The sequence below is a fragment of the Siniperca chuatsi genome, linkage group LG14, assembly GCF_020085105.1.
Source record: "Siniperca chuatsi isolate FFG_IHB_CAS linkage group LG14, ASM2008510v1, whole genome shotgun sequence".
In the NCBI taxonomy this organism is placed as follows: Eukaryota; Metazoa; Chordata; class Actinopteri; order Centrarchiformes; family Sinipercidae; genus Siniperca; species Siniperca chuatsi.
The window spans coordinates 11747791-11889887 of NC_058055.1; the positions used below are offsets into that span (position 1 = coordinate 11747791).

At 39.2% G+C, this 142097-nt stretch overlaps 9 protein-coding genes across 29 annotated transcripts; 5 read left to right on the forward strand and 4 right to left on the reverse strand.

Annotated features, from left to right (window-relative positions):
• The first annotated feature begins 1158 nt into the window (after positions 1 to 1158).
• On the forward strand, positions 1159 to 14332 carry LOC122888493 (calpain-5-like). 3 transcript variants are annotated; one of them, XM_044222990.1, is made up of 14 exons: positions 1159 to 1411; positions 2427 to 2522; positions 4319 to 4507; positions 5109 to 5240; positions 6386 to 6594; positions 7062 to 7254; positions 7345 to 7535; positions 8777 to 8854; positions 8950 to 9145; positions 9247 to 9369; positions 11651 to 11853; positions 12342 to 12463; positions 12583 to 12719; positions 13527 to 14332. In XM_044222990.1, exons 3-14 carry the CDS (start codon positions 4343 to 4345, stop codon positions 13707 to 13709), a joined length of 1932 nt encoding a protein of 643 aa, XP_044078925.1. In that variant the 5' UTR covers positions 1159 to 1411; positions 2427 to 2522; positions 4319 to 4342; the 3' UTR covers positions 13710 to 14332. The 3 variants fall into 3 exon arrangements, with proteins under 3 accessions (XP_044078925.1, XP_044078924.1, XP_044078926.1); XM_044222989.1 differs by lacking the exon at positions 2427 to 2522; XM_044222991.1 differs by lacking the exons at positions 1159 to 1411; positions 2427 to 2522 and adding an exon at positions 2257 to 2374.
• Positions 14333 to 14357: 25 nt separating this feature from the next.
• On the reverse strand, positions 14358 to 60252 carry LOC122888494 (serine/threonine-protein kinase PAK 3). 5 transcript variants are annotated; one of them, XM_044222995.1, is made up of 17 exons: positions 60114 to 60252; positions 59248 to 59307; positions 30060 to 30253; positions 29833 to 29933; positions 27748 to 27901; positions 27577 to 27614; positions 24261 to 24323; positions 22740 to 22898; positions 22483 to 22654; positions 21639 to 21702; positions 20634 to 20682; positions 20397 to 20509; positions 19116 to 19233; positions 18791 to 18890; positions 18349 to 18545; positions 18078 to 18215; positions 14358 to 17553 (listed from the first exon to the last, which is right to left on the reverse strand). In XM_044222995.1, the coding sequence occupies exons 3-17, from the start codon at positions 30229 to 30231 to the stop codon at positions 17464 to 17466; spliced, it is 1728 nt and encodes a 575-aa protein (XP_044078930.1). In that variant the 5' UTR covers positions 30232 to 30253; positions 59248 to 59307; positions 60114 to 60252; the 3' UTR covers positions 14358 to 17463. The 5 variants fall into 5 exon arrangements, with proteins under 5 accessions (XP_044078930.1, XP_044078929.1, XP_044078931.1 ...); XM_044222994.1 differs by having other exon boundaries at positions 60068 to 60200; XM_044222996.1 differs by lacking the exons at positions 59248 to 59307; positions 60114 to 60252 and adding exons at positions 32765 to 32914; positions 45187 to 45381.
• A 71-nt stretch (positions 60253 to 60323) lies between these two features.
• On the forward strand, positions 60324 to 70719 carry mepcea (methylphosphate capping enzyme a). 6 transcript variants are annotated; one of them, XM_044222984.1, is made up of 6 exons: positions 60326 to 60462; positions 60917 to 60969; positions 61123 to 62951; positions 65947 to 66165; positions 66251 to 66374; positions 66470 to 70719. In XM_044222984.1, the coding sequence occupies exons 3-6, from the start codon at positions 61170 to 61172 to the stop codon at positions 66502 to 66504; spliced, it is 2160 nt and encodes a 719-aa protein (XP_044078919.1). In that variant the 5' UTR covers positions 60326 to 60462; positions 60917 to 60969; positions 61123 to 61169; the 3' UTR covers positions 66505 to 70719. The 6 variants fall into 6 exon arrangements, with proteins under 6 accessions (XP_044078918.1, XP_044078919.1, XP_044078922.1 ...); XM_044222985.1 differs by lacking the exon at positions 60326 to 60462 and adding an exon at positions 60498 to 60584; XM_044222986.1 differs by lacking the exon at positions 60326 to 60462 and adding an exon at positions 60534 to 60738.
• Positions 70720 to 73608: 2889 nt separating this feature from the next.
• On the reverse strand, positions 73609 to 74702 carry defbl2 (defensin, beta-like 2). Its single transcript, XM_044222998.1, has 3 exons — positions 74564 to 74702; positions 74159 to 74270; positions 73609 to 73981 (listed from the first exon to the last, which is right to left on the reverse strand). Exons 1-3 carry the CDS (start codon positions 74619 to 74621, stop codon positions 73960 to 73962), a joined length of 192 nt encoding a protein of 63 aa, XP_044078933.1. The 5' UTR covers positions 74622 to 74702; the 3' UTR covers positions 73609 to 73959.
• Positions 74703 to 76450: 1748 nt separating this feature from the next.
• Positions 76451 to 83995, forward strand: spag7 (sperm associated antigen 7). The gene is made up of 7 exons (XM_044223001.1): positions 76451 to 77584; positions 80368 to 80435; positions 80941 to 81029; positions 81146 to 81230; positions 81316 to 81405; positions 82579 to 82735; positions 82863 to 83995. Exons 1-7 carry the CDS (start codon positions 77500 to 77502, stop codon positions 82976 to 82978), a joined length of 690 nt encoding a protein of 229 aa, XP_044078936.1. The 5' UTR covers positions 76451 to 77499; the 3' UTR covers positions 82979 to 83995.
• Positions 83996 to 84753: 758 nt separating this feature from the next.
• chrdl2 (chordin-like 2) lies at positions 84754 to 91021 on the forward strand. Of its 2 annotated transcripts, none has more exons than XM_044222999.1 (11): positions 84754 to 84938; positions 85387 to 85499; positions 85662 to 85755; positions 85843 to 85988; positions 87372 to 87465; positions 87711 to 87772; positions 88267 to 88435; positions 88558 to 88746; positions 88840 to 89028; positions 89708 to 89800; positions 89941 to 91021. In XM_044222999.1, exons 1-11 carry the CDS (start codon positions 84863 to 84865, stop codon positions 90072 to 90074), a joined length of 1359 nt encoding a protein of 452 aa, XP_044078934.1. In that variant the 5' UTR covers positions 84754 to 84862; the 3' UTR covers positions 90075 to 91021. The 2 variants fall into 2 exon arrangements, with proteins under 2 accessions (XP_044078934.1, XP_044078935.1); XM_044223000.1 differs by having other exon boundaries at positions 84756 to 84938; positions 88840 to 89013.
• A 7280-nt stretch (positions 91022 to 98301) lies between these two features.
• Positions 98302 to 104894, reverse strand: xrra1 (X-ray radiation resistance associated 1). 3 transcript variants are annotated; one of them, XM_044223003.1, is made up of 17 exons: positions 104648 to 104894; positions 103642 to 103778; positions 103458 to 103529; positions 103294 to 103366; positions 103094 to 103191; positions 102378 to 102526; positions 101205 to 101312; positions 100996 to 101114; positions 100840 to 100892; positions 100641 to 100730; positions 100462 to 100555; positions 100247 to 100365; positions 100007 to 100150; positions 99672 to 99822; positions 99451 to 99566; positions 99218 to 99323; positions 98302 to 99139 (listed from the first exon to the last, which is right to left on the reverse strand). In XM_044223003.1, exons 1-17 carry the CDS (start codon positions 104736 to 104738, stop codon positions 98955 to 98957), a joined length of 1905 nt encoding a protein of 634 aa, XP_044078938.1. In that variant the 5' UTR covers positions 104739 to 104894; the 3' UTR covers positions 98302 to 98954. The 3 variants fall into 3 exon arrangements, with proteins under 3 accessions (XP_044078938.1, XP_044078939.1, XP_044078940.1); XM_044223004.1 differs by having other exon boundaries at positions 103642 to 103795; positions 104648 to 104838; XM_044223005.1 differs by lacking the exons at positions 103294 to 103366; positions 103642 to 103778; positions 104648 to 104894 and having other exon boundaries at positions 103458 to 103502.
• An 82-nt stretch (positions 104895 to 104976) lies between these two features.
• Positions 104977 to 108295, forward strand: neu3.1 (sialidase 3 (membrane sialidase), tandem duplicate 1). 2 transcript variants are annotated; one of them, XM_044223007.1, is made up of 4 exons: positions 104977 to 105107; positions 105466 to 105602; positions 105788 to 106027; positions 106140 to 108295. In XM_044223007.1, exons 3-4 carry the CDS (start codon positions 105803 to 105805, stop codon positions 107145 to 107147), a joined length of 1233 nt encoding a protein of 410 aa, XP_044078942.1. In that variant the 5' UTR covers positions 104977 to 105107; positions 105466 to 105602; positions 105788 to 105802; the 3' UTR covers positions 107148 to 108295. The 2 variants fall into 2 exon arrangements, with proteins under 2 accessions (XP_044078942.1, XP_044078941.1); XM_044223006.1 differs by lacking the exon at positions 104977 to 105107 and having other exon boundaries at positions 105449 to 105602.
• Positions 108296 to 112097: 3802 nt separating this feature from the next.
• Positions 112098 to 138707, reverse strand: LOC122888502 (voltage-gated potassium channel subunit beta-3-like). 6 transcript variants are annotated; one of them, XM_044223019.1, is made up of 15 exons: positions 135475 to 138707; positions 134976 to 135279; positions 119321 to 119364; positions 119197 to 119234; positions 118844 to 118923; positions 118566 to 118610; positions 118002 to 118046; positions 117852 to 117895; positions 116004 to 116090; positions 115712 to 115797; positions 115473 to 115593; positions 115278 to 115372; positions 115019 to 115139; positions 114319 to 114407; positions 112098 to 114152 (listed from the first exon to the last, which is right to left on the reverse strand). In XM_044223019.1, the coding sequence occupies exons 2-15, from the start codon at positions 135269 to 135271 to the stop codon at positions 114063 to 114065; spliced, it is 1281 nt and encodes a 426-aa protein (XP_044078954.1). In that variant the 5' UTR covers positions 135272 to 135279; positions 135475 to 138707; the 3' UTR covers positions 112098 to 114062. The 6 variants fall into 6 exon arrangements, with proteins under 6 accessions (XP_044078954.1, XP_044078953.1, XP_044078952.1 ...); XM_044223018.1 differs by having other exon boundaries at positions 134976 to 138706; XM_044223017.1 differs by lacking the exons at positions 134976 to 135279; positions 135475 to 138707 and adding an exon at positions 129783 to 131254.
• Positions 138708 to 142097: the final 3390 nt, after the last annotated feature.

Genomic DNA, 142097 nt, shown 5'->3' on the forward strand with positions numbered 1-142097 from the left:
GAACACTTTTGGGCTCCATAACTATGAGGGACATAATTAACTTACAATATATTGAATTTATCATTTAAACATTTAAGGAAAGTTTATAATATTTAGAATTTTGACAATAATTTACACAATTATATTGGCCAAGAAGTGGAAGTTCTGTGATTGCTTCCCATTTGCTTTTGTGTTTGTTTGTGACAAGCCTCTTATAAAAACTAATGTCTAACTTGCATAAACTTTTCTGAGAACACATACATTCCCACAAGGAGGAGACCTTTTGGCTTTGATGACCCTTTCCCTAGTACCACCATCAGACCCCACTTTGGCTGCGCTTTTATAACTATAGTCTGTCATTTACACAGCTGACTGTGAAAGTGACAGCTGTAGATTATTAGACTTTATTGTCTGAACTCTTTTACAGTGCTGTCTTCTTTTTAAATAGGTTCATGTCATATACTGTGTGACTAGATATTTTTCTTCCCCTTTCTCAAACATGCCTTTTCTCATGAACTTGTGATCATATCTGAAACTTTGCATTGGTCCTATCTCGTATCACTGCTAATCCAAGTGATTTACTTTCATTTTTAGGATTTTCTTCAATTTCTTCAGCCTGTCTACTTAGCTCCTGCGTGGATTTACCTTATTACTGTTGGCTCCCTGCAAACATTCTTCATCAGCTTTCTCTTTTTCCCTCAATTTCAAAACTGGAATTATCCAGGCAAGATTTGTTCATCTGAGGGAGTCATAGTGCTTCTTGTGCTCCTTAAAAGTTAAGCCCGGACCACTGAGTGCCTGCCAGTTTGTCTTAATGCCACAGTTCACTTACAGCTTGAGGATAGCACATGACTTATTAGCTGTGACGGTTCAATTTGACTGACCTCTGTCTAACTGGAAGACTTTTCTTTTTTATTGGTGAGGCAAAATAAAACACAGCAAATTATTTTTAATAAATACACTTGACAAAACATCCAGCACATACAGTGAGATGAACATTACATTAAATGGGAGTTTTCTTTTGCTATTGTAAAAGAACAGTCACTGAGCAGGACAAGTTTTTGCTTGTTTCATCTATTAGTTGCTGAGTGGTGGGAGTGAAGGTGTTTAATTTCAGTCTCCCCTTCCCTCCCTTCTTGTAATCACCATATCAGCCTTTGCATAACACCTCCTGCTGCAGAGAGTTGCTCGTCAGACCAGTTTTCAGCCAGTGTTTGTGTGCAAATTTACATATTTGGGGAAGCTCTCGTAGCTAGAAGTTAAAACTCAAGAAACTGGATTGGGTTCTGAGAAAGGTGTAAGAGGCTATTGTTTCATGTAACAGATCTTATCACAGAAATGTGGGATTGATCTGAACACATCTCACGGGAGCCTAAGATAATGTTGAATGTGTTTGAGCTCATTGCTTGAAGGATAAGACAGCTCTCCACAGGTGAGTGTTGCTTTTAACATTTCAAGTACTACAAGCGTACACTTAGTTTCTTGTTTTAGCATTCTTATATATTTTGCTTTACTGTGGTTTAATTCATCAGCTATATGTCATATATTTTGTTTTATTTAATTCATTATTCATGAGACATCTTCAGTTCTTTCTCAAACCCTTACGCCTGTTCTTCCCCGACTTGTGTTAATGAGTCTACAGGTAATGTTCACACTTCTCTGTTGCCGTTTAATGCTTTTCTAATAGGTTTTCTCAGGTACAAGTCAGAACAAACTCCTCTTTAAAATGTGAAATATTTAAACATGGTGGCAGCTGATAATATCTGCTGTCTTACCTTAACTGATGTGTTCATTTTCTTGCTGTGAGAGCACCGAAAAAGACTAAAACACTTTGAACAATGTCTCTAACATCACCACCGTGTACCGGCACGTATGGCGGAAATGTCTGGAATGTGAACTGCTGTCACTTTTACACATATTACAAACATTAAACAGAGAACATGAGACCAAATACTGCAGATGGACATTCTCTATGTAGGAAACACACTTTTTACAGACCTGTACTACACTAAAGAAGAGCAAATAGCCAACCAAAAATAACCTACCTGACCACATTAGCCAGGAACTCTCAAACAGATAACACTCAAGCACAAACAGACTCACAGCCCTGTCTACCCCTTTACACAGAGCCACAGAATGATTTTTTTTCTCAATCAAAAAATGTGCTAGCCATGTCATCTGAAGATATTTCACTCTTCCTAATGTCATATTTTAGAGTAAAACAGTAACACAGGCAGGTAATAAAATCCAGAACAAACACAGACAAGGTGTGGCTCTAACAATGCACATGCATAAATAGGCCACTTGTGTGTGGGAGGGCGATACAGGCAGGTACAACACCTGGAAACGTCCTTATTGTGGAGCAGGAAGGAATAAGTGTCTTACTGTCCAAGAGGTACGGTGGGCTTTTATTGTTTCTCTTCTCTCCATTTCTTTTCTCTTCTTAGGGTTTATGAAATTTACATCCAAGACATGACCACCTAGTTTTGAGTTGCTGCCATTTCAGTTCCAGACATTTCATTTCTCTCTGCCTACCAGATCTGGTAAATTTGCTCTCTCTCTCTGCACTATAGATGTATCTGCAAAGTTACATACATTTTCCTTTGATTATTCTGTACTTATTTTTTACTACTAAATGATTTGATTTCTAAAGAAATACATTTTTTGTGGGGCTTCTTGTGAAGAACAAACAATCTGTCAATTTAGCGCTTGTTACTTCCAGTAAATTAAATTTGGTATGCTGTAATGTGTTATTCTATAAAGCTGTGTTGTTCATCTTTTCTTCTGTCATAAAAACAGTTATTGCGCCCTGGTAGCCTAATGATTAAGGTTAGGTGCGTACCACATAACCACAACGTCCACGGTTCGAATCCTGGCCGGGGCACCTTTGTTGCATGTTATACCCCTCTCTCCCCATGTTTCCCGTCTCTCTCTACTGACTGTCAAATCAAGGCAAAATAATCTTAAAAAAAAAAAACAGTCATTCTCTTTGAGGCAAAACCCAGCTTTAAACACAATTCACTTTATTCCTACAATATTTGACAGTTTAGGTCAAAAGGACCCATGAAGTGCCAATCACACACACTGTGACAGCCTTTGTTGCCTGTTGTTAATGTGTGAAGGACATTTAATTATTTTGCTTTTCTGTCAGTCTTGATGGATAACAGAAGTAGAATTCAAAAGATATTTGTGAATTCCTTTTGTCCATCAGACAACTGTAGTACAACAGGCTATTAAAAATAAATAAATTATGTTAACTTTGGTGAGATACCTTTAGAAATTTTGCTTTCCATCTATGGGCTCTTTCCATATCAATTATCCAATTATCAAATTATCACTCCTGAATCACAGGCTACTGTAGTTTTAAATGCAGAAAAGTGCATGGTATTCTCCACCTCCACCAGTGACTCTGACTATCCTGCCATTAAAACTTTAAATGGCACCCGTATTACTTTTGCTGAGTCTTACAAATGCTTAGGAAATTGGCTTGATAGCACACTATCATTCAAGATTCATATTTAACATTTGACTAAAAAGTGAAAATCTAGATTTCTTGTATAGAATTAAAGGATGTCTATCTTTTTCTGCCCAATCAACATTTCAGAAGTCAAATCCTGTGTATCACAGTATTTTACACTTTATCACAAATGAAAAGTTTCCTACTCACACGGTTGGATGGACATCCTTACAGTCAAGAAGAAACAGCCATCTCATGTTATTCATCCATAAAGCTCTACTGTTGAAGCTTCCAAACTACCTCACATCTCTTCTCTCATTTAAATCTTGTAACTACAGTATACAATCCAGGAACTACTTAACCTTAGATATCCCTCATGTACATACTAATGTTGGTTTCATGGAATGAACTGCACATTGGCCTCAAAGTCTAACATTCCCCTTGGAGATTTTAAAGCTTTATTATCTGATGTTTTCCACGATTCTTGTTACAGTTCTTTCTAATTCCTTGTTTATTATCTAGTTGTGCTGATTCCGTTTGTTGTTTGTTTGTGTTCTTGTGAATGTTCTTGTTCTCAGGTCTCTGTTGGAAAAAGAGATCTTAATCTCAATGAGACTGCCTGATTAAATAAAAAATAAATAAAATAAAACAAATATACTGTGTTCTCAGACCAATTTAAGTGAAGATGAAGGGACTCTGGGTTGTATAGCAGTCTGCTGTTGATCTGGGAATGAAGTAGTGCAGAGATTTACAGGCTGTACTTAGCAGGCTTTGCCCAAAAATGCTCAGAGTCAGCGGTTAGAGGCAGATCCGGCCCACATAACGCACTACTAAACACTATATAAAGTCCGAAAATGTCTGGTGTCTGTCATCAATCTGCAGCTGTGAGGCTTCAGCATCTGGACCATGTTCTCCTCTGCTGTCCTGTACAAAAACCAGCATTACAGTGACCTGAAGAGGGACTGTATCAAGGACAAGACACTGTTTGAGGATCCAGAGTTCCCAGCCACCAATGCATCGCTGTATTTTAGGAAACCACTTCCTGGTACAGTAAAGTGGAAAAGACCAGGGGTGAGTGGCACGGGTGGTAGTGGTCCATCACTAACACCCATCAGGGAATGCAGTTATTGCTGCAAATGAACATAGTCACACTTTACTGTACGAGTGGGCATGTAAATGTAATTATTTTGAAATAGCTGGGTTTGACACATTCAGTGTAGAGCAGAATACTGACTTGTGGTTCAAGTAAAAAGATCACTATACCACCACTAACAACACTTTTAATGACGAAAGAACTGAGACGACACAAAGTAACTTTCTCTCTTACACAAAGAGCAATTTTAATAATTTTTCAGAGGGCTATTCAGCGATTTGATAGAATATTATCACAAATGCCATAAGAGAATAGAGCACATTATAAAAATAATTTAACTGAGAAGGCCATAGAAACCACTCTATTAAGCTGAGGAGTATCTGTAAGGAATACTGCCTGACACCAAAAAGTAGAAAAACTGGTGTTATTTTACAAGTGTATACTAAAAAAATAATAATAATAAACCTAGAATCTACTTAAAGTTTTCTGGGGTTTATTTCATCTCTCTTTTATTTTGTTTCACAATAATTTTTAGGAATAAAGTGTGTTAACTCCATCACGTTGCCTTTTCTGTTGTAGGAGATGGGCAATGATCCCCATCTGTTTGTGAAGGGCATCAGCTCCCATGACCTGAACCAGGGACTCGTGGGGAACTGCTGGTTTGTTGCCGCCTGCTCCTGTCTGGCTTTGAAGCCAAACCTCTGGAAGAAGGTGAGTTCATTTGGTTCCTTTTGTATGAATGTGAGCTGAAGGGCTGGCGTATTTAATGTTGATAACCAAGTATTAATAAGGTTTATGTACAGTTCTGTAATTAAACTGCAGGTACAGCAGCACTGAGGGTTGAAACATGTAACCAGCTGACAGCACAGTTCAAATCAGGAAAGCAGGACTTCAGCTGAGGGGGGCTCACTCATGATTAACAGCGAAACCAAATTCCTTTGTCAAAATGACAATGCTGGTAGATAGTATCATCTAAGCTACAATGTTGTACCATTTCTATAAATTTAACATAATTTTAATACTTTTACATTAACATTTACAAGTCAAAATGCTTTTAAACCTGAGTGAGATAAATAAACATATTTCAGAAAACACTCACAAACATAATATATTAAACTAGAATTTGGGAGAAGAGGACAATTTGACAATAATGGAAAAGGAATTGGAAAATTTAACAATGGAGAATCAAATGTCAGCCACAACTTTATGTTCAGCTTTGTGTAGAAAGTTTTGTTAGAAAAACCTTACGGGGGTTTTCCCACTCCTGTTCGGAAAACTGACAATACAAAATGTAACAAAGCCAGTGTGTGTCTTTGGAAGCTTTCCAGTGTCACATATTTTGGTCTTAAGTTCTTTCTGGTTAAAAGTTCACAAAGAGCCTTATTCACTAAATAAATAAACTTAAGTGTCCAGTATGTGTTTACAATACTGTAGTATGAGTAGAATAAATAGTATTCTTCACAAAACACTGCAACAGGGGGTTTGTGAAAATAGATCATGTATATTCATCCTTTGTGTAATATTACATTTTTGTGAAATAAACATCAGCAGCAAAATAATGGTCCACCCATAGGTTCTGATTGTACTAAGAAAATATATTTATTGTGTATTTAAATGCAGATCACCAGAGCTTTTCTACTTCACTCCTGCTGTATTATACCCTCAATACTTTATGTGCAAAGATATAATTAAACAATTTTGCTGAATTGTAACACTCTAAATCTAATTGATGCCATTGATGTGACTGCCATGTGCCATTTCACTCAGCTGCAAAACTCCCTGCTTCAACTGAAAATGACTCATTAGTCACACTGATATTTGTTGCATTGTGTTTATGTGTGTTTGTGTGTTTCCAGGTAATTCCTGACCATAAGGAGCAGGAGTGGGATCCAAAACACCCGGAGAACTACGCTGGAATCTTCCACTTTCAGTTCTGGGTGTTTGGAGAGTGGGTGGATGTGGTGGTGGACGACCGCCTGCCTACAATCAACGGAGAACTCATCTACTGCCACTCGAAAGACAAGAACGAATTCTGGAGTGCTCTGCTGGAGAAGGCCTACGCCAAGTCAGTAACCTTAAACCAGATCGTCCCTTTTGTAGAAATACATTTGTATTTATTTATCTGTATTTATATATAATTGATATTCTAAAAAATATAACCTTAAATCATTATTGATTATCATTATGTTAAAATATAATAAATTATTACTACTACTGCTACAAATATAAATCCTATTACTACTACAAGTACTACTTACAGTATACTACTAATGATAATATATTTGCAATGCATAATATAATAAAACAGCTATTACTGCTTTGTATGCATACAAAATTTTGAAAATAAGTGTTGTATCATTTAATATTGTGTGTTGTTGCAGAAAAATACAACATATTGGCAATTTGTTAATATATATAACAAAATATGTAGAGTGCATTCTTGTGTTCAACTGTATTCTTGAAATCTATATTTTCATTAACACTTCCAACTTCTAACCAAACTTCTGATTCCCCTGCACCCTCTGTGTCCAGGCTCTTTGGCTGCTATGAGTCCCTGGAGGGGGGAAACACCGGAGACGCTGTGGTGGATTTCAGTGGAGCTGTTGCTGAAGCCATCAACCTGGAGACAGAAGCATACTATAAGGACCAGAAAAAACAAGACCAGCTGTTTGAGGATATACTAAAGGTCTACAACCATGGAGGAATCATAAGCTGCTCCATTAAGGTCTGTGCTCTTCCTCCATGTTTGCTCCTTTGTCTCTATGCTTAAGAGAAACTGGCCATAATAGACCAATTGTTTTTATAATTTCATCAGGCACAGCCACATGAAATTGAGTTCAGGATGGCAAATGGACTGGTGAAAGGCCATGCATACTCAGTAACTGCAGTGAAGAATGTACGTTTGGGTCGCGGGCTGCTGGCCTACTTCAAGAATGAAACCATTCGTCTGATCCGCATGAGGAACCCCTGGGGCAAGACTGAGTGGAATGGAGCCTGGAGTGACAGGTGAGAATTAATTTCTTCTCCACAGTTTTTTCCCCATTAAAAGTGATGGTCCACGCAGATTGTTTCAGAAGGTTTCAAAATGGAGCTCTCACTGCCTGTAGATTTAAAGGGTGACTGTAAAAGGTGGGTAGTTAACTCTTTTAACAGAGAACAGAGGCTGTGGTCAACTTGAATTCATAGTGGTTACAGTGCATTCCAATAGTGACCAGAAGAAATACAAGGATGTGAAAAAGTATGGAACTTTTCAGACATATCTCCAGGTATTATCCACTTCCATCTACTGTCCATCCGTATGCTCAGTATGTCCCAAAAAGTCTGACCAGGGGAAGAAAAGGAAGCAGGAGCTCTCTGCATTGGCTTCCAGTTCGTTTTAGAATTGATTTTAAGATTTTGTTGTTTGTTTTTAAGTCGTTAAATGGGTTGGTGCCTCATTACCTCGCTGATATTTTATCTTTGCACACTCCCTCGAGATCACTGAGGTCTGCTGACCCGATGCTTCTGGTCGGGCCAAGGTCCTTTGCCTTTGCTAATGCTTCTCCAAAATTATAGAACAGCCTACCTCTCCTACCACTTTTAAAACTTGTTTGAAAACCCATATTTGTTCTTTGGCTTTTAAATCAGACTGAGTTTTGACATTTTGGATTCTATTTGTGTTGGGTTTTTAAAAAATATATATTTTCTGTTTTATTTTGTTTTAAATATATTTTATTGTGTTATTGTTTCATATGTTTTGTCCTGGCTGTTTACAGCCTGTTTCTTTAAATTTGTGCAGCACTTTGGTTAACATCTGTTGTTTCTAAACGTGCTTATAAATAAATTTGACTTGACATGACTGGACTCTAAGGTGTGCAAACCAACACATACTCCTACTTATAAGCTCACCAGGGTCGTGCATTACGATTAAGATGGAAGTAATTTGCCATATTTTGGTGAAAATAATGTGGACCATACTGAGCACATGGAGGGACCGCAGAGACGTCAATAATGCTGCAGGAGTGGTCAATCTTTTTTTGTTGTGAAATCTTGTCATGTTTTAAATCTTATCTAACTGCTGTATCTCTAACCTGACAACAGGATCCATTTTTTGTGAAAAAGCTAAATACAACCTTTTTCTAGCCATATTTTATGACTCAAAAGGTAGATTTTGTGTAGATTATTACTTAAAAACTATTTATTTGTATCTAGTAGGAATTCAATCAGTGCATCAACCATCTTCATTTGCTTTGCATGCATTTTGTCAGCTCTGAAGAATGGTCAAAGGTTGGTGATATGGAGAGGGGCAACCTTGGCATCACAGTAGAGGATGATGGGGAGTTCTGGTGAGTGATTAAGTTCCTCCAATTACAACAGTCAACCTTTGGAGTTTATCTCCTCTTTCAGAGAGGAATGATGCATTTTCTGTTCACATCCACAGGATGTCATTCACAGACTGGTGCAAGTTCTTCACAGATGCAGATGTTTGCCGTCTCATCAACACTTCGCTGATCAGTACCCAAAAGGCATGGCATGAGGTTGTGCACTTTGGGAGCTGGACAAAACACGCAGAGCCGCTGTTAAACCGCTGCGGTGGCTGTGCTAACCACAAGCCGACATTCCTGCAGAACCCACAGGTACTGCAGGCTCTGGGTGGACTCTCTCCTTGCATCACCTCTGTTCACACAGTTTGCACATGTATACATATGTATTCACTCCTTTTCAACTTCTTTTACAGTACTTGTTTGATGTTACAAAGGAGGTCAGTGAGGTCCTAATCTCCTTGCAACAAAAAGACATGAAGATCAACAGAAAAGTTGGTCAAGGAGAAAATCTATCCATTGGCTTCAGTGTCTTCAAGGTAACATAATGCAACACTTCCACCATACTTTATTGATCTAATGAACGATTGATAATTGATCTATAACTGTGTGTTGCATGATAAGCACCAAAAGAGGGGAAAATAACAGTAGAAGATTTGAAGGGTTGGTGAAACATTGCACAAAGATCATGGTGAGACTAACTAGAGATGAGTTCATTACTGAGGAAATGGTGTTAGTCTGGGATGAGGACGTCAGTCAAAGGTCAGTTTGTTTTGGGGGAAAATTCGGTCATTTCAACACATTCTGGCTTTTATTTTGGTCAAAGAATTTGACTTTGTTTGACTTTTCTACTCATTTGTTGAGCAAACAGTGAACAATTGGGTGTTTTTAATGACAGGCAGACATTACTTGATCGGTTTATCAGAACCAAAACAGACCATTTCAACAAGAGACTAAATCATACATGATTAAACACAAATAATGCACATACTTTAGTTGATTGCTTCAAGCTGGAAAACAGAGTGGAACCACATTTAGAGACAATTTCTTCTAAACTCCTAGTAAGGTGCCAAGAGTTCAGACGCCTGTGTTCTAGTGCAGTGCTTCCTCAGCCATAATAGAAATCTCATGCATTATGGGCTACTTTGGTGGTTGCTGGAACAAGAAAGCTGAAAAAGTAAAACACTTTATATGTAGAACTGCAACATTTATAAAGACAAATCAGTATAACTCAGTAATATGTTTCAGTTGAGGTCTTAACTGATTATTAAATTGCAAAGCCCTCTCATGCAGCTGTAAAACTTACCAAAATAGATTTTATCCTACTTGCTGGGATTAGATTGTCACATTCAAATGAGGCCATGTAACCGTATGTGGCAAAACTGACATCACATTTCCCGTTATGTGATTTTCTTGTCAGAGATCTGGCTAAGTTCAAACACACCCACTATACACTCTTATCATGCGGACAGAAGTGCTGCCAAAGCTGCAGGTTCTGGACAGCAATAAATGCTGGTGCCACAAGGACAAATAAGCAGCTGTGTGCACACGGCCTGTTGAACGCCTGTGAGCCTGAACCTGAATTTAACCCTTGTCATCTATGGTCAACATGCAAGTGATGTATCCTCCTCCTTCATCTGACGGACTCCAGGCTCTGTGTACACATTCTCTGTTTTTTATGGTGTCGTCCATTACACTTTGTATTTTCCTTTTTGAGAAGTAGATCATTAAAAACTACAGTAACTGGTATTTTAATCAAATTGCCAGTTATGACCCTTTCAACCAAAATACACAACATTAAAAATATGTATCAGTGGACATCTGAGAGCATCCCAGCAACTCAGTGAAAGCCTGGAGTTTGAGGACTATGATTATTATGTTAACCTATGGCTGGCTGTTAACTATTCAAATAAGAAGGATATGCAGTATAATACTGGTGCCGGTCCAACAGGATTTTTTCCCGCTTCTTGCTTAACTGACACGCCACTCATCTTACCAGTGCAAGAATTATATTACTCTGTACTTATAACACTGTAATAAAATACACACTTCTTCTTCTACCACCAGGAGGCAGAAGAATCTGTGTAGGCAGCAAGCAAATTATTTCTCCTCTAGATACTGTTTAAACCCTTAAAATGTATCATTATCATATTAATCTGTATTACACCATATTATATGTATTATAAGTATTTTTATGTATGAACATAAATTTGGGGAGTGTTTATTTAAGACACCAGTAGGTTTATAAAAGTATAAACCTACTACTTACCAAATACCAAAGTATCCTTTGTTTGATATCATGAGATGTAGTAACAGACAGTCCATCAAACCTAAACCAGTGTAACCACAATGGGTGCGTTTACATGTGGACTAGTATCCTCGTTTTTATCATATTTGGGATTTGATGTTTACATGGAACATGAGACACCTGGTTATTCATATCTCTGATTACATGATTCTAACAGTATCCAAGCTTCCGATCATCTGTGTGCAGCTGTGTCTTGATTTCTCACCATTTAAAGCCACTATGTTCTGCACCAACAAGGAATGTTCAGACACCTGTACGAGGTGCCTACATGCCACAATATCGTGGTTTCTATTGGAGTACTCGAGGTAGCATATGGCAGGTTTCTCAAAACCGGAATAAAATGTGCAAACACATAACCAGGATACTGCAAAAACCCAATCATAACCAGGATACTAGCTCACATGTAGATGCACTTGTTGTTAAAATCACCTGCTAGACTTTATACCTGATGAGTAAAGTCAGTCATTTTCAAATGAACACTAAATGAAACCCAAATGGTTTTGCTTTCCCAGGTGGAACTGAACAGGAAGTATCGGATGCATGACATCCTGACCCAACAGTGTGTGGCAACATCCACCTACATCAATGCTCGGACAGTGTTTATGAGATGCATGCTCCCACAGGGCCGCTACGTCATCATTCCCACCACCTTCAAGCCTCAGACGCTGGGGGATTACATGATCAGAGTTTTCACTGATGTGGACTCACACTGCAGGTACGACTGTGATGGAGGTGTGATGTCAAACCAGTGACAGTGTGTGGAGTGAGTGAGTGTAAATCAGCAGCATGTGTTTTATGCTGTCAGACAGAAATGTAATGTTCACATATCTTGCAATTATAAGGTCTTGAGAGACACTACAGGGAAAGCGAGAACACAGCTGTTCTTTGACTTCATTTCAGACACTGGTGGATGGATAATATCCAAGAAAAACACTCAAATGAGTGTTTTGGAGAATGGAGACTATAAAATGACGTTCAAATTAAATCACTTACAAAGTAACATCCCTCTCCCACTGCTTTTTTAGGCCAAATATTTAGTTTTGGCAAATCATCCAAGCTGGCTAGTCCAACCAGTGTTGTGTCTATAAAACATAATGTCACTTCCCTAGTCTTCCAATTTGCTGATAGCAAGATTTAGGCCAGAGTACCAAGATACAGGAACTATTTCTCTCCTGGTCCTTAAATTCTCCTCTACTCTCACAGGGAGTTGACAGAGGATAAGCCAAGGGTAAGATGCTGGAGTTCATTCCTTGGATACCCACAAGCTGTGACTCACATCTATGTGCACGGAGCTGAAGGGCTGCAGAACCAGGACAGTACAGGAGGTTAGAGGACTTTACACAAGCCAGACTTTACCCCAAATCTACTAATCAGTGTCATCAGCCTGTGGTCCACCAATTTGGTTTGCTGAGATGGATCTTTACATTCAGTCGTTTTCATGCAGGTGCAGACCCCTATGTGATCATATCCTGTGATGGCCAGTCAGTAAAATCCCCCATCAAGAAGGACACCTTGCAACCCGAGTTTACAACTAGCGGCATTTTCTACAGGAAGAATCCCAGAAAGCCCATAACTGTGGAGGTAAGATGGCATGTCACTGGTCCTGATGACTGTAATTAATCTCAGTGACTGGCGGTGCAAAGGGGTTGTAGGTCACTGTCGTACGGAAACCATGTATCTACAGAATGTCAACTTTCAGACTCAGAAAAACAGCCTCAAAGATAATGCATTTTTCAATAATCCAATGTGTTTTGAAATGGTTTTGGGAGCATAAGAGGGAGGAGAATTTTTACAACCCATTAAGGAACATAATCCTTCAATTTATCTCAAAAATTCAAAATCATAAAATTCAGAGATACATTACTACAAAGTAACTTGTTAGGCTGCCCCTAATATACTTGGTAAAAGCAGATTTTAGTGTTTTTGTATAAAAAAAAACAACAACAAGAATTTTGGTGCTTGATTTTGTATTTTGTTGGTCATTTCTAAACTGCAAAGCAAACAAACCACTCCTTTAATAAAACTAGTGCTTTAGTATTATTATCTGAATAGTAGTAGTTTAAATGATGTGGCAATTCTTACACAAAAATTGAATATAGACTATAAATTCAATTTAGCAGTTTTTACAGTTACATGTTTTTATTTAAAAATACATATATATCTTCAGTGTTCATGATAACTAATAATAATAATAAAATAAACAGCCTGAATCCATGAACTGGAAAAGCTCACATTTAACTACTGATCAACTGACAGATGTAATGGCAGTTTGTAATTGGCTGTAATTGAGAGCACAGGATATCATCTTTGAGTTTGACGTCATCGCTCAACATAATCAAATCAGAGTGTCAAAGCCCTCCATATTTCAAAGTGAGTGGTCTTCCTCAGGTGTGGAACAGTAAGCCAGTGAAGGACGATTTTATGGGCCAAGTGGTGTTGTCCGGGTCGGTGAAGGACACCTCTCTCCCTCAGAAGCTTCAGCTGAGGAAGCAAGGACGGCAGATGGCGGATGAGATGCTCGGTAGCATCAGTCTGAGGATCGTCACTTCTACTCAGCTGACCGCCATGTGATCTCATCAGTGACCTGATAGAGGGCTAGATCTTTTTCAGTGCTGAACTATGTGGTGAACATCTTCACTCGACATGTGCCATCATCAAAGCACCAATACGAGTAATGGATCGACATGTTTTCTACAAATTTTACACTATTAATTGAACGTTAGTGATTTTTTTTCAAAGTTGAGAGGTGAGCAGGGCACTACTGGACAGACTGAATGTCAATTCCTGTTATTTTTGTCCAAATGATAAATCTTGTTTTGAATTATCTTTTACATTTACTTTTTTAAAATCATTTTTGTGTAACTTATAAAATATTTTTATATTGACGTTTTACAAGTTACTTGTAAAGATATCATTCCTTTTTTGGATGTTAACTATAGATACTGTGACTGATATGGCAGTAATTTGTCAATCAAGTCTTAACTTACAATAGTTATAATTTTGTCCTCTATAGTCACTTTTATACAGAAAAACTTGTACAACATATAATTCATGTACCATCTATTTTTAATGCATCTTCTGTTCTTCCTCTCTTCTATCAGTTCATATCATCATGTTTTATTCTCATGATTATTAAGAAAATGCAAAACCCTGAATGGCATAAAGAATTAAAAGAAATTCAACCTAAAAATCAAGATAGCCTTCAAGCATTGCCACAACTCTGGTTTTCTTCCTCTTTTTATTTCAGTCCAGTTCCCAAACTGCAATATTTTGTTTTTTTACACTCAAGACACAGCCATGCACAATTCAAAGTTCAAAAAGTCTATTGCTTCAACCACAATTAAAAATAGTTTATCCAAAACCTCATTTCCCCGTCGCTCATTTGTCCGTTTTCAAAGATGGGGAAAGGCCTGCTGAGGTATGCCAGATGGATCAGCAGTTTTACAAAGCTAGACAATAATAAGAGTAATAATAATGATAATAATAATTTAAAAAGTAACATTTTTTGTCTTTGTTCCATTCTCTTGATACACATTAATAGAGGAATTTTCACACCACATGTACAGGTTTACACAGTCAGGAGATAGGAATGTACAGGAGCAACCACAGAAAGGGGGCACGTCAGCGGTGTCTCTTGTCCCGAAATTCACCTTTTGTGCTCATAGTTCAGACCTGTACATGGGGCAGAGGCCAAACGTCCCAAGCTTCCTGACAGGCCACCCACACCTACCGCACACACACATACATGTACTAACACTCAGCAGTGGTACTCAGGACAGACTGTGTGGGCCCGCACACAGAGTGCTGCATTCATCGGCTTTCTGTCCGGATGAAGGAGTGTCCGATGAAGCCCAAACAGGAGAGCTGGATCCAGGAGTGCGGAGACAGCGTGTGTGTTTGTTTTTCTCTTTTTTGATTCCCAGGGTGCAAAACATTTATTGATATTGTCATTTTAAGTTACATAATTCTGAAAAAAGAGGGGTTTTCCCGTCATATTTACATACATACATACATATCCTAACAATCTTAACCTATTTGAAGATGAGATACAGTGTATAGTTTGTTTTACATGCATGAATTCTGTTGCATCCTCCTGTCTAACATCACTCCTTCATCTTCTGTACATTTGCTGTACAATGGAGGTACAGACTGAGCAGCTACCCTGCACCTCAAAGTCAAGGTGGACAACACAAGTGAGGCATCTTCTAGTGCCGATTGAGGTAGCCCCCCCTAACGCACACAAACACACACACTCACACACAGAGGGATGCTACATGGGAAATGCCTGACGAAGCTACCAAATACCAACACAAAGTAGATAGGTTCTGTACAGGAATGAGATTAAACGCTAACCAGGTATGGAAGGAATGTTAGCAAACAATATGAACCTCTACTACAGCTTCTGTTTTCAGTGCTCATCAGGACAAGGTACAATCATGAAATGGCACTCAGTACTTTGCTTAGTGGCTAACATTCCCCCTCTCTAATCTGCCACACATGTCCAAAAACTCACTTCAAAACGTATAGATCATACGAAAAAAGTCACATAAGACACCATTAAAAGACAAAAGGACACTGAAGCGTTAATGAGCAGCATCTTAAATACCAAAGGAGACAGGGTGGGACTGGGGACAGTTGGTGCCCACTGCCTCATTAGACATGAATGTTGTTGTATATTCAGTATTTGCACCTGAACAGTTAGGCCAGGTTTTTGTTGACATTTATACCAAACATTTATAGTCATAGTCATATAATGTACTCTGCAATATAAGAAGACTTTGTAATGAAAAAGAATAATAGAATAATTTTCCAGATTGGAGAATAACTTCTTTTATCTGCATTTTACATTTCTGTTCATACTTTAAAGTTTAGATGTCTCTCAAAGTTTGAGAAAGTTATTTTTTAAGTCACAAATAACTGATTAAATGATTGATAAATTACATGATGATGAAAACGTCTTTCGCCCTCTATGTTTTGTTGCAGTTTGTTGTTCTGATTTGGGATTGAATATATATTTAGTTGCGTTATTTTGTTTGTCATGGGGCATCTTTCCTGCTTAAGTTTTAAGGTCACAGGGATGCGTGGGGCACTATGGGAAACTGTGTGGCACAAGACCTCCAACTCACTGTAGGTAAATAATTACATGACCTTCTGTTTGCCACTGTCGTAGAAAAAAAGCTTATTTGAAAGGCTGAAATGTTGACCCACTGTGTGCCAGCACCTTAAAAAGGACAATCCATCACCAAATATAAATATTTAAATGAAAACTTTTATTTTTCTGTTGAGTCTCTGATTAAGTATTTGTCTTGTCTTCTATTTCATACGTAACTGTTGAATTGTCTATCCAATTCTGATTAATTTACAACATGAAAATAAAAAAAGCCACACCCTGAAATTGATGAGAAAGTATGTATATAATATATTTAAAATTAAATATTTTCATGTGTGATGTACAGTTAAGTCACATTATAGATGCTGCATTACAGTTCTGGTTAAATTCAATGTTTTATGTAGGCAAATTGTGCACTGACAGTGTTTCAATATTTTAAATAATCAGAACATTATATTTAAAGCTGGCATAGGTCATGTGAAATTATACCTGACTTTTTCCTCTGTAGCTGCACCCCTACACACATTCACACGCACACATACACAAAAATATGCCTTCTTGAGATGTGACAATCTGCAGAGGAGTAGCAACGTTTCTTCACAGAGCCGTAGTCATGCAGGCAAAGGTTGGGTCTAGAGTCCAGAAGTCACTCTCTCACATCAGCTGGTCACTGCAGGTGCAAGTGTGGCCTGATTGTGCTCCACGGAGGGACCACAGGAAAGAAAACCAAGCGTAAAGCTGGGCAGGGAAGGAATCACGGGCTCTTTAGTTTTGTCAGTTTCTCCTCTTCCCTCTGGAATATTCTTCTTGAAAAAGAGCACATTTTTGATATTTTCACCGTATTTTCTTGGTTTGGGGAGCGACTGCTGCCAAACAAGACATATGACACAAAGATGATGTGCACAGTTGGAACACACACACGCCCACACACGCACACATACTTGTGATGGACTGCTCTACATGTACAGAGTGCTGGAGAAGTAAACGAGGAGGCAAGGTCTTTTCAGCAGCATGGGCCGAGAGGCTGCAAGGCCAGATGTCCGTCCTACATATGAGGCCTGGGGGTCTTTTGTCCTTGTGCTGTCACTGTAAGTCACACAAACCCCCTCCTTGTGCTGTCATGTCACCCACCACCCATACACCCAAGCCCCTGCCCCCATGAACGCACACATCACAGGCAGGACTCCAGCCTCGGGTGGGGACAGAGGGCACACCCTAGCGACTGCTGTTCTTTATGGCTTCCTTCGCAGCTACAATCAGAGGTGTCAGGCTGGATAGAGGCTTCGCCAGCTTGAGGAAGGAATGCTGCAGAGGACAGAAAGGATAAAAAATGTAGATATGAAGCCAAAGAGAGATGTATACCGATTTAGAATTATAAATGGTTGACATTTTGTGATGATGATGATGATTATTATTAACTAGCAATTCAAGGAGCAAAGTTAACATTATTCAACAATCACTGTGCATTTACACCCAATTCAGTTGTTACCTTTAACTCAAATTACATTAGGTAAGATTAAGATGAGGTTTTTGTTAGTGCTGTTCTGCCTGGTCCTGAAAAATCCTACTTTGAATACCACACTTTAATCCAAAAAACATAAAGTAATAAGATGGCAACACAGCTACGAGCTGCAAGCCAGCATCTAACTAAAGTTTTTGTCCATTTCCTTCAGTATTACAACTTTTGTAATTCTATGTAGTTCTAATACTGCTTGGTTGATGCTACATCACCCTTATGGTTGGTGGTATTTAGATGTACAAGATATTACATGTTGCAAAAGTGTGTGTATATGCATATATGTTTTTTGAGGATCAAGTCTCAGTTTTACCTGGAGGAGCTCCTTGGCAGAGCCTCTGCGGTCCACATCCATCTCCAGACAGCGGTTGAGGAAGTCTCTGAACACAGATGAGAGCCTCTCTGGGTTCTGCAGCTCTGGAGTCCCGTTGGTAGCTATCAGGTACAGTGCCTGAATGATGGATGAGGTCAAACAGACCATCAAATGAGGGAACCATAGAAAAAAGAAATCTGCATGCATACTGTATGACCAGTAGGGAACTAACATCATGAGTCCTGTGTTGTGGCTGCACTTAATGTCTTACCCTGAGTGGATTCTCATTCAGGTAGGGCGGTTCTCCCTCCACCATCTCTATCGCCATGATTCCCAGAGACCAGATATCCACTTTTGGGCCATAAGCCTTGCGAGTCACCACCTCTGGTGCCATCCAGTAGGGTGTTCCCACCATCGTGCTGCGCTTGTTCTGTTCTGGAGTGATCTGGGCACAGAAGCCAAAGTCGGCTGCAGAGGGAGAGAGGTGCAGTGGTGTGTTATAATCTTTGTATGCATTCTGCTTTATCACATAAAGCATACAGTTTTTACTTTGCATTCACCCATATTTAATTTATGGTCTTTCATTTAACACACTCTCTCTCTCTTAACCTAAATCTTAAAACACTTCTCTCTCTAAGTGCTTTTTACTTTAATTCTACCACACTAAAGCCGAGGGCAAATTTATATGTTTGAACAAAAAAGTGAAGACTTACTGAGCTTGACGGATCCGTCCATACCCAAGAGGATGTTGTCACTTTTTATATCTCTATGGATCACCTGGTTGGAGTGTAGGAAGTCTAGGGCTTGAAGACACTGAAGAGAGAGAAAAAAGCTTAAAAAAATATCCGATAGAGACCCACACATACAAAGGGAAGCCTGTCCTAAACACACATTTGGACAGTCTTGTTCTCTTGGCGGGCCGAAATGTTAAAATATTTGTGCAAATGTTAACTTGTCCCCACCTGAATGTAAAGGTCAGATCATCATAGCCACAGAAGTAGTGGGTGGTATTGCTGATGTCGAAACTTGGCTCCTTACCTCTCTGCAGACTGCAGCAATCTGGCCCTCATCCATGCAGGTCTCAGTCACTACATCTGTCAACGAGCCACCGGCCAAATACTCCATCACCACCCATAGTTCATCTCCTACCAAGTAACTAAATAAAATGAGAAAGAAAAAGAAAAATGCAAAGTGTGACATGCATTTCATATTGGGGTTTTTGGTTCAGTCATTGCTTTGACAAATGAATAATCTAGGCTTACTGACTGACCCTTGCACATATGCAGAAAATGAGAATAAAACTTCCCAAGAAGAAGAGCATAGAGAAGCATCTTTACAATTTAAGATGTACTGTGTGCTTCATGATGCAGACTCAATTACAACACACAGTAGGTGCTCTATGCATGTTACTGCCAGCTGTGAACAATAGTACAAAGACCAATGTAATGAAATCAGAGCTGAGTGGAACATATGCTAAAAATCTGATAGAAACTGAATGGTTATGCAATTAAATTCTTCTCTATGTTTTGAAACAGTAGGTGGCAGTAATGTACCTTAAGATTTATGCTGACCACCATTAAAAGGCAAAAGGAGGAAGAAGGAAATGAAGAAGAAGAAAAAGGACCTAAAAAGCAGGTTCAGCGGATCCCTCAATGTAATTATGGCAACAACATGCATTGACTTTGTCCAAGTTCTGACCACAAATCAGTTGCTATTGGCAAATTAACATCAGATACATTCATACTCCTGCGTGAGTTCATTTGTGTTAGAACCTTCAATCATATAACAAAAAATGCAAACATTATTTTACATAAGCTACAAAAGCTATAATAACTGTGCCTTATACCTGTTAATGGCTTGTTAGAGTGTTATAAAGTCTTTTTATTTCCCATATATATGTAATAAATGTGCAAGTGCAAGATAATGTATAAAACTAATGTTTAAATGATTTGTTAATTAACCGATTAGAAAATTAATTGACAACAACTTTAATGTTCAATGAATTAACCTTTATCAGTCCTTTATCAAGCATATAAACATTTGCTGGTTCCAGCTTCTAAAATGGGAGGATTTGCAGCTTTTCTCTCTTTTATGTATAGGAAATTAAATATCTTTAGGTTTTGGACTGCTAGTTGGACAAAACAAGCAATTTGAAGAAGTCACCTTGAGCTCCCGGAAAATGTGATGGCCTTAAAATTCTATTTTGAGGCCATCCAAAATCCAACAATCTCTTCACACAAATGACCATAAATAGGCCTTGACCTCAGGTTTATACAGTGCAAATCTTATATTCATTTTTGTGTGAAATGTGACCCTGACCTGTCCAGGTAGTTCACTATATTGGAGTTTTTGTTTTCCCTCATCACCAAGATCTCATTGATGATCAGCTCTTTCTTGGGTTGCTGCTGCAGGTTCATCTGCTTGATGGCCACCTGAGAAAACAGACAAGGAATTTGTGGCTCAGGAGAAGAACATAAACCTGATGGCTTAGTAAGGAAAAAAGAAATAATATACAGTATGTGAATATTGTATAATCAAGATTAGAATCTCACTTACCTCTTGGCCGGTTGCTATGTCGATGGCAGTGTAGACAGTGCCGGACGCTCTGGTGAATCACAAGATCAAAATCACATTAATGATACACCATTTAAGTGTTTTAAAATTAGTCATAGACACTGATAATCATAAGTTATCAGGAGTTAGCACGTTGAGGCACGGCTAAACGGCTTTATTCCTTTGATATTAAAATATCACCAGCTAAAATTAAGTTGTAATGATGTCATAGGATAATAAACGACTACAGTGCAACCCACAGTGCAAAACAGTCTGCACTTGATGCCAGAGGCTAAGTTATTTTTTGGTTCTTCACTGACAAACTGTATGTGCTAATTTTACCATAGAGACGTAACTGCTTTAAATTACCTTAGCAGTGATGAACACAAACACTGGATCCACAAGAAATTTATGGCTTCCAATAGTTGGTCAAAGGAATGGTATGCAGGCACTCTGTCCTTATTTGGAAGTGTAACTCATACTAAAAACCTTCAGCTGTGAATTTGGGCTTCTTGTCTTTCTCTCTTTCTCTTGCAGTCAGCTACACCTGTGTCCTGTCAGAACTTATGAATAATGAAGCACAGTTCCTGGTACTAATAAGTTAAAGATAACACGGGGAGTAAATAGACAGTTATCTACTCTTTCAGATAGGAGCTTCCTGATCAAATATGGAAATCGTGAGCATGAGCAGATAACCACACAGTTTTTATCTGTGCAGATGTGTAGTGACCAGGGACAGAAAAGCAGAAGAAAGACAAGCAGAGAGAGAGAGAGAGAGAAAGAGAGAGAGAGATGGCTGAGTTAATCTGGCCCAAGGCCATTTCAGGATACATTTCTCATTTCCTCTCTACTTACTTTTCTCCCAGTCATTCAACCCAACCCTCCCTCTGCGTCTGCCTCACTAAAGTGGTCACTACAGCTCCATCTCTCCGGGCGAGACTGACTGCTCCTTAAATTGCTCTATTTCAATAACTGTGACGACTGGTTTGTGATCACGGATGGACTTACCCTTGTCCTATTTTCTCGAAGCGTGTGTACTTCTTTTTGGGATCCCCCACGCTCACAATACTCCCTGAGTCAGAGAGAAAACACATATATATTGATTGAGCTTGTGTGGGCGTGGACAGTCCTGACGGTCTTCACACAAATACACGGAAAACATTACTGCAGAACCTTTTCTGCCTTTCTATTTCAGACATACCCTGCCTCGTAGTGCAGCTACTCTAAGTACATCTCTACTTTACGGTGCTAGGGAAGGCGACAATCAATGAAAAAAAGTACTTCTTTGTCCAAAGTTTATTACATTAGCAGTCCCTGTTCTTTTGCATAATTCTTCTAAACACACAGAATTGGTGCACTAGAAGTAATATGTGGAAAACAGCTCCTGGAACCAAATATCCAGCCTGTCTTCAGAATCACCACACAGTGAATTATTCGAGCTACACACAAACACAAATCAACACACATTGTTTTGGAGAATGTGTGGATTTTAACCTTAGGAGGACATTTACATTCTACAATTTTGGATGATAATGATATTTTTTAGACTCCATATCTTTAAATTTAATTGTTTTTAGGCAAATAAAGATGTAAAAAGAAAGAGATTTAGGAATTCTTCACCAAAATATTTCCTGGCAGTGTGGAGAAGGCTTTTACAATCATTTAAGAAGATACAATTCACAGGAAATATAACAGAACAATTAAATGACTAATTAAACAGTGAAAAAAAATAAAATGACCTGAAAATTTTATAAACTGTTTTGGTAGCTGGTGAAAAATGTCTTGGGACAATCAGTATTTCTAAAACTCTGCCCTGATACACATGAAAACGTGCAGCTCTAAAGACACATACTGAGTCTCTCCAGAATCTCCTCGTCTGTCATTTTGGACTTCTTCCTCTGGCGGTCAGTGTGGCGATACATTGTGTTGGACGTGTTCTCCGGCTGAACCAGTGACTCTGGTGGAGTCAACACTTCTTTCACAGGGGTGGGAGGCTTTGGGTCCATGACAGAGCGGGTGTAGATCTGCGAGGAGAAAAGAGCCAAAGAAATGCAGAGGGGATTGCATTTGCAGCAAAATGATTTCACCAATCGTGGCGTATAAACTCACAGATTTGGTGTGCTCAGGCCGAGGTGCAATGACTGGGGGCAATTCGTCATCATCATCCTCCTCCTCCTCTTCCTCCTCTTCCTCTTCCTCTTCTTCCTCATCCTCCTCTTCTGACACAGGTGGAGCGATTGGGGGCTCTGACGATGATGTTTTGGCACCCTGGAGGGTAAAGATGTAAGTGAGTCTGGATGCACGTGCCACGTAGCAGCATGGAATGAAAAGAGTATGTGCAGATCTTCAAAATTTTTCCCAAATTAAACAAAATGATTATTTTCTCTGTGATGAGTTGTTACCACAGTAAACAGCCTGCAAACCCCAAGCCAGCCATGTACAGAGTTTGAGTTCTGGCCAGTTGAACTTTGTTTAACATAAAAAATGTAGTGATGGTGAATTTATTTTTAAATGGAATATAACAGATTGAGATTACATCATCAAACATGTTATTCAAAAGTGGTAACAAAAATGAGCACATGTGATCAACATAAACAAAATACAGTTAACCTGTTGGGATACATCTGACATTTTGTGTAAAAACAAAACAAATATGAATGGGGTTCAATTGTTGGGAGCAATTCTGTTAATAATAAAGGGAAGTATTATGAGTCCAGTGAGAGCTAAACAGACAAGTGTTAAAAGAGTAAGGTGCCATTCAGTGCAGTTTATCTGAGTGTTTTTAAGAAACAAACGGTTATATATTTAACTGCGCTATAGGAAACATGCTGCCACATTGCAGTAGTGTGCAATATGGTGATGAACTGTAGACATCCTCTTGATATGGAAGATACCTTTTAACAAGTATGATTAATGAGTCACAGGCATATTTATTATGCCTAATGCTCAGCCTTTATTTCCCCCATCCAAAACTCTGTTAGCCTTGGATCATCTTCCTCTTTTGGAATGGAAACATTTCATCCATTTCCAGTCTCGTCATGCATAAATGAAGCAGTGCAACTTAGTTCTAGTGATTAAATGGAAAGGGGCCGGCTGAAGGAAAGTCCCAGTCCTTCATTCAGACATACTGGGCCTCTGACCTGCTTCAAGGAGGCCTGGGCCAAGACTGCAGTGCAGAAATGAGTGTCTAGTTAATTGTTAGCAGTGCCATGTGTTTTGTTTTTTTTACAGAGCCATGCGGTAATGTCTACAATGGTGATGAAGTTACAGGCACTTTTTTGGCAATGTGGATCAAATTGTAAGGAATATGAGCTCATACATGCAGTTTGATAGTCATCACAACCCTCTGTGGCATGCGCCCCTGCCCTGCCATTTCAGAGATGGTCCATTTGAAAAAAGATCAGAGGTGCTTTTGTGAAAGATAACAAATACATCTGTAACATCAAAAACTAATAGAATTGAATCATACCCCCCATGAAATTTCAATACAGAGAGTGATGATGCTTCTAAAATCAAATATTTGTACGCATTTTGCATTAGCCAGTTGGCATAATCAAAATTAGTTGATCAAATTTAGCTTTAAAGCCAATGCAGAGATACATCATGTGGAAAGTAATATGGAGGAGTTACCTTGTCAAATAATGCGCTGCAGGTTCTAAGGCTGACAGGAGGCCCAGATGACAGCAGTCGGTTCTGAATGTGAAGGTTGAAAATGGGAGGATTTACTCAAAACAAACCCACACAATGTTTAAGAGTAAGGGGACTTCAGGGGAGGGGGGGAGGGCAGGGGTACGCTACTGAGGGATGGACTTTAGGTCCGTAAATTTTCTTCCTTATCTACAGTAACACCTAGCATGAGGAGAGGACATGATAGAGACAAATCATGCCACCTGAGGGCTGTCCTTGCCCAAGCCTAGAACATATTTTCCTCTACACTTTACAATTTCTCTTCAGATTTCCTGTATAAAATGTTATTTTAACTGGATTTTATTTTGGACGCTACAATATGGACAAGAACTTGTCCATGCACCCATAACGTTCTTATGCCTGATTTCAAATTTCCTGATAACATGTTAAATATGCAATTGTTAGAAACCTGACATCACTAAGTTAAATCTTGACAGTTTTCAATGTCACCATGCATTAGCTATTGAGGTATTCACTTTCACAACAAGGTGTGCGATTTATTACTGCAGAATTCCACCTGAATAAAGTTTGCTGTTTGTGTTGTTTATGGTTGTTTTGAATACTTGAGTATAATTGTTTCTCAGACAGGAAAATGTTTTCACTGTAGATAAAAGACAACAGTCACAGACCGGCTCTGTGATGCTCTGATGAAAATGAAGTGGCTGCTCTCATTAATCTGAATGGGTAAATGCTGTTTCCTAATATACTATTAAACATTATCCATTGAAATCATAATTATAACCATGTAATGAATAAACATTACAGCTTGCATGACAACTTGTTGTAGCGTCATGTCCTTGCAGTTGTTGTTGACTTCTGAACATCAACTAATTTCCCATGAATAGTCTATGTGGGGATTAAACTGTTGCATTTTGGTAGCTTTTTGCCTTAAAGAGTGAAAACTACTGACAGACTGTCTTATGACTAAAGTACAAGTACATTTACTAAAGTACATAACAGGCAGGATGCCATATATTATGTGAGCACACCTGAACTGCATGAAACATTTCTCTCTTCCATGCACCAACCATGTTGGATTCTTCAAGGTTTTTGTGAAGTTGAACAGTAATATCAACAACACGCAAGAGATGAAATGTCAAGTGCAATGTGAGGTAAAGCTCACATTGATAAAAACACACTGCTGATGCTGTGAACATAGTGATATGAACAGTTGTCGACACTCAGGAAACGCATTTAAGTTAAATAATCAGGACTTCCTGGTTGGTAGTAGAATTAATATCAAAAGATATGACTTAACTGATGGCTAAATAGAGGTAACTCCTCACATGTTACACCAGGACAGAAAAAACAAGTTGTCAATCACTTAAAGCAACAAAATTGATCCTGAAACACTGCCAGTGTATCTAAAGACTGCGTTATTACTTGGACTTTTTTCACCATTTTCATCTTCATTTCTATTTATGATAAAAGCAAAGTGTTTGTTTGCTGCCAAAAACATTTCTTAGGTGAATCTATTGTCTGGTAGAGGCGGACACTGTTAACAATATTTAGCACGGTAGAGTTGGCACAGGAAGTAAAGTTTAGATTTTCTTACTAAGGTCATAGAATCTAAATTTCAATTATGACTTTCTGGTCTGATCAAAGCTCGGATTAGAATGCAACACAGTGTCCCTAGCGCCTTTATCCGCAGTTATAAATGTATGCTGAGCTAAGAGCAAGTTGCGGCACTTGATCGACCTAAAACATGAATGACAGGATCAAATGGATGCTCCAAGAGGTTAAATAAAAACCAAAGATCTTACAATATGTCCAGTTGATAGTAATCTCTTTTCCATCATACTAAACATTATGGTAAAAAGGCTTAAAATAGTTCTATTTCTTCTTTAATCCTTAATAACAAGACAGGGTAGACATGGACTGTAGTTTTTCAAATATTTACCTGCATTGCAGGTTAGCAGAAGTTGGTGTTCAAAATAATCTGACAGAGAGCATCAGGTAGCTCATGATCGGTTACAGTTTCTCTCTGAAAAGAGACAGTTTGCCTCTAAATACCAAGTATTGGCACATTTCCTGCATTCAGCTTGCCTGAGACAGTGCGGCCCAATCCTAAAGTGAAATCTGTGGCACCGTAGCCAATAGCTGAGTCACCTCTGCAGGCCATGGACCACTGTGACAGTCCAAGGCTGAGATACTCTCAAATACCCTCACTGGGCTCGCTCAACCTTTTAGACACACTGCCACACCCGCATGCCCTTCACTGGCAAAGAGCTCTTTCAAGCAATAGCCCTGCATAAAGTGATCCCATTGTAGTTTGCCTGGGGCAGCGAATCCCACTGAACAGACTTGGATTCCACTTCTTCAGCCGGCTGAGCGTGTTCAGGCCAAGGCATTCAAAGCATAGATTACTCTGGTCAAAGCCAGGAATGAGGTCAGCACAGCGGGAGTCTTTCTAGATGCAGTTGAGCCAGTGAAGCTTGTCTATGGGTATTTCAAAATCTGGTAAAGTAGATTGGAAAAATAAACAATGAGAAGCAGTGGCTCTCACAGCAGTCACCGTTTCCGTGCAGGAGCTGCAAACTGATTGGCATGTATTCTGCAAAATTCAGGGCATTATGCCTCATAGTGAGAGGGCAGTAAGCCTCTAGGGGCAGGGCAGCCTCCATTAGAGGGAGTAGTCTGTGTGAAGTGAATGTGCTGGAAAGTAACACAGTCTATCCCAGAAATTCCCAGACAGAGTTAGTGAGAGTAAAGTGAGAAAGATTTACTGCAGTGTAGTCGGAGAGGCGTAATTGCTCCGAGGTTCAAGACGATGAAATAAAGCCACATAATGTTGCAACTTACCTGTTAAAGTATTACACTGTTGCATGTATATAAATCATGAAGAAATAAATTACTCTCCGTTTATTACTTTGATTTTAGAGATTTTCCAAAGCAATGAAATATGGCAGAGATAGTGCATGGCTAAGAACCAGAGATTGATTTGTACTTGTAATGTTTCTACTATAATAACCAGACAATCAAGGGAGTTCAAGCTATGCAGTGCAGTAAAAGAAATCCTAATAAAACAGACAGAGGAACAAACTCCAACAAAAAGGGGCATGTTTAATTAGCAACATCATATTTCATTTAAAATTGAGCATTAAATAGTAGTTGGGTATTATTAACTGACATATATTTTGTGAGATCATTGTATGGTGTTTTCTATTAACAAATATTCTTAATAGTCATCAAATGTATTATTTAGGCTCAGAAAATAACCAACACTAACCAAAGTAAGCTTAGATATCAAATAACTCACCAGAGTGTTTGCTGCTATGTACCCATGTGCCGACTTGTCTGAAACAGAAAGGAACATTTTTATAGAGGCAGCATACTGAAAATCTTCTGTATTAGGCATAAGAATAAATATGAGATGTGTTTTTTTTCTGTGGTTGTTATTTTATTTTATCAGTACTTTGGTGTTGCTTACCTCCCGAGGTGAAGCTCATGTATTTCTGGTTGTTTACAGTCTCTTTAGAGTCGTAGAACTTTAAGACGTCCAACACGGCCTGTGGGTTCTTCTTCTGCTCCAGCTTGGTGATGTTCGAGGTCTGTAGGAGCCGTGCCCACTGCTCTGGGATACCCTGCACAAATAGACAGAGGTCAAATGTTAAAAGTTCTCAAGTGAAATGTAACATTTTAGCTACAGTATTTAAGTTTTGCCTTGAGGAAAGCGAGTGGGTTGTTAATAGTTCTTCATTCACAGCCAGAAACTGTTGAAAAAATGTAGCTGTAGTGTTTCTGTTGGATACTGGGGTGGACAAGTGATCACTACAGCTGAATGGTCAACAGGTTCAGACACCTGTCAATCAAGCGAACATATCCCCAAATCTACCTCTCTTTAAGATTTAATATGTTATATAGAGAAATCATTTTTAACATTGCCACTCATTAGAAGAACTGAAAATCTTGAATATTGACTTTGTGTTTGGAGAGGGAAGTTAGCTTTTTATAATTGTAATACGAGGTTTCTTGGAGTTACTATCTTGAAGCCATTAGAATAACTACACCTTAAAGGGATTGTTTGACATTTTGGGAAATACGCAAATTTGCTCACCTCTTTAGCTTAGAATAAAGACTTAAAGCAGTAGGAAACAGATAGCCTAACCATTACTTGTTGTTTTCACTTTTCAGTTTGTGTATAGGTTAAGCAAACAAGATATCACATGTTAATTAGCTTTAGAGGCTGGTAGGCAGATTTTTTACCTTTACACAGAGCCAAGCTAGCTGCTTCTCCCTGCTTCCAGTCTTTATGCTAAGCTAAGCTACCTTGCTGTAGCTACATATTTAATGGATAAATATAAGAGTAGAATCAAGCTTCTCATCTAACTCTCAGCAAGAAAGTGAATAAGTTGTAAATAATAATAATATTATTATTACTCTTCTTTTAAGGCATCTCCACACTTTTTAGCCGATGTTTTGCATGTTTTAATGCTCGATGATGGACATTTAGCCCTTCGGGGGGGCTGAATGTAATTTAACAATAGGTTTAACTCATACCATCTTTGTAAACTTGTGCATATTTTTACACTCAAAGCAAAAAATAGTCTACTGTCCTGTGGAGGCAGTGGTGTTAGGGGCTCAGAAAAATATGGTACTTGGAGGGGGATCAAGGAGCAAATCAACAGTAATATACTGTATCCTCCCAGAAAGAAGTGAACAAAGTGAATTAGTTTAAAACTGTCTTAATGGGGCTCTGTGTGTCACAAGCACGCAGCTTATCAAACGAACAAAGAACTATTTGTTACTGATGCCATGGACTGAGTGCTGTACATTTGGAAGTCAAATAGACAGGAACACATACAGTATTGCTGAGTGTAAACGTGGTTTTAAAGGTGAATGATGATAACGCTTGGTTTGCCCATCCATTATTTTATTTGGAAAAAAAAGATTCCTCTCAGGCCTAAACAAAAATGACTAGACAAGAGTATGGTATTATGAAACAGTGACCACAGAGCTGAATAAACATTAAAAAAACATTAAAAGCTTTGTTTTGGGGCTATTGTATTAAACCACTCACTAAATTGTGTCAAACAGATGAGTCCATGGTTTTGAGATTGTTGTATTTCTTCCTAATATACAATCTCGAGTATTTATTTGTTGGGATTTGGTATAAAGTACAAAAACAAGGAAGAAAACTTCTCTATGAACAACTGGATGAAAAGAATTGGATCAAATTCAGTGTAAAGAACATTAAACTGAGAAAATAAAAGAAGAAGGAAATACTGTGTCATGGTATTATATATCTAGGCTTGTGTAAGAATAAACGGCAAACTGAAACTGCAGCAAGGATTCCGAAGCAGGTTTCACCTGACAGGGGAGACAGAGTGATTGTCATTCAAGTCACTTGTATTACCAACTTTATGTGGAGGAAAATATATCATTCGTTGACTCTATCACCTCAGGGAAATGTGATTTTAGAAATGCGTGTCTGGGACTCTGCTTTCAGGTGGGATTTAAGAAGTGCATCAGTCCCTGTTTATATGCCTGATTGTCAGGTGAAAGAGATACTCACTGTGAATTCTCCTGTTACAGCATCAAAGCCAACATGAATGGTGTGTTCAAAGTCTGAGGGTAGGGATATCTCAGGACGTTCCTTCTCCTTCTTCTTGTTTGCTGCAGAGGACGAACAAAAACTGATTACAGGCTAATTTCTTGTATTTTTATACAGAGGAAACTAGTAAATGACGTGCATCAATGTGGGGCTGAGAGTGAGGGTGACATGTGGAGAGGGATACTCACTCTTGTCTCCCCCGGGGAAGATGGAGCGCAGGCGGACTTTCTTGTTTTTCTCTTCAGGAGCCATTGGAAGCGGTTTAGAGGCGTGATTCAATGATGAAGAGTCTCTGGAACTACTGTTCATTCTCAAGGGGGGGGCTGGTGGTTTCTCTTCAATATCAACACTATCAGACATCTTTAGTAGCACTCACAATGTCCTACGAGAGAGAGAGAGAAAGTGAGAGAAGTTCAGTGTTAAAAGGTCTGGGTATAAATAAACAGGGACTCTGACAGAATGCACCAAACATAACAACCTTGAAATCTGACTAGTGCTCCATAGTAAATGTACAAAATACAATAATATCAAAGGACTAAATTGAGAAATACAAGTTTGTTTTGGTTGATTTTTAAATGTTTTTGTCAATATTGAGATAGCTTGTTGTATGCTGTTTGCAACATACATTATACAGTTACCTTTCTTTGGTGAAAGGCATATTATATAAATATAAAAAATCAGAAAATAGTGTGAAATTGGCCATCGATTTTCCCAGAGCCCGATGTAATGTTTTCAGATCCCTTCTTTTGCCCAACAGTGCAAAACCCAGAGAAAAGCAGCTAATAATTATTTAAACAACTAAAACAATTAATTAATTATTATAATTGAGTTTTTGTTGATTGTCTAATCAATTAAAACTTCCAGCATTACAGCAGTCACAATTTTTTGTCAATAATTTGTCTGTCTGAATTTGTTTCGTGCACAGAACAGGGATAAAGGTGGGCTCCAATTAGGACAATGATGTACAGAAGGAGTCACAGAGGGTGAGATGTATTTCTGTCTTTCTCTGTGGCTGGTATCTGAAGCAGCAGAACTGGGGTGACATGAATGTGACAAAGCCTTATCAAGACTTGATAGCTGCATTCAGACAGATCTAACATCTTACAGAAGACTCATAGTTACAGTTTCAAAGTATTGTATTTTCAGAGCGTTGGCCTATTTTTCACATTGTAACATGAGGAATCCTGTTACAGCAACAGTGGCTGCAGGTCTGAAAGATTCTCTTCTAAATGTGTATATATACAATTCTCTGCTAACACATCTGATACTTTGCACAGTATTTTTTAGATATTATGTAGATTTAGTAGGTGACACAGATCCTGAAATTGTGATAATAAAAAAAGAATAAAATCAATATATGAATTGTGTTTCCTCTTGCTATTTGAATGGAGGCTGTTTGGACCCGAGGTGGAGTCTGATGTCCAGTGGGTCTGTTCAGCTGTGAAAACGGTAACCGGGAGCTGATTCTAAGAGAAACTGGCAAGAGTAAACATTCCCATCACTCATCCTCTCATCTTCCATCTATCCACTTCCCACTACCATCTTAAACTCCCTCACTGCCTCACCCTGAGGCCAAGCCCATCATGTGATGTGCATCACAACCATCCCAGAAAGCGGGCCATCCAGGCCGTCCCCTTAGTGGAGACCTACATTAGCAAACAAAGACCCCTCCTCGGCTCTTACACAGTGCTCACTGCCTCTGACAAATTACACATGTGCCCTCACAGTGGCCTTTACAATTTTATGTAACCATCTCCTGCACAAGACTAAATCTGGTTGGTTACTCCCCACTCGTTGTTAACTTCCCAGAACAACTGGTCTGGAATGAAGGAAATGGATTAGCGAACAAACATATATTGATAAGATGTTAAGAAGTCATGATTTAACTAGATATATCTACAGTAACAGCATTAGTAAACAAGACCTCTTTATGTTCCCTTCTGCTGCCTCAAATCTTGAAAAAGATGCTTGTCTCCTTGTGAAACAACCAGAACCAATAGAATCTCACAGACTCAGTTCACTGTCTTTATAACACTGCAGTGACTCTTTGACTGTTATGTAGATTTTGATGCATGTCTGATAAAAACTGATTAGCCAACCTTACCACAAAGCAGCACAATTATTAACTGATGGTTTTTAATTACAATACTTTGCCTTGATACAAGTTTATATACATAACTGATAACATGTCAGAGCAATTTAACCTAGATTTCTTCATTTCCTTACTACCTATTGGAAAACTACAGGTTTATGTACACAATGAATAGTACATTGGGATGATTCTAATGTTTTATTTATATAAATTACACTACAAAATATTTGCCAATACTTATTATGTAAAAAAAGTCTCTAAGATCAAACCGTGGTCTATGATAGAAAATACCAACATAATCTTGATGCTTCCTAATAAACTGGTCCGTGTTTTTTGTTCCTCTCTGCTGGTGATGTAAATGAGAATATGAAGGATTTAGTTTCACTTGGCAAGAGAGTGTAACGCAGAAACTACATTGTGATACTTTCAAACTGTTCTATAATTACAGCAGGAAAATATTTGGTAGACTGCAGCCCATACTTGTAGATGACTTTTCATGTCTTATCTGAGTGAAGATGCAACAAATGGTGGACACAAGTTATTCACTGAACAACACAGTGAAGTGTGGAACATAAAAAAGATTAAAAAAACACTGCAGCTCGTTTTCAGATTGAGATTACATCAACTGTATCCATGAGAAACTACTGAATTACCTCTTCCCAAAACAGGTCACTCCTGACAGATCGGTTAACTATACAAATAAAAGTTACACGTTGATTCAGCTTAGCTGGAGGGCACCCACAATTTGTTAATAATCAGACAGCAACAGAAAAGCACTTTATGATCTTAAAATACCAGTACATTTTTCTGGTGTATTTCCAGGATTTGATGAGATACACTGGTGGTGGGGGTGACTCTGCTGGCAGTTTCTACCATGCTGGGTGAGTTCCAGGTGAGAGTCCAGACAACAGCAGCAAACAGGTTCTCTTAGGTTGGAGGTTAGGTGTGTCACTAACAACAAAACACAGTAAAACAGTACTCTGCTGTTTACAAAGGAATGCCACAACGTTGACATGCTAAAGCAACAGGGAGTTGCTGACAACATGGCTATCATAGCCAAGAGAATAGGAGACAATATGTCATGGAAGCCTTACAGTATGAGCCTGAATTTAGTTAAAGGGTCATAGGGGCTAAAAATATTACCACCAGGGCTATATGACGAAATACTGTATACAGCTGACCATTTAAGCAAACTTTGAGTTTTCCATTTTCACCATGCAGGCGTACAATGACTTAAAAATACTTTATAAGATTTCATTTAAAATGTACACAATGAAACCTTTATTAGCTTTGCCACTAAGACAAGCTAGCTCACATCGGCTGTACCGCTACTAGTAGTGCTACAGGATCACAGCTCGAAAACAATGTGAACTTTGCAGCATCTTTAACAGAAACTGTTTCAGCTTTTCAACTTCATCAAATAGTATTCAAATCTTACACAATGTTGTGCATAATCCCTTACATATATCCACCTTGTCTAGAGTTGTTTTCCATTACAAAGGAACATACAAGTGGTACTGCCCTGTTGAGACTAATGCAGCTGTGACTGATACCTCTGTTAAGACATTAACATAATCTTGTGAACACATTCTTGCCAGCTACAGCATGTCATACAGCCTTTATAGTCATGCACAGAAGTGAATTCACTAACATGTGTACATGGCACAAGCAAGACCTACCAACAGCAACTGGGATCTAATCAATCAGGTCACTATCTCGTCAGCAAATACAGAGGGAAAAAAATCAATTACACATGTGCCTTCACAGTGGCCTTTACAATTTTATGTAACCATCTCCTGCACAAGACTAAGTCTAGTTGGTTACACCCCACTCGTTGTTAACTTCCCAACAGAACTGGTTTTGAATGAAGAAATTGGATTGGTGGAAAAATGTAACCTAAATTGATAAGATCATGGCTGCAACATCAAATAATGTTTTGAACCCAACAAACATGAAATAGATTTTTGGGTGTGTGAAGAGTGGGTGAATCATACTGTACGCCTTTACTTCATCAATACTCATGTTGTCCTTGGGAGCATAAAACACAAAATACACTTACATAAAACAGTGAAGGTATAGCGCATGCTCATAAATGTGATAATTTCAGTAAAAAGTGAGCAGTGTGGATGAATTATGCAGCTGAAAAACTCTTCGGTATCTGACTGTGGTCATTTCTATATCAGGCAGCGGCAAGAATCCATGCCACCAGCTGACGAATACACACAAGTAACTGAATGATTTTATATATTACACATCTCTAACTCTGGTCCTCACGGCTGTGTGGCTATTTGGTTAATCACCTGACTGCCGGCTGCTGCAGCAGCTCTGCCTAGCAGGCAGACGGCTAAAGATGGCAGATTCATGGAGGCCCAGACATGACTGATTCTTCACTCACATAAAACACTGACCTATTTACTGTGCAGACTGACAGGCAGGCAAGCAGTCAGTGAGTGCACTGTCCCTGAAACAACCAGCTCCTATTTCTGAAACACACACAGGCTAGCCTCTCAACATTATAAATTAACTCTATGCCTGCCTTTTGCCTGATACTGAAGATATCAGGCAAGATCATTTAGAGACCAATTTCTGTCCAAATGTAAAACAGCAAAAATGCAGCTGTAACACTGATCCACAGTATGCTAATTTGTCAGAAATTACACAACCAAAACTCATTCTGCTTGGCTTACTTTGGTAGGATGTGATGTTTTGACAGCGATATATGAATGTATATATGAATGAGTGTCTAAAAAAACACACAGAACCACCACAGACACACCACCTCAACTCAGATATTGCTGGGGATGTTTTCACATTTCTTTACCATAAAATATTAATCAATCTATGAAGAGCATGCATTTTCTCTGCTCTTTCAAACATTAATGTTGAATTTGAATGACTAACACAGGAGGAGGCTCTAATCTTGAGCCCATGGCAGCCCAGTAATGGCCCCGCAGTGGGGGGAGGGCTCCATAAGCCCGGCTCTTCATGCCCCTGATTAGGACATGCTCTCTGTTTGACTTGGCTTTAGCTTTGGCTGTGCTTCTTTGAAGGATGCTGATTACTTGGATGGGATGGACAGCTAGAGGACATTGAAAGGATAAGGAGGAAGAGGGGACACTCCAGTGCCACAGTTTACCATTGTTGTCTCCTTTATCTTGGTGCTGTCCGTACAGTACTTTTTCGGGCCACTGTAGAGTGTTTTATAAAAACTGAGTCAGAAAAGTTGGCCTATTCCACTGTTAGTAAGAGCAAAAGACAAGACCAGTTCACTTGACAACCTTCATTTAATACAGACAGACACACCAACACAAAGAAAACCTGAAAAACACAATAAAGCACAGACACTTCACTAAGACATTAAAGCACTGGAGGCCGATGACACACAGATGTCAACATGTTACTGCACAAACTCTCACATGGTTGGCTTCTCAAGGTCAGAATAATACAAGTAAAGTCACAGTGTAGATGCCATGCGATGCCATCCCCCCTTTTATTTCAAATGGAGGTTGGGGGGAGGGTACTGTAGTTAAATTTTGTTAAAAAGGGCTCACGAGTAGAATTTATGGTCACAAGACCAAAACCTCATGTGGTCAAGCATGCCGCAGCATCTTCAAGGACATCATCTCATCTAATGGGAAATACACTTATTTGCTGTCGTGCAGAGAGTTAGATGAGAAGATCGATACCACTCTCGTGTCAAGATGGTAAATATGAAACTACTGCCAGTTGCCAGGTAGCTTAGCTTCGGGCAAGGACTGGAAACAATGGAAATAGCTAGCTTGGCTCTGTCCAAAGGTAACTAAAGCTGTGTTTCCACCGCAGGAACTTTCCCCAGGGACTAGGAGCCTTTGGAGGAACTCAGTGCGTCTCCACCGCAGGGACCAGGGTCTAAATTAAGTTCCGGGGACATTTTTACCCCCCAAAATTTTTACCCTGATCGGGGGTGGTACTTTCCAAAAAGTACAGGAACCTTCAGGGTGGGGCTTGCTGCGCTTAACATTTCTGATTGGTCAAGCTCCGACCGGCAGAGCAGCAAGTGGTTTGACTGTCTGGATCGATGCATTGCTGGGTGCCAGGCCAGCCTTCTGTGGCGCAGCGGCTCAGCTACTGCGCTGCTGGAAGCCGTGGTGGAAGACACGGAAATGGATGACCAGTCGGTTGAAGGTAAATCACATACGGCCCACATGATGCTTGTTAAATGCTATAACGCTAACTGTTGTCATGCTATTGCTACCCTAGCCAAAAGCTAACGTTAGCTACATGATAATGCCAACCGCTAACGTTAATGGTGTAGAATTGTGGTGTTCCTTAAGACAAGGGTTGGCTAAATTGATTGTACAATGATATCTTGTTAATGTCGTCGCAGTGAGACACAACGTTTATTTTTTTTCACTGTGTTTTTCAGATGAAACGGGTGGGCACACTGATCTGCAGGCTGCAGACCAGTGTGTTTACCAGTGTGTTAAAATAAGCAAAGGTCCTTATGTTGAATTGCAGGCGGTGTGTTTAATAAGTTAAAACAATAGAGTTATGCAGCTGTGTGTGATGGGTGTAACCTAATGGGTAATTTCCCAGGTCCCAGGTCAGGCGGTGGAAACGCACACAACAATGGGCAGAAGGAACTTTTTAGTTCCTTGAAAAAAAGTTCCTGGGAATAAAAGTTCCTGGTACTTTTGGTGGAAAAGCAGCTTTAATCCGCCTACCAGCACCTCTAAATCTCAGTACTTTTGGGAACCGTAAACTGGTTCCAAATTAGAACCAAATCCAAAATGCGAAGAACCAGAAACCCGTCAAATGTTTTTATTTTCGGTTCTGCTTATCGGTTCCTAAACACGTTACAACACAACAGCGTGTCAATTTGTTTGGATAGGAGCATGCATCGCTAACATCACAACAGTAGTAAAAGATGGACCGCGGAAAACACTCAAAAGTGTGGCTTCACTTTATTAAAGAAAATGACATGGAAAAGTGCAATGCATGTGGGAAGCTAATTAGCTGTAAGTCAGATTGCACAAATTTGATCATTTAAGGCAGCGCGCCGTCAGTCATGTTCAGTGTTTGATGTCTTGTGGTCTCCTAGCCCGAATGTGTCACCAGCTAGTGCTAGCACTTCCAGTAGAGCCAGAGATACCAAGCCGCGACACATCGTTCTCTTTGGCAATAAAGGAAAAGATTACCTTTATTGTCAAATACCACAGTATCCACAAGAAATTGTATGTAGGCCTACTGACTGTGGATCATACGTTTTTATTGTATGTATTTACTTTATAAGCGTTCAGTCAAAAATACTTTGAATTTAATTATTTTAATGAAACAATAAATGTCAAACTAAACGCTTAAAAGAATAAAGATATTTTTGTTATCTAAACATTTGACCTCTTTTTTTTTTTTACCATATTGGATTCGATAAGAACCGGAATCGATAAAATTCAAACGATACCCAACCCTACTAATTAACACGTTATATCTTGTTTGTTTAACTCGGTTTTTGCACGTATAAAGTCAATATTAGAAATCCATCTGACTTTATCTGTGAGTAATGACCCACTTTTGACACACTTTTCATGCTTAATCAGAAGATTAGTGCCTAAAATGGCTGAAATTTGACATTGTGAAGCCAACACACAAAACATACATTGAACCAAACATCAAAATACAGCTGGCTGCTGCTGCATAGATTAATGACTGTGACTTGGTTATGGTGCTATAAAAAAATTTGACATATCAGCTTTTGCCTGATGAGGCTCCACCTCTTTGACCCTCCCCCATAAAACTCTTGTCTGGGTCCCTGACCTTTGAATCCACCCACTCCATTGAGTTGACTGATTCTTTAGAAGATGAAAATGGAGTGTAATGAGTTGACAATTCTGTCTGATATCAGGCTTGTAAAACTCAGTAACTCTACTTTGCATACAGCTGCCAATGTTTGGTTCATGAAAGGGACAAGTCACAGCTACCTCATCAGTTTGCGTATAACAGGTGGCAGGTGAGACAGGGGTGTGTAAGTTTATTCTCAACTCGAGAACTGAGCATAAATCTTGTTGAGTTCACTGTAAGTACAACAGTACATAAACTATCTTTTCTTTGATCGTTTGTTAATTGCAGTCACAGCAGTAGAAGCATGTGTTTTCATTACTCAACAAAAATTTCGAAATCAAACTTTTTCTTCCAACTTCTATTTTTAGCTGATACACATGCCTTGGGAGAAAGCCATGAAAATGTTGAACATGAACATCTTTTAATCATGTTGGTATAAAAGGCTTATACCCGTTCATAACATGCTAACTAGAGCATGATTGCACAATATCAAAGGCAAACCTAAATGGATGCAATAGTTGCTCTTCCTCTTTAAATGTCCGTTCACACTGATCTATTACATCCCTTGGAGATCTGAATAACTGTTGATTCACATACAGTATATTATCCAATCAAGATTTATCTTTATTTTTACTAAGACATAACCTGATAACAAACATTTCACTTTCTTCAAGCAATCATTAAGATCCTATTTTACACACAGCAAAGTGCATAAACATCTCTATTTAGTAACCAGTGATCCATTATTAGTCAACAGCCAGATGTCTATGTCTGATCATGTGTCATTTGATCGTGGTATTTGTTTTTCTTTGGATTGTCTAGAAAACTCGAGATAACCCAGTGCTATTATAGCTTATGCATACTGGTGACTTTTTTTCTTTCCTATATGTTTATTATATATTACTGTTCTATTTCCATGCAAATAACACAAAATATTACACAGCAATGAAACTGGGTCACACAGCAGTTACAAAACTTGATTCTTCTATTGGGGGTATAAAGATGAAAGACAAATCGAGGTCCTAAACTCCACAGAACTAAATCCACCACATATCTCAGGTTGAGCAGTTTGAGTTGAGATGTTGATTTTCCAGCAATCCAAGTCAAGATTACACATTATTTTCTGATTTAATTCTCATTTATATAACATTCTACATTGATCTTGTCCAATGCTAATCAGCAACAACGCTAATGAGATTGAAAAAACATGACGATAAAAACCTCACACTAATTACTCTCTCTCTCTCTCTCTCTCTCTCTCTCTCTAGATTCAAAATATCCAGTGGTCTTACCGCACAATATCTCCCTGGTTGACTTAATTACTATTAACTAACCCTCTGCTCACAGTTTGTGGGATAACACTGCTCATATTCAAAACAAAGCAGAAAAAAACAGGTAAGTCTATACTCAAGAGCCATATATTCACCACAGCCTACAATCCACCATGGCTCTCATTTTATCAGGCATAATCCTTTCTAATAACTTTAATAACTTTTTTGATAACGACATGTCAGCAGTAGAAGTAAAAGTAAAGTAAAAGCATGAAATAAAACTATTGAACAGTCACAGCTGACAAAACTGCGGTGCACTGTGTTTTGACACTTTGAGCTGATGAGTTACCAGTTGAATAGAAGTGCTTTAAAGTGAAACAGTTTATTCAGGTGGGAAATTTCTATCAAAATGGACTACCAGTAGTATAAATGTGCTTAAAAATATGGTAGCTCATTCTGTCAAGTGGACAAAAGCTATTAAAAACTAAAAGAAAAATGTAGCTGTCTTGTCTCTAAGCTTATTTACACTACTGGTTGTCTGTTTTGAGAGATTATTTATTCCAGACAGAAAGGCCTAATTTTATTCAAAGCACATTTCTATAACTGTTAGTTTATTCTGATAGGCATTTCCTGCCTGACAGAGCCAATTTATTATACTAGTACATTATGATAGCTTTTCTTTTCTCCCTGACAGAATGAGCTACAGTAGGCTACCTCACCTGACAGAATGAACTGCCTTACAATCACATTTGATAGGCCATCTTGAAATATTAAGTATTTGGAAGCATTTTTGCATTAATGTTCAACTCTTGACCTTGTATTCAAGATTTCAGAAATTGTAATCATGAATTGGCATGCATTCAGGTCAAGGTAAAGACACAACATGGATGCAGAAGTTTGTGGTCGCTGTTGGCTTGGCCCAGTGGTTTATGTCACCAACTCAACCGCTTGAATACCTTTTTTATGGCATTTTGCCTTTATTTGAAAGTTGCTCGTGGAGACTAACAGGAAATAGCAGGAGAATCAAACAGAAGACATTGCAGTTACAAGTAATGCGTCTTGGACTACTAGGCCACAGGGATGCCCAAAAACCTTGAATATTTCATACAGTTTTTACATTCCAAGTAACCCTTATACCCCATGTTGGTGGCTGCAACCCATGAATACATGAATGGAAATAATACCCCGTAAGTAAGGAGCCATACAATATATCAGTTTTCAAGATGACAAGCAAGAGGCACCAATGGTGCCCTGTAGGCAATTCGACTGTCCTACACACTGACACGTTCTCGACCGACCCTCACTGTAAGCATCTCTGACTTTAAAATATACTGTAGAATTTAAATTTTATATCTTACCTTGAACTTGAAAAAGCATTGCATGGAGACATGTCAGCAGTCAGACAGGCCTACTAGGTTTGGTTTCATATAATCAAAAACTAAGCAAACCTACTACGACTAACAGGCTAATTTGCTCTTTGACTGTATCTACTCACTCTTGAATCAAACTACACTTTGGCTTCTTACTCCAAAAGAGATGCTTTGAGTTACATTAAGATGTGAGCACCAAGGACAGGTGAGTCCGCTCATCTTGTACTGTCCGCTTTAAGGTACCAAAGTGGGGGTTTTTTTGCATTGGTGTGGCATGGGTGGGCATGTTTGAGGGCCAGCTGGAGGCTGGATTCCCTCCTGCAATGCCAGCTGGTGCACCTGCTCTGAGTCAAGTTGAAAGGGTTAAAACACACCAATTGTAAGGGAACACAGGGAGAGTGAAAAAAGCTTGTAGATGTGTACATGCTGTCACTCTCTACAGTATTTATTCCAGCAATGTACAGTTTGCATATATGCAGGGTCGGTTAATATATTGTTATTGAGATTGTGAAGTGTAAAATCCTTCATGTAAGGGAACAAAATAATCTCTCTGTGTGTCTCTATATCTAGACAGCCTGGCTCTGCATCATGTTACAACTATACATGTAATATAGTCTAGCTGTTGTGCCATTACTACAACTAGCCATGCATTTCATTTTGATAACCTCTCCCCTGCCAAACGCATATAGCAGTGTTAAGGTTTTGCATAGACAAACACTACCATGGGACTAATATTTGTGTCAACAAGTGAATTGACTGAGAGGCATTGTGTTGCCATATGCAGTAGTTGCACCTCCATGTAGCTGAGAAAAGAAATTCCTTGTAGTTTATTTGGAAGCAAAGAAACAGTAAACCAACACTGCTCTGGATGATCTCCAGTTCAACGGTGTTATTTATTTGTAACAGATGAGTAGTTCCCTTTTACCTGGAGTCTTGGATCATGTGGTCATGACTACAGCTTTTCTATAATTTGGCAACAAAACTGTGCCTGTTTTTTTTTCAGTAATTCACCTTAATTTGTGAGCATAATTGTTTAATGTAATTGACCAATCTTAATGTTTGTTTAAATTAAGAGTAATTCTTCTTCCAGAAGCAACAGTCACCTTTTGAACCACATCTGAGCTCCTTCAGCAGTCTTTTCATTCTCTGAAAACTCTTCCCACTTGATGGCCTCCAACATTTTACTTTCTGCAGCCTGTTCATCTTCAAACAAATTCAAGTTCAGACTGCAACTCTATGCAAACTCTTGACCCAGTGAAACTTGTTAATCTCTTAAACCCCCTGAACTCTTTTCCTCCTCTGCAACATTTCTATCCATCTGGGATGTCTGCACCCATTGCATCATCTTACTGTAAAGGCTTTAACACCTCTTACTTTATGGAATCTTGAATCCTCCCAAGACATTTTTCTGACTATCTTGAAGCCATATTTGTGATTTGTGTTTGATATATGAGAAACAGTATAAGTCACAGAAGGGCTATCTTTGTCACAAACAGACAAGTGCACAGACACAAAAACACACACAGGCACCAACACACAGACAAGCAGCCCTATTCTAAGTAGCAACAGACATCAAGTAGGGAGATTATGGAGGGAGCTGTGTCAATGTGTCAGTGTGTGAGTGTTTCCTCTGTCTCTCTCTCCCTGTCTCTCTCCATCCATCTCTCTCACTTACTCCCCCTCCCCTTACTGAAACAAAATGGCCAGATGGCTTCCAATCCTACATGCTAATCCACAACACACAGACTGTAGCTCTGACACACCTACCACAAGACTACTGCTCTGCTTTAGACAGCTATGACCTTAAACACACACAAACACCCCACATGAGGCCACTGCACATTTATAAACTGTCAACAAGAGTCCTAAAAGATAACTACACTGAACAATAGCAACAACTCATCCAGGCTATGTCCTCAACAGATGGAGGCCTACTTGTATGTGTTGTGTGTCCTGCTATCATATTTCAGGCAGCCCAGTTAGCAGGCTACAAGCCAAGATGAGGTTCTGTGTCTACTGCTTTTGTTAGCTAAGGTGAGGTAAGATAAGCTGTGTGTGTTGGGTTACACTGGCCAGTGGAAAATATGGGGAAGCCCAGAACTGCACGCTAAGCCATGGAGACATACTGGCAGACATACTGAAAAAAGAAATGTTTCACATTGCTTCAGTGTACAAAAGTTCTGCTTTTATCATTTGCTGTCTATGGCTATGTTAAATAAAGGTGCAGGACAATTTATGCTTATAATGTATGTGGTGGCAGATTAGATATTTCATTGTGGTCACACAGGTCTCGGCAGATGTTCATTTTAAAAACATAAATAAAACACGGGAAAATGAAACATCTACTAGTACATTTATTCAAGTGGCTATGAGTGGCTATGAGATAAGGAGGTCCTTGTAGTAAAATAAAAGTCATTATTTAAGCAAAATGTAATTTCTTTGGTGAAGCAGGAAAAGCCATACCCTCATTTATTACAGTGCATACAATAAATACTTAAAAAAATACTGTAAATAACAATATATTTTTTTTTTGCTTTTTCTGTGATGATTTAGTAAACGGTTTCCTATCCATGTTTACCTCCCTTCAATCTTGCAAGATAATTCTATCTAATTCTAGGTGTTCACAGAAATGATATGATTAATAAAAATAAGTAATGTTAGTTTTGGCTATGCTAGTTGATGACAAGGGTCAGTTGTGAAAACACATGCATAAAAAGCCAAGACACAATAAGCTTACATTTTGATTGCACAATTCATGTTTACACTATAAACAGTACACTTTAGGGTGCAGTTTTACTTTTATTTTTAGTAAAAACCGATCACACTTGTACAGTTTATCAGACCAAACACATTACCACCTTTTCACTGGCAAAAGCTTATGTCTGTGAGCTTTCTTTGCAAATGTAAAAATTTCATGAGGTGCACGTAATCTACATAGAGACAAAGGCCTATATGAATACTTTCAACTGATGGTAAGCAGCTCTACCCAGACCCATATAGACATACAAAATACAGAGCTATTAATTGCCCATTTGCCTGTAACAGACCTGTGTAGAAAAAGGTGTGATGAATACATAATGCTTGTGGCATGTGGAGCACAGCGCCAAAGACCCAGAGCTGAGGCCAATTATCCAGCAACGGTTTCATAGATCCGTTGAACAGCAGGATGTATGAATCCCAAACACTTCGAACTCTAATGGTGTATCACAGCATCTCTGTCTGATTGTCTCTCTGCCTTGTGATTGTGACACTGCATTAGATTACTACTGCAGGCCTGGTGTCTTTTCTGCCAAGCCCAATGCTGTGTAATGTGCTGTACTGGCACAAACTATTTTATGCACTGACAAAATTCACAATGAATTTCAGATAGAAACTATAAATTAGCTAATCAAATTTTGTTATTGAACTGAAAAAAGGACAAAGGAGTGGCCATGACGTTTATGTTTTAGCCACTTAATATTTCCATGCAAAAAAATAGCAGTAAACACAATACAAACCTTTGGATGAACACAGTGAAAGAAGAATGGAATACAGTAATGGTGTTGGATGTCATGGACAGATATATTAGTGGTGAATGGAAGGGCATGTATCACATCTATATCAATATAACAGGCCAATGTTCGAAGGGAGTAGCACCTTCTGTATCCCATCCCCCAATTCCCCTCTACAATCATCTCACCCTCCTTCGTTCACTGACATGACTCCCTAACATCCCTCTTTCACACAACAGCCAGACAACAGGTCTCCCATCAGGCCCTGCTTCTCACAAACCGGAGGATGACTGCGCTTCCTGGGACATGAATCTCTCCCTCCCTCTACATTAGCTCTGACACCACAATCTAAATGAGCAGAGGTGATGGGGAAACACACGTTCAGCTCGTACCGTAGCTTCCATCCTCCTCCACCACCGATGGCTGTGGGAGAATCCGAGGCAGAATAGCTCAGCTTTCACAGGACCGGCCCCCACCCCCACTCCGATCCCCAATGAAGTCAGGTGACCAGATGTTGTATATCTCCCTGTCACTACAGTCGCCCGCCATGAAAACTGCTACACACATCCATGTTAAAGCCAGGAGACAGAGGCATGTCTCTGCTCTGTGTGTGTGTGTAGTCATTGAAAAACAGAAATGGAAATAAAAGTCATGTATTCATGAAACCCTCCCTAGAAAGGCAATAAGTGAGGCAGTGCAGAAATAACAAAAGAGCATCCATCAGCATATTAACCATACATCACCCCCCCATCCACAGCATATACACCTCTGATCCATCCGTCAGCCTCGGGTCTACAGACCCAAAATAGCATTGCTTCTTTTTTGTTCCAGTGTTGCCACTGCAGCTGCTGCATTTCTCCAGGACACACACACACACACACACACACACACACACACACACACACACACACACAAGGCCCGTACAAACACCACCATTGATTCTAACACCTCCCCATCAATAAAGATGCTATTTGTGAGGCACAAGGGAGTGCATACAGAGATGATGTGATGCAGAGGAGGGTATATGATCATATAAAACATGTCCAGCCCATCTGATGCAGGCATCCATTTCCATCTCTCCCTCACGGACAGACTGTAGATTAAACAGCTGCCTCCTTAGCAAAGCAGAATGCAGAGTGGAAGAAGAAGGGGAAAAAAGGCTACAAAGCACCCCTACATACACAGCGTCCCCCTCCTCCTCTTCTCCTTTCCTCTCCTCCCTCCACTGCCTGCCCCCTCCACATCCCATATTGCATACACAGAGAGGGAATTACCTGAAATATGTCTTCACATTCTCTTGCTCAGTGTTTCGCCTTTGAGCCCGGAGCTCTGGTAGATTCATCATCAACCGTACAGTCCTAATGACAGTTTAAAGGCAGGATTGCCATTCTCTTGTCAGACCAGTTCCTGACCCTAAAAGCAAGCTTGTTCGGCAGGCTGGATGCTTCACTGGCTGCTCACTGTTCCCTAGCCCATGATGTCATCCATCCAGCTTTGCCCATTGGCTAAGAAGCTGAATATTAATGCAGGCAGCAGGTCTGGGGGAGGAGGCAGCCAACAGGCAGACAGAGTTGGTTTTCTGTTTCACAGACCAAACCTACTGAGTGAGAAGGCCAGGAGGGAGGGATTATATGTCCAGCTCAAGAGCTTTTCTTTTGCAAACTTGTAAGCCAGTGGTCTACGTTGTTAACCTCTTAATACTACAAGGAAAATGGTAAACCTTGACACAACAACTGCAAATGTAACAACAGGCTTTGTAAAGATGGGTTTTTTATGTGCAAAATTTTAAACTGACAAAGCCTTTAAAGGGCTGTGTTAGATGCACTGGTTCCTCTAAAACTGTATAGTTTCACAATGTATAGACTGCATGAAAGAATACAGAATATGAGTAAGTAAAAATTAAATTAAAATTCGCTACAAAAATACTGAGTATAAAAAGCAATATACAACTAATCACATGATGAAATCTCTGCATTTTGAATATTTCTCAAATTTATCACAAACACCTCGCAGACTTTCCTTATATGTGAGGTCAATGGAATAGTACACTTTTGTTTTGTGTAGGAAGGGGGATTCTTTCATTCAAAATGATCTTAGTCCTCAAAACAAATAGAACTAATAAACATCTGTCATTTCTACAGGTGTAAAGTTTTCTTTTTTATAGGTAGCTACTGCTGATATATCTAAGAAACTAGCCTCAGGGCCTATCATCTATTTCTTGATGAGATGTTTGAGATTTCACAAACAACAAAGAGTGACATGACTAGTTTATGACATTATAACAGGCCTTGAATTCGGAAGAAAATAATATTTAGTTTCCCTGTGAACGTATACTGGTGCTCATCACTGAAATATTGATATGACAAAGAAGATTCCCTATTGCTATAAGGCAATCTATGACATACGATCATGGTGTCACTTCTAAATTGGAAAAGGTATGCATGTTCTGTGCACTACTGCACATTTCTGGCAAAACCATGTACTGTTGATGTGATGCTGTACTGTAATGCTGCATTTTCACCACTATAATAAGTTAATTTATATAATAAGTAATGTAAATTAAGTGTGTTAAGGGTTAATGTTTCATTGACAGATGTGTATGGACTCTCTAGCTTTCATGACAGTAGTTGTTTTTTCTTTTGTTTATATTTTAATTTTAATTTTTATCAGGCCCAGTTTCCACATTAGGCCAAACACCTACAGATTTCTTTTTCAGAGTATAAAATTGACTCCGGGTTCATAAGCAGGCGAAGATGACAACCACAATACTCACTGCATTTGCCCTAATTTGCCTATGATGTCATCTTTTTCCTCTATCTCACCTGTGATTGGCTGCCTGGCACAGCATCTGCTCAGTCTCATGGCTAGTGGTTCTAACCCAAGGTGGAGGCCTATCTGAGGCTTTGTTAATCATGGCTGGTTGTCCTGACAACCCCTGTAATGTCGATTCCTTGCTGGAGAGTAATATGGCTGTTCTGTGACAGTGTTCGCTCAAATGGAGAACCTGATGATTACAAGAAGACAATGTCCCTTATAATCCTTTATAAACATCAGAACGTGGCCTTTGTGATTTTGAATAAATAAATTGCAATTATATTTTCTGAGAAATTCTAGAAAAGCTTTAAAATAATTCAGCTTATAGAAAACAATAAATGTTGGTAAATGTCTGAAATTTGTAGTTTAACAATCAGACGATTAGGAATAATCCAATATACACCTTTTTTGGACAGTACGCGTTTTTTCTCCAGCTTCTGGAGACCTGATTAAAACCTGCCAACATAGACAGGAAAGAGAAATGCAAATGTGAATTTAGTTCAGCAGTGCCACGCAAACATTTGAAAGCAGAGAAGAGGTTTTGCTCAGACTCCTGACAGCAGGCACTAAGGATCACTCTACACTCACATAGAGGCAGTGAGACACAGTTAATACAGAAAAGTGTTAAAATGCAACACATGGACAGACAAAAACTCTCAGACATATGACCATTTCAGGGTCATCTAATCCACAGGTCTTTGGATTCAACAGAAACCCATACAAACACAGAAACATGCAAAATCCAGCAACTTAGCCACTGAGCCACCATGCTGCCACAACAGAAACCAGGGTTGATCAATTCATCTCTTTTGTATCCTCAGATATATACGTTTTTTGTCTCTTGGACCAAAGCAACCACAGCTTTGTGATTTTGGTCAACTGTGTTTATGCCATCCACTAGAAAGTGAATGCCATGGTATGAGTTTTCTTCCACAGTTATAAAGGGCTGTTAGTTCACCAACTGTAACCCATCTGTTGCTGTGTGCAGGGTCGGCCCTAACATTTATGGGGCCCTGGCTGTAATCAGGACCCACTACCCAACAAAGAAATAACACACACACACACACACACACACACACTTATACACTACACTGACGTAGGTGAAATGAACAAAGGATTAAATGTTTCACCTGGATTAACGTGCTTAGTCTGCTCCATGAGAGGAGCAGGTTTTGTACTCTGAAAGAAGCAAACTGAGATGGCAACAATGATTAGAAAGGTCAGACTTTCTACTACAGCCAGTGTGTGTCCTTTCACAGCCATGTGTGTTCTGGTGTCCTTTAGAAGTACTGAACCCATACCTGCTCCCTCATTGTAAGTCACCATAGATAAGAATGCATAAAATGTTTTAATTAAAGACCAGCACAACAGACATTTACACACAGTATGCCCCTCTGCTTTGATCTGTTCCAGCAGCTGTATAGTGACTGATGAAATATGTTCTCCACTCCAAAATCTGCTAAATATGTGATATTTACTCATAAACTTAAACCGAGTAATACTCAAGGCAGATCATTTCCTAATGCTTGGCGGTGAAAGCTCAGATCAGGAGCTGACAGAACAACCTGCAGCAGCAGTGAGGAGGTGCATGATTTACTAGTATCCATAGGCCGCTGTCAGTGATCAGGTTTATATAATGAATACTATAAATATCCTCGGAGGTAGAGCACATCTCAGTGGTGACATTTTGTAATAAGCCCTGTCTGGAATTTACTAGTGTTGGGAGCAGAGTCAGGAAGATTGCCTTTTATAAATATAAATATAATCTATATAACCTACATATTGGTATAACATACATATATAGTTGTATGCAAAACTTTAGGAACCCCTGACAATTTCCATGATTTTCATTTATAAATATGTGGGTGTTTGGATCAGCAATTTCATTTTGATCTATCAAATAACTGAAGGACACAGTAATATTTCAGTAGTGAAATGAGATTTATTGGATTAACAGAAAATGTGCAATATGCATCAAAACGAAATTAGACAGGTGCATAAATTTGGGCACCCTTGTCATTTTGTTGATTTGAATACCTGTAACTACTTAGCACTGATTAATTGGAACACACAATTGGTTTGGTGAGCTCATTAAGCCTTGAACTTCATAGACAGGTGCATCCAATCATGAGAAAAGGTATTTAAGGTGGCCAATTGAAAGTTGTTGTTCTCTTTGACTCTCCTCTGAAGAGTGGCAACATGGGGGCCTCAAAACAACTCTCAAATGACTTGAAAAAAAAGATTGTTCTACATTATGGTTTAGGGGGAGGCTACAAAAAGTTATCGCAGAAATATAAGCTGTCAGTGTCCACTGTGAGGAACATAGTGAGGAAATGGAGGGCCACAGGCACAGTTCTTGTTAAGGCCAGAAGTGGCAGGCCACATAAAATATTGGAGAGGCAAAGGCGAAGGATGGTGAGAACGGTCAAAAACAGCCCACAGACCACCTCCAAAGACCTACAACATCAACTTGCTGCAGATGGTGTCACTGTGCATCGTTCAACAATTCAGCGCACTTTGCACAAGGAGAAGCTGTATGGGAGAGTGATGCGAAAGAAGCCTTTTCTGCACACATGCCACAAACGGAGTCGCTTGAGGTATGCAAACACACATTTCGACAAGCCAGCTTCATTTTGGAATAAGGTGCTGTGGACTGATGAAACAAAGATTGAGTTATTTGGTCATAATAAGGGGCGTTATGCATGGCGGCAAAAGAACACAACGTTCCAAGAAAAACACTTGCTACCCACAGTAAAATTTGGTGGAGGTTCCATCATGCTGTGGGGTTGTGTGGCCAGTGCCGGTACTGGGAATCTGGTTAAAGTTGAGGGTCGCATGGATTCCACTCAATATCAGCAGATTCTTGAGAATAATGTTGAGGAATCAGTCACAAAGTTGAAGTTACGCCGGGGCTGGATATTTCAACAAGACAACGACCCAAAACACTGCTCAAAATCTACTCTGGCCTTTATGCAGAGGAGCAAGTACAATGTTCTGGAATGGCCATCCCAGTCCCCAGACCTGAATATCATTGAACATCTGTGGGGTGATTTGAAGCGGGCTGTCCATGCTCGGCAACCATCAAACCTAACTGAACTGGAGATGTTTTATAAGGAGGAATGGTCCAAAATACATTCATCCAGAATCCAGACACTCATTACAGGCTATAGGAAGCGTCTAGAGGCTGTTATTTCTGCTAAAGGAGGCTCTACTAAATATTGATGTGATTTTTCTGTTGGGGTGCCCAAATTTATGCACCTGTCTAATTTCGTTTTGATGCATATTGCACATTTTCTGTTAATCCAATAAATCTCATTTCACTACTGAAATATTACTGTGTCCTTCAGTTATTTGATAGATCAGAATGAAATTGCTGATCCAAACACCCAAATATTTATAAATGAAAATCATGGAAATTGTCAGGTGGTTCCTAAACCTTTGCATACAACTGTATCTTGACTAATAATCTAATCAGTAACATAATCAGGTGAGTTCCTAGAAAACAGTGTTGTAATCTTGTTATGTGCATCAAAGTTTATTGTTACCTGCCTGTAATTTAAAGCATGTACCAGCCTTGTTATTTCACTGCAACCCAGAATTAACACTGAAATGTTACTTCTTTGTACCACATGTTAAAAATATTTTCATCAATGTGGCATCTAAATTTTTGCAGCAAATTACAAACAAGTGTATATTAAATCTATTGTCATAAAATGAGAATTATGAAAAGGGAAAATACTAATCTAGTCAATTACAAGTGGATTTTTAGCCATGGTAGAGGGGTGGCTTTATGGATGGCAATGATAGTCTGTTGGTCCACCACTGTGGTCCAGACTGAAATATCACAACAACTATTGAATGGATTGCCATGAAATTTGGTACAGACATTTATGGTCGCCAGTGGATGAATCCTACTGACTTTGGTGATCCCCAAGACTTTTCCTCTGAGAAATGTTTTTTAGTGAAATGTCTCAAAAACTATTTGATGGATTGCCATGAAATATGATACATTATATGATATTCATGTCCCCCTTTTGCCCAATACTTTGGTTTATGACCAAATACCTCCATAACAAATGACATTCCCAGCAGCCTCAGCTGTGCTTTGTGTTTAGTGAACATCAGCATGTTAGCATTGTCATTGTGAGCATCTTAATCTTAGCATGCTGATGTTACCATTTAGCACAAAGCACCACTGTGCCTAAGTACAGCCCCACAGAGTTGCTAGAATGGCTGTGGACTTGTTTGTAATCAGTATAATGGATTCAAAGATTTGTGCACCTCTTATTGGTTCTTTGGTTCTTGGAACATTTTTGCCTGAAGTTTTGCAATCCAGTTCAAACTTTCATCTGCCAGAGAATCCCTTCGGTTTACCAACTTGGCAAAGGCCAGCTATAAATTCCATCAACAGAAATATCACACAATTTTTGTTTGCAATATGAATGTGAAATTTCATCACTGTTTGTGTGTTGCAGCATTTCCTAAAGATCCTTCATCGGTCCAAGAAGAATGTTTCATTCTGCAAAATGGAAGGAAGAAATTTGAGATGATAGGTTCTTTGGTCTAGAATCAAATAATCACAGCACTGGTCAATCACTACTGTATAAACCATATCAAATTATGGTTTAGATTATCATATTATGGTAGAGCTCACTGTGCCTTGGGAGCAGAGGCAGAGCAAGGCTTCAGAGAGACATGCAAGCCTTGCAGGAAATGATGATATATGAGATGAAGAGTTTAGGTAGTTCCCACTGAACTAAACTTTGCTTTCTGCTACAGAAATCAAAAAAATCTCTCACCTCTCACCTGTGCCTTAAAATATATCTTGTAATGACAACTGTGTGATTTTCTTTTAGTTAATGCTGAAATCAGGTAGCGCAATTTAGGAACACACACACACATGAGTGCATGCTGCCTGTTGCTCCGTCTCGTCGTCTTACTTTTTCCAACTGGCTCAACAAACTGATCCATAAGGCCAGTGACATTGTGAGGGTGGAGCTGGACTCTCTGGCGGTGGTGTCAGAGAGGAGGATGCTCAAACAAAGGAGTACGTTCAGGGGAAGACTCATCCCACCAAAATGCACCACAGAGCTCCACAGGAAGTCATTCCTGCCTGTGGCCATCAAACTCTTCAACTCCTCCCTCTAAGTGTCAGTCTATTGACCCTAAGTCATTAAACTGGACATTGGACCATTAACATTGCTGCAGTACTTGAAATATTGTGCAATATTCTCTGTTAAATACTGCTGTGCAATATAGTCTTTTCAGTTTAAAATTTCCTGTTTATTGATATTTATTCATACTTATATTGCTGCTGTGCAATATCCACCATCTCATAATCATCTTAATAAGCTACACTTAACTTCACAATACTCATTATTGCACTATTAATTATTACTTATATTATTACATTGTATTATACCGTACTATACTTATCAACCTGTAAATCGACTTTTGTACTTTACACTTATTTTAGCTTTTATACTAAAATATAAACTAATGTATATCCACTTTTGTACTTAATTTATCTTAGCTGTATTATAGTGTATTAGATTTTGATTTGCACATCTCTTATTTCTTACTCATTGGTGACTTTTATTATTATTTCTATTAGTACTTCTATTCCTGTGTGCATTGACGTGATAGTGAGCAGCTGTAACGAAAGAGTTTCCCCTTGGGGATCAATAAAGTATTTCTGATTCTGATTCTGATTATAAGTTTGTTTTCTGTTGGTTTCATTCGTCCAAGTCGCAAGTACTCCTGTTTCTTTGGCTAAATTTATACAAATTCATACAAATTTCCTCTGCATATGCATTTTTTTTGCACTGCAGCCTATACAAAGACTATAATTTGAAGCGTGAAAGTTATATTGTTGTATAACAGTGGATATTTGCAATGATAATAGTGATAATATTCACAAAATCAAGCACATTTAATTCAAGTACTTGTTCAACATAAATAAAAACCTACACTGAAGGATTTTATATTTTCAAAAAACTTCATCCACATTACTTTTTACAATCAAAATGTTGTATGAAAAAGTTGTTTTGATTGATAAAATGTATTGCATAAATACTCCACCAAAAAAAAGCATATACAGCATTATACAGCATTTGTCTAAGTGTGCTGATGTCAGTGGATAAAACATAAGAGAGAGAGCTCGTATGGAGAGTGTATTAAATGCTCTTCATTTTACCACATCAGATTAACTTCTGTAAGCCCTCCACTGGTAACTTGGCGTGTAAAAGATAATGGGTCACGCTCATCCATGTTACAGCTACATTCACAAACTACTTTTTGATTACCCCCAAAGGAATATAATTGAGGTTAGTAGGTCTCTATCCTGCTGAGGGTAACCTATTGATAGGTTACCCACGGTCCTACAAGAGCTCATTAAGTCTATTCTCCATTTTTCATAGTGAAAAATACTCAACAGAAATGTAAGCGCTGACAGCTGAGCGCAGTAATTATAGATTACAGCAGTTTAATGTTGTGCACTTAACACCTTGGCTGTTTTGCCAGGATTTTAAATGCAGGCTATGTTACATGTTTTAACCTGCTTACCCAAAGAGGATGCTAAGGCTAACAGAGAGCATTTCATCTAATTCATGCAACCGTATGTTTGGGATCATGAATGCTAGTTTGTGCCATCAAAGGCAATTCCTTTATCCCCACACTGTTAATAAGTGGTTACCCACAATGGGGGTGGTGTGTGTGGGTGAAGGGGGGTCTCATTGACATTTTGCAGTATCATAGTCGGCTGTATCTGATGACTGTGAGGCTGGTATGAAGTTTAGAGTGCAGTTGTTTCTCTGCAAATCTAATACATGTCGGCCAGTGATGCTAAATACGATGATATCAAAACTATTTTATTTGCACTCAGGGTAGTATCACATCCTGGAAGCAACTCATTAATTTCCCAGTGAAATATATCTATCCACACAGCTGTTCAGGGAAATGATTCAGTCTAAACTGCAAAATTGTAGAAATGTATATGAAACCTGGACACAGTAGATATGGTGATGATAATTGCTGTATTACAACTACATTTCATAACAGCTTCTTTGTTTTTATTCTTCTAAAGTGATGGACAGTCTCATCCTGCTGTTAAACATCTGGCTAGTATTTTGACCATTACAATGCAACTTTTCCCATTCAACATGCTCTAACCTCTGGATTGTAACACAGTCTGGTAAATCCGTTCTTAAGAGGGATTTAGGGATTTTTATTATGACAATTGTGTGACAGTGGAATCTACAATGTACAAATCCATCTTACACTTAAAAAATCTTGTTCTTAAAAATGAGGCAGCTCCAGACTGTTTGATGTTATTATGGTGTGAAATAATGTTGATGGGTGTTGGCACTATACATTTAAGACAGCAAATATGTCAGGTATAAAAGGATGCTCATTTAAAATGTTGTTTACCAAACAGTTGAGTGTAACAATCAGGGAGGTTAACAACATTTTGTAACTAATAACAAAAGAAACATAAAAATGTCATAAAAATTTGTGTGAATGCTTATAAAAGGTCAGCTATTATTCAGTAAGTATTATAAAATATGGGATATAGGATGCGCATGGTCAGTGGTAATGGCAGCATTAGCGCAATCCAACAAAATGTAGCACAATTCAACATCTTCTGACAAAATTTGTTTTCAGCACAATGTCTCAAACAATCCAGTTATTTTCTTATCTAGATTGTGGAAAATTAGGTTAGCCTAGTTTTCCTTATTTTTATTAACCTTATCATCACGTCAATATGCAACAGTGTTGCTTGCACTTTACACACTGCCTTCCCTCTTGGGAATGACATGGCATTTCTGTGATGAATACACCCTGCCTTAACTCTGCTCACTTGCCTGTCCTCCATCAAGCCTTGTGTCAATATTAATCAGTGCGTGGCGGCCTCACACAGGAGCACCTATCAGCTATCAGAGGGCAACACCACTCAAAAGTCCTGTCCATGACAACACTGGTCTGAACAAGCCCCTCCCACTGACAGCTGGCTTATTGTGTGCTGTGCCTCTGAAGCGGCCTTGTTTCCCTTTGCTTGGTCGGTTCAATAACTAATCTCAATGCAGCCGGCAGCATGTAGCTTTGAAAATGAGGAGGGCAGGCCCGGTGGAAAGTCATAATCTGCTTGTCAGTGTTGTGTCAGGTAACTAGGAGGTTACCTTGTCAGTTTACACCTTGGCTGCACAAAATGATAGAGTTAAAGTAGACTGATATTTTCATATTTGCTTTGCAGTTAGTCTGTATGTTTTTCTCTTGAGTACCCATGTCCTCAAGACAATTTTTCATGATTTTTTAACAGGGAGGCATTCTCAGTAAAAATGTCCTGGTGGATTAACACCTTTCTTTTTAGTCATTAAAATTCTAAACCTAATTCTAAATAACTCTGCACAGGTCTTAGGGGGCACATGTGAAACCTATTTTGACTAGTTTAACTTTGAATATTTGCCACGTTGATTTGATCAATAATTATCTTTCAGTTTCTGCTTTGCTTTGTAATCAGATTAGTTATATCAAAGGTTATTGCGGCACATTTGCAATTATTCTTCCCAAGATTGCAAATGACATTTCGATCTGTCATTCTATCGTCCCCCGACAATATTGAAACTGAGAAAGGGCAACTATAGTTTGGTCTCCATCCTTCAGTTCATTCATCCATCTGTCACATCTCAGACGCCCAATTTTGACTAGGCTTAGTGGAGATGATGCATGTCACCAGAGCTATACTAATTAGCTCATGGAAGGCACTGTATCCACTCCCTTTGGTTCAGTGTATAAAGGACATACTGTAGCATCTGTGGCCCTGAAAACAATTTAGTGGGTAGTGGGTATTAACAGAACTTCTCTGTCTTTTTACACTAATAGAAACCTTGGTTTTTATTGTTTATGTGCTGTTATGATTTTATTTTTCTGTACTTAACTCAAGGTTAGCATAAAAAGTAATGGTATTTTTATTGTGTGCAAATTATGGTGTTGGGAAGTTTGAATCATCACTGTATAAAGTCTGTTCATTTGTTTTTCCACCTGTCCACCACATATTATCATTTGATTTTGACAAAACATGAATAAATTATGCATTATGTTCAGAGCACAACAAATCAGTTATCAATAAGAATATCTCCGATAAAATGTACTTATGAAAAAGACACTTTATGTTGACCTGTCGAGTCATCCCTCAGCCAACAGTTACACACAGCAGAACAAACGGTGGATGGCCCTGATGTTACTGCACACAGGGCACGCGAGCAGCCCCCGTCACATGTAGGCTAATGAACAGCAGGCTCGTGCTGTTGACGGAGGAGCCTTTTGGGCCACAAGAACCATGTCTACTCACTACTTTCTGCTTGGACACACACAAACAATGGGACACGTCTGGAGTGCTTGGGGCCCAAACCCTGAGGAAGGGCAGATGGTCCCCGGGATCGAGGACCACAACCCCCATTAACATGAGAAAAGAGACAGACAGAGGCGGGGGAACAGGTACCCTCTCTCCTATTTTCCCCTTCTATAGAAATTAGAGAGGGGGTGACTCATTTACCCAACAGAGTCTGTGGCACTGATTTGGAAACCAATTAGAAGCATGCTGTCAACTCAACAACAGAGAATACATAATATAATATATTATATTATTATATAATAATAAGTGTGAGGATCCTGTTTGAAGTCCCATCTACGGTTGCATAAAAAATGCAGTTTTTCTTATTATAGTTTCAGTTCATCACTTATTTAGGAAATCTAATTTTGCTTGTGCCATGGTAGCTTCCGAGTGCAACTGACTCAAGATAATATTTTTATTACAACATTATGGGTGAAAAGAAAATATTTATTATAAACTATTTGTTTATGTGTGTGGCTACAGTTACAAAAGTTGTCAGCAGGATTGCTGTAATGGTTGAGTGAATAACACGTCGTATGATGGCTCTTTTTTATTCAATTATACCCTTAAGTGTAAATGCCAGCAGGTGGTTAAATCAGTAAAATGTTTTTTTAATCTGCATAAATCTCAGATTTAAGTGGATGTACTATATACTAAGTGTTCATGTTGCGAAAAATCTGCAGCTGCCCATGGCAACTCTAGTAAGAGCTAGAATTAAAGCTGCTAGAGTACTTGGGAATATACATGTTGTTAACCACTTAAAACCATTTTTGTTTTCTATTTGGGTATGCCAAATAGGTGAAAATTCCACACACACAAAAAGGGTGGGTCTTAAGAGGTAAAAAAAGCAGGTATATCTAGCTCCGACTATAAAACAATTCTGGATTTTTCTGAATGTTTCTGGACCTGGTAAAGCTACTTCTCAGTTCAGTCATCATGAAACCCCTGCTAATTTGGAGAAAGCTGGTGTGCTTAAAATTCCAGCCTATAGCATCAATAAAGAAACAGCATAAAATGATCTTACAGATTCCATTAGCTTTTCTAAACAAAAGCTTGCCAGATTCCTTGAGGGCTAGTGGTGTTTTCCTTTCTTTCCACTGGAGGCATCTTTTACCTAAAAACATAAACAGTCCTGTTGCCACAGCTGCAGACTCTATTGCTGGATCCACTCTCAGGTTGGAATGAGGCCACTCTGTTGTTTTGAGTCATTAATCATACCAACCACAATGTGAGAATTTCTCATTACCATAATAGTGCTTTCTGAAAAGAAATGTCTCCCTTTATCTCTTTTATTCCAAAATAAACCAACTTATTGGGAAAACTGAACTGTAACATTTTATGTTTCAATTTGTAGAAATACAATAATGAAATCATTCTGATTATCACCACACAGTATGATTAAAAAGACTAGAGAGAGGGAGGGAGAGAGAGAAAAGAAATACTGCAAAGGAGCATTTCTGTAGGTGTGCATACAGCCTATGGTGTACAGCATATTGTTAAACTCATGTTGTGTCTCCCCCTAGTGGCTACTTGGAGGACAGCTAGCATCTACAGTAAATTCACCTTCAACACAATATCTCTTTACATAATTACTGTACCCACAGTGACTAAGGAACATTGAGAAAACCTTAATAACTTAAAACAAACAGAAACACTTAATTACTTAATTGCAAAGAGTCAGGGAAATGTCTGTCCATGCCCTCTTCCCTTGCTCTGAGCTCCACCAAGTGCATGTTACTATCATGGAAAATTAGGGCATAGCCATGCAATTTCATATTCTGACCTGGAGTGGATGGGTGACATGGTTGCAGTGAGAGGGAATTTAGAAGACTTCAATCAGATGTGTACTTTTGTGAATCAAATGCTTTAAACCTTCTGTGTACAAATCATACTGTATTAAGCTGTATCCATCTAAGAAGGAAAAACTGTATTGCTGACATAACTGAAGTAGTTCATCAAAATTAAACATGTTGCATCTCTTCTCCACTGTACCATGCTTTATTCCCCAAATATTTTCAACTATTTTGCATTCATCACGGTGAACTGCCCTGATGTCATACTTTATAGCCAAAAAATAGCCAGAAATGTTTAGGGTATAAAGCATGGTGCGTTGGAGATGAGTTGTGCGATGTGTTTTATTTCAATGAACTTGTACTGAAGGTCAATACACCTCATTGTGTGTGTGTTCCCAAAGAAAAAACAGACATAACTAAACTAAACATAACTAAATTATATCAAACTTTACACCTTGCAGACCAGTTGCAGCAACAGTTCTCCTTGTAAAGCCTCATTGTGATCTTTAGCTTCACTGACCGACAAAATGGTCAGCAAAGTGTCACTTGAATATTTGCTGCATCTCTGTACATATACCAAAGATGAACTGTAATCCTAGACTTTGAGTATACTGATATCTTAATTTGATAGAACTTGATAACTTGATAGAAAGCTTATTATTAGCATGGAACTAATTAAACAAAGTACTTTGCATGGACTGCAGAAACAGTGCACATTGTATAAGCAGTATCTCTGCATAAAGCATGTAACTTATGTGTATAGAATGATATTTATCTATACCATTATGATGTAAAACTTCCTCACCACCAGTAGGTTGAGGTTCAGATCACAAAGATGATTCAGATGACAGGTGGGTCAAATAAAAGCTCTAAGTCATCTAGAGAATTTGTTTGGCTTTAGCAGCACTCACCAATCTGCTGCTCCAAACGATGGCCACTGTGTATCCTCAACCTGAGGGCTAAACATTGGCCTTTATCACACCCTGTCATCAGCTGCAATGTTGTGGTGAATGACCACAATTATGTGGACATGGAAGTGACAAGAAGCCACCCTGCTATCTCAGCAAACTTTCCTCTTAGTTCACATCCAGAGCTCTAATTTCAGGCTTACTCTAGACACTGGTCAGGGGAGCAATGATAGGGTGAACAAGCCTGCCTTGTAGACTGTGGCCTTGAAGTTGACTGTGAAGGTGTCATCAAAAACAAAGTACCAACAACTGGTGTGTGGATTGTAGCCATGGGGCTGCAATACTGTGGTAAACCAAATAACCATTACGTCTTTCAGTTTAAAACTGACTTATAGCAACATCCAAAAAAGATTTTGTGAGCAACCTTACCGTGAGCTTGAAGTTGCATTCACATTGTATACCTCCACATTACATAGGTCACTCCTCCATCTGTGAAGAGTGAAGACAAAAGTGGAAAAAAAAATGAAGATATTTTGGGATTTAGCCTCCTTAATTTAATTGCAAGAGGCTGCACTCATTGTGTTTCGTTATAGATGCTTAAAATGCACTCTGAAACGTAACGTTGTAGTCCTTAGTCATTTCTGCACATTGCATTTATTAATCAACACTAGAACAGTAAAATGTTCTTGTTTGTTGAATAATCTAAAATGTTGTGGCTGCACAAATGAAGGTTTTGCAATATAGTAATTAGAATATTCAGAAAGAAAATGTTGATGAAAATGTTGTGTTATCCTGTAAGGAAAACATAAATTGTATGTTTAAACTGATAGATATATACCATATAATAACTACATTTTGAGTTGAAAATATATCAAAAGTTGGCCAAACGTTACTCTATACATGGATACTGTAACACCATAATGGAATGTGATGTTAGGGCTGGAAGGATTAATCGATAAATCGATTGACAGAAAATTAAATGTCAACAATTTTTATTTGAATTGATCGTTTCGCCGCTAAGCCATTTATCAAGGAAAATGCTAAACATTCACAGTTTCCAGTGTTTCGAAATGTGAGGATTTTGCAGCTTTTCTCTGTTTTATAGGCTGTCGTTGTAAGTTTTGGTCTGTTGTTCAGCCATTTTCACTATCTGCTGACCAAACAATCCGACTAAACAGTTAACTGTTTGTTTTTTAACAATAACTGAGTTATTATTAATCGATAAAGAAAAGAATCGGTAGTTGTAGACCTGATGTTAAACCAGCACGAGGATCAGTGAGGCTCATTAGAATAACCTGTAGACGGAGCTCAGCTCTCCTCTCAGTCAGAGATCTCCGCCCCAGTCATCTTGGGCTGCAGCTCGGAGCCCGGATGCGCCGCCATGCCGACTCTGTCAGCGAATGGAATAATTTATTCACCAACCTGCCTCACACTGTGCGACTAGGAGTTGACTGAAGAAGTCGACAAGACAGTTTGGAGAGCAGAGGAGCCTTTATCGCGGACAGACGAGCACGGAATATCGGCGCTGTCTTTACTTTCGTGCTTGTGTTGCTTACCACTTGTGTGCTAGCTAAGCTAGCGTTAGCTTGAGTCTCGAGAGTGCGCGGTAGTGACAGTCCGGCCGGAGGCGGGGAGAACTGTGAGGTGAGACTTTGATGGTGACTACACTGTTGACTGTACGCGAATAGGTGGCCATCTGGTAGATAGTATCACTTTCATAAATGTGACTCGCGGTTTTAAGGGGGTTCGGGCAGCAGCATATCGAGGTAGGTACTTGACTGTATGTCTAATATCGCTTTTTGGCCGGAGTGGAGCTGAACGTTTAGTCGACGTTTCCGTCTTCTGGCCCGCGATAGAGAAGCTAGGAGCTAGCTTGCTAAATAGATAACTATCCAACACGGGGACTCCTAAACTTTTCAGGTCAGTAACCCCTGAGTAGATACACTAAAGATGTCAGATCCCTAATCTGATAATGGCGTAAGTTTGTCCTAGAGACTAAAACGGAGACTTTCTAGTATTATTGTAACATTATGTTAGGAAATGACAATGGAAAGTAAGGGGTTATATTGATTTTTTTTTTTTTTTTTTTGACGTGCAGGTCCCTGGACTTACGTTTGACAATCCCAGAAGCATAACTTAGTAGCTGTGTTGGTATGAGTGACTTTACTTTGCAGTTCTCAGTGTGTGATTGCATCAATGGGGAGACACTGACCTTTATCTAACATTGTTCACCATACATCAAAGGATTTATACCATTCATAGTTCAAAGTTTTTTATTTGACAGATGTTTTCTGTGACTTTCAGATCCAGAAGAATTTCCATGTCTGCATCAGTGCTGGAAACCAAAAGAGATGTCTGTTGATGAGGATACTGTAAAAACTGGCAGTCCACAGGCCAGCTCAACATCATCTCTGCAGCTATCAGAATGTACCGGAGGTTACAGCAATATATCTGTGATGGTGGAAGGTACCGCAGCCACCCCTGATTTTGCAGCTGCTTGTCCTGTTCCGGGCACTGAAGCCTCACCAAAACACACCAGCACGACTAAAACGCGTACCCACTCAGACGATGCTGAACAGAGAGCCAGAGGGAACGAGAATAACATCAATCGCAGGAGCAGCTTTCATCATTCCAAACAACAGCAACAAACGAAACTAACAAAGCGTCGCAACACAGCAAACTCTAGTTTCAAGCATCCGACATCTGGCAAGAGGAGACGAAGGGCCAACTCTGAGAGTGACTCCGTCCTGCCTACCAACTTCCTCCTGGGTGGGAACATTTTTGACCCACTGAATCTCAACAGCCTGCTGGATGAGGAGGTCAACAGGGCACTGAATGCAGAGACCCCCAAATCCTCCCCGCTGCCAGCGAAGAGTCGAGACCCTGTGGAGATCCTCATCCCCAGAGACATCACAGATCCGCTGAACCTGAACAGCGGGATAGCAGGCAGCAGCTTTTTGGTGTCTCCCTACAAGAGTGGTGGCAGGAAGAGACACCGCAACAGACACCATGGAGGTGGAGGTGGTGGTGGTAGTGGGATTTCAACCACACAGATCAACCTCTCAGAATCTGGAAAAAGTGAGGTTAAAACTGGCACCTCCACACCGCTTCCAGGTATGTTAGCCTCATGTTCTACACTAGATGTCTCAAAAGAGTCCAACAGTTTCTCCAGTGTCGCAGGAGATTCCCATGAGCACTCAGCTGACAACTCAGCCAGTGGCAAGGAGGATATGACATCTGTATCTATGGAGGACTCCACTTCCTCCATATTGGGGGGGCCAAACCAGCACACAAGCAGACGCAAGCGTAGACGCAACTCTGGCAAAATGGAGCCCCCTGTGACCCATTCTACGCCAATTGGAAAGTCAGGATCTGGAGACAGGAGTTGTGGTACAGGGGGACCGAAAAATGCTCAGTCCTTCCAAACACCAAGGAGTGGTCCCAAAACGGGGCCAGGAGGTCGCCAGCACCAGCAGCCCCACAATCAGGCGAAGGAGCAACAGAAGAAGTTCCAGTATGGAAACTACAATAAGTATTATGGCTACCGCAACCCAGGAGCTAGTGAAGACCCACGGGTACGTGTGCTTCGTCCAGAATGGTTTGAAGGTAAAGACGTTCTGGATTTGGGGTGCAACTCAGGCCACCTAACACTTTATATTGCCAAAATGCTAAGACCTGCCCGCATATTGGGTCTGGATATTGACAGTGGTCTGGTACATGCAGCCCGTAAGAACATCAGACATTATCTATCTGAACTGCAGACCCAAGAGGCCAGGCGTGCAATGCAGAGCACTAAACAGGAGGACAGGAATGGTAATGGCACAGACAAGAAGCACAATGAAGCAGAGAGCAGGGATGAAAATGGGAAACCAGTGAAAGGAGAAAGTGGCCCTGCAGAGGCTGTAAATGACAATGACTCCTGTCACACACACGAGGCAGGGACCCAGAGGCAGGACAGCAAAACAGATGAAATGGAGCAGGAAGATTGTGATTCAACCCCCGCTGATCACTCTGTGAGCTGCTCTTTTCCTGTGTCCCTTCGGATCTCCAGGGGGCCCATAGCTGCACCTCCACTGACAGAAACATCCACCACACGGCCGGGGGAGTTCCCCTCAAATGTGTCCTTCATCAAGGTAAGAGGGCATTCTCTGTGTGAACATTTGGTGGCAGCATGTATGAGGTTGTCATGTTATTGCATCTCGGGAGCTTATATTACGGTCAAAACAAAATCTGTATTTCACAATTATGAAGCGTTATGTCTGCATCTTATATATTCATTGAGACAAACAGCATGATGTAAAGAAACTAGACCTCATTCATTGTAAAACATTTTATAACGCACCCAAAAACACTTATTAGGAGAGAGGCTGCATGTTACGGGAAACACTGTTATGTCTGACTGACTTCACAAGAGGACTTAATATAAATTGTGGACCTCCTTATTCTCCCTGGAACCAGATAATGGTAATTGTCTTGCTTCTAAATTAGGGATAGCATTGTCACAGCACAGTCAGTTCCATTATAGCATGCAGGTTGCACCACGTTGCAATTTAAACTTAATAGGAAAAAGAATAGCAGTTTTTGAATATCGTGCAAAGTTAACATTGTTAGTATATATTGATGTTAAAATTGAGTCTCACAGATTTCATATTAAATAATTGTCATTAGGTCTACAACAGTGAATAGATTAAACATGTACAGTAGATCTTTCAGGACATTGGTCCACGTTTGCATGATTGGATGCACTGTTGGAAAGTTTCAACAACTTTGGGAAATTTAAGATACATTTGGGAATCACCTCTTAACCATTTAATTAAATTTCAGTGCAGTTGTTGTGTTCTTGTTTAACAAAAGCTACTCTGCTCCTAGTCAAAAGCACCCAGGTTTTTCCCTCTTATTAAGAAAGATATATATATATATATATATATATATATATATATATATATATATATATAATATATATATATATATAATTAAAAAATAAGGAAGCATCGGCACCATTTCATTTTCTGAGTCACTTCATTTATCTTGAGTTTATCTTCACTTAAACTGTGAGTATGGTGAGTATGAGTATGGTGGGAATTACCACTAGTTTGTCCACCCTTACATTTTTGTGTCTGTTGCACACCCCATTGTGTGTGTTTCCAACCAGAGGCTCACTATTCTCTGAGGCTGCCAGTGATGTTGGGAACTGAAAGATGGAAGCCAAGAGGAAGTCTGTCCTTTTCACCAGATTGAGGTTGCGATGTGGCTGGAAGCATTTCTAATGGCATCGACCTGCATCGATCACATGCCACCCTTGGTTGAGAATTTGACAAATATTACATACACAATATGACAGCTTTTCTTATATAAATATAAAGGTTTCTATTATATAAGGATCTATTTTGTTGTTTGAATTTCTATAGAAGTTTCTTCACTCCACTGGCTTTGTGTAGGCAGCTACATGAATTGGTTAGATGCAGAAACCATAGAGTTTCTGAATGAAATCGATAACTGCCTCCTCCCTTCTATGAGCATTAGAGATAATGGCAGTGCACACAGAGCTTATCCTGTAAATTAGTCAAAAGCCTCAAGAAGAGTGCCTGAGCCCCCTCAGCCTGCACAGTACAAGATGAATTGGAAGGAGTAATGTCAGGCTGCCTACTATTTGTTTGGCAAACCTACCCTGGTATCAAGTTATAGTGTGGGAAATTATAGGAAGGCATATTTGATTTAATAAAGCAGGTGTTTTTTACTTCTTATTGCTAAATTCTCATCTGTTCCCACATTATTGAATTACCAAATATAGTTTCAGTAATTAGGAGGGAAATCTTGACACTTTTATAACCATTCTTGGATGTGTGATAGACCATACCCCAGCTATTGCTATTGACACCTGTGCTTTTCCTGGCATGACATTTCAAATTGTCTTGTATGAAAAATCTTTGGTCTGATAATCAAGTTACCCAAACTTTGTTCTCGGTTGTCTTCTGTTTAAAGGTTAAAGGGTGATGCGGATCAAATAACACTCGCCTTCTGGTTCTTCTCAACTCTGTTCTTCTGTCCTCTGTTCTGCTTTTTCTCATTCAGCATCAAACATGTATTTCATGCTTGGCTCTTCCTGCTCTACACTGCCAGCAGTTATATTATAATCAGGACTATCTGTGTACTGTAAACTACCAACTGTGACCTTTTGCCATCTCTATTCTCTACATTCAGTTCTGCAAGAACGAATACTTTTGTTTACATTCACTAATGATCATTCTTAATTTTGATTAATCAGTATTGAAATTTATCGTAGAAATGGTTTCAGTCGTAGTCATCTGGACACTGTTTTCAGAATCAAGACGTTTGGCTCCCATCCGGAAGTCATTCTCATTCGGATGGGAGCCGAAACGTCTTGATTCTGAAAACAGTGTCCAGATGACTACGACTGAAACCCTTTCTACGATAGAACACTCCTGGACGAATGAGGGACTACACCGCAGTATTGAAATTGTTTTTGATTATTCTTTTTTCTATAAAAGGTCAGAAAATATTGACAAATTCTCAAGTTCCCAAAGACTCAGATGACATATTCAGTTTGCTTATTTTGTCTGAACAACAGTGATTATATTTACAGTGGTGCAAAACAGAGAAAAGCTCCATATCTCCACATTTGAGAAGTGGGAGCCAGCTAAAGTTTGGCATTTTAACTTGATAAATGACTGGAAATGACAAATCGATTATTACAACAAATCCCTTTTGGGTCTTCTCTACACCCAAGTATTCATATTAATCTTGCACTATTTGTAAGTCAAATGGTTTCACAGAGCAACAGTAAAATTTGGTGGGGATTCCTCCTCAATAGCGTGTGTTTGTGTATGTTGCATAGCCTTGCCACCAGCTTGTACTAGAAGATCACTTGTTTAATCTTTATAAGAGCCAAAGAGTCAGTATCACACAAAATTATGTTTAGTTTTTGTTTTAATATATGATTACAGGATGCATTTAAAAATCTCACTTGAAGCTTCTCAGTGTTATGGACTTCACTTTTATTGTTTTTATTCATCCTCTTTACTTTATTACAGTCATAGTGCTGAGCAGCACAAATAGTTTGTCCTGTCAAGGCCATGTTTTTCTCACCCAACACTTTCTCTCCTGTAGGCCAATTATGTACTGGAGAACGATAATCTTCTTTTGACTCAGCGGCCAGAGTACGATGTGATCATGTGCCTGAGCGTTACCAAATGGGTTCACCTGAACTGGGGAGACAGTGGCCTCAAGCGGCTCTTCAAGAGAGTCTACAGACATCTCCGTCCTGGAGGCATGTTCATCCTGGAGCCACAGCCTTGGGAGTCGTATGTGAGGAGGAAGAAGCTGACGGTAAGAAACTGAGATGACAGGATTTTAAAGCTTGGTATGATTGGCTGAAATATAAGAAATATTTGTTTTCCCTCTCACTTGACAGGATAACATTAGCAGGAATTATCACAGCATCCGCCTCAAACCTGACCAGTTTTCATCATACCTTACAACTGAGGTGGGCTTCTGCAGTTTTGAGTACCTTGGGGCCCCCAAGTGTTCAATAAGAGGTAATTCACCCATTTGTCAGAACAAATTCATGCATTACATGTTATTCACCACTGTAGTTTGATGTCATGTTAAACTTTTCTTTCTGTTACAACAGGTTTTCAGAGGCCAATCTACTTATTTCACAAATGACCGCTCCTGCCTTGAAAATCATTGAATGTGAGTAGCCTAAACCACCACCAGCCAGCTGCCCTGGACTGCAAGGAATCATCTGAAACCTTAACAGTTACTCCAGCTACTCAGATGCTGAAGATGAAATTCAGAAAGGAGAATGGGTCCAAAAGTGGAATTAATTTTCTAAAGATGAGATCTGTAGAGAAGAGGCACCTATCAGAATCCTCTGTGACTACAAATTCTTAAAAACGTATGGCCTGAACTCAGATAGGACTCCACAATGTATAACCTGGAGCCAAACATCACAGTTTGGCCAGACTGTGGAAGAGGTGCTCATCTGATCATTTCCTTGGACTATCCTAGTGCTAATGATGCCTCAGTTTGATGCACGGCCATAACATGTGTTTGAATATCTTTGACCATATATCTTTACTTTCATAACTTTGTTCTGTGCCACCACATCACCATACATTATACCTATCAGGGTTGGGCAATAGGGCAGACTTTTCCAATTGGCCACGATCACCACTTGAACTGGCGATAAATGGTGTATTCACCACATTAGCTATGTGACCCATTGTGTGTTGCATCTGCAAAGCTGCAGTATACCACTGGATTACAAAGCCATTAAACAGATCATACTGACATGATGTCTGTTGAAAAGCCACACTGGAGAGCAGGTAATGTGTTTTATGCTTTTAGGACACTGTGCAGGCTATCGGTGTATAAAGCCCTGTATTACCGGCTCCATTCCAACTACTGGTGGCATAGGAATTGTGCTCTTAGTGGTTAAATATCATGTTTGAAGCCTTGAATCCTGTTGCGGCAGACATAAATGCACATATTTTGGTGAAATGAAAACAGCCAAATAAATTCCATCAGCCACAGAGTCGGTCTATAGCTGCTGATGTATTTGTCCCATCTCCCAACCCTAATATATAGTTTGTCATTACTTTGCAAAATAGGCCTAAGAGCTGAATGAACTTTGATCTGTTACAGACCTGCAAAAATGTATAATTCCACATTTTGAAATGGACAATTGCACAAACCGAAGACCCTATGAAGTGGAAAGTAGCTCGTCTAAGTGATAAAGACAATGATGCACGATGAGAAATGTGCATTCAAAGCAGCCAAAACAACAAACATCCAGTGAAATAGTGAGTGCTTACTCAGTGCACAGCCAAGAAGTTTCAAGGTATTGTATTGTCTTTTTTTTTTTTTTTTTTTTTTTTTTTTTTTGTAGTAGTAGTAGTAGTCAATTCTTTAAAAACTGTCGTAATGAATAACGATGCAGTCATCAGATATTAGATTATGTCATTATAACATGGAGATAGTATTTAGTTTTAGCAGGCTTACTACCACTGGGAGGAGTACTTAGTATGGCACTTAAAACCTGACATCAGCTTAAATGTTAAATCCAAAAGTGCAAGTTAAAAAATCAGATTCCTACATTTTCAAGAGAAGAGTTTTAGCTGTTTTGATTGTAAACTTTCTACAAACCTTCAGGCCGGTTTAATTTACTTGAGAGCTTGAACTGTTTAGGAAGCAACAAATCACTTCATGGATTCTTTAAGCCTTTTCGATGCTCCATCCAAATGGTAGGGGGCACATTTGAGCTGTGATGACACCCAGGTGTTGGCTCAACTCAAAATAATTCAGCACAGAGACCACAAGGAATATTTTGCTAGGTAGAGCTGTGAGTATGCAGTGATCTGTTTTTCTTTTTTCTAATGACAGTTAAGCCATAGCCCCACCTTTTTATATGTTGTTTACAATGTCCTTCATGAGGTGCTGACTGAGAGTATAATTGAGTGTAAAATTGAAGGCAGAGACCTGTTATTAGAGAGTTGCTACAATGTCTTCAATGGTCTGACACATGCATTGTTTGGACAGGCATTAATTCAACAGCATCAGAATCATGTGTGATGCTTTTCTAGCTCCAGAGTTAGACTCAACTTCTGTAAGACTAAATTTTACATTTTTAGAAAATGGATTGTTACTAAAATGTCTGAAATATATCCATATGATTTTTTTTACCAAATTGAAATATTAATATTCTGTTTGTATTGAAGCGCTGCCAAAATATTTTATGGGTCTTTTCCTCTTGAATTTGACAAAATATGCCATGATCATCTTAGTCTTTGGCCTAATGAGGACAGTTATGAGTTAACATGATTGTATCTTTATTGGTGTGCACCGCTTATCTACATCCTTTCATTCTAAGTGGCTCGGACAGAGATTCTTCCTTTTTTGTTTGACTGGTTGAATTACAGCATTTGGCATACTAGGGTAGGAGATGATGATTTATGTTTCTATTTTAGTAAGTGATCAATGTAAATACGTTTGCAAATTTTGTTTTACTGTTGTCAATATTACGTTCATAACTGCTTTTGTCATTTTCCAGTGAATTTTTTTTTTTTTTTTTTTTTTTTTGGTCTTGTTTTCAAATGTTTGCTGCCAAGTTGTGAGTGAGTCACAAGTCAGAGTTTTTGTCCTAAAACGGATCGCTAATCCAGCTCTGTAACAACAAATGAATATGTACATTGCAAAGTTCTGATGTGTTCGCTTTGTTCTGTCCTGGCAGGCACATGGATTGTTAGATTGGCTCTTTATTTTTTTATAAACTGTTTGAAAGGAGTGTTGTTGTCAATGCACTCTCATTTCACTTCGTTTGATACTTCATTTGAAATTCTTCAAAATAGAAAAAAATTTGAATGCTTTTTCCATCAAATTTTTTATAACAAGTTGTGGAACACTGATTAACCTATAAAATGAAGCTTCAGGTTACATTTTGAATTGAAAGTGAATTGGCCTCAACCTCAGTTGACCTATCAGACAGGGCACCAAATCACACCTTTCTCCTAAACTCAGACAATCGGATTCTCAGGCTTAGTTCCGCCCACTGCTGTAATTTCAAGGGCATTTTGCTTTTTGCATTTTTAACAAAAGTATTTGTTCGTGCAGATCACATAATGGGCGTTTTGTGCTTTGCCACCAGTGTTAAAGATTGCACCTTACTGTCTCAGCAGCGGTATCTTACAGATTTTAACCCAGTAGGCCTGACTTGTAAATTCAGGTATCCAAGCTAAAGCATGTCTTTGCTGGAGATGTGAAATTGCACGTTGTCATACAGTGCTGTATAAACTTTTTGTACTCCCCTTGATGTTTTGCCCAAATTTATTACTATTTCAAATTTGTGGTGCTCAGATCTCATATTCATGTTATAGTAGTGTACAATACAGTTTTGTGCAATATTTGCTCTTAAAAATTGTTATTCTGCCCTTTTAGCCATCTCATTGGAATGAATTTGAAAGTGTAGGATGGATTAAGAGGAGTGTAGTTTTGAATGTGAAAGGGTTTAGGGTCCAAGTTTTCATGTTGCAAAGAAAACAAAAAGTAAATATGACAAGATAAATTGCAGTGAAAGCACACCCATTGTATTTTTTTATTTTGTATTTATAGTTATGTATTTACGTGTTTTGTATTTGCAACGTGAAGACTGGGGACCCATTCTAAGATATGGATTTAGTGAATTATAGTATTTGGTTATCTGGCTTTTTGCTGAGAGAAAGCTCAGAGCTGTTCTGGGTTTTCTTTAACAATATTACGCAGATAACTTTATAATCCTGCTTGTTGCAACAGACCTGTGGGTGCCACAGAAAGTAAACTTCACATTCAGCACTGCTCACATTTTCTACATTTTCACTCATCCTATACACTAAAATCCCAGTGATTTCTTTAACAGCAAAGCAGTTTTCAATGGCAACTAATGTTTAAAACCTGTAGCTACAACCCACTTATAAGATTTGAGCAGCATTAGCAATGAAATCATCAAATATTTGTCAGAAACACAATAAAGCCCTGACAAAAAAAGTTTTCTAAGATGAAAGTACATAAAACTGTAGTGAAATAGCTAAAACTGGTTGCATTAAACAAAATAATGTAGCACAACTGATGCTCAAACTCAAGGGGTGTATGATTTTTAATGGCACTAAAATTTGTGTCTCCATGTTGAATTTGCACTGTTGACTCGAAGGAATTGAACTAGTTTAGTACCTTTTTGCAGTTAAAGTTGATGTTTTACATGTACCTTAACTTCCCTAGAATCAGTTTTCTGGAAAAACTGTACCCCCTCTGTCAGGGAAGCTTTTCATTTTCATGCCTCTGAACAACAAGATATATCTGAATGTTTCTTTGTGTTTAACATTTTAATTGATTAAAAGTGGTTCCAGATTTGGTGGTCCAGTATTTGCTTATACGGCACCATATAAGGTTATTTAACTGAAATGTAATTTTTGGGTGGAAGTAAGTACAGACATTAAGGTATGGGATACTCTTTCCAATGTGTTTTTGCAAGGTTGATTGATGTCACCAGGATAGATATTTCAGGTATTTGGGATGTGTAGCCCTGTGACCTATTGCTGTGTGTTTTCTGGCTGCTGCTGTATAGAGGGAAATGTTATTTTGTGCAGTTTGTCTCCCTATAAAGGTCTACATCATCAAAGACCTACAGTCCAAAGTTTGGTTGCAACAGGGTGTGGACACGCAAGCCAGTACAATAGCATCCCAATGATAGTGTTTATTGCAGGGCTATGGTAGTGGATTGCATAATATTGTACATGTGTTACTTCTGTTGTGTTGTACAGTGGCCATCATTAAGTATTCATTCATCTTCATTTTTTATACTTTTCTAAATGTGGTTGTTAGAAATACTCAATTTAAAATGTATTAATTTTATTGAGCCAAGAGTGTCTGTACATAAGCTTTATTCATTTACAGAAACATCTCATGTACATGAATTCAGACCCTGTGCTGTTACAGTATACTCTGTTGACCTCAAGGCATACTGTTTCTCTTCAAATTGACTGTCCTTCTGCAAATTAATTTTAGAGGACGTGATTTACAAATGTCAGAGCAAAAACCAAACCCTGAAGTCTAAAAGGAAGCGAGCTCAGGCAGTTGTAGTGAGAAACAGACGTGAGAAAGCGTGTAGAAACATTTGCTACACATTCAGGTGACAAAAGACCCAAAGGTCCACTCTTAACAGAGCTTCATAGATGCTCTGCCGGAGAACTTGAGGACAGCTGGAGGACAGCTGTCTCTGCAGCGCTCCATCAATCAGGCCTTTATGGTTGTAAAAGTAAAAGGCCAAAGATTCAGCCTTTAGAATAACAACGACCAGAATCACAAGGCAGAGAACAACACTGGAGTGGTTGCAGGACAAATCTGAATTTCTGAGTGGCTCAGTCATGGTCTGGATTTGTACCCTTTTTGTTTGTTTATTTTTCTTGATGAGAAACTGGAAGTTGTAAAAGGTTTTTTGGTCAGGCTGTAAACTTAAATGGTGCCATCTAGTGAGGTGGAGGTCATTTTATTTTGTTCACTTATAATAATAATAATTTAAAAGAAAAACTTTAGTTTTAGGAATGACTCTCAACACCAAAGCAGAAGATACACTTGTACAACATTTGTACATGAAAGGTTGATATGGGTAAATGCTCATATATAATGGAGAAATGTCAAAGATCATCTTCGATCAATGCTTTTACACATTTCTTGATGATGCCGTGTGTTTCGTGATTGCTGGAGTCAATTACGTTTGGGCAGTTAGTAACTGCCCAATGTTAGTAACATTCAGTTAAAACAATTACATATTCACAGTTACTTAACAGTAAAGACACCATTGAAATGTGCATTGTTAAAGTCAAGTGTCGACTGTTATTTCCTCTCTAATGAATAATTTCCATTTTATTTTGATAAATCACTCAGACTTGAGGAATCACCCCTAACCAGGACTCGTATTACATGTAAGGGACATGGGCTTCAATGTTAAAGATCATAGTTTCCTGCTAGCATTAGAATATGTCTATGTGATTAATTTGTCTTCAACCACCCGCAGCATCTTCAAACCCTGATTTCTCTACTGTAATACAGGTATACACTGTTACAGGTCAAAAATGCATCCATTTTGTAATAACCTTCAGTTTTAAGCTGTTACTGTCAGCTTTGTGAAGACAGACAGCCTCATGTAAACAGGTTTGTGGGGGTTTACCCCTTTGTAGTTTGGTCACGCTGCGCTGTCTGAATAGTACAAAGATTCAACCCAGATGACAATGCAGGGCACAATACAGTGGCTCGTGTTTACAAATAGCATCCATGCTTTTAACACCTACTAACCCGGGCCAGTCATCAGCCATCTTCAGTTCCTGGCTCAGTTAACTCTGGTACAACATTCAGTAACCATATGGATAGTAACATGTTTAGATCATATAGTTAGTTGGTTACTAAATGTCAGTATTTAATCATTTATTATGACAGGCTTTTGTTGTCCAGTAATGGTGCTGGCTCAAACTGAGGTGAGTATATTTGTTTTCAACTGACAGTCATGTTGCTTCCTAAAAGAAAAATAAAACCACAAAACCAAAGTTCACCAACAAAGATTATTGACCTTACAGTCGGAGATAGGCGGACACTATGACAATGAATTTGCTTTGCAATCGTGACTGGTGGATCGTGACGTTTCCGTCTGTTCCAGACAATGTTGTCCGGACAGACAGAATGGTGAGATAACATAAACACAGACAAGAGACATAACACTTCATTCACAAAAGCTCTATTCCATCACAGCTATTTGGGTCAGTCACTTGACCGTTATTGTCTCCTGTCAGTACAGCGCTGAGTGAAAGCATGCCAGACTCAACTCAGACTGCTTTCCATGCTGTTATTTCCCCAAGGTCAAGCCAAGTGGGTAATGGGCTGCACATAGAGGTGTTAACACTACATTTAGATGTTTTTCAGATGTAAAGTGAAAGAATTACTTTGTGTTACATTTGGGACAGTATAATTAAAGCTGATAGTGATGATAATGATGATCCTAACTAAACAGAAAAAAAGCAAAGTAAATTTATTTTCATGCATTTATTGGCAACACTGCATTTCAGAGAGTATGCAATGTAATGTTTTTACTTGACTTTCACTGCCTTAAACATGTTCTTATTGAGACGTTTTACATGTGTATATGTTTGTTTTATATGTTATGTTTTGTTGTGTGTGGACCCCAGGAAGTGCAGCTGCTACTTTAGTGGCAGCTAATGGCTCTCCAAATAAAGAATAAAGTAGAACTAACTGTTCACAAAGAATTTATTATGAAACGGCATTAAATGTTAGATACAGGATCAGTCACACAAAGTTTCAAGCAACAATAACAGATCTATGAGCAACAGGATTGCAGCTGCACACCTAACAGCTGTAAAAGAGCTAGATCTAACTATATAAAGTGCACTTCAAAAGTACTCATTGTCAGATCACACAGTATGTTAGAAGTCCAAGAAGGGTTGATTGAGAGTAAAACAAAGTTGTCAAAATGGTTTATCCAGAAGAATGCTGCGTCAGTTACCAGGACCCCAGCTACCTGTACTGAAGAAATCAGCCCTCATGCTGTGACATCTTCCAGGCGTCATCAGATGACAGGTGCTAAGACCGCATAGCACAGCACCTGAAAATGAGCAAAGTACAACTCAAGTTAATCTTACAGTTAGCAATAATTTCTCTTTACCTTCATTAGAATACATGTTTTTGTTCTGCTGAAACTCATATGGCGTTGTCTTTGTAATAAAAGTACAAATATTACAAAGTTATGCACAGTTCTACTTTATGATCTTAGCAGGCTTACCTGTATCTTCGAGGGCAACCATGATGACCAACGATGTACTCCTGAGCATAGCAGAACCGTCTGCAGAGTCCTCTATACCCACATGTCCAGTACTGCATTTCTGGATCATTGCCTGTAGATAATTATAAAAGAAACACAAATATGTTCCCATATTCCTGATGAATATTGACTTAACATGTTGACCTGTAATCACAATTAATCTGTTAATCCTTAAAAGTAAAAAAACATTAATTAAATAAATTAATGGTTAAGAAAACAAGTTGTGATTTCATAATTTGTTGTACCTCTCCTCAGAGCAACACAAACAGGCCCAGTATGAGTACAGTGTAGTTTCTGCATTTGCCATATCATGATTTGCTTGATTTGATCTCACACAGTAAGAAAATGGGTGTATCCATTGCTTACCCTCCCCGACTGCGAGCATCAGGAGAAGCACAAGGAGAACTAAGCTCAGTCCCTTCATGTTTGGGTACCAATAAGCTTTCAGACACTGTTGTGGACAGGCTGATGCTGCATTTATACAGCATTTCAACCACGGGGGAGGAGTCCGTCATGCTCTGTCCAAATCACAATAACAAACTATCGCTGAATGATGGCAGTCTGAGGGCTGAAGGTCAGGACTATCAGCTTACTCAGCTTAGTCAACAGCTGCAGCTTCTTGAGAATTTTAGATTGCTTTTAGGCATTTTACAAAGAACCATATGGTCATTTTTTTGTGCTCATTGTGCAAAACAACACTTTATTATCTAACCTGCTGTGATTTATAGATACACAGATACAGTACAGATAGACAGGCGAAGTTATCTGTACTGTTCACCAACACAGAAATCTAAATGAAAAATTGACAGTACAAGTATTGTACTTACATACACCCCTATGTCTGGACTCCTTCAAAACAACAAGCCCTTCAAAAGTTATAATTACAGATGAAGTACTAACTAATCTGTTTGTTTTAGACACAGTAAGCAGTCCAATTCTGTCTGTCCTGCTGTGTTTTTAATGGGCTGCCCTCTGTTCGACCACTTCTCTGCGCACATCTGAATATGGCAGTAGTTCATGTGTTATTGCTGATGCTGTGAAACTACAATCAAACTGCACAAAACAGGCTGCTCCAGTGACACGGGAGGATTGTTAACAAAACAATAACAACACAAGGCATGGACACATAGCACATACACATGTACTTGTATAGCATGCCCTCTAGTGCTTATGCAAAGATGTTTGTTTGCTTGTTTATTTCTCTCTCTCTCTCTCTCTCTCTCTCTCTCTCTCTCTCTCTCACGTACAGATAAACCACCTTAAAGGAACAAATCGTGATGCGATCTGTGATTAATCAGTCTGACTAATGTTTTTTCGACCCTATATCTTTTTGTCACCACTGGTCTGGGAAAACGAGATAACAACTGAGCATGAGGAGGCTAGTCAAAAAAAATCAAGAAGCCGTCTCCCACTTCAAATCCCATGCCTGCACACTCAAAATGTTGAGAGATAAGTTAGAAATGGAGAAATTGTTTTCTTGCCTATGAATGACCTACACAATGCTGATTTAAGGTTACTCTGGATAAAATGTATGCTGAAAGTACACCCATCTTCTTTGAATCACATAGTGGGGCTGCAATAGTGCAGAAAGCCATTCCCTCTATCTGAGACCCCACAATCTGACACATTTCAGAATGGACTTTATAATTAATACCCCCTCTCTCCTAATGTTTCCTGTCATTTTGCTGTCAGCTTTCTAATAAAGTGATTCAGGGTCTCTCAGCTATCTCATTGAATTGAAAAACAACATGAAAATCATATTTAAAATGTTATCACTGCACTGTAATAAAAGGATTTGGATTCAGAATCAGCTTTATTTGGCAATTATGTGTACACATACAAGGAATTTTGATCTGGTTTTGAATTGCTCTCAATGTAGGCTAAGAATAATTTACAGGAAGATAAAATAGACAAACAGCTAAAAACAAGGACAACAAAGCTGAACAAAGATAGGTCACAATAAACATAGAACTACAAATAAAGCAACAATGACCAACAACATGCAATATCTTTATACAAGTCAAGCGTTTCTGTAAACTGTAAACAGATGCAAATAGTAGCCTACAGAATAAATATTAAATGGAAAGACTAGGGACAGACAGGCGCTTCCTTTACAATTAAGAAATAAGTTCCTATATGATTTTATTGTCCATTTTATTTCATTACCAAAAATAGATATTACACCGTAGTAATACAACTTTCTGGTACAGAGGGTGGCGATAGATATTTTACACGCCGGTTTTTCTACACAGCGAAGAAAAACTCTGGTCATCTGCGCCTGCGCAGCTCGTACAGCTGCGGTCAACAACACCAGTCAAGTTTTCAGCTACAGTCAGCAACGTTTTTAATTAACATGTTTAAGTGGAAGTAGAGAACTTTTGATCATAACAGAATAACGTAACTTTCACCACTGCTCATTTTAGTAATCACACGTCACAAGTTTTGTTGGGAAGCTTGACGCTGACGGCTAATGAGCTACCACAAGCAGTATGCAGTAAACTGCAAGCTGATGTTAGCCAACTCGCTAACCTCTATGGGAAATTACAGTTATAAGCTAACAGGCTAGAAAAACTGTGGAAACCGGAAGTGCAGTGGTGCCCTTGCCTTACGAAAGTCACAACAAACTTTTAAATTAGGCATTGTAGATCTAATATGAGTGACGTTTTAGCAACTGGATTGCTTATTTCTCGTCTCAAATGTGTTCAGAAACCACTGGTTTCCCCTTTGGTGGACTGCTAAGGTGACATAAGTGAAAGTTTGCGTAGCCAACTTCATACAACGGAACCCTACTACGCATGCTCAAACCCCATTGGCTCACAGAACCAGTGGCCTCAGGAGGGAGGGCTGCAGTTGGACCTGGATCCTTCTCCGCCCACGATCCTGGGGAAATTAAGGCTCGCTAGCTAATGCTGTAAACCAGAAACAAACATCTATGATCCATTGTTTGTTTTATAATCTAAACAAAGAACACGTTTTCTTGCGGTGGCCTTGGTGGCAGTGGTGAAAATTACTATCTTCTGTTATGATCAAGGAGTTGATACGCCATAAGCAGAAAGCGTACAATGGAGTGAGTTGTTTGTGTACCTCCCCCCTTACAATACTGTGAAGTGATTCGCTGAATCATAAAGTGATTGATAACTGGTTCAGGCGGCGTATTGGTGAAATTAGTTTTTGACTGACAGTGGATTGTAAGCCACTGATTGGCCAAATAAAGACATGATTGACAGTTGCCACGCCCCCACAAAGTCCCCGGTCGGCAGAGATACAAACTTGCTCTGGACGGTCTGTCCTTTCATTCCAAGATGGCGGACCTCCTAGGCTCAATCTTAAACTCGATGGAAAAGCCTCCAACAGTCGGCGATCAGGAAAGCCGACGAAAGGCTCGAGGTACTAACGTATTGCCTAAATAACGACTCATTTTGCGTTAGTTTTAAGCTGTTGAAACGGATATGATAAGGGACTTAGATGTATGTAATAATGAAAAGGACAGGCGACGAGAGCGTTTCTGGTGCTGCCATTGGCCAATTGAGCTTTCAAGTAAGGGCTGTTGGCCCCTTGTTTAGCACCGCCTCAACGGAACATGCAGCCCCGCATGTCCCGCACACTACCGCGGACCAGAGGTCAGAGCCTGGACTAGTGATGTGGGGAACGAAGCTCTCTGAAGCACTGAATCACTATGAAACTACAAGTCAAAATGGCGATATCAGCTGGCCAAATCTTAGTGTTGCATTTGTATGAATGGATTACTGTGATAAATTAATCAGAATACAAGTGGCACTGCTGTTACAGTAATACAAACCTAGCTGCTAAAAGCATTATGTAAACAACCAGCACTCATGGTGCTCTGCCTTTTGCTTAGTTAGATATCCATTTCTTCTAAGTCCCTGTTATTTCCATTGTTGATCAGTTTTAGCTACCTTTTCTCTCTGCCAATGAATTCACACTTTAGACTTTTCAGAAACCATTATCTTTGCTATTAGCTTAGGCTTTAGCAACTTACAGTTACAGTAGATAAAAGTGAATAATAAAATGTGTACGTCCTAGCTTTGTTCATTTGTAATGATAAATACTATAGATAAGACAGTAAACCCCTATTGCATTTTATAAGTTACTGAAAGCTTCCTTTGAGACTTTCAGAGTTACGAACAGCAGTTACTTTTCCATCAGACTCCATTTATATCTAATAAAAACAGCTGTAACTTATAACTGCCATGTGGTTCCAGTAAAACATGGGACATTTGGAATATGTTATAAAATTTCCTGTTTGTAGAACTAACGTGAAAACTGGGGTGTATTCCATAAAGCGGGTTTAGTCAAAACTCTTGAGTTTGTTAACCCTGAGATGAGGGTTTTCAGTTCCAGAAAGAGAGGTAGCTACCGACTCTGTGAACCTAACCTGCTCGCTGGCAGTTTTTCTTCACCAAACCCAGAGTTTCTCTCTGTCTCCTCCTTCTTACAGAGCCAGACATGCTGTTTCATTTGCTCACTCATTCAGTCCGTATCAAAGCGCATTAATTAGCAGAGGTTTACTGTCAGAATCAAAATCCTGGTTGGATATTAGTTTGTTACACAGGACTATCTGAAGTTACCAATTTTATGCACTGTCAGTCATTTCTTTGAACAGCGGTTTTTGCCCTTACATTCAGATATTACACAGCATCAGGTCACTCAGAGTTAAACCTCTGCATGTCCTTTTGTTTTTATAGTTTCAGTTAGTTAGAGCAGCTCCACTAAAATGTTTATTGCACATAATATGTAATCTCAGTTTAAATTGTAAAAATTGGTATGAAGCTTTAGACATGTAGGATCAATGAATAATTATCTCTATCGCTCATGATGTGATTGGTTGCATTGATGGAACATAATTCCTATAATATTGGAGATTATATGTTAATATTTCTGAGTTTATTCTGATTGTGGTGCAGCTGCACAATGGTTAGAAAGTGAGTTTTTTAAAACTGTGTATAGTCTGAATGTGTTTTAACAGCATTTCAGTGACTATATTTAAATTGACTACATTTGTTGAAGTAGCTGAAATAAAGCCACTGAATGCTGTTGAGCCATGATCCAAATAGATTGTATAAATTGTATAGTATAAAATTTAAAATCTGCTGTATTTTAACCTCTAGGCATTTTCAAGTGCAAATCCCCAAACACATTATTACTGGATCAGATTGTGAGCTTACAATCATGTCTCTATGTCTTTGATCTATATATTTCGTCTTCAGTTGCTGGTCCCGTGTTTTGTCAGATTAAAGTTGAACAAATATATTTAAAATGTAAAGTAGGCTGCAGCCTAATACACAGTCAGATTCTACCACTTTATCATCCATTAAGGAAATGTAAGTCTGGCATATGATGAATTAAGGACAACACTGAATAAAACTTTATTGTGTTAACTTATTGACACTTTTCCCCGCTCTGACTCAGGCTCTTTGTTTTTTAAAGATAAATGTGCAAAGTCTGCATATACATGCATTTATATCTCTACATCCACTGGATTAAAATGGAGGCTCTGCCTGTTATTTAACTGTTGTCATGGTGAATCGTAGTATTGGAGCTCTATTGATGATGGTGTTTTTCACCACACGAGCCATACTCAGAGTGAACATGCTCAGAGTGTATTGAACTGACTCTGATCAGCTGTTCTGTAACTGAAAACTGTGAGTTTTCCATCTCAGTGTTCATCAGCATAAAGTTTGCTAAACCTGCTTTCTGGAATAGACCCCTGTACTTCTCCAGAGCCAAGCTCAAAATTGTAACATGGTGTCAATGCTGAGTGGAGAATTGCTACAAATAAACACTTCATCCACATTTCAGTTGTTGTGAAGACATAGCCACAAGACGGCTGTGATTAAAAAGTGGCCAATTCATTAACTGTAATGCGTATGCCTGCCAATAAAACATCAGAGGCTGTTTGCCTGTAGACACATGCAACAAATAATAGGATTTGAGTCACTCTGTACTCCAGACCAGAATGATCTGGAAATGTGGTTTTGGGATTACAGGAAGTCTGTCTTTTGATTAGCCTTTTTGTGACTTAAGTTTTTAAAAATACAAGTAGGCCGGTTGTAGTTAGACTACAGGATCTGTGTTTACAACGGAAACTTTAAATACTATCGGACATAAACAAAAAACCCACGAAAACTTTAACTTCTATCCTTTTTAAGAGCAAGCAGCGAGACTCAAGAAGATGGAGGAAGACGAGAAAAGAAAGAAAGCAGAGTTTAGGAAAAAGGTGAGAACTTAAGTGTTGCATCTAATACACATTGAATATACTCTGTGGCCACTTTATTAGGTACACCTGTACAATCTAATGCAATCCAATACAACTGTTCTGCCATTAATCCTCTATGATGTTTTGTGGACGTTGTCGGAAATGTTTAAATTCAATTATATGTTCGTTATTGAGGTCATAATTAAAGGTGGTGTTGTTCTAAACTACATTATATTGAGAGGTGTTTGTCCTTCCTATTGACAATCTTGATATAATGCAATCTAGTAAAACACCACCACTAACTATGACCTCAGTGCTAAAACTTTTAATTGCCTTGAAGACAATCTACAAAAACTGAACATTATAGGCATCATAAAAGTAGACTTTATGGCAGAACAGTTGTATTGGATTGCATCAGATTGTACACATTTACCTAATAAAGTGGCCACTGAGTGTAGTTCTGGCACAGAGCTCCTGTGGCCTCCCTTCACCACTGTTTATCACATGCAAAACATCTCTTGTGCAGATGGAGAAAGAGGTGTCGGATTTCATTCAAGACAGTTTGCAACAGAAACGAAAATATAATCCTATGGGGAAGATTGAGAGGAGTATATTGTAAGTAGTCATTACTTCAGATAATTACAGTACAGTAAGCCCCTTTAGGTGAGAAACATGACATGATTTGTCATTTGCTCACAACTATTTACTTTTCCTTTCTTCCTGTCTCTTAGGCATGATGTTGCAGAAGTGGCTGGTCTGACTTCTTTTTCTTTCGGGGAGGACGAGGAGAGCCGTTATGTCATGCTTTTCAAGAAGGTCTGATTGCTATGTTTTTAATCCAGTGTTAGATATTAAAATAATGTGGCGAAGTGTGACAAATTTCCACCTTGTGCTGTGGCAGGAGTTTGCTCCATCAGATGAGGAGCTGGAAGCTTATCGCAAAGGAGAGGAGTGGGATCCCAAGCTGGCAGAGCAACGGCGCAGACTAAAAGTAAGACTGGATGCTCTTTTTTTTTTCACTGAAGCCCCCTCTCAGACATGCACCTCTTTACATTAATTTGATAGAACCGTGGTCACTTTAACGTAAAAGTGACGGTGGCAATCTTACTAGGTTGGACCTAGTAACATTTCCGTATCACTTTCAACACAGCACGAGTCTGGATTCAATACCGTCATAATAACGTAAAGGCTGCAGCAGCACAAAGTGAAACATGCAGAGAGAGCGACACAATCTAAGATCACTGTAGAAGATTTATTATCTCGTGTCTTCATCTCTTATGCACAGAGAAAATAAAATCAGTTTAATAAACCAGGAAACACTGCAAAAGAGCCAATTTTAAGTTGTTGAGGAGATTGATCTTCTCCAATCAGATTAGTCTATAAAAACAATTTTCCCATCAAGGTGCGACTGGGGCAAAAGACATTAGAAAACCCTTTAATCAAACCAGTCTGTCCCTATATTTTTAATTTTCATTCATGCCAACTGCGTAGATGAATAAATTAATATCCGGCAAACACTTTACATACGGCATGTGAGAAAGCAGGAATTAAACAAGAGTCCCAACTTATCAACCTGTCAGTCAATGTTTGTGCATGTCGGACAGGCAGCAGAATTCGCTCTCTAATAACGTTAAATGATGAAATTGATGCAAAAATGTATCAGTGGATTCACTTCATTAAGGCCTCCAAAATAAGTTTTAAAATCCATCTGTGATGCAGCCTGACAGAGAACTGATAACATTATTGGATTCAGACATATCATAAATTTCCTGAGAGTCAAGAGAAAGTGGTTCTCTGTAGAACTGCAATCACTCAACACTCAATCACACGACATGTTGTACGTTTGGGAAAGTGCCTTGTCTTAGATTTCCTTGACTGGAAAAGGTCTTCTTTGGCTGTGGATATCATTATTGTGTTGCTCTTTCCATGTATTTAATATGCATAATCTACAGCTGACTGCTACAAGTCCCTGTACTTTCTTGGGAGGGATGTTGAGATATGTTAATTCATTTACTGAAGTAGAAGCTGGTGACTCAGGTTGAGGCAAAGCAGGTATATCTAAATATAAGTTTTACATTTTTGATGACATCTTACTATATAATGGGTGGATTTATCCTTAAATTTCCGTCGCTCTCTCTGACTTTTTCTTTCCTCTTCACTGCAGGAACAAGCTGCATTGGAAGAAACAGCATCCAGTCAGACAAAGAAGTCAGAGGCATGTCCCAACTCCAACTACAGAGACAAGTACAGTCACCTGATTGGCACCTCAGCTGCAAAAGATGCAGCACATACACTAGAGGCCAACAGTGCTTACGGCTGTGGTGAGTAAATGTTGTTGCACTGATCTGTCTCATAGAAACACTGTATTGCTTTGCCTCACATAATTCACACCACAGTTCTCCTTCCCCCTCATTATTTACTCATTATGTCTGTGTTTTTCTCTCCCAGTGCCGGTGGCCAACAAGAGGGACACTCGCTCCATAGAGGAAGCCATGAATGAAATCAGAGCGAAGAAACGGCAGAAGCAAGAGGACGACACAGCGGCACACAGCAGCAGTTCTTGAGTCTCTGCCATTTTTCATTCCTGTCTACTGGGGTGGGTGTGTGTGTGTGTGTGTGTGTGTGTGTGTGTGTGTGTGTGTGTGTGTGTGTGTGTGTGTGGGTGCATTAGTGTGTCTGTGTGCACAGTCCAATTCATCCTATAATGCAATATCCTGTACTTAAAAGCATAACTTATATGGCAGGTGTTGAATCAAGTATGTATGCCACTCTCTGTGTTGAAATCATGAAATCTTGTTTGGTGGAGGTACTCAGGTGTGTCTGATCCAGGAGGTGGATTACTATACATGTTTAACATTTGCTTGTGACATTCTGTCAATTATCAAGCTTCTCACACACATGATTGGACCCTATATAGTATGAGGAAAAGAAATGTGTCCAGTGGGCGCTCAGCCACTTAAAAACACCCAACGATTTTTAAAGGACATTTTTTTGGCAGTGATTGACATTTTTGATGTAGATGTGCATTTACAGTTCTAAGTGACATTTTTATCATTAAAATATTGACAATTTTGAGACTGGATGACGTTTTGAAAGCATGGCTGAAAAGTCCCACTCAGTGTTCCAAATATCCAGTGCAGTTTTTAAAAGGGAAACAGGGATGCCGTCTATTGACAAGCTTTCGGTTAAATTAGATGATTTTTTTTTCTCAACCTGTTTCAGAACTTTGTAAAGTTGGAAGCATGCCATTTCCTCCATTGCAAGAGGAATCACATTTTAGAAAATGTGTTTTGTGAATTTTATGAATCTGTGATCAAGTCTGAGATTTTCTTTGTTTCTATACATCTGCACTAACTGTGAATTAAACTGTTACTCCAAACTAAATGTTTTATTATTAAGCTATGATTGCTCCCAGTAGGCTTCATAGTAGGGAGTGGAAGTACCAAACTCATTGTAGAGATATTGGTCGCAACTCTTTTGTTTGTAATTTCTTCAAGTAAGTTTCTTGGCATCTTGATGTCTATTTTAACATGGTTGCACTGTTTTATCCCCCGATGTGTGTTAATAAATGGAGAACTGTCTGTGTGTTGCCCTAATTTCTGCATAGCCTAATCTTTGCATTTTGACTGGTTTTGGTGTTCACTACATGGTGCAGGAAACTTGACATCATTTAATCCAATAATATAAAACACAGACTCAAAAATGATAATTTCACTTTCACTGAATGTAACAGAAGATAGCATAATGACTTGATCATAAGTGCACTACTGGTTATCTACTTATATAAAGTTTAATATATCAACCATACACACTTGTGTATTTATATATCTGACAACTATCTCCACTTGAGTAGACCAATAGACAAAATATGTATGCGTTTATGCATTATTTGGCAGTAGTGCAATGTCACTAAGTACATTTACTCATTGTTATAGATAAATCTAGTATAATTAAAATGATGTCCCCCGCAACCAGCTAAGACATTAGAACATTAGAATGCACCTTAATGTATAAAGTAATAATAAACAATAATCTAAGTAACACACCATGAAAGTGGCCATTCTGTCGGATAATGAGTACTTTTACTTTTGATATTTTAAGTAGGTTACATTTAGCTGCCTCTGTATGTGTCTATAAGTAAAATTATGAATGCAGGACTTGTAATCGAGTATTTTCATAGTGTGGAATTGCTACTTATACTTAAGTAAAATATCTCAGCACTTCCTCCACCTCTGCTATTTGCTAACTCCGTATCTAATCTATTTTAGGGCCTTGCGTTCACTCTACTGTTTTTGAGCTGGCGCTGCCTCTTGTCTCCTGCAGGAGGCGCCACAGATCAACCAAGAAAAATATTTGGGGTCTTTTTTTAATCCGTGTTTCACAGTGTCCTGCCGTTTCTGCCTCGCAGGAACACATATGTATTGCGCGTTGAAGGCTCAGTCACGCACATGTTAAAAATGAAGTCCATATTTTTGTTGTTTTTCATCATTTGGTTTGCAGATGCAGAGCTAAAACCGCGGAAAGGTAAGACCAGACCCCGCTGATGCTTATTCGGTCCTGATCAAACGTGTGGGGCTTGAAATAAGGAAAAGCATGAAAATGTGACAAATAAGGACAGTTTTCTCGGACTTAGCCGAAACTGAGTTGATATTTTAAGATTAACATCCTCTGTTGGTCTAAACATAACTTTGGTGTTTTGCAGTAAAGCTTATTTACCTCATTCTGTCACAGAAGCCATCAAAAGTTAAATCATGACTTCTGTTTGTCTTAATGCTTATTATGGGCTGTAGTGAGATCAGTGGCATTTGCAGTTTCACATGTTTTCCTGCAGTTTGCATTACTTTGACAAAATGTCTTTGACAAATGTTTTGGGTATTAGTTCACATGCAAATGCCTTTGTTTGTGCCGTTCGGTTCATCTGCGCCATATGCGTTTCTCAACACTGCTCATCCTCCTCATTTTTGACACCCAGGGTCCGGGGTAGTATGTACTTTCAAAGACAAGACATACAGCCCAGGAGACAGCTGGCATCCCTATCTGGAGCCCATCGGATTCATGTTCTGCATGCGCTGTGTCTGCACAGAGGTGCCTTTTAACATTTACAAACTTTTATCACTTCAGAACCAACATTTAAAGGAATATTACTCTCAAATTGCTCGGTTGTCTAAAGAACTTGGAGTTGCTGACATAGTGGTTGGGATTTAAAGGTAGCCCATGCTTGTAAACTCTAACATTGCTCTCTCTTAGACAGGCCATGTGAAATGTAGCACAATCAAGTGTCCTGCTCTGCCATGTGAGAACCCAGTAGCTGAGCCTCAGCAGTGTTGTCCAAGATGCACAGGTAGACAGAACTCTTCAACACCTCATCAGTTTTAGAGAGAGACGATTCTCGTTGTGACTCCTGTCCCGTGTGATGTGCCCTCCTCAGATGAGCCCAGGATCCCTGCAGGGCTGAGAGCTTCAGTGAAATCCTGCAGGTATAATGGAAGTATTTATCAGCCAGGGGAGACCTTCACTAAGCACGACCTCTTCCCATCCAAGCAAAGCAATCAGTGTGTTATGTGCACATGCTCTGTAAGTTACATCTAATTTACTCCTTTTGTTTTTTAGTCAGACTGGGTTTTTATTGATCTGGTGAAAGTATATCATATCCTAAATGCATCCGGTGTGTACGACATTTAAGGTCTGTAATTTTATGTGAGCTCAAGTTCTCATCCTGCATGTAGTGAAACTCTAAAATAGCAGAATTTTCAGATGCATCTTAATCTTAAAAAATCTATGACAAAACCTCAATGCTTGCCATTGGTGACTACGTTTGCAATCAAATGTTTTCCTACAGAATATTTATGAATTCCTCACAATCCTCCTTTGATTGGAAATTGTTCTTTTCCTCTTAAACAACCTATTTAAGCTCTACCACCACAGCTTAAAAGTGGTGAAATAATTAATTAATGAAAAAATCAGCTTTTAATTACTAGATGTGCACTGAACAAAGTACTCAACACAATGTTTTTCTTACAATTAGAAAATGTGTGTTTATGCTCACCAAAACTTTTTTACATTAGAAATATTGCTGGAGCCTCCACACCAGTACCACATAAAGGCCATTTGTATAACATTCCCACAAGTTACAGCAGTGGTCCACGTATTAAAATGTCTCATATTTTGTGCACTGAAAGATTTGAGATTTTTCTAAAATTCATCATGTGTGTGTTGTGTTTTTTGAGGTACATGTAATGTCATTGAAGAGTATCTCTGCCCTCTGGTTCGCGTGTTGGCTTTGCTTGTTTGTGATCGGCACAAGAGAATGGATGAAAGTTTTAATTCAGAAAACAAAAAGCAGATATCAGAGAGGAAAGCGGAAGAGAAGCCAAAATTGAAATCACCTTTTAAAGGGCCACATGATGTAAGAAGTTAACTTTATGAGTTGTTAAGTGGTGTTCGTTAACAGATGTTTCTAAGTTTCCAAGGAGACAACACATAACAATGTATTTAACCAAATGATTCCTAGTAAGAAAATATGTTAATCAACTTGATTATTTATGTCTTGAGATGTCCTGAGGTTTATTTAGGTATTAGAGCAGTTTGTCCATTATTTGTAGGGTTGCTGGTTTAAGTGTCCTTAAGCAAGACACTGAACCCTTAATTGCTTCTGATGAGCAGGACGGCACTTTGCACGGCAGCTCAGTATATGAGTGTGTCTACGTACGGCAAAAGAAAATGTAATTCGTTTTGGACAAAAGTCAAATAAATGTAATGTCTCATTATGTTTTTGCTGGTATTTTTCAAGAATGTTAGACCTCAGAAGACACTGCGATGATGTTGTTTGGACTGTCTATTATTCCAAGTGATATAAATACGTAAACAGGTCTAGAGAGACCTGCAGAGACTTTGGAGTGCTTAAGCCTTGCCTTCTTGGAAATTTTAAAAATAAGAAATTTTCCCTTTTTTTCTCAGAATGGAAACATCTTCTGTGCTCTGAAAACATGCCAACCAATCACATGTTCCTCACCAGTCTCAGTTCCAGATACCTGCTGTTTGGTGTGTAAAGGTAGACAAACTCCTCCAAGATGAGAAAATGACTGTACTCTGTTTCTAATCTGCAATACATTTTTTTAAGGAATTTAACATGTAGATTAGGCGATACGATCATTTCATCATGATACAATTCCACTAAAAGTAGATATATGATCATTTTAATTACGGCCCAGCCCTAATGTAAATGGCTGCCATGTTTTCCATGTTAATTACATTGTCCTTACACTTGGTTTTGGTCTTTGTCTCTTTGGTCTTTAGATCATGGCACCAGTGGGTCGTCATCAACTGAGGATGGAAACCAACAACTGAACAGAGGCGTTGTATGTTCTTGCTGATATCTTAGACATTGCTTTCATAAGAAAGTTGCCTATCTTTGGAAATATATTTAAATGTAGTGTAAGATAGCAGTGTGGTGTTATCAGTTGAGCAGCTGCACTTTAATAGCAGAACTTGGGTTCAAGTCTCACAGGCAAGTGTAAGGATAATTTGCTCAACTTGGCATCAAATCATTCACATTATTTCTGAAACATCCATTTTGCTGTGATCATCAAAGACAACGGCTTCAAATTTTCTCTCCAGATCCATGGACCACTTGGCCTGATAATAAGACTGAACTGCAATGTTGTTTTATTTGAATTGCTGACAAAATCTGCGATGTGGGCAGTGATTCAGAGATCTGGAGCATGTCTATAAACTTTTACGATTTACGGCTAAATATGATGTTCCTTCAGATATCACTCTGGGGAAAAGCAAGTAAAGCCAATAGCTGAATAGATGAAAGATAACTGTGTTTTATTTTATGTGTTTACAAAAGAGGCATTCAGTGGACCAGTGTTCTGGAGAGCAGAGCAGGGCGCGGCCCGACAGGGCCACTCCACCCAGGGTCAGGACTTCTCCTAGAGGCCTGAGCCTCAGTAAACTTAACCTCAAAGGGGCTTCAGAGACTACTGTGAAGATTTTGTTGCAGAGGAAACACCAAAGAGGTGAGACTTTGTCAAAACAGAAAGATCCTGTATAGGTATTTGATTTTATGGACCTGTTCCTCACAACTTTACGATGGATTCCATATGTAGCACAACGCTCAGATGTTTTCCATTTCTCTCAGCGTGTTTATACAATGGCAAGACGTACTCTCATGGAGACATATGGCACCCAGTTTTGGGTAAGGTCCTGGAATGCATCCTGTGCACTTGTACTGATGGCCTCCAGGACTGCAAACGCATCACGTGTCCCAGCCAGTACCCATGCCAACATCCTATGAAACCAGCAGGAAAGTGCTGCAAGACTTGTCCAGGTAGTCAAACATGGCTCATAACATAATCAACTGTTTATACTGACATGATGTTGATTGGCTGTAAACATTATCCAACTCTGTTTTTCTCTCTAGAAAGTAAAGCTGAAAGTAACCAGACCCAGTGTTATCTCGGCTATAAGAACAACCTCTTGGTGTATAAGGTGGAATCATCTTTGAAGGTTGACTCACCCAACACAGTTAGAATCATTGCTGTTGAAAGACAAAGTACTGCTGAGGTTGAAGTGCAAGTATGGAAGGCTGTAGAAGGTACTGTAAATACTGGTGAGAACTATATTAATGAAATGGTTCGACATTTTGGTAAATACGCTTAGGCACTTTCTTGCGGAAAGTTAGGTGAGAAGATTGATACCACTCTGATATCTGTCCGTTAGCTATATAAGCTACAGCCAGCAGCCAGTTAGCTTAGCTTTAGCTTAAAGACTGGAAACGGGGAAGCTTTGGACAGAGCTAGGCTAGCTGATTCCCAGTTTCCAGTTTTTATGCTAAGCTAAGCTAACTGGCTGCTGTTTGTAGCTTCATATTTATCATATACAAACAAACGTAAGGGAAATTGTATTTATCAACGTAAATGGACGGGACAATGATAAGATGGGCAACGATATTAAGTGCCTTGAAGAGGAATTTTGTTTCCTATATTGAGAACTTCTCCTTCGCGGGCCTCTGCAACCTTCAGTTACACATAACACCCTTCTCTGTGTAGCTTTGCAAAGGATTAGTGTTTCTCCACAGAAGCATAATTCCAGCTAAAAAGAAACATGCGCGAACATGTCTGAACGACACCTGTATACGTTCGCAAAATAACAAATAAGTGTATTTTCCAAAATGTCAAACTATTCTAATTGTACAAATCTTTATATCCAGTCTATGGTACAAATATACAAATATCTACAGTACTGCTGCACCACTGTATGACTCTTATCTGAGATCTTTATTTATACAGGTCTTTTACAACTAATGGAAATTGGTGACGTTCAAAGAAAAGATATTATGGATCATCCAGAGAATTACACATTACTTACAACCCTGGATGAAGGTTTGTTTCATGATACCTTTTTTTATTTTTAAATTCTGGAAATACTCAGTAACTTAGTATAATTTGGTGAAATCCTCCGTTTTAATATGACTGTTTTGGTTTTGGTGACAGATTTATATTAATTCAAGTAAATTTTTCAGACACGTGGAGAAAATTTAAAGAGGAGGGAGACAATCTGAGTAAAGCTTCTCAGACCACAATTTGTGAAGACGGCATTCGGGAGATGGTGACTTTCCTAAATCCCAAGCAGATAGAAGACCTGTGTTCACCCTAATAGTTTTTCCTCCCTTGACACTCTTTATATCTCCAATAACTACATGGTTAACATACAGTACATACTTTTTTCATACATGTTGCACTTGGTTGTCCCACGTCATTCCTGTAATACAAGTGGAATTTCTCATTTATTATATTGTTTATTGTTTTATACATTGTTGTCAATCGTGTTTTAATCATCACACATTTTTATTTGTAAATTATTAGGTTACAAAACACAGGCCGTAGCTGTGTTTGATAACTGTCATGGTCATAAACTGGCAGATAGTTCTGCCTCCTGTCGTGATTCAAACATTATTAGATTGGGTGGATTTAGGTGCAAGCTCTAAACAAAATGCAACAAAAGGCTTTGTTGACTCAATGATGTTAATATGTGCATCTATTGAATGACTGAGGCAATATCAGTATTTCTCAAACCCTTTGCTTTAACCATATGAAAATAATTAGTATTTTAGAATATGTTGGCCAAGAGGCCACGCTCTGTTCAGAATGTTAAGGGTTTTTAAGGATGTTATATGATCATCAACATATTTATTGTAAATACAAATTGAGGATTTGTCACCTTATTTAAAGCGTATTGGTTCTTGTATGATTTCTGTGTACATACATTTGACTGTCTGAATGTTTTTTGCATGTAGCAGAAAGAGGCATTGCATTGGGGTTCAGTCTGCCAGTGAATACACAGCTGTGTCACAACTGTGTATTTGTTAGCGTGAAAACAGCCTTCCCAATTCTTTCTAATAAATATAGACCTACTCTAGCTTTTCTAGCTTTTATACAGCCACAGGATTTGGTTTGTTATCAGAGCCTAATGGCATTTTACAACTCCACATACCAGAAATATTTGTATTTTAAAGTGGTCATAGTTGATGTAGCTGAAATCAGTCTGTACCTCTGCTCACAATTTTAACCCATAAAGTTGTCTCAGTGTTTTACACCAGTGAACATTTTTGTCTGATTTGTTTTTAGCTGTAACTGTCATGTTTATATGGTGCATAGCTCACATGTAAAGGAGTCATTTGCATGGAGTCATACACAGTAGGACATTGGGAATATGGCACAGGCTTAAGATGTGGCTCAGAGCTCAGAGTTTTTTTTTTTTTTTTGAAGGCGTTGCTTAAAAACGATTTGCTGATTCATTCATGGTCTGCATGCCGGCCACAGCAGAGCGGCCCTAACACTGTCATCGCCTGAAGGCTTCCATTAAATAGAGCTCCAGAAGGCTGGATAAAGTGTTTTCCCGCTAGAGATGAAATGTTATCAGAGGCATGGAAATCAAAAGCAGAAGTTCAAACTGCCTGCACCCCCCCAAACTCACACACACACACACACACACACACAATATTTACCCAACACCAGCATTTTCATAAAAATCACTTGTCATTAGTTCATACCTCGATGAGACCAAGATTCTGATGACTGGTTGCCTCACACCTGTCTACTTTTTCCTCAAAATGAAAGGGTTAATATGTGCGATTTGCCACACCACTATGTTGAATCTCTCCTCTTATTATTTCTAGTTATTCAGGATGGAGGATAGGAGCCGAAAACTTGATCCAACATCTTGAGTAAAGTGTTGGCTGGATGAATTATCAATGTCTGTCTAAAACCATACAATATATAGATATATATGATTCAGTGATAGCTATATTGCTTTTGAATTACCCATCAAGATGGTGCCGTTGTTTACAGCCACAGCAGCAGCTGTTCTCAGCAAAAAAGCTCCAAAAACTCACTCTACGCTACCTGCCCAGCACCAAACGGCAGAGAGACAAAGTTAGCAAGCCATCATAGTGGAGCATTTAGCAGCTAACGAGCCAGATATTTTGCTCAGGACTTGGTAGAGACCAAAAACAGAGCTAAAAAGAGAGTGAATATTGGACTTACATTCATCAGGTGGCCAGAAACACAACTTCAAATAAATAATAATGTTGCTCTGTAACCGCTGGATGTGTAAATAAGCAACTGTTAGCTAAGATTGGCCAAAAAAATCTGTTTGTTTTTTTTAACAGAATTGACAAATAAAAAAGTGCAGAGAAAAAATACCATAATTTGCCCATAAAATCTATTAGTGCAATTTTGAATTACTGACAACACTATAAATACTCTGGCATGGCTGTATGTATGTATCTTTATTTTTCCCTGGCTATCAGAGGGCCCATTGTAAACTTAAACCTTATAGAGCACAATAAAATGATAATCTCAATGTTTTGAATTTCTGTGGTGGGGATTCCACTGTAATCAACAGGTGGGATTGTGTTGTTAGATCTAAATGTAAGCCAATAAACTGAAAGACATCTGTATTTCCAAAACACTGAGTAAAGGAAGTAGATAAGTGCCACCGAAGACAGATACAAACTTTGGAATAATACTTCTAAAGACAATGTCATGGAAATAATGAGCTCCCGAACCCATGTAAGCATGATCTTTGAAAGCGGTCTTTTTGCTCAGCAGTCTGTCTGCACGCCTGTTTGATCAGGTGTCAAATTATCACTGTGGTTCCCATGACTCAGTCAGTGTGCAACGGCAGATTTGGTAGACTGAGTGGGCGCTTCAGAATAATATTGCTCCCCTTCTCTGTGAACTCCCGACATGCCCTCTCTCTCTCTCTCTCTCTGTCCCCTCCCATTCCACAATGACTCATTGTGTTTCTTTCACACTTAGCGCCAGACAGCTCTGTCTGTCTCTCACTAAAGGCATGAAACAATATTTTGAAACAGACGCACTTCTCTTGTATGCCTTCATTACTCTCTCAAAAAGGCTGTCATATTTTGTGTAAACTGTTGGACCTGGCAGTTTACAACAGTCTCTCCCTTAGTTGTCCAAATAGGCTGTTCCAGTCAAAAGGGTGAGAAAGGGATGTTCTACTTTATTGCTGCCAACTTAAATTAGTAAATAGCATTTGCACGTCGCCATTTTCCCATGCAGGTCATTAATTGATAGATGCTATGCTACGTGTGCAGGTTTAAAACAAGTTTTATTTCCTACAAACTTGCTGTATCTGGCACTGCATGTTTCAATATCTTTGTCATTTTTGATAGAAATCAGTCCTCATTTTGTGGATGTTTGAATTCGTCTCACGGGCCAGTTCAGCTATGCATGCTTAGTCTTGGCTCTGGCAATTGTAACAGCTGGGGGCAGTCAGTAGGTATAAATCATGCAGTCGGTCAGCTCTCTGTGTATGTGTACTCCACCCTGCTGCCCATGTAGCCCAGATTCAGTGAGAAGTGAAGAAAATGTGAGACTCAGGGTCTCGACTCAGTCCAGGATTGGAGGTACCTCTGAGCCATTATTGTGATATTAACAAATCTCATTTGCTGTTGTTTTGTATGTCACTTCCTTTGCAAGACAGTCATCGACTCATCCATGTCACAAAAAAGACAAGAAAAGAAATCGTTAATGTTAAAGCTCATACAGGATTTCATTACAGATTGACTGTTTGTAGCTCTGCAATCATCACGCTCTCTTGCAAAGGAAAGCAGCAGAAAGAGTTTAACTAATTTCAAAAGATTAAATAGCTAAAACATTTCCTCATGTGCTGCAGCGAGTAGTTCCTCGCTGATGCATACAGTGTTTGTGAGGAACTGAAGCATTGCAAATCAATCAGGCAGTCTTTTGATTCAAAGGGAGCCAAACTGTGTTAAGTTAATTAAGTCTGATAGATGTGTTTGCTTTCATAGCTGATTAAGGTGCTCAGCAGAACCCCTGAGTTTATACTTCATCAAAATACTTCCGAAATCTATCAAGGGCTCTGTTTTTTACACCCTTACCCTCTCGTTAATTAAGTTGGCCCTGATCATTTTAGCTGATGTTTGGAGTCTGGCCAAGAAAACACAGACAATACTGGGATACATGTCATGAACACTTTGGTCTTCATCCCCTCATCGTAAGCGGCTCAATTTAAAGGTCGAAATTTTAAACACGTGCTTGTAATGACTGTAAACTATTAAAGACAGACCACGGCGAGATCTTTTGTTCCACTGAATAAAGAAGACCAACAACAACTTTACGGTTATGATCTGTAATTAATAATGGCCTCTTTTCAGCCCTTCCAAGATTACATGATAAGTGTGTTACAGTTCAATTGTCCATCAAAAGAAATAATGAATAGGTCCAGTCTGCAGTGAACTCATTTGGCGCTTGAGTAATGAGGAGTGTTGATGAGGTATTCAGGCCTATTCTTCCTGAGCCAAATCTGGTGTCTGAGTCTCCACAGGGTTATTCTCAAAGCTTAACTGTTGGCCCTCAATTTGAGAGTCAAACAAATCTTACCCAAACATTTCTCAGGCTTGATTGCAGCGATGACTGCTCCAGATGTGAAAATGTACTGCGATAAAAAATGTACAGACCAAAAAAACAAATATAGATATATAAAGAAAGATCTGTCTTGCCTGAGACACAGACCATCGATGCCTTTCTCCACCATGTCTTTTGTTATTTTTGCATTTGGACAGAGTATCTCGCTCTCCTGCCAGATTCTGTTATATCACAGAGAGCATGGATGAAAATGTGTTTTCAGTTAATAACTCACCTCATCAGTTTTTCATGGGAAGAACAAAAGAGGTTACAAAGCTTAACTGAGCCCTTCTTGTCTGTTTGTTTATTCTGTGTTGATGTTAATGTGAGGAAGAGAGATCGGCTTCACACTACAACATAAAGTAAAACGAACTTTGTGCTTATTACAGTGAGTCTTCTGGAATAACTTTACATATTTGTAGGAAATAAATTGCAGACATATGTGGATTGTGTAATTATCTTCAGTCTTGAAATGATTTGTCACATTAGTAGATCGTTCTCACTTATTTAGCATGCATGCCTCCATGAGGTCAGTAAGTATAAATTACTAAAATTAGCAGGCCAGATAGCAAAGTGTTTGTAGTGATGTTTGAAAAGTCACAATGTCACATTGTTACATTAAAAAAAGCCATTAATATACAATTAGAAATGGGAATTAACTTGGATAATAAAGTAAGATTAACAAAAAATCTTAAAGGAGTACTCCACCGATTTTACACATCAAGTCCAGTTAATTCGCCACAAGGAGTACAACTGACTGTGAAAACGGTTGTATAATGTCCTGCGTGGCTCTGAAGTCTGACAGGGACAGGGAGGTTCTAATAGAGAGGCGGTGGACCATGATGGGACCTTATTTTGGAAAAAATATGTACTGTAGTCAATGGCGAGAGACAAAACATTTTTGGAGAGAGAAAGTCATGACACCACTTGCACAATGTTTGGGTGTGTAGTCTTTCTAATCACGGATTTTCATTCTTATACTTTAACAGTTTTACAACAAACTGAGACTTTTTTGACATGCAAAATTATCTTTTGAATTGAAAAACATCATATGTGTAATTCATGGCACAATTCAAGCAGGATCAAAAAAATTATTTATCTCTCGCCACTGACTACCGTACATATTTCTTCCGAAATAATGTCCCATGGGGGACAGTGGAAGGGGAGGGACTTCGCCTCTCTATGAAAGAAGCTATCAAGTTGCATAATGGGAAGTGTTTTTGGAGCTTGAACCATAGTGACTAAAAGTCAGGATATCTCAGCCTTTGCTGCTTCTTCTGCTACATTTTGATCATTTTTTTTGTAATATGTCTCATGTGAGTCCCCCAACTTTATGGAGGTGCAATACAAAATCACTGGAGTACCCCTTTAACAGTTTGATGGTATTTCATGGTGATGTTTTTATTTACTGACAGTGTTGATGTGCTGTACTCAAAATAAATCAAACTTGATTTATGTAACTTGATTACCTAAATTTTCAGAAGTAGTAGCTGATATGTTTATCTATATAAAGCAACTTCTTCTCACAGTGTAAATTCTAAAGTGTGCTGACACATTCAAACATGAATCACTTTGACTACGCACTGATCACCTGATCAGACTCAAAAGGGAATCTTGTTCATTGCTTTTGTTTTTACCCTTCTGACGTTTCTCCTGTTCTTCTTTTAGGATTGAAGAGAAAGGTAGTGGTGAGGGGATTTGATGCCTGCACTAAAAAGGTAATGCAATATTGGAACTAATTTCATTTGTTTGATTAATTAATTATTTAACCAAATGACTGATCGATTGATATTGCATACAAAATGGTCTGGAAAGTGTAAATCTGGCAGTAAAGGCCGAGGCAGGTTTTGGTAGGTTTATAATAGTTGGAACAAACACTTCACCATCTTGTGAACATTTGTTCACCAAACAAATTGCCAAAACTAAAACTAATGTTTATAACAACCTCTTGCACAATAGTACATGTCCATTTTTTCCCCCCAACATCACAGAATTCCAGCATGACACACTGCACTTATGCAACCGTAAATGCTTGAAGGACTAATCATTATCACTTCAGAATTACTTTGTAACAACATTCTGGTCAGGCAAAATTCATGCCGGGACTCACTGGCTGAAGAACAAACTTCATAATGTTACTGAAAGCAACAACAAATCCTCAAAAAACAGTGGAAAAAAACAGTAACAGCGACTCTGAAGAGAATTTTCTCTGAATTTTCATATATTTAAATCACACTGAGCGTCAGACGTTTATAGCAGCTGTGGTGTTTAATACTGTGGTATATATTTGCAACACAGACAAGCTCTGCTGAGTGGAGCTGAGCTCCAGTGGACTGGAAAATAGTATTTCTGCATTGTGTCAAATCTCTGCCATTTGGCACAGTCTCCTCATTACCATCAAATATACCGCTAGAGATGGAAAGACCCCAACCAGACCTTCAGACGGAAGGCCAGGTGTTTGCCTGATAGCGCAGATCAGGAAACTACTGATTGTTTTCAAAACATGAAATAATTTAACAGAGCACACTCTTTACACTTTTCATTGTTAAATAAAACCACACCGACATATAGTTAAACTGCATATGGTGTTGTAACTTCAAATTTCTAATATTTGAGATTTTTGTGACTATAACAATACATTGTTGACAGCTCTTTGCTCATATATTGAGCATCCTACCATGTGTAGGATAAGCTGTCCTTTTAGGTATCTTAATAACTGATTTTCAAGGACAACAAAGTTACTGCTCTCAGTCGGGTCTGTTTCATTAAAAGCATTTTTAAATTTTGGTTATAATAATTTAGATCATAACTCAAGAAAGCTTTGCAAATGTTTTTGAAATAATGTAATATATATTATGATAATATAATGTATTTCAAAATATTCAGAAAATAAATGAATGAAAATGTGAAACACATGTCATAGAATGATAACGTACTAGATGCAGTAACCATAAAGTATCCGCTGGCTGTATACGAAAAGCACTGTGCATACTGTTTGCAATACATATATTAATTATCAGTACATCAGTTCAATACAAACAGAAGCAGGGAAACATCCACACATGAATGGAAAGTAGAATCCCATGAAATATCTTCAGAGTACCTATTGATTTATTCCACCTGGGCTGAAAGTGCATTCCACATCTGCAAGCTGCTCTGAAGAGAAATAATTGAAATCATATGAAGGACAAGACCATGAACTCGAAAAGGGGATGAGCAACAAAAACGGACCATGAAATGAAAAAGCATCCATTGTAAGCTTGTAGGAATGTCAAATGTGACATGTGTTGACATGGTGTTATAAGTCATTTTCATGTACGTGTTTAAGAATGTGGACTGTAAATCATATGGAACTGCAGAGGTCTGTTTAAAATCACGAACACCTACTGCTCCACCAAATACTGCCCAGTACAAATGATCACAGCTGGCTTTACTAAAGGATAATACTGAATTCATCACATTGTTTTATCTAAGACCTATAAGTGGTACACTAGACTCAACACACCAGAAGATATTAGACAATGGTCTATCAAACCTATTACCTACCACTTTGCAGTATAAATGCTCTCTAGCTGATTTTAAAGTGTTAAACATTTTACATGGCAGCAAACCACATCCTCAGCTTTAGCCTACTATTCGTTGGTTGAAAAAGTCCACCTTGTCAACAAATGTATACCCTGTCCATTCTGATCAACTAAACAGTGTACAATATTTTCACATCACTGCAGGCTCTAACTAGTAACTTAATCACTGTCGTTCTAAAGTAACACTCGTAGCCAGAAGTCTTGTTTTGTACCTGAGTAGCGAGGTAGCATCTATTCCAAGGTTGACAGCTTTGCTAATGCAAAGTTTACATTTCTAGAGGTTATTGCCCCAAAATATGCATAAACAACACTTATATTTTCAGTTACCACAGGGCGCGTTGTGGATTTTGTTTTGATATTTTATTCATCTACACAATTCTGTTGTCTTTCTTCACTGGTCAGAAGGTGAAAAGTTAAATCAGTGAAGGAAGTCAGAGCAGTTGCATATATAGCGGCGTTGCTTTATTGCCCCAGGACACTTCAGCAGAGTGGAGGCTTACAGGATGTGTGCTGGAGTCCACATCTTCTTCACTAATTATCACAGCCTGTTGCCTAATATTGGAATTAAACACATCACTAGTAACTACAGGCTGGGGTGTTCAAGGAGATGCTTATAGAGACAGGAAACACTGAAACCTCTTTTTAGACTGAAAAGATGCAAATGTACACAAACCGTTTAAACTTGCTCTCCCCAGCAGAAGACCCAGTCAACATTTTATTGTTACAGCTAGAGACCCACAGTTGATGCATACTATGCATGCATGCTGGATTAATTCTGGTCATAGCAGTGGTGGTGCAGCTGCTCAAGACCATCATCTATCCTTGTCACCGTAATAATCAGACATACTGATTGGAACACACAGAAACACAGTCATTTCAGCAGACGCCACCCATGGTTTTCGCATCAGTTGTTCTCACACTAAATGTATTCCAACATCAACAAAGTGTTACTGAAGACGAGAAGAAAGTCACAGTTTAGCTAAGCACTTGAGTTTGTATTAGGGCATCTGCACAGGTGGAGGTTCAGCTCCGTTTTGGTTGGTGTTTCTCTCAGACTCAATGCCAGCTGCTTGTTCCATTGTTTTCTTATGGACCATCTTGTACTTTGTCTTCATATCCCTCAGCAGCGATAGAGCTTCCGTATATTCTTGCCTGCTAACGCCCGTGCTGTGCATGGCACTGCCTGTACAGAAAACATAGTGTTGTATAACGAAAGGCCATGAAAGGTAGCTGACCATCATTGTATCAGAAATGTACATACTTAAGGAGACTTCTCTTATGGCTGTACTCTCTTTGATTTCCTTGATCATTTCATCAACCCTTTCAAGTGGCTGCTTCATTGGTTTCAAAGGTGGAAGTTCCTTAATCTGTGGACAGATTGAAACAGTTGTTGTTTTTTTAAGTCATAGGGGTATAACATTTTTCTTGTTCTTTACAGTTCTTGCTAGATTTATTATCAATTGACCGTAATATTGAGTGTGAAAACAAACAAACCCTTTTCTTTCTTTCTCTGTATGGTGTCTGGATGCTATCAAGTTTTGGTTTCGAGTCTCTGTAGACGTTAAGATTCTTCAGTGTGTGTTCCAGCATCCGAACAGCTGTTTGAATTCCTGTTGAAAGAAAAAAAACCCAACATGAATATCCCCCTTCACTATGGGGTGATTGTATAGCCAAACTTTTTAAGGGCTTGAGGAAGGTGAAGCCACTGTCCTCACCAACAGGCTCCACCACATCAGGGTTTGGTTTTGCATCCATCAACATTTCGTAGCATGTGAATCTTTCAGGAATGGCATCGTCCTTGTTTCTCTCTGCAGTTTCCTTCTCATCAGCTTGAAGATCAAACTCATACTCAGGAACATCTGTTGCCTGAAAATGAAACAACATTCAGTAAAGAGAGAAAATTATTTGAAATGTTGAGACGAAGAAACTGCGTAGGCACTTATGCACCATGTATTTCTGAAAAGCATATATAAAACCAAAGGTTATAGAGTTTATATTTCCTAACCGAGAGTAGGAATATGAAAATCACAAAAACTGGACATGTACATACCTGAGTAACAAAGAAGTGCTCTGTATCTTCTTGGAGGGATTCTGATGTTCTCCCGACAGTCACCTCACTTTTCTCAACTTGAGCAGGACGAGGTGCATCCCTCAGCAGTGGCTTCTTTGACACCTTTGGGATTCTTTCTTCCACCTGCAATACAAAAATAAACAAATAAATAAATAAACCTTTCATATAGTGAAATCTGGAGGGTCATGATCAGACATTAACATGGAGAACACCTCCGACCTTCCATTTTGGCTCAGTGGACACCTTCAGTGGGAGCTTCACAGCTTCCTGTGTCTTCTTACGCTTTACTGTTATCCCCAGTCTCTCTTGAAGGTAATAGGTCAGTAAGGGAGGGTCTCCTGTGTTCAAACAAAGGCATGAAGGCCGTTTCAGCATTGACAATTCAGAGCCAAGCTTTCAAAATGGCCTCTTATAGGAGACGAGAGAAGGGTTACCACTTCTCTGTGTGGCCAGAGGGTTGGAGTGAATATCGACTTCTTGCAGCATTGGAAAAAGAGCGACAGCCATCAGTGCTTCTTCCTCTGCAATCTGATGACAACACACTGATGAGACATGTCAGCTCGTTTTCCAAAAGGGCCATGGTTGATTTATTTGTACATATTATTCAACACACCTTGTTGTCAGCTAAACTGAGGAACTGAAGCTCTGGTAGTGGCAAACTGGATCCTTTGCAGTACTCGTCCCAGTTTTCCGTGGGAAAGAACTAGGGTGACCGATGCAGGCCGCACACAAGTTTAATACAGAGATTTAAAATATGAGCTGTAGAAACACAGTGATGTTACATCTCAAACACTGACTGCAGAATGAATTACCTGTGAGATTCTCTTGAAATGTTCATCAGTGTTAGGATTTGGCTCAGTGTTTGCTGGATTGAGGGGATAAAAATGACTAAATCACTATTTTACTGTGGATGTTGAGGAAACTCTGGCATGCAGGGTCCATTGTTAAGTTATTTACTGAACATTTACCAAGTCCCTCTTCTTCAGCTTGCTCTTCAGTAGAAGTCTGCAAAGGGTTTGAACAGCCCGTCAGTTGCAAATATGGTATTTCAGAAATGCGGTTCCCCTGTAGGTTTAAATACTTTAGCCTGTAATTGAAAATTAAAGTTTTTGTGATATACAAGTCTGCCTTAAGTAATATGTTGTTTTGTATAGCGAACTTCAAACCACATCATAACCTCTTAAGGTTTGTAAGACTGTTGAAGACTCCAGAGGACAGTTTGTTGTCGTCAAGCATCAGGACTTCAAGAGCTTTAAACTGTGTGTCTCCTTCTTCTTCAGCTGGCCTAGACAAAAAAAGAAAAGAAATACAGCAAATTCACCAACAACATAAAATCCATACTGATGAATACTGAACGCATCTCATAATGCAGTTCAATCCATAAAGTTAGAGTAACATACTATATACAGTATGTGTGCACGCCATTTTCTGCTCGACTCTATATACCTGGCTATAGAGCAGGTGTATTGAATGTCAGTACATTTGCTTCACCAGAATCAGGAGGTGTGAATTTGGAACACTTGTGCACCACCTCTTGGTCAATTTTAAAAACTGTTTCGAATGCATCTTGACTTTGTGGCCTTTCTCTGTAACTGTTATATTGTGAAATCACACCAATGTACTGATTAAGTATACTGATGCATGCATGAAGCAGGACTGATACATGGTGAGTTGGCGTACCAAATGATGACTGACCTGATTTGAAAGATGACTATAAAACTATAAAACATCGTTATTGGTTAAAGAACTTTGAATACATTACTATTCGTTCTTACTCATGAACCGTAACCATATTACCAAAGCATGGTAATGTTTTGTCAGAAAGATATTGTTTTATCAATCAAAGATATTTTCTGCAGTAACAGCTGTAAGAAGCAGACTGCAGGCAGCGTCAGACTGTAGTTAGAGAATGAATTTGCATTTTGCTCTTTCAATCTGCCAGCTTCTCCATGACTCATATCAAAGTTTTTTGTAATAACTTTTATATGGAAAGTAGGCTTTTTGCCACCGTCTCACTGGCAAAGCAGCCATTACACAAAGCAGTACTTGACAGAATGGACTTGTGTGGTGAAAAAGCCAAATTCACTGATTTAATCTATTATCTACTTGTGTTTTTGCTATTTTTCTCAGAACAAATGCACAAATACTGTTAGAAGAGAAGTGGATTAATTTGCGGTGATTTTTTAAATAAGTTTACATCAAAGTAGAAAGACAAAAGGATAAAACTATTAGCAAAGAAGAGCACATTTATGGGCTTTAACGCAAACTCATCTGAGCTGACACGGCAAGTTGTCTGATCATGTACCTAGTCACTCTTATATTGCTGCTTCATGGAAAATAAGGTACTAACAGTTGAGCGGCATCATGGCTGGACGATCCCAGATTAGGAGGAAGATGACGAAGCTGATTTCCTGTCAGATGAAGGACTTTTAGACGTGGAAGCCGACCGATGGAAACAATATCGTCATCTGACAAACTGTTGTAGGACAAATCCAAAACCTGTGAGGATTTAAATGAATTATTTAGATAAACGTAACCACATCACGAAGAGGAAATAGAAAAAGAAGAGGAGTTACTGCTACAAGCACCCATTAGAGTGCAAGCCTGAGATACTGCGATTCGAAATATTATCGATATTACACACTTATTAATTCTCTAGATTAGCTGCTGCTCTGCCCCGCTATAGCATGAATTCATTATGAACTTTACCCTCAGCAACTTTGTTCAAACATCACACAGGTACAAATACTGAAATTCTATTTTTTAAAAGGCATAATGTAGGCATCAATGGAGAAACACAACTTAAGTTGGCAGTACATGGTTTCTTTGTTTGTTACCAGTTAATATCAATTCCATTATGAAAGAGTAGCAGACATGAAAGAAGCTGAAAAATGAACAAAGGGAGAAGAAGAGAACACTTTGGATGGAAATAAAAGGCTTTCAAGTTCCTGTTAGGACTAAAAAAGTCATGTCAGGTTGTATATCACTCCTGTGGCATGTTAATAATCCAAATAGACAATATTAAAAATAGTAATAAAATGAGTATGTCAAAGCCAGTCGTCTTACCTCGAGATGAGGAAAGTCAGCAGCATGAAACGTCATGCTGCAAAGCCCGTTTAACGACAGATTGAGTTCTCTTAATGACACAAAACTGCTGAAAGACCCTGAAGAAACACAACGGACATTTTCTGAAACCCGCGCCTTTTTTAGCAAGAGGCACAAAATGTAATTGAAGGTAAATCTGCGTGATATATACGAATAATCACCTAAAGAGAGGGAGTTAATAGATGCATCGATGTAAGCTACATTGCAAAACACCTTGAGGTCCTCTGACTTGACCTGTGCACAGTAAGGAAAAAGGCTTTACCCAGTTTTCACTAACAGACTGCCAAATCATTTTAAAATGTGAAATGTGAAAAGTGATTCTTACAGAGTTCAGTTTCTGCTCACTGATGTCAACAGAGCAGAGCTCAGACGGCTTATCAACACAATGTAACTGGAGCTGCAAGAGACAAGTGAAAACTGTAATTGTTTGGGGTCACCAGCAGGCGGACTGATCTTGCCATCTTTTGTCAAATAAGCAATTCTCACAAAAGTAGATTTCAGTGCCTTACCAGGAAAAGTCCATCTAATGTGTTACCATGAGGAGTATCAGCTCCCCTGTTCTCACAAGTCTCTTTTATTCTTCTATGCACATTCCTGTATTTCTGCTCCTCTGCCTTTCTATAAGCCACAAGCCAATGACCAGCGCCTACAAGGAAAGTCACACTGAGTAAAATAATGTCAGCAGTTATTGTTTGCAGATTTACAAATGTAAACAGGCTATTAGGGCTGCCACTAACAATTGACAATCAAATTACTTGTTCTGTCTGACCAGCAGTCCGAAACCCAAAGATATTCAATTTACAATGATATAAAACAGAGAAAACCAGCACATCATCACATTTGAGAAGCTGGAAAAAAAAGAATATTTGGCATTTTTGCTTGATTAATGTTTCAAACAATTAAGTGATTATCAAAACAGTTGACGATTAATTTTCTGTCGATCAACTGTTCAACGTTTCAACTCTACAGTGAAGTGCATGTGCATTACTGTACAAACTATCAGCAAAGTAAAGAATGCATATTGTTTATATCACATCACATACTTACTGCAGACTAATGTCCTGGATCAAATATTTACTGAATTGTATCATTTGCCTAGATAGAGATCCTTCATGATTTAAATGTCTGTGCAGTTTCATATCTTAGTAATCTCATAGTTTATTACTTTCTGCCTGATTTAATAGTATCCCATGATTTAAAAAAAAGTAATCATTAGCTTCGGCCTGAACTTTGTCTCCCTTAAGACAAACTAATATTCTTCCAGTAGATTAAATGATTGCTCAATTGACAGAAAATGAATTGATGACAACTAATATTACCAAACATTTACATTTATGAATAGCTTTGGGGTCAAAAGGATGTATTGTAATGAAATAATCACCAGGCTAATTGTTAAAGAATAAAATTGTTAATTGTAGCCATTTTACTTAATAACAATGTAGTATAAGTGCCTTAACATGCTAAAAGTTTATTTTTAATGGGGTTTTTTTAATACGCTAATCTAATTCAACCCACCTTCTTTTCTTCGGCGGAGTAATGTCCGGGCTGGGAAACATTTGGTGGGATAGTTCTGTCCATCATCAAGTTTATAGGAAGCTGCAGTCATCTTGTTTGCTTGTGTGATCCATTTATCACGAAACAACTTTTTGTTCCAGTGCTGATTACGCTTTTTTCACGAACTGAACTGGCAAAACTACTTGCTACAATATCGCTATGTGATCTTGAGCTACACTGTAGCTGTATCCTAGCAACATCATGTATGACGAGCGCTGCTCCTCCCGTCCAGCGGGGGGCGGTAAGGAGTAAACATGGGTGTTTTCTTTACAGGCAAAGGCGGAAGAAACCCGCGAGCATAGCTAATCAAAGATAGAATTCAATGATAAGATAATAATCCGCCTAGCCAGTAAACTGTACTTTAAGTCATTAAATATCTATTATGACGAAGATGCAGCAGGTTCTCCATATATAACACAAGGTATCCAAATACTTATCAAAACGAATTTACGTTCGACCCGTGTTCGTTATCAATGGTTTAAAATGTTTAGCTAGCTAGCTTCTAATCGGAATTGACCACAGTGCGCACGCGTGACGCTGCATTCCGGTGTCACTGTATGTTTTTGATTACTCCTGTCCCCTAACAGTTAGTAGCTACTTTGTATGTGTATGTGTATGTGTCATTATGATATTGTGCTAGCACAATAAAATGAGAAACGCTTAACCAAACTGCATCTCTGGAGCTCAAGCTGACGCAGGCAGTTAAAGCCCACGTGTAGATTAGTCAAGACGCGTCTAAGCGAACACGGAAGTGAGTGTGACTGTGTGTCTCGCTTCAGTTCCGTCATCTTTCCTGATGAACCCATAGCATCAGTTTCGTGAACATCAGAGGTTCCTGGTGTGGCGTGAAATAATACGGTATAATGCCGTTCACGCAAAGATCAAGGGTGACAAATGTGAAGAGTGACAACTGAAGGTAAGGCTTTTCTTATGCACGCACAGTATACGTTAGATGCTCTTTGTAACAATGCAGTCAAATGTGTCTGTGAGGAGCTGCTGGAGTGTGAACTCTTCCTGTGACTCTGTGCTTTGTAGATTGTTATAACAAGACAAAAAACAAGCTAAGACTTGTCATACATTTGTTACATTTTCTATTAACAGGAACCCTGATCCACCATGGGAAACACACCATCAAAGAGTGGCAGCGGAGAGGAACCGGTCAAAACAACTTTGTTTGAAAAAGAGCCAAGTGGGATTACATACAGAATTCCTGCTCTCATTTATCTGAGACACAGTCATACCTTCCTCGCCTTTGCAGAGAAAAGATCCTCACCCTGTGACCACGATGCCAAAATTCTTGTTATGAGAAGAGGAACGTTGAAAGATGATGGATCTGTTCAGGTTATTATTCACACGCAATAAGCAGCAGATTAGCCTTTGCTGTGATACTGATAACTGTCAACATTACCTGTGCTCATCATTTTAATAGTTGTCTTTTGTCATGTTTTTCTAGTGGTCGTCCAGTCAGGAGCTGTCAACAGCATGTCTACCAAACCACCGCACTATGAATCCTTGCCCTGTGTATGAAAAAAACAGCAAAACGCTGTTTTTATTTTTCATCTGTATCTGGGGAAACACCACAGAGCTCAGGCAGATCATCACAGGTAAGAACAAGGCGCGTCTTTGCTGTGTTAGCAGCAGCGATGATGGGCAAACCTGGAGTCAAGCGAAAGACTTAACAGAAAGTGTGATTGGCGAAACTATCCATAAGTGGGCCACATTCGCTGTGGGTCCAGGCCACGGTGTTCAGCTGGAGAACGGCAGATTGATCATCCCAGCGTACACCTATTATGTCCCTTACAGATGCTGTTCCTTCCCCATTCCTTTTACGGTCTACCCACGTGCACTGTCAGTATATAGTGAGGACTTTGGCCAGACATGGCATATAGGCAAGATGCTTAGAAAAAAGTCATGTGAATGTGAAATGGCAGAGATCATAGACCACGAGGGCAGGAGTCATCTTTACTGCAATGCTCGTAACGCTGGAGGCCACAGATGTGAGGCCCTGAGTGAAAACAGCGGTGTGTATTTTGACAAACCCCACAGTGCTCCAGAGCTTGTCGAGCCACCTTCAGGCTGTCAAGGCAGCATCATTGGCTTTCCTGCTCCTGAATTTGTCCCGAATGATGACACTGAAAGCAAAGCGTGTGGCACATCGCTCTTGTCTCCAGACACACAAACCTGGCTCCTCTTCATCCACCCAACTAACAAGTCTAGTAGAAGGGACATGGGCGTGTATTTGAACCGATCCCCCCTGCACTCATCAGGATGGGACAGGCCCAGGATCATCCACAGGGGACCCAGTGGCTACTCAGACCTGGCCTATAACGGAGACAAGGATCAGTTTTCGTGCCTGGTGGAGTGCGGCAAAGAAAGTGAACTTGAGCAGATTGCGTTCATGTCGTTTACCCTTAATGATGTCATGCAGACGGGCAGTAAGAAAGAAAAGAAGATGCGTTGAATTGTGGTTGCGTTGAATTTTTTTCTGTATTAACAAAGCTCTCTAACATTCGCCCGCAACCTAAAGATCCAAGCAAAAGCCACTAAATATGCTGTGCAGTAACATCTGTCTGTGTTTACTGTCGTTCTACATTCTGGAGATGATAATGCATGTATGAGTTGTGTGTTTTTTTTGTCTCCTTGTTTACACGAAAAAGTAATTCAAGTCTTAATAGTATTAATATGCAACCAGCTGTATAAGGAAGGAAACTATTTTATATTGGTTGGCTGGCTGATTTCAAGCATGCTGTGCTGGACTGTGGTCGTTAAAACAGGCTTTGTGTGTAGCATGTTTGACAAGTACTTCATACCCATTTCTGCATCTTATTAAACTGTCAGTATTTTCTGAGCAGTGGAGAGAATTTGCCTACCTCTTTATTTTCATATGAAGATCATAGCAGGCCTTGTAAAGTAGAGCGTAGAGTTTCCTCCATGCTCAGCCTCTCCTTTACATTTAGTATACTCTGATTCACATATGCCTTCTACTCCACTGTTTAAACTTAAGCTGTGCCACAGCCTGTCAGTGCGCTGCCTTTTCTGTAGGTCACAGTGGGGGCCACAAAACTGGACAGAAAAGATAAACATTTACGTTTTACTTGTTACATCCAGCTAATCAATGAAGAGACCAACCAAACTGTACTATGAGTAGATGGATTAATACAGAGATACTTTCTGCAAGCTACTTTGTACTGTACACTGATTACTATTACTTTCATTTCAAAAGCAATATTTCACTTTATTATGTTATTTACTTATTTACTTTGTGTTTTCAGGCGCATTTAGCATGATTTCTGAGCAGGCTTTTCACCCCAATCATTATTCTTTAAGTGCAGGAGTATGACCAGGTATGATTGGCTGGCTGTTAGTTATCAAATTAAAGCATGTAACAGCAGATGAAGACTCACCATTTTAAAGCCACTTGGAATTTGCACACACAAAACCGTGTACTGAGCGACTTTAACAACCATCTTTGCCTACTGTGAGGCAAAATGCCTCGAGAGGATTCTACACTTAGTTTCATTGTGTTTTTGTTGACTGTTGTGGAAAGTGACAAAATCTGCATGAAACATGTATTTTAGTAGAAAATAAAAGTAACCTGTGATCACCTGACTTATCTTTTGTTCAATTTTGTACACATTTTTTCTGATTTTAGTGTAGTTACAGTAATTATTGGTTTTAACAACTGACTGTTGGGATAAATTTAAGAAGACAAGTTAAACAATAATCATCTGTCAAACAGGGGTAAGGGATAAAATAATAGATAGGGCATGGGTATGGTTTTAAAAGCAGCTATAAAAAACACTACATCAGCTGTTGAAATGTTGTGAAGGACTAGTGTGACGCGACCTGTGGGGAGTTGAGTGTGATTCAGCAGATGTGCAGACAGCAGGGATGAATTAAGGACAGGGAGGAGCGTTTTAGTTGAAGATAGAATGCGGATATTCTGTATTTTTCAAGTTTTCCAAATAATATGACATCTCTAGAGTTATGAGAGTGGTAGTTTTTGATAAACTGCAATTACCAAATGAAAACTAGCTACATGCTACTGCAATGAGGTTACATCTTCAGTAAAAGTTCAAAAGATAAGGCTAATGTTATTCAAAATGTTTCTAAAAAAGACCAAAACCAATAATATGTTAAATCTGTCTCTTTCCTTCGGACTTCAAAGCGGCTCCTAATGAAGATGTAAATCTTTTAAAACAGGTCACAAATTACATTCATACATTTTTTTAAAGGCTTAGTAATTTTCTAAAACAGCTGGGCATTGTAGTTTTTATCAAACATTACTCAAACAGGAGTAAATATTTCATTTGATGGTGTATGTAGCACTAACTACAGTGGCCACGTTCATGGTAATAATGGAACGTCTACCAGTGCGATCAAGTGGCTCACTGATGTGTTTTGAATAGTTTTTGGACAACGATGGAGGCCTATAGCACAGAGGAATAAGCTAGATCAGGATTTGGCTGCAGAGGCAACCCTCGTTAGAACATACAGCCTATTTGGGACTTCAGTGCTGTGCATGATCATTAATATAATCACTGAACTGGTACAAAAACAAAAACTAGGACAGGTATTAAGTGTACTTTATTAGATGTGGGGGCTTGTAAATCATAAATGTGCTCATCTACTGACCGGCTACTTCCTTGGTTTCTGTTTTTCATCACCTTATCCAAACAGCTTCTTCACAGGAAGGATGAATCATGCGGTGAAACCTGTTTTTCTCCGACAGTGTTGGTGGCAACACATCCAACGTTTTCCAGCACATATGATAATCTTTATCAGAGGGTGACTTACTGTAATACACACACATATGTTTTATTCTATCACTCTGATGATATCTGGGAGTCCAGAGGCTACCAGTGTTGGCGTCATAGATGTTTTCTGTTTGTGGTAAGCATGTGTGGTGTCCCAGCAGGCTCTGCTCTGTTAGCAGCACAGACAGTGCTGGACACACGGCTATCACATTGTTCTTGTACCATCCATTTGAATGACCCCGGGGCCTACAGGTGAAGAGCTGACAGACATTTGGAAGGATAACAGAAGTCCACTTAGTTTGTGGTCAAACTACATCTGTAACATGCTAAAGTGTAAATTTGGCACCTTGGTATGCTTTGTATTTTGATATGCAATTGTAAATCTGTGTGTGCACATGGTTAATAATAATTTTTCAAACCTCAATTGCCTAATAGCACAGATATTTAGTAGGTCTGGACCTTTGTTACACATATAATGAGTGTGCCTGCAAAACCAAGCCTTGTCACAAATGTCTGGTGGTGGAAGAATTCTCCGATCTTTTACTTAAATAAATGTATCAATACTACATTGTAAAAATACTCCATTACAAGTAAAAGTCCTGCATTTTAAAATCTTACTAAATAAAAGTACAGAAGTATTGTCAGCGAAATGTACGTAAAGTATCAAAAGTAGAAGTACTAGAATTAGCTAGTTTAGTCCAGTGATTCCCAACCTAGGGGTCAGGGGCCCCTCCAAAGGCTCGCCAGATAAATCTGAAGATGAATATGATTACTATGGTAGGAAAGAAGAAAAATTAAGTTCTGATATACAAATTTGTTTTCCGTTTTTTTCTCCTATCTTTGCTTTTGTTGTGAAATTTTGGAGAGTTTTACTTCTTAAGGCCTCCCAACAATAATAAAATAATTAAAAATAAATATAAAGTTTAGAGGAAAAATGTCTCTTTTGTGGAACTAAAATGTGACAAAGGGCTCCAACTCGAGACTCCTGTTTTGTAACAAGCCTCAAACATTGGGAACCACTAGTTTAATCTTAAACGATGAATTCTGTTTTATAAACTTGTGTTTTCTTTATGTAAAATCTTTATCTGAAAAATAACTGACAGATAAATGTGAGTAATAAAATACGACATTGCCATCTGAATTGTAGTGGAGTAGAAGTATAATGTGGCATTAAATGGAAATACTCAAGTAAAGTACAAATGCCACAAAATTGTACTTAAGTACAGTACTTGAGTAAATATACTTAGTTACTTTTCACTGCAAATGTCACCACTAACAATATACAAGAAAGCTAAAAGTTTGGTCATGTCAACTAATAGATTTTCTTTGTCAGAATGAGAAACACTCAAGAATAGAAGAACAGCTTAATCTAAGTCTGCATGGGCACAAACAGTACTCAGTATGAGATTTCACAAGCAGCTGCTTGATGTGCCAAATCTAGCAAGAAGATTAAAAACTTCTCTAAAAATAATATATCTCTTTCAGTTCATATATACTACAGATACAAAATCATCGTACTATTTCCATGCTCGGTACCCATTGCTGTCATTGTCTACACTTGCAAAAAACTTCCTTTTTAGTGTAAGACATCAAGAAGCAGGTCTGTTATTGCAGCAGTGACACAAAGGCACATAAAGAGCCTCACTGGGTGCAGATATGGAGTAACCAAACATGGTGAGAGTTCAAGGTAAATTGACTGTTTGATCAGCGTTTGAAGTATGCATTATGGTGCAGGTGTTATATAATGTTTGTTGGCCGGATTTTCAGGGACTGTTTAACCACAATGAGAAAAGGTTGTAGTTCAAGGAGCTGCTGCTGCTTGTTTCTATCTGCATGAAAATGTTGTATGAAAATCCGTAGTTGAGAATCTGAGGGATTACAGTTTTGTGCACATAAAGTGTGTTAGTTAATAAGTCACCTAAGTTAGTGTGTCCACCAACAGTATGTTTTTCAGTGAAGTGTACATAAGGAAACCATCATTGGAGCACATGGAATAGGTTGATATTATACTCCTAGAACTCATGGCATTGTGGGTAATCGCCCACATACCAGTTACAGTCTTTTTTGGGATAAGTTGTTTATATGCAGCTCATGAATTAATATCCATGAACATATACACAAATAAACAAGACGGTGTAGTCCCTCATTCGTCCAGGAGTGTTCTATCATAGAAAAGGTTTCAGTCGTAGTCATCTGGACACTGTTTTCAGAATCAAGACGTTTCGGATTGGCTTAAATTTCTAATTCCCGTCCCATTTCTTCACAATTGAGAATGACTTCCGGATGGGAGCCGAAACGTCTTGATTCTGAAAACAGTGTCCAGGTGACTACGACTGAAACCTTTTCTATGACACAAATAAACAGTTTATTCTAACTATTACCATGGACGTTTAGCTAACGTGGAAGGTTAGCTAACTTAGCTTATATGTTCAGGTTATAAAAAATCTTTCTATACACAGGTGAGGATGGTGTGTGTGCATTAAGCTCCTGTGGGCAACCTTTTATCTGAATCTCGATATAAATGTTTGCATAACAGCTATGCAGGTTTTTATCTAACAGGTTCAAACACAAAAAGAAACTACCTTTAAAACACGTTATGTGCTTGGTCCCTTTAGGTTAGATAGGTTTGAGCAACAGACATGATACATTCCGTGTGAGTTGTGTCTTCTCTCTTTTGATTTTTTCTTTGTTGCAAGACAGTAAAATATAAGTTATGCAGGCAGAGTTACATTTTCAAGGTTTGATTGAAGTATCTATGTACACTGGAACACTCAGTCGAACTGTACATCATCACAGTCACAGAGAGGAGCAACGTTTGCTGCTTCTTCTGGAATTCTTTCGTGATTCAGACATTTAAACCTTTATCTCGTCATCTCACTGCCAAACAGATAAGCCTATTTACAGTACAATGTAACCTTGTACCAACTAAAACAACTTCATGTATCAAAACACACCCCGCTCTAGAGATTAGTGCCATTTTCATGGGAAATCACAAAAGGAACAAATCCCCTCCTTTCACATTACAAAGTTTTGAAATCAATACAAAACTAAAGGGAAAAGACATGAAATGCACAGTATAAAATGAGTTGTGCATGTGTGCAAGAATCGATGGAACAAATAATACAGAGAGAGAACTCCCAGAGAAATGAGCAGAGAAGCTATATTTTTAGGCTTCCACAAAACGTTTGCTAAATCTTACCCCAAGTGACCTGTGGCAAGAGAAATATCACATTTGATAAACTCAGACTTATCATTTATGTCCTATTATTTGAAAACTACTAGTTCACCACAGTGTGTCCAAATCTTTGTGTCAGATGTTCAGTGAAACTTTGCATGAAGTCCAACTGTCTCAAACCTCTGATTTAGGAACAATGATGCTCGTCACGAGAATGGCATCACTGAAAGTGATGTGCACATCTTTTGATACAGTTTAGGACAATACAAAGATTATATGTCAGATGGACACACAGCCGTGTCTGCAGACTGCAGAGAGTCTTTAAAGCATAAGTGCCCAACAGCACGGATCCTGGATCAAACTGCCAGACCATTTAGAGTAAAAAAATGGCTTACAAGGGCACTGCAAATCTACATAAGCCATAAAAGCCATGCCACATTTACACCCTGTTAGGGCTTTTCTCTCTTAAAGGGACATGCGCACAGTTTACAAACAGAGGAGGCAAAACTGAGAAAGCAGCAGGGTTGGGAAAGTTACTTTCAAAATAGTACCGATTACCGTTTGCCACTTTTAAATTGTAATAACTAACATAATGATCTCTAATTCAAAAGCCAATGTATCAGTTACTGCTGCAATATGATCCATTCATTTCAATTTAGATCAAGTAATGGTGTGCATCATTATTTCAGTATGTGTAAAAATGTGCTAGTGTCTGTAGTTTCACAATGTTTAGTTACTTTCAAAGTAATAAATCAGTTTGCCTGTTTTTTAAAAGCATGTGATCTGTTCTTTTTTTAAAGTTATACCAGACTGGATTAGGTTGTCAGATCACAGTAACGACTCTACAAGTAATCCATTGTTCCCAACCCTGCAAAGCAGTGAGCGTGGCAGACCAGTCACATGCACATTATGGGAAATGTTAGGCTAGACACAATAGTACTAACCTTTGGCTCTCTGGCTGCTGGGTTCTAAACATCATACAGAATAACAGGCAGCTGCGAGGGGAGGAGACTCAGATGTCCAATGAAAGCACCGTTCACGCAGTAAAGTTGCATTTTAGCACAGAGGTGTTTTTGATTTGATTAATTAGTCAAATCTGCTTTGACAACAGTTGAATATCTTTCAACCTCTCTTGGTCTCTGTGGAAGGCAGAGACCTGTCGCTCCAACCAGCTTCAGCCTCCCCCTCTGTAGAAACAATTAGTCTGTGAACAACTGGCAGTGAGCAATATATGACCTGGTTTTTTTTCACAATTGAGAGATCTTCTTTTTTTCATAAATGATACAATGTACTGCGCAAAATGGATATGCGCACATACTGGAAGCATAATGTTGCTGAGGACATGCAAGTTGTTGAGTATACAGCAGAGCAAAAAGCGATGTTTCCCAATGTCATTGTCGTCTTCATCTTCTTGAAACATCATCTGTCACTCAGATTTGCATCTTCAAGCGCGCAACTCTTTCTTTGAGTGTGGCTTATTTCCCAGCAGGGCATCAATCTCAGTAATGGTTTGAGGGGTCATTTGGGATAAAATCTGCAAGGAGGAAGGAAGGATGGCAATCAGTTTAAAATGTTATCTGTTGTCACTTTAGCAACATTGTATTGCACACAAAGTAGCATATCTATTGGTTCAAACAACTATGGCTCAGTATGTCAGGCAAAATTATTGATGTGGGAGGAAAAAAGGAAAAAGAATCTACCCGGAGGGCACCCAGATTCTCAAGTAGCTGGTCTGTATTAGAAACACCCAGAAGTACTGAGCTGACTCCCTCACTGCGCAGACACCAGGCTGTAAAAAAAGAGAGAAAACCAATAAAACTCATGCTCAGTTAAAACCCCAAAAAAGTGGCTGAATTGTATTTTTTTGTTTTTTTGCAGGAATCAGATCATATGCCACTGTTTTAAATTTATGTCCAAATTAAAAGTATCTACCAGAAATGTTGAGCAGGAATTCTGACCTAAGATTTCAAATACGTTTGAAAGGCTGTATCATGACAGTGATCCCAAATCAGTACATTTTATAATAGACAGGCAAGAATACATGGTGGACAACCCATGCTTTCTAAACAATAAATTAGATGATTAAACACAAAGATGAAAAAAAGTCATGTAATAAACTAATCAGGTCATTGATCGGGAGTAAAGTGGTTGCACACAGGCAGTCGGGCGCAAAGGAAACATTCATGTGAAGCACTAAATCGTGCTCAGTTCTGTAACTTTCTCTTTGCATAATCAATCAAAACACTAAGTGAACACACATTTTGTACCACCACAAAAACATTTAAGATGCAAATCTAAAACAGTTCAATCTTAACCTCCAGTCACACAACAATAAAATAAACAAAGAACAAGTCTCTGTATGTCTACACTGTACAATCATGTTGTTTGCCTGGGTTGTACCTATGGCTAACTGTGCAGCAGTGCAGCCCAGTCTGTCTGCCAGTAGATGGAGCTCCTTGATCTTAGCGAGCTGCCTGCGGCCCTCCTCGCTGTTCACTCGCTCCTTCAGCCACTGGTATCCCTTCACCAGGAGCAAAATGGAGAAAAGCATTGATACAGTACTGATTTCACACTGCAATACCCCACTGATCAGGGAGAGAATTACTCTGAGGCTGATTTTCAGTGAGAGAAATCCCAGAGGAGGTCAAATCAAACTGACCTTCATTGATGCTCTGGAGCACTCTGGTACACCATCACTGTACTTCCCTGTGATTAATCCACAAGCAAGCGGAGACCAGGTCATTGCTCCAACACCTGAAAGAGTGGAATAAGGATAGACATTTAAATTAAACAAAATGAAATTGAAATTAAAAAAATAGAGATAGACAGAGCTGCGAGACTGTGGATGTCTGACCGATCTTGTGGTAGAGCTCAGGAAGCTGCACTTCGACTTTATCCCTCTGGAAATAGTGATACTCTGCCTGCTCACACACAGGTGGTATCAGGTTGAACTGGCGTGCCACCGAGTACGCCTCCTGGTGCCAAACAGACAGAAGCAAAATGCCATGGTTACCAAATCAGCATTTATACCACAAGCTGACAGCATCACATTTGTAAAGAGTGAGCTTTTCTGAATGGGAGATCAGCATTCACCATGATTTCCATGGCACTCCAGCGTGAGGTTCCCCAGTACATGGCCATACCCTGGTTTATTACGAACGTCATGGCCCGTACAATCTCTGCAAATCACAGTATATAACATCTTATTTAAACTACATTTATTTCATCACTCTAAGGCAAATGTTTGCAGCTTTTTAATGCAGACATAAAACACATATAGTATATAAGCACATATCCATACCTGACTACTACTATGACTACCACATGATATCTGCATAAGGATATCAGCAAACAAGAATAATCAATTCAAACATCTGTAACTGACCTTCCATTGGACTGTTGACATCATTTCTGTTGGCAAAAACAATGTCCACATAATCTAGCTGCAGTCTTGATAAGGATCCTCTTAAACCTGTCATAAACAATGGTCAAAGATTAATCATCATCATTATCATCATCAGTTTGTTCATTCTTGGTACCTTCTAATACGACTAAGCCATACAAGCCTCCTTTGAGGCTGTACTTAGGTACAGCTGTGCTCTGAACAAAATGCTAATGTCAGCAAGTTAACATGCCCACAATGACAATGCTAACATGCTGATGGTTAGCAGGTAAATGTTCAGCATGTTCACCATATGGTTTAGTGCGCTAACATGATAACATTTGCTAATTAGCACAAACACAAAGTATAGTTAAAGCTGATGGGAATGTCGTTAGTTTTACAGCTATTTGGTCATAAACCAATATATTGGACAAAATACAATTCTGACCTGATGATGGTGCTAGATGATAAATTAAGGGATCAACAAAGTGAATACAATTCATCCTGAGGAGGACATGAATGTCTCCACCAGATTTCATGGCAATCCATTTGATAGTTGTCAATTTCACTCAAAACCACAAATGTCAACCTCATGGTGGCGCTAGATGAAAAGTAAGGGGATCATCAAATCACCAAAGTGGGGTACATTGTCTAGGAACCATGACTGTCTGTACAAAACCTCATGGTAATCTATCTAATAGCTGCTGAGATATTACAGTCTGGACCAAAGTGGTGGACCGACCGACATCCACAGAGCCACGCCGCTAGCATGGCTAAAAACAAGTCAGCGTGGTAGGAATACACGTACAAGGTACAAGAGCATCTACACAACATTTTGACTATACAGATTCTCAAGAAATAGTTAATTATGCTCAACACAATATGTTACTGGAGGGTAAAAATCTATTATTTTACATGAGGATACTGTTTTTGAAAATGTCATTGGTCACAGTCTCCCACATGCCAACCTTCCAACCTTGGGTGTGTTAGCAATTCAATGTAGAGGTTTAAGTCACAAATTAAGTCCAAATATGAGCCCTGTCACGTGGTTCACTCATTACGCAATGGCCTCAAATCAAAAGCCTCATGATAATGACAGTCAAACAGCCCATTCAACTCCTTGGTAAATGGTCTCCCCAAGGCCATGCTACTTACAAAACAAACAAAGAAGATGACCGTATACAAGGCCAATAGCCTCTTGGCTTTCTTTAGGATTATTTTAGGGAGGGGGAACTGATTGGCTGGGAAAACAATGATCCTGAGATGTTATTTGCACTGAAGCTTCATCTCTACGTTCCCTCATCTGACCCCTATACTTTAGTCTTCCTTTGCCCTAGACACAAGACAGACTTCAGTTAGCTACGTCTGCTGACAATCCAGCGAAACATCCGACCTCATCTGATTTCACTCTGCATTTCCATTCTTCAACTTCATCATTCTCACCTTCGATAAAATCAGCCGCACCTCATCACCTACTAACATATCTTCGCAACCATTAACTACTGCAAAGCAATGTACTTTCTTTAGCTGTTATGAAACATAGTAATTTATTTGATTTCAAGGCATGTTGAGGTATTTACTGTGACATGTGACATGGAGTGGCTGAGCGAGAAAAACAGCGCTCACACTCAGAGAATAAAGGGTCATCAAATGATTCATCACAACTCAGCGTCTGTTTAGGGGTTGAACTTATGCACTCTGGGAAGCATTTTATATACAATAAAAGCACCAAACACAAAGAACATTTGAACTTTCTATATTTGTTTCAGGGCCTGGATCTTCTTGTATTTGGTTATGATTCTATATAAATTAATTCCAGGTACTTTACTGAAAAGATTGTATATACTCTACCTTCAATAATGTGCTTTCTGGAGAGTCCTCTCTCTGTTTCTGCTCTGTGGAGTGATGAAAATACACATTATTGATGCTCTATTGAAATGATAAAGGGAAACAAGGATTTTGATTGAAAAGAAGGATATAGTCTATCAGCGTTATACTTACTGGCCTCCCCAATAGATCTTTGTTGTGATAACAAAACTTGAACGCCTGGCAAGGACACAAGAGGGTTAGGATCACAGTTAAGTATGGGAAAATCTTTTAATCTCTGCTTCCAATTCTTTGTACAGTATGTAAGTATAATAGTTTTTTCTCTGTGGCTGCAATGTTTGGTACATTAAAATAATATATTTGGAACAGTATTGTACTCCTTTCTTTGTTTCTTTTGACTTTTATTTATCCATATATTTTTCTCCAGATTAAAAATATCTCAAGGATTTCCCACATGTTTTGGGATCTGGGAGTTTATTTTCACATGGTAAAATTTGTATCCTTTTATAGTCTTTCTGAGGCTAAAGTGCCTCATTTGAAAAAACAAAAAGTTGAAATTTCCCTTGAGATAATTTAATGGTGTGCCTGTGCCAACAGTAAAAAAAAACATGTGGAAATGCAGTGCATTTCAGAAAAAACAGGGATTATTTGGGATTATTAAGATTTCAAAAATATATTCACATCAAATAGAGTTAGAAAGCTTTTCACATGCATGTTTGGAAAAATGAGTAATATCACCTCCATCCTTTCTTCTTGATAATGTTCCCCAGAGTGATTTCCGCTCTGTGGGCAAACACATCATTTACTGTGATAGGTTGCTAACTTCAAATCACTGCACAACAATATTAAATCATACAGGAAATGTGCAGACACGTCATATGTTAAAGAAACCTAAACACATAATTGTTCATTGAGGATATAAAGCGCATCTAGAAGTACTGATGAAAAAACATTCTACATGAAGAAGAACAGGAGCAAAAGTCAATCAATGCTTGGAGGAAAAAGTGCAGTCTGACCTTCCAGAGGCGTACACCTCTGCCGTGTCAAACAAGTTCACTCCGTTCTCATAAGCTATGGCCATCAGGTTCTCAGCCATCTGGGGGAACACAAAAATTGAGACTGAGAAAGGGAGACGGCCAGAGGTAGTCGGTGAAGGGCACTATGCAGGGAGGATAATACAGTAGAGATAATGTCTAATATCTCACCAAGCTACTATAGTTTTCAGTTGTCAGGTCTGTTGGATTTTGAAACATTTCTATAACACTGAGATTTGCACTCACAGTGCAGAGCGTTTTCTACAAAAGCAATATGAGCGAACATGCCCGGAAATCGACTTCTCATACAAATAAAGAGACAATAGAATTCTCACCTCATCAGAGATCTGTGATCCAAATGTCACCCAGGTGCCTGCACGAGAGGAGAGACAGAGACGGTTGTTTTGTTTGACGGGTTGAAACATAAATGAATACGTTCCTGCTTTCAAACCAACTCACCTAACCCGAGGCAGGAAACACGTAGGCCTGACTTCCCCAGGTTTCTGTGAAAAAATGAAAGAAAAACAGACTGAAGCTCAGACAGAAACAAAAAAAGACATATGATGGTGTGTGGGTATTTAGGATACATTTGCACGTACAATCGCAGGTGAGATCCCATCTTACAGTACATTGATGTGTGTGAGTGACAAGATAGATAAATGCTGAATGATGAGAGACTTGGTCACCTGTTCTCCAGTCCTACTGAACAGTGACGAAAAGTACTTTTACTGAAGTGCTGCACCCAAGTACAGTTCTGAGCTACTTTACCTTTTCCCATTTATGCTATTTTTATGCTATTTTATACTTTTATTCCACTGCATCCATTTTTTTATATCCTAAATTTTGTCAATCCCTTGTAAAGTACTTTGAATTGCATTTGATCTGTCTGAAAGGTGCTATATAGATAAAGTATGACTGAACAATTGATACATTTCAGAGGCAAATATTGTTCTTTTTACTCCACGTCTTTTAAAAAGCAATGCATCGTTATAGATTAAACTACCAAACACTTTATGAAATAGCTCAAATTGGCTCCACCTTTACCAGCTGCAACATTCAAATGCAACAGTGACAATAATCTAATAATACAATATACTGTACATTTGCATATTTTATTTTTGATACTTGAGTACATTTTGCTGATGATAGATAAGTATTAAAGTATTTTAACATTATGGTAGTGCTGCTTTGACTCACGTAAAGGAGTACTTGTTCAAGTACACGCAAAAAACTAAAAATACTGAAGAAAAAAAAAGATTCAATCTTACATGGACCATGAACATATAAAGACAAAAACTAAAAATAAAATGTAAACAACGTAACACAAACCAGGTGTTATGCATAAAAATGAAGTATGACACCAGATAAAAATACTAAATGTTAACATAACACTTTCCATAGTGTTAATGGATGTGAATACTTCCTCTACTACTGCTGCTGAGTGAAAGTCTTCCTCGCCTGTGGTTAAATTACTGCCTGTGTCTAATTATTTCTGAACAATTGACCTTTTATCCTTCGTATGTTAACAGTTCAGTGTATTACACTGGGTCAGTGAAACAGCTGGAGGGAACAGAGCTCAGCTCAGATAGAGTCCATGCAAAAGCTTCTCTGGTCTGTGCTGTAAATGGCCCAAAATGTTCCATAAGCTGAAAAGGAGTCCATTACCCAACATGCCACATCTGATTATCCAGACAGCTGAATTTTGAAGGGCGAGCAGGGAGAAGCAGAGACCTGCATTTCTGACTACGGGAGCATGTACAGCTGAAAATGATGTGGGCTTCATGCTTGCTCTCCTCCTCCATGTGTGCTCTCCCCCATTCTAATTAGTCTGGGAGCCAGCTGGAGAGGCAGCAGAACTGCAGTGCAACTCACTGCTCGCCGTCTTTTCATCTCCAGCGCCTCTCCCCTCTCTGCCTGTCTACCCGCCTGCCTGCCTTCGTGCGTCCGCCACAAATAGCCAAATTCAGAAAGACAGACTGTCAGAGCATTTAGACTCAGTCGAATGAGTCCTGCTTTTATTTTCTCTTGTCTATTTTTAATGCCTGACCTTAAGCTATTTTTAGATTCCTGCATATGTAAGCGTTTGTGTCCCACTGTGTGAGCGTTTGCTGTGAGGGGCGTCGGTGTTCATGTGTGCACTGCGTGTGGGTGTCAAACGCAAATTGTTTGTGTCATATCTTTAAACTCTGTCAAAATAGCACACAGGAGCGAAGGTCAGTAATGCTATACAGAGGGAAAAAGTGTTAGTGGGGTTTGATGTTGATGATTCCTTGTATGGTAATCTGGCTCTGGTTCACCATGTGTCAGCCAATGACAGCTCTGCCTGTTCTCACACACTGACAATCACTTTGAACACTGGGAGTAAATATAAATGAGGCACATGGGAGAAATCACACACTTCAGAGACTTTTTCTAAAGCTTTTTTAAAAAAAAAAATTTTTTTCATTTGTTTTGTTCACTTTTACAGGCATTTTTGTGACATCCATCTAATTATGCATTTTTGCCTTAACTTCAGTCAGGGGAAGTTAAAAGAAACATTTTTGTCTAACAACATTTGACAAGGTTGGACCAATAACAGCATCCCAAAAATATTCCCTGCTAGTTAATACACCTTAACTCAGCTTCACAGCAAAAAGAAAGGCTTGAAATTCATCAGAATATAGGAAGCATTTAGGTCTTACCATCACCTGCAAGATAACTACTGTAAATGACATAGCTGACCTTTTTGTGTCTCAAAGTGCGGTCCCAACTGGGCCCTTATTTTAAAAGATTAATATTATATTAACCTTTAACATTATATTCAGCAGACTGGATGATTTTGTGGGGTTATTTTCATTATATCACCTACATTTAAAATCATCTTTAGCATCATGACTTGTGCTGGTTATAAATGTGAATTAATGACATTAATAAAGCCTAGATCCAACTGTGTTTACCACCTTAGTCACACTCGAGTACACCTTTCCATACATTCCTTCTCAAATCGTACGATGATGAAAAACAGAACAGGTTATGTGTGACAAATAAAAAAAATGCAACAACTAAACATGAGTCAGCATTAGGAGAATGTCAAGCATCCAGTAGCATCCACAACTGCTACACAAATGCACGCTTTTTTTCTGTTTCAATGTGCTTATATTCAATATGCTTTTTAAAGATGGATGGTGCATGAAGCTTACAGATAAACATGTTAGTTCAACATTGTGTATGAGGACATCATCACAGGAGCAAATGAGGAACCAGCATGCATTAGTGGGTGAATTTCATGATTGCTGTGCCACATAAAATACCATTTTTTAGTTTCTGGGCAATGGAGGATGTCATTGTTTCTCTTGTGTGACAACTGGCCGCCCCCTCCCTGCTCTCAACTCCACCGCTCTCTGCAGTGCTGCAGTCTGCTAAATTACTATCAGTGAGTCTGGAGAGACACATGCTCTCTCTTTCCTCTCACTATCTCCTTCGTGACAGTCTCTCCCACTCTCTCTCTCACACATTCATGTACACAGACACTCAGCCTATATTTCATTTGACATGGATTTGGCGGACGTTAATGCGAAAATTGGCTATCCATCTTTACTGTGCAAGCGTCAGTGGGGCCAGTCGATGCTTTCACGTGAATATTCACGCTTGATGGGAATTACACCCTAACACAGGCACAGATCTACATACAGTCACGCATGAATGCCTTTGTGAGCGGGGCACACAGAAACACAGATGCTTCTCTTTATAAGTAGGGCTTCCTGTGTTTTTCTTGTCTATTTTTCCTCCCGCCATAAATCATGAACTCCAAACAAGGTGATTATAGGGACTTGGCTGTTCCACGTGTTATTAATGTAGGAGAGGAAGGAGGCACACAGGTGCTCTGTCATGGTGTAGTCAGCATTTTAACCTGTGCTGACATTTACAGTTAGTTTTCACCTGAGACAGGAGGAAGACACTATATACAGATGGTTAGGTGCAAGTGATGAGTTTTTTGCCGCTGCAGTTGTCATAAAATGTCATACACATGCTGAGCAGGCTCTTCTCCAGAGGGAAGCACACATAGATATTAATAACACTCACGTCAGTGCATGTGTGTGTGTGTGTGTGCTTATACACGAATTTTCTGAGCTCAGACTGTGGGAAGATGGTGGACTGTCTGTTCTCTTTTAATAATGCTGTATACACACTTCAGGGTTTGAAAGGGTCAGTTCACCCAAATTACGAAGACCATATTTTCTCACCCACGCAGAGACTTCAGCCTCTCCATCAATACAATGCAGGCAAATTAACTTTCATTTGTGGTGCTCATAGCATTGACAAATGAAACATTTTTTAAATCAACACCGACATCTCTTTTCTATGATCTGGGTCCTTGTCACTCTGGATGATCCTGTAAACAGTTTTCAAAGGGACTTTTTCTTTAGTAGACAGTAGTTTCACTGAAAGGATTGTCCAGAGCTTCAGGGACATTGTTTCTGTTTCTGCTGAATTAAAACAAAAAAAATTTCAGTGCTGTGAGCATGACAAACAGAATGCCCTTCACTTCCATTGTATTGAAGTAGATTTCAGAGACAGATATCTCACAACCTGGACAAATAAAACAAAAACTATCTGCACTGCTAGACACCACCATAACTGAGAAAATGGATTTTGTGTGAACCCAGTGTAATTCTGACAGCCTTCTAATTCTTCCTTCAGCTTTTATTAATGAATGAAACAACATACTTTTCCTGTAATGTGATGTTTTTAATTCAGTTATATTAAAACAGTTAGGAAAGTAGGTCTGTCCTAATTATAAAATACACATGCTATGAGCAGTGCAAATGGAGAAAAAAAAGCCCAAAAGACAGACACACACACACACACACACACACACAAAGACACACAAATTCAGCTGCTCTCCTCCAATGTTGCGTATCAACTGCTAACACTTTACTAGTGGTCTCCTGTTAACTGAAAATGATTTGATGAAGTGGCACAGCTGAGATATTACAACAGCTGATATTCAAATTGTGAATCTTTTTATATTTGTGTGAATTGTTTGGGGCTGGACATAAGGATATACTGTATGTCGCACTCCCTTCGTTAGCGCAGATTATGTTTTATAGGGGAACTGGGTGTAAAATGTGACTCAATACAAAAAGGTGAAACAATACAAAAATGTCTGGTTACACTTTACTTGGTTAGTCCACCTCCAGATAGTTTATAGAGTATTTGTAACATTTTAGCAGCTTATTAGTTGAGATTCAACAATTCAACTGTTTCGCAAATAAAGGTTTGGTTAGGTTTAGGCACAAAAAACATCTCGGTTAGGGTGTGTTCATGAGTTGTCACATATACTTTATAACTGATAATCTGTTAAACATCTACAGACAACAGCTAAACAGCTGAAATGTTACTCTACTAACTCTACTACTCTACTATAACTAATCTGTAGGCGGACTATCTAAGTAAAGCATTACCAAATGTCTATATAGTTTGAACTTTGAGTCATCACACTGTGTTCAAAAGTAGTTTATTAATGAAATGCAGTGTTTGAAAAGGTCACTGCACTGTGCTGCTACCTGCCGACCTGTTTCATGTCTGTTGTGAGAGGGAAGAAGCCAAATATTGGAATGATATGTCAGTTTCCTGGTCTGCTGCTTCATAAATATAGACTTTGACAGCTCAATGAATTTCAAATGATTAAATGCAGCCGCTAAGATGTTTTTTAGTGTCCCTCACTTTGCTTAGTGTGTCTTGTTTCTCTGTGATTTAAAACAGATCAGCTACTTTGCCACAATGAATTAAGTAGTAAAAATTGTAAAAATACTGAAATTACTTTTACAGTTTATGTTCATGTTCCAGACAGCTGAATACTGATTAAAATGAAGACTTTTTAAAGCTACCTGGAATTGATTCAAATATTATACAAACAACCAAAATAAACGAAAGCAGTTTAAAAAAAATTATTTCTCATGCAAGTAACTAAGAGCTTTTATAACTTTATGATATTTAAGATCTCAAATTTAGATCATATATTTAAATACTTTTCCAGGTCGTGTGGAGACTCTTTTTCATTAGGCTGTGATTCTGCTCTTACGTAATGACACGCAATGATGACTCTGTCTCTGCCGGAAGACAATATCAGACTTTGACTTTGACTAGATGGCCTATTCGAAGGACGTGACGTGCACTTTCTGGCCCTGATTATGATGCCCGCAGTTCAGCACAAGCCTGCTGATTGCTGCTGCCATCGCCTCCATCCACAGACAAATATTGACAAATGTAAGCCTCTTTAAACAACACTGACCCATCAGTCACTTCACATTTAGAAAAGATTAAGTTGTCTGCTTTATGTACTTTTCTATATACAGGTTTGATCTCTTAAAGGTCTCCAACATGTAACTGCACAATTAATGGTCTAAAGTATTGTACTATTCCATGATTTATAATTATAATATTCAGCAACCTGTCAATATATATTAGCAGGTGGCAGATTAAATTAGCAGATCATAGTTTGGATATATTTTGGTTATGAGCCAGACTGAAATCAAGCAAGTGAAGATACAGTGTGACTTTGAGTAAAACTTGTTGCCGGACCTCAAAGTCACTGATCTGTTCAGTCAGTCGGAAACTAAAAAATCCACTGAGAGGAGAGTTGAAGGTTGTTGCAGCATGCGGTCTTGTTCTCCTCCCTCCTACACCAATTCCAATGATTATTAATCATGATAACAATATGAGGCCAAATTACTTAATTACCACTTATTCATGATGACTCCATGTGGTGTCCATCGGTTTTGATAAAAGTGGGAATAGTCTGCTTGCAAATTTTTCCACAGCTTTTCAGAGTTTTATGTATGAGACAACTCTAAAACCACATTACTTAAAGTAAATAGTCTGGGATCAAATTAACAAACTGTAGCTGTGAAGTCGTTGTGCCCTTAGTTTGTGTAAAAAGCGTACAATGGGTATACTGTGAGAGTAATAAGACTGGGGCTGGATCACTGTCTCATAGCACTAAATGACCACAATAGTATATCTGTAACACTTGACAGGGTTGTTCATCAGTACCAACGACTCGATCATTACTTCAACAGCTGCTGAGTTCAGGCTTTCAAAACTCACTGTTCAAGTGTACTCTGTTAGAGAACGGCACCTCTCTACATTGCTGAATGTCAGGACACTTCAGATCCTGATACAAATGCAAATACATGTAAGCCTCGTTCTCCAGCTAAACACGCAACTGAATATCAGGTGTTCACCTTTCACTGGACGTTTCTGTTTGTTATCTGGTTTAACTATCTAGTTTACTCGTCTCAACTGTGAAAATGTGACTTTACTTGTAGTTGACTCAGCTACAGGCCATCAGAGTTCAAGAAGACATCAGCGTGAGAGCAGCAGGAGCAGCAAGATCTAAATGTTTAGTGATAGAGATCATATATTAGCTCAGAAATAGGAGTTTGACAAATTAATCTTAACTCAAGGTCCATTAACAAACTTTTTGCAGAGCTTTCCACTGTATTTAATGTATCACAGTATCTGAGCCATGTGCTAAGGAGGACCATGAGATGTGGTTCAAATTTCTAGAAAAAGTGGACCTTGAGTTAAGAATATTTTAAAAAGAAAAAAAGCTTTTGACAGTAAGTGTCCAATTTTGTGAAAATTCACTGAAACTTAATTTTACTTTGTTAAATTTGAATTCTACTACTTACAAGAATGGTGGTTTTGCTCTCAGTCTAAAGGGACTTCTATGGCAAGACTAGAAGATACCTACTGGTGCACCTAAGGCCATTGAACTGTTAAAGGAATAGTTCGACATTTGAGTTAGATGAGGTTGATACCACTGTCCATTAAATATGAAGCTACAACCAGTTAGCTTAGCTTTGCATAAAAACTGGAAACAGCTAGCCTGGCTCAGTCCAAAGGTAACAAAACCTGCCTACAAGCACCTCTAAAGCTCACTAATTAACACGTTATATCTCCTTTGTTTAATCCGTACAAAAACTGAAGTGTAATAATGACACATTGTAGTTTCACCAGGTTATGTGCTGGACTATTTCTTGGCCAGGCGCAGTCACTTCCTGGAGTCTTCTTGGCACCATGAGGTTGCCAGGCATCTTAGCACAAAAACTTCCAGTCTTTGTGCTAAGCTAAGCTAACTGGCAGCTGGCTATAGCTTCAGACATAGCGTACAGACATGAGAGAAAGCCAATAAGTGTATTTCCCAAAATGTTGAACTATTCTTTTGACAAATCATGAGCCGAATTCACTGCACAGAACCAAAATGTTGGATTTAGAAACAGCAGAATGTCATTCATGTGTCGTCATCCCTGAACTCCTTCCTGCCTCTCCTGCTGTCATTGATGTTGTTTGCAGAAGCTACAACCAAAATTTTCTTTAACAATGTTTGACTCTCTTTCCTGTGTGTCATAGTGTCGAATGTTTTACTTACATGCTCCTCTCACGCATGCATTAAGATAGTTGTATCCAGCTGCCTGCAACTGACACAAAATGTGTCCTGTTGCCATAAGATTACAGAACTCTATGAGAAATGTCCTACAGTGGCAGATAAATCTATGCTGGAAATGCACCTGACCTGCTTACCAGGTCGCTGCTGGTGAAAAGAGAGGGCCTGGTTACCATAGAAACAGACAATTTGATGAGTAACAGAACTTTGCCTGACTGACTTCTAGACTCACCCCTCCACAGGTCCTAAAAAACACTATTATTGCTGTTGTAAAAAGACTTCAAAAGATTTTAAAATGTCCAACAAAGTTATATGAACATAAATTGCATTTTTTTGGAATCACACAATAATACTTGATCCAATTCTTCAAAGATATTACTGTACATATTAAAGATTGAAAAAGTAATGTTTATATATCGATTTATTAAAACAACATGAAAAAATGAATCAGGTTATCTCTAGACAATAAATAGCAGTAAATATAGTCACAAAATATCCCTGAAAATAGCCATTTCTCTGCTGTATACATAGTTTGCACAATGGTCACCTTTTCATCACCTTTTTCCTTATCTTACAAACTATACATAAACACACTTGTTTTCAAATTAACAAACAGAGACTGTGTTCACTTGCAGAAATTGAGAAACTTAGATAACAAAGTAAGGAGATGAAGAGAGATGGTGAAACAGAGAGAGTTGGGGCAGGGGGTGACAGCAGGGGCTCATGGGAGTGATAACTGGCAGCAGGTGCCATCGTCTGTGACCTGCCAGTGAGTGATGAATACTCAGGTTAATGAGATAGCAGGAGGGATTAGAAAACATGCAGTCAACCAGGGCAAATAGTGGTAACAATAGTCGCCATCTGGAAAATGGAATTCAGACGAGATCAGATTCACTCGCAACTGTTCACTTCTGCTCTATAGTGGTATTCGTTTGGCCTCAATCTATGTCATGTCAAGAAATCCCCAACATTTTCTCTCTGCTCGGATACACAGACTCATTCAGCATGCGGACATGTTTTACGTACATTCCCGTTTCCTCCTGACAGTCTGATTGTGACAAGAGTGTAAAATGGAGAATGTGCGACGACTGTGCTGCCACAAACACACTCTATGGCCGGGTGCTGGGGCTTTGAGTGGACTCAGTTGCAGAAAGGACTGATAAGTGACAGCAGTGCTGGCTGATTAGGACAAAAAACTAAAGGCAATGCCTGGGGTGTTGCCCCTGGCAACTGGAACTGGCCATATGCTGTATAGACTTATTGTGCTGCTGCACTCCCTATTAGTGACACTTTCAGACAGCAGAGCATCCAGAATAATCCAACCCAATCAGAAGTATGTATGCAATTCTCAAGGAAGAAAAAACAGTAGCGGAGATACCCGAGTTTCTTGTCTTGTGCCTCATTCCCCTTTTAAACATCCTATTAAATGAAAACTTGACTGAAGAGAATGGTAGCAATTCAATCAACCTGATTACCAGGAAAACAGGTCATTAAGACTCTCCTCCTAGTTATTGAATTTTACAGTCTAAATGAAGGAAACAGGCAGTATGAGGTTAAGGTCTTATAGTCAATGTTAAGTGAATTGTGTTTTTATTTGCATATTTATATAAATGTGCATTATTTTCCACTGCTCTGAGGACCCTTGTGTGAGTGGAGGCTACATAAACATGTCCTGTCCTTGTCAAGCTGAAGCTTTTATCCATCAAGGTGAAATGAATCTGAAAAAACACAAATGAGATTCTTTTCTTGCTGTGTATCTGGACCCCCATTACATTACATTATGTCAGACCTGGTGTGTGCAACAATGGTTTTCTGTGCATAAGATACTCTACTGCACCACTATTTTATGAAAATTAAATGCTTTTTAAAACCTCCAAGAAAAGCTGGGTGTCCTGGGGTGATTTTAGGTAAGCTTTTATTGGAGGCAGGCTTTTTATTAATCTATGGTGAAGAGCAAAGGGCCAGGGCGAAATCTGCATAAAACACATAAGCCTATGGCAAATGCTCCTATATGCATACTGTCTGTCATACTATGATAACATTATGGCTGTTTGCTATGGATTATATCAGCATTTTTACATCCATCAGCATAAGCGTAATGTCAGTAAAATCCCTGCTGAATGTGCACTCACTGAGGTGCTTCTCATCTTTGCTCAGCCTGCACAATATGCTATAGAATGCATATTGGTGACAATTCAAGCTAACCTTGAATTCACCTCCCATCTCAACAAAGAGGGTGACAGAAATAGAAATAAAAGAAAGCCTGGCTGGCAGGGCTTCGTGATGAGAGGAGGGCCGATCACATCACCTGCCACCTTGTTCCTGGCAGAGGATTTACCACTGATGCTCATTGAGATAATCTAGTAGGCAACCTGTGAGATAATATGGAGGTCAAAAGGCCGTAGTAATCAAAGTGAAATGAAAACCATCCCTCTGATGTGAATTAACCCTAAACCCCTTGCAGCTCCGGCTCCTGATCTCCATACTCACCTGTACTTCATACTGGTGTGGCGCCCGATGGCCTCCTTCATGTGGGCATGGCCATGTGGGGCCTGACGGGACCCAGACCCCTCCCTGGTCTTGACTGAGCCTTGGGACATGTAGTTGCCATTACTCCCTTGTCCACTACCATCCCTCTGATGGCTACCTCCTCCTCCTCCACCTCCTCCACTACCACCACCACTGCCTCCTCCTCCTCCTCCTCCTCCACCACCACCACCTCCTCCCCCTACTCCTCCACTGCTTCCTCCAGGAGGTGGAGCGGTGCGAAGGCCACAAAGCCGGTCCTCACTGCGACTCTTGAGGTTGTGCTCAGTGCAGGCGAAGGACACCTGCATCCTGACCCTGGTTTCCTGTGTCTCTTATTTATTTTAAGAGGGGGAGAGGTAATGTCTGTAAACTGTTGGTGCTGCTTGACAATGTTTCCCCGTTGTGCTGTTGTGGCAAAGCAGTGATGCTCATGCAAAGGGCTCAGACAGGGCAGGTCAGAGATTTTGGCTGAGAGTCGGAGGGAGCAGGCAAGAGTCCAGCCTCTAACATGACACACACAGAGTTACCGTCTGCTCTGTCTCCTGTCTGGTGATGCAAACCTGGCAACAAGGCTCTTTGAGTTTTCACACTCACAAGATGCATCAGGGCTGCTCTCCAAAAATCATCAGGAAGCTTGTAAGCTCACAGCAGTCCTCAGACGGATTGGGGGATGTGGCAGTTCCTGGGAAGCCCCAAAGCTCCGCAATTGATGCCTCTCTCGAGAGTGTCAGTAGCTCGGCCTTTTCCCACATACATGCACGGGCTCGTATGGCTTATGTTGGGTGGTAAAGCACTTGATAGCTTGCTGTCTTCTCTTCAGATGAGGTTAGTTGTGTCTGTCTTGAGCCGAGGAGCTCCGGAGTGTGCCGCAGCAATGACACAACCACAGCTACAGGCACCCTCGCACCTCGCGTCGAAATAAGGCATTTTTTTATTTATTTATTTTTTTGTCGCAAGGTGGGACAGCAAAAACTGGCTTAATTGCTCAAATTCACATTGCCGAGGCGAACAGTCCGAACAGACTTGATGTGATGCGAATTCACTCTGTCAAACCCCACCGATGCATCTCCGCCCAGCAGCCTCACGCAGCATCAAATTGATGCAAGAGAGAAAGAGAACATTTAAGAGCAAACACCGAGCCGGTTTTTTATTACCTTCAGTGTGTGAAGTCGCTCACATACCGGCAGCAGCAGCAACTGTGCAGGTCTCCTGTTATTCGACAAAATCTCACGGTGCACGGGTTTGAAAAAAATGCCGGCATGCTGGCCCAAAAATCAGCTGCAGCAGACATTTCAAACGCTCGATGCCGCCTCTTGGCTCATCCTCAGCATCATTTGGTCAGTTTAGAGTCCGACTTTTGTTTTGTTTTTTCTTTCCTTTTTCCAGAGGCTCCAAAAATGTTCACGACACACAAGCAATGTGGAGGTTTTCAAGATGCTCTCTCTCTCTCTCTCTCTCTCGCTCTCTCTCTCTCTCTCTCTCTCTCTCTCTCTCTCTCTCTCTCTCTCTCTCGGGTGTGATCTCTACATTTTTTATCACACGAGTGTACACACATCTCATCACATTGTCACAGCAGGCTATGTCAGTGGAGCTTATACACACAACTAGGCCTATTGGGTTTTAAAAAGTAAAAGAAAAAAAACCTCCACGCACCAGAATATTTTTTCATATCCGTCACATGGATGATATTATATCACTTGGACGTTAAATCGCCAGAGCTCCTTTTCCATATGCAGGGACCTCTGTCTGTCTACCACACCCATGTTTCCACATTCAAAACAGTCTTTTTTCTCACTTGATCTGCTGTGCATCCATATGGCCAATCACCAGAATCATACTGCAGCACTGTGTCATCATCATCATCATCATCTCACAACAAAGAGCAGATACACGACTTCTAAGTCACATCACATCACATCATGACATAGCATAGCATGGCATATCATACCATATCATATTGCATCATGTCATATTAAAATAAAGCTGATGTGTCATTTGGTGGCCAGGCAATGATAATAGCTCCTCCAAGGCTGTGTTTACAATCTAAAGTGTGCTGCCACATCCTTAGAGAAGTCAATCCAAGACACATCCTTAGAGAAGTCAATCCAAGAAGTTTCAGTCCGTGCTCAGACACAGCACAGCAGGACAATATGCAAAACACCTCTCTTGTGCAAATAAAAATGCAGCAACGCACACGCACAAACATTCATAATTTCTGTTAATTTGTTCTCATTAGTCATGTCTAATGAAATCTTGCTCCAGAGCAATCTGCAGTCCCAGGATGGTCCCAGAGCAGATTGCATGACAGTCAGCTGCCAGCAGAATGTAACTTTGAGTTGGTAATCAGCTCTTTTTAAAGAGCCATTTGGTGCAAGTTGGGATGGGGAAGTTTCCAGCTGTAGGCTATAGGCAGAAAGAAAATGTGAGTGCCACCCACTGTGACGTCTTAAAAGAGAAGATGGTTTAATGATCTCCTGTCCTGTTAAAGCACAGCGCGCTCCTACACAGATATGTGGATGTTGCAGCCATAAGTTTTCCAGACTACTAACTCATTCCCATTACAAGTGAATAGAGACAAATCATCATCATCATCTACACATGGGCTCTACTTTCACCTTCACAGGTTCACAGGAGCACCGGCTGCTTCATGTTCAAGGTCTGTATCGACAGGCAACAAAAATGAGCGTGTCTTTAGATACATCTGTTCACTTTTCTGTGAATAAGAAGGCTGTATGTAACTGTGGTCTCAGGAAATGAGGCGACCATCTTTCTTACAGAGATGTATTATGTAACGGATTGTATAATGAGAATGTCTTTGAAAGGGTAGATGTTTTATACAACTCTGCATTCAGACTCTGCACCAAAGCCCATTACAAAGTGTGTCTCTTCTGTGATCCTCCATAAACTCAAGAAAACAAAACAATTTGCTGTAACAACTGGTAAAAATAACATGTAAATATAGTTAGTTTTGAAATGCATAAATGTTGTCCAGTAGGAGTTCTAGATGGAGTGAAGAAACACATCTCCCACAGTGACACATTGTCATTTTTCTTTAGCTGCAGAGATGCTAACAGCTGGTTTTGACTTCCTCGGTAGTCTGACGCAGAAATAAAGAATGCTGAGAATTGTTTGTGGTGTGCCTCTACATGAAATGTGCATGTAGTTTAGCAAAGCTGAAGGCATTTGTCCTCACTGAAACTGTAACTATGCCCGTCGGACATCTTGTTTTTCGTTTGGTTTTGGTTAATCTTGTCAAAGAGAGGACAGTCAGAGGACAGTTATTAAATGCTTTTACTTAAATCCGTCAAAAAGCCTGAATCCATCTGACAAACTGTAATATGTTTAAATATGTCTAAACTTTAAGCTTTATTTTATTCAGAGATAAGATTATGCACTCAGCCTTCAAAATCTGTTTGTCAAAATTTAAGTATCTGTCTCATTTCCTCAAATTTGCTCTGCACTCAGGAGATCAGCGGATGTGGAAAATTGTTGTTTCCAGCAAAACCAGAAAATTACAGACAACACCAAGGTAGATTGTTAGCTGTTGTGTTGATTACCAGTAATCACTTTCAGTCAGGAGGGAGTTCAAATCTGATGCATCTTTACACAAATGAACCAAGGCTAATGTATCACGTGGACAGATGCCTTATAGAGACTGCTGCCATTACAGACAGGAAGTGTAAAAATTCACAAGCACCAGTTCCAGTGATGGGAACAGTGCTGCCAGAGGTGGAAGAATCTGTTCCACTGCATTATACTCTGATATGTCATTCATTTATCAAATGTATGCTGCTAGAAAATGCTACAAATAGATCTGAGAGTAAACAAGGCATGTTTTCTAAAAATTGCAAGTGTCACTTGTTCATTACAAATGATTCTATTTAAGATGTAGATTCAGTTTCTTTTCTGGTTTTGAGTCTGACATGTCTTCTCACCAGGGTGATGCTGCCACCTAGAGGCAGCTTTAATGGAGTCTTAATGCCTGTGTGGGTCTGTTCAGGATGTAGTGTGCCAAATAAAATGTCACATTGTGTCATGAAATTTAGGTTTATAAACAACTATTATACACTACTACTACTATTTTTCAACAGCCAATAAATCATGAGTGACATTCACAAATAACCCACTGATATTCGTATATGTGCATAAACCTACAATGATGGAATATGCAACAATATGCTTTATGTCTTCTATGTTTATGCTGTAATTTATGTCCTCTTATATCTCACATTTTTCTGTGAAAATGGATTCATGGAAACCTTTTCATCCCAAAATGGCTTAAATGAGCACTTTAAACTGAGAGATACAAGCACTGTAACAACTAACTGCCTGTCCCCTGCTGTCAAATCATGCATCATTAACCCTAAACCTATGCCCCACTGATGTTCACCCTGTCAAGTCTTCTGGAGTAGGATTAGACAATGGTTGATGTACAAGTCCCATGTTAGTTACTGGCAGTAGCATTAGTGATCCTGTACAACCAGATGTTTCTGCAGTCCAGTCACATTTATTCAGCACTGCTGTGCTTTGAAATCTCATCAAACGCGTGATATTTCTTTCTAGGTCACTGTTGGGGGGGGGAACTGCAAATATATTTCATTTTTTTCACCCATGAATGATGTCTCCACTCACTGCCTTCAAATGCAGCCCTCTTCAAACAATCAAATACATTTGTGCATTAGTAATATATTAGAAAAATATTAACATTATGATATTGTATTATTTTATGTCATGTTATTTAAAAGGATCATCCACAGATGGATAATGGAGAGTGCTCAGGGTCTAACATTCTGTCTTTCTGACTCTCTGCAAAATCCGAACCTTTAGTTTGTCCTGCAGTCTCTCCTGCTTAGAAGCATTTGAAAACCTAACTTCCTGTTAAATCTGTATGTATGGCAGCTTTATGTACATATTCGGTTGTTATTTTCAGTTGTTATATTTAGTTGTAATTTGCTACACAATTTTATTCTCATTGTGATCTCTTTACTGATCTCTTTAATGTGCAAACTGAAACAATGAATGCATCACTACTTATGATTGTAAAAGAAATGTTAAATTTGAGGGTGTTTTACATACATCTTTCAGTAGTAACATCTTTTTTGTTTTTGTTTCTCAAAAATTGCATTATGGCTAATTTTGCCATATCCCTCTTACCTGTATACCATTGCAGAGCGCTCAGCCTCACACTCGGCCAGGGAGAGGCCACATTCTCTCAGGTAGAGCTCCAGTCGGCGTCGCTCCACCAGCCTGTGCGCCGCCTCCAGGATCTGAGAAGCCAGGGCCTCTGACTCGGTCCTCTGGTCCGGGGTCTTGCTGCTCCGGGCTCCAGATTTGGCCACAATACTCCCAGAGGAGGACGATGCCTTGGGCTTCTTACTGATGCCATAGAGGTCTTCCACTGAGTATTTTCCTCCCTTTCCTGCTCCACTACCACCACGGCTAGCAAACATAACGTTATCTGGAATCAAGTGATGCAAACTGATGAAAATCAGTCCCCGGTTTTGCCTGCTACATCTACTTTAGGCAAAAGCTGCTTCTGAGTTAGAAACAAAACAACAAGGCAGTGCTATTTTGATAGAGATTCATGAAGATTTGAGACATCCGGCCCGAGGATGTCAGACATCAAACTGCTGGAAACAAGAACTTAAATCACCTGTAAAATATCAAAAAGACTTGATTGCTCCTTTGTGGAGTCTAAATCCAAAATAAAACAAAGCCAGTCCCAACATGTCAGCAGCAACACCCAGTCACAAACAATGACTCCCGACACTGATGTGAGGTGCTTCTTTGAGTAAAAATGGATAGGAAAAGCAATCAGCATCTTTCTCTCTTTATCTCTCAAAAAAGGGATTTGTGTTGAAGCCCCACCAGCTTACATTTGTTCAGATTAAGAGAGCGCCGGAAGTATCTGTACTTCTGTGCCTGCCATATAATCTGAATCAGTGGAGGCTGTGAGAGTTCAGCTCTCTGACCTCTTCTTCAGATACTGAGTAGCAATGATATTTTTTTTTCACCTAAATGGACAATTATCAGTTGATCTGCAGGGGCAATGTCATCATAACTAACAGTCTTGCTGCCTTCCAGCTCCTGTTGGCTCAAACAAAGAGAGAGTGGCCTCCTCCCAAAGCCTGGCACCGGCTTCAGGGGTCTGGGTTAATGTGCAAGCCAAACCCCCAGTGCCTGATTTTCACACAAACGATAAAGGAGCACAGAATGCATGAACCTCTTTCCACTGGAGGGGAAAGTAGATCTCTTACCACTCTTACCATGTCCTGTTTATAAAAAAGGACAGGACATCGTTTGCATGCTAAAGTGAAATGAAATCAAAGAAAAGATAATAAAGACAGATAGAAATAATATGGAAAGTTGCAGTTTACAACATGATGATGCTGATGGAGAGGATTACGTAACTTCTCAACAGTATATGCAAAGAAATCCACCTTCTAATCTGAGTCCGTATGTGCATATAGCTATTAAGTCCCAGTTTAAAGGCCAATACTGGAAACAAAAATTTGCATCATACATATAAACAATAAATTCACTCTCTCCCACCATGAAACAGCTGCAGGGTATTATTTTGATTCCCCAAGATGGATATCTTTTTCATTTCAGAAACAAAACAATCAGATGAGTCAGGATTAAAGTCAGTGAAAATGTTTGCTCACATCGTCACACGTGACATACTCTAGAGTAGGTCAAAGGTTGGATACACAGGATTAAACTATCAATGACTTAATGGATGAATGAAAGTGCATCAGTACACAAAAAACAACCCCACTGACTGCCTGAGAATCCAGTCACGCATCTGTCTATCTCTTTCTGTTCCTTTATCTTCCAGCTGTCATGGCGGCCAGGTACTCTCCCTAAACTCAGTCCTTCCTGACTTTGCTGCAGTGGCTTTTAGAAGCAGAGATCATCTGGGATTAAGCTGCTATAATCGCTTTTTTGATTGACCACAATCACACAGGCAGCTGGTGGGGGTCAGTCTTGATCTTCAGGGTAAATTACAACCCTGAGTGTTTCCGGGCCACAGAAGGTGCATGGTGGCCTCCACCAGTGCTAAGTAGTGGGATTATTATGATGTGCAGTAGGAGAAGTACTAGATGGAAAAATATATGTTTGCGTTTGTGTGAGCGATTTTGATCTCCACATTGTATAACTGTTGGATATCTGGGTTAGAACAGTGGAGTTTGTTTTTAGTAATCTGTTGCATAACTGAGCAAAGATAGATTTAGTCAGTCTGACAATATAGTAACTCAGGAATATAGAGCACAAAACTATGAGGGAGTCGTGCTATTTTTTGCCACTTTGAACATACTGTACAGTGAAGAGAGGTCAATAGTTTGTCAGAGAAGTGGGTTTACTGCAGATGGAGGCATTTTTCCCCACGTGTGACAAAAAAAAGGCAACTTTTAATCAGAAATCATGCCACGCCTGTTCAGGATCCTTGCCCAGCTTCAGTGTTACTCACCCACAAGTACCTTTATACACTGTTGCACCGAAGGGTGTCAGATTTATTTTACTGTAACTATATGAGTGGTGGGGCAGATACGGTCTGTAAAAGTCAGGGATTGTATGGAAATGATTCAACAAGTCCTCCAAATTAAACAACAAAATACATCGTTTGTTCATGCCCTCTAGAACGACACATAAAAGAAGCATTTTCTGATCTGACTGCAGGATGAAATCATTTGTCTATGCCTTCTATAACTGTTACAAATCACTGTTGAAAAATGAATGTTTTATGATGTGACAACGCTCTGGTTAAGGTTTGGTTAGGTTTAGGCACAAAAACAGATTGGCTAAGTTTAGGGAAACATCGTGGTTTGGGTTAATTCACATAGCCAACAAACTGACACGTTTTACTTTACTGTAGTTCTGCTTTCTGTTAAGATGAACAATAAAGTGAAGGTGGGAGCTTGCTGACAAACTAAGTGCTCGCTAAAGACCCTCCCCCACACTCTCAAAAAGTGCAGACTCTTCAGCAAAAAGGACAAAAAATACCTAACCCTCCCCCTTTTCTGAATCCCCCTAATAATTTTTGTACAAACCCTAAAAACTCAAATATGTAATTTACGAGCGTCATCATTGAGTTATATGATAGTATATTTCTTCACCCTCCTTTTTTTAATATATTGCCCTAAAATGTTTTCTTGTGTTGCTCTGGATTAACATTTGTTTTACCACTATGAAGCATTGCTGTTGTTGGGGTGGAGAAGTGGGGCTGTTTTTGTTATTACTGTTTTGTGTTGTGTGTTTATTGTGTCTATAGCTGTTATGGAATTATTAAAATACACATAATGCATCATTTAACATAATGTAGGTATGAAAGGGAGTAAGGAGAATAACTGGTCAGAGTAAGATGATTATACATTCAACCTCATCCCCAAGGAGCAAAAATTGATATATATATATTTGCATGTATAAAGGCATAGAATATATATAACAGATAGAGGAAGGGCGTCATTTTAAGAGGGATGGTGTCTTCCAAACGGCTCAACATGCTTTGTAAATGTAAAAATACAGCCAGTGTGTTTGACAGCAATGTGTGTGTGTGTGTGTGTGTATGAATTCATTTTTGTGGCAGCAGTGAAAACGCCCCCTGTGACTCCTCTCAGACCACCACCTGTGGTCGGCCAAGCGAAACGTGACTCTGCTTTTCCTTCAGGGTGCAACCTCCTCCCACCACCGCTAGGAGGCGACAAAGCAGCGCAGTTGAATGACACTGCCACTGATAGCAGCCGATTCAAAGTTGCCGCGTGGGAATCATATACAAACTACATTTAATTCAGTTTGAGACAGTAGATGACTCCTCCCTGTGATGTATGAAGGAGACAGACATTGTCATCAATAGCTAAAATGCTGTTGAACGCAGCGCCCTTAAAACTCAAGAATAAAACACCTTTCAAACATGCTGCACTCTCGGCTCTGTGTGTGTCTTCGCCTGTTTTTGTCAATCCAGACATGTGGAGGCGATGGCGCAGGCTGCACCCCGCGTTGTAGTTGGGGAGCACACTGTGAACAGACTGGCAGACGAAGAATAAACAGCCATTAAGATGCCTTGCTGTATGCTTGACACGGGCGTATCGATCCGAGCAGCAGGTTTTTTGATAGCGAAGTTGGGCTGATGTCTCGAAACAAAATATGCCGAAACGCTGCATGCACAGCCCAGCTCGTCTCTACACAGACAGAAGCCTACAACCATGTGTGACATGAGTTCGGATGTAATTCATATTTCAAGCTTCCAACGACTTCATTTCTCCCTCATACTGACCAGCGTGAATCATGAAGAAAAGCAATGATTATTTTCTCTCGTTTTTAGAAGAAAAAAAGAGACTAGACTTTCTGCACACTAGAGGGAGCTCATAACACAGTAAATAATGCCAATGTCTTTTTTGGGGTGAATTCTTCTATTCTGGGTGTGTTGTGTATTTGAAGTGGGGTGGTGGTCACTGCTGTTGCATATTAACTGTGTTAACTTGGAGAGTATGCCCATGGTTGATTACAGTTACTTTATGTCTGTAATCTGATTACATTCAATACTGAACACACACGTTGTACTTTGTAAACCTAGTTGTATTGTATCCAGATGCTGGTTAAATCATAACCATATGCTCCTTCCTCAGATTTCTAAGTGGGCTCTGAACAAAGGTGCAGGGACTCAGAGAGAAACCCACAGACACTCTCTCTCTCTCTCTCTCTCTCTCTCACACACACACACACATACACACACACGGTCCTGACTGCCGTGCAGATCATGACAATGTGAGCCCAGAAAACATGGTTTGTTCATGGGGTCAGTAATAAACGTGAGTGGTCACGTTACTATAGTATAATCAACAGATGTGATGGATGTCATTTGTCCAAACCAAGCTGAAACAGCGGGTGTAGGGTTGGGGGGGAGCCGCAAGGCAACAGAACCGGGGGGGGGGGCTTTAATCTGAAGGCCTGCTGTGTGAGGAGCTGCCTTTGTGAGTGAATTGGGTTCAGACTTTACATTTAAGAGCAAACTCACTTCTCAGTGCAGTAACTCACATGACTGTTTATGTGAATATTCAGTGTTTACTGCTCATTTGCTTGGTAAACAGCTATGAAAAATAGCTCATTCAGCCTATTGGTTTGCCAAACTATAAACTATATCTTTTAAATGTAGAAAAGGAAGGGAAACATGCAGTTTAGGTAAACAGCTATGACCACAATACAAATATAAAGACCAGACTTCGCTGTAATCATGAAAAACAGAATAAAGAGACAAAGCTGAGGGCTCCACTGCAGCACAAAACACCACCCTTAGATGTTTTAAACTGAAGGTATTTGATAAGTTCTACAAACTTCGTCTGATTAAATCAAACCTCAAAAACGCCGGTGGTAAGAAAAGGCTGTGCTTCTTAGTTTGTGACGAGCTGACGAGCTTTTCAGCCAATGGTAAAGATGTATATCCGTGGGGTTCAGAGGTGTGGAGGAGTTACGTTGAGTTAGGACATGAAGTTGAGGCCTGTGTGAGACATTAGACACAACACCGAAGAAAAAACGCATCAATCTGAGTTCAATAAGCTGAGTTCAAAAAGGAAATCAATCACACTGATCAGAAACATCTTTAACATGACATGTTTGCCTTTGTCTTTTTTTCCTCAGCTTTCCTCCACTTCAGATACACACTCACAATCCTTTTTGTCATGCGAAGCCTCACTACTACTTCTTCTTCTGCCGGTCCTAGCATAGTGGTCCTTAACGCATGTGGATTGAGTTTTCAGAATATGGTGTGATTCACACAGAGAAGATAAGAAGCAGGGCAGGTCACACTCCTTACATTTCCTCACAGTAGGCAACGAGCACATCTTAGCGGAGTGCAAAACAAAAGGACGCCACAGGGGAGAGGGACGGCTGCTGTGTGTGTACTGAAAGCTGAGACCGAGCAGGAACCTGCAAACACCTTTGGAGGGGCCGGTTGCTCATCCTGAAGGTGTTAACGTTCATATTCGCATTCCTCATCTCACTAACACCTCTATCAAACACATGATCTGCTCTTTGAAGTCTGGTGAAGGAGAAGTGGATACTAGCTCTGTGACTTACGGCCATTTTGGAGTCATAATATGTATTGGAAAACTATTTGGCTTTATGAATGATCAATTTTTATGAGCAAACAGATGCACAAAGGAGCAGGCTGGACATGGGTATATTTTACTGTAGCTGGGCCCAAATACATTAACTAGTAATTCAGAAAATTCACATAAATTGACATTACACCAAAATAAATTAATTTTGAAGGTGACAGCCTGGAAGTAAATAATAAAACAATATTTGAATACTCTGCTACAACAAATAATAACAATAATAACACTGAGGAGACAGCAGGGGCCTGTAATCTAAAGGTTTGCATTGATTATCTGGATTAAGTGCATGATGAAAAGTACAAAGCTAATTCCACGTCAAACTGTAGCGCAGCATGAAAGTATAATTCAATTCTAACAACTTTTATTTGACCAGGTGGGTCAGCTAAAAACAAACTCTTATTTACAGCAATGGCCTGGCACAAGCTCCTGCAAAGTCAACAGATAAGCTGTAGAACAGCGGGGAGCGACAACTTTCCCAGTGATCAGATTTAATACGAAACAGAGTGGAAGCGCTCTGCCGAGCAATGTGCCTCCCATCTTTCCCCACAATCACGCTGCGTACACAGGTGAAAAATAATCTTAGCTGGCTGCTCGGAAGATTTGCTCAGAAATATTGGGCCATTTCGATCAAATTGTCTGCAAGTCATCTCAGGGAGGAAATCTGGGACGTGAAGCGGAGGGAGAGTGGCGCAGGAATGACAATTTCAAATCAAACTTTCCATCTTCAAGCTTCTGCTGTTGAGGAAAATCAAAGCAATTCTGCAGATCCAAAAAAAAGACTGATGGAGAATTAAATTAGTCAGTGCTTTCCAAAAACTGATCTAGTTTTACATTTTAAAGGGGCATTCCACCAATTTTACATATGAAATTCACAAGGAATACTATTCAAGGCGGGGCTATGCTTGAAACAAACTAGTTTGTAGGCTACTACGTGTCATCCGACCACATTGGAAAGCAAAAGTGTTTGTAGCTGTTCCAAATGGTCACACTTGAATGAAGGGTGAAAAGCTGCCCGTCATTAAGAGGGGCGAGATACCATAATCATTTAACTATGGGGATAATGGCGCACACTTTCGGAAGGCAATCATAAGCCGCGTTTCCACCCAAAGTACTCGGAATTTTTATCCCCAGGAACTACTTTACAGGGAACTAAAACATTCCT

What these genes read in the sequence shown, in the direction of transcription:
- LOC122888493 (XM_044222990.1), top strand. Translation starts at nt 4,343, where the DNA reads ATGTTCTCCTCTGCTGTCCTGTACAAAAACCAGCATTACAGTGACCTG. An exon ending in CATTCCTGCAGAACCCACAG is followed by an intron (nt 9,146 to 9,246) that starts GTACTGCAGGCT and finishes CTTCTTTTACAG; the next exon opens with TACTTGTTTGATGTTACAAA. An exon ending in TTGGCTTCAGTGTCTTCAAG is followed by an intron (nt 9,370 to 11,650) that starts GTAACATAATGC and finishes TTGCTTTCCCAG; the next exon opens with GTGGAACTGAACAGGAAGTA.
- LOC122888494 (XM_044222995.1), bottom strand. Translation starts at nt 30,231, where the DNA reads ATGTCTGATAGTGTTGATATTGAAGAGAAACCACCAGCCCCCCCCTTG. An exon ending in GGAGATTCTGGAGAGACTCA is followed by an intron (nt 21,703 to 22,482) that starts GTATGTGTCTTT and finishes TCTCTGACTCAG; the next exon opens with GGAGTATTGTGAGCGTGGGG. An exon ending in TGAATGAGAATCCACTCAGG is followed by an intron (nt 18,216 to 18,348) that starts GTAAGACATTAA and finishes TCCATCATTCAG; the next exon opens with GCACTGTACCTGATAGCTAC.
- mepcea (XM_044222983.1), top strand. Translation starts at nt 61,170, where the DNA reads ATGTCTGTTGATGAGGATACTGTAAAAACTGGCAGTCCACAGGCCAGC. An exon ending in CAAATGTGTCCTTCATCAAG is followed by an intron (nt 62,952 to 65,946) that starts GTAAGAGGGCAT and finishes TCTCTCCTGTAG; the next exon opens with GCCAATTATGTACTGGAGAA. An exon ending in CCCCAAGTGTTCAATAAGAG is followed by an intron (nt 66,375 to 66,469) that starts GTAATTCACCCA and finishes CTGTTACAACAG; the next exon opens with GTTTTCAGAGGCCAATCTAC.
- defbl2 (XM_044222998.1), bottom strand. Translation starts at nt 74,621, where the DNA reads ATGAAGGGACTGAGCTTAGTTCTCCTTGTGCTTCTCCTGATGCTCGCA. An exon ending in GATGCTCGCAGTCGGGGAGG is followed by an intron (nt 74,271 to 74,563) that starts GTAAGCAATGGA and finishes AATTATCTACAG; the next exon opens with GCAATGATCCAGAAATGCAG. An exon ending in GGTTGCCCTCGAAGATACAG is followed by an intron (nt 73,982 to 74,158) that starts GTAAGCCTGCTA and finishes GCTCATTTTCAG; the next exon opens with GTGCTGTGCTATGCGGTCTT.
- spag7 (XM_044223001.1), top strand. Translation starts at nt 77,500, where the DNA reads ATGGCGGACCTCCTAGGCTCAATCTTAAACTCGATGGAAAAGCCTCCA. An exon ending in AAGCCGACGAAAGGCTCGAG is followed by an intron (nt 77,585 to 80,367) that starts GTACTAACGTAT and finishes ATCCTTTTTAAG; the next exon opens with AGCAAGCAGCGAGACTCAAG. An exon ending in AGCAACGGCGCAGACTAAAA is followed by an intron (nt 81,406 to 82,578) that starts GTAAGACTGGAT and finishes TCTTCACTGCAG; the next exon opens with GAACAAGCTGCATTGGAAGA.
- chrdl2 (XM_044222999.1), top strand. Translation starts at nt 84,863, where the DNA reads ATGTTAAAAATGAAGTCCATATTTTTGTTGTTTTTCATCATTTGGTTT. An exon ending in GCAGAGGAAACACCAAAGAG is followed by an intron (nt 88,436 to 88,557) that starts GTGAGACTTTGT and finishes CATTTCTCTCAG; the next exon opens with CGTGTTTATACAATGGCAAG. An exon ending in GTGCTGCAAGACTTGTCCAG is followed by an intron (nt 88,747 to 88,839) that starts GTAGTCAAACAT and finishes TTTTCTCTCTAG; the next exon opens with AAAGTAAAGCTGAAAGTAAC.
- xrra1 (XM_044223003.1), bottom strand. Translation starts at nt 104,738, where the DNA reads ATGACTGCAGCTTCCTATAAACTTGATGATGGACAGAACTATCCCACC. An exon ending in TCTGGCCACACAGAGAAGTG is followed by an intron (nt 100,366 to 100,461) that starts GTAACCCTTCTC and finishes GTTTGAACACAG; the next exon opens with GAGACCCTCCCTTACTGACC. An exon ending in CCACTGAGCCAAAATGGAAG is followed by an intron (nt 100,151 to 100,246) that starts GTCGGAGGTGTT and finishes TTTGTATTGCAG; the next exon opens with GTGGAAGAAAGAATCCCAAA.
- neu3.1 (XM_044223007.1), top strand. Translation starts at nt 105,803, where the DNA reads ATGGGAAACACACCATCAAAGAGTGGCAGCGGAGAGGAACCGGTCAAA. An exon ending in AAGATGATGGATCTGTTCAG is followed by an intron (nt 106,028 to 106,139) that starts GTTATTATTCAC and finishes ATGTTTTTCTAG; the next exon opens with TGGTCGTCCAGTCAGGAGCT.
- LOC122888502 (XM_044223017.1), bottom strand. Translation starts at nt 130,129, where the DNA reads ATGCAGGTGTCCTTCGCCTGCACTGAGCACAACCTCAAGAGTCGCAGT. An exon ending in TGTCAACAGTCCAATGGAAG is followed by an intron (nt 115,798 to 116,003) that starts GTCAGTTACAGA and finishes TGTGATTTGCAG; the next exon opens with AGATTGTACGGGCCATGACG. An exon ending in GGAGTGCCATGGAAATCATG is followed by an intron (nt 115,594 to 115,711) that starts GTGAATGCTGAT and finishes GTTTGGCACCAG; the next exon opens with GAGGCGTACTCGGTGGCACG.